At 43.1% G+C, this 144179-nt stretch overlaps 4 protein-coding genes across 4 annotated transcripts; 2 read left to right on the top strand and 2 right to left on the bottom strand.

Moving 5' to 3' along the window:
• Positions 1-11022: 11022 nt before the first annotated feature.
• On the bottom strand, positions 11023-53235 carry slc8a1a (solute carrier family 8 member 1a). Its single transcript, XM_030079502.1, has 11 exons — positions 53122-53235; positions 48925-50746; positions 31254-31360; positions 28039-28059; positions 26826-26843; positions 26694-26708; positions 19693-19761; positions 16337-16464; positions 15477-15576; positions 14034-14306; positions 11023-12874 (listed from the first exon to the last, which is right to left on the bottom strand). The coding sequence occupies exons 2-11, from the start codon at positions 50727-50729 to the stop codon at positions 12498-12500; spliced, it is 2913 nt and encodes a 970-aa protein (XP_029935362.1). The 5' UTR covers positions 50730-50746; positions 53122-53235; the 3' UTR covers positions 11023-12497.
• A 21033-nt stretch (positions 53236-74268) lies between these two features.
• Positions 74269-82903, bottom strand: LOC115359533 (myelin and lymphocyte protein-like). Its single transcript, XM_030052108.1, has 4 exons — positions 82727-82903; positions 77753-77920; positions 76334-76459; positions 74269-75668 (listed from the first exon to the last, which is right to left on the bottom strand). Exons 1-4 carry the CDS (start codon positions 82814-82816, stop codon positions 75594-75596), a joined length of 459 nt encoding a protein of 152 aa, XP_029907968.1. The 5' UTR covers positions 82817-82903; the 3' UTR covers positions 74269-75593.
• Positions 82904-90792: 7889 nt separating this feature from the next.
• pgap4 (post-GPI attachment to proteins GalNAc transferase 4) lies at positions 90793-96241 on the top strand. Its single transcript, XM_030050580.1, has 2 exons — positions 90793-90835; positions 91514-96241. The coding sequence occupies exon 2, from the start codon at positions 91907-91909 to the stop codon at positions 93095-93097; it is 1191 nt and encodes a 396-aa protein (XP_029906440.1). The 5' UTR covers positions 90793-90835; positions 91514-91906; the 3' UTR covers positions 93098-96241.
• An 11293-nt stretch (positions 96242-107534) lies between these two features.
• On the top strand, positions 107535-137879 carry tpcn3 (two pore segment channel 3). Its single transcript, XM_030048222.1, has 19 exons — positions 107535-107627; positions 112431-112513; positions 113245-113359; positions 116235-116363; positions 118186-118302; positions 119226-119344; positions 120458-120559; positions 121218-121344; positions 122768-122975; positions 123526-123670; positions 124054-124239; positions 124492-124559; positions 126685-126769; positions 126933-127002; positions 127523-127736; positions 133767-133857; positions 134050-134163; positions 134607-134719; positions 137561-137879. Exons 1-19 carry the CDS (start codon positions 107535-107537, stop codon positions 137683-137685), a joined length of 2304 nt encoding a protein of 767 aa, XP_029904082.1. The 3' UTR covers positions 137686-137879.
• Positions 137880-144179: the final 6300 nt, after the last annotated feature.

Raw genomic sequence — 144179 nt, 5'->3', positions numbered from 1 at the left:
ACAATAATAATAATAATGCTTTTAAATAATAGAACTGAGTTGTGTTTATGTTGTTGGTTGCTTGATGGAGTTTGTGGTTTAGGCTATCCGTCTTTTTGGTTAGTTTGATTTTATTTTGATTTAATTTTAGTTTATCTTACTGTATTTTGATTTGTATTTTTTTAAATTTTATCATATTTTTATTTTATCTTATTTTGAACATCCTTAGGTGTTATATCCACACACTTTTTAAAAAAAAAAAATATTTATTTATTTATTTATTTATTTTTATTTCCTGTTATCTCACAGCTTTTCAACTTTTTGCATTAAAAAAAAAAAAAAAAATTCTCCCTCTGGAAACCTTTAATCTTCTTACTTCTGAGACATTCCAGGTCTGTTTTCGGAGGAAGTCTTCCACCAATCCCAGCAGCTCGTTTCACTGACCGCCTCCTCCCCTCTCATTGAGAGGAGCTTCTGGACGTTCTGGTGCTTCTGCAAATCTTCTTCCAAGGTGAAAAAAAAAACCTGCCTGTGGGATGAGATAATCCCATTTGCTTCCAATAATAATTGGCTTCTTTCCAGAATTTTCTTCAGTCAAGTGCCACTTTCTCAGCCCGTTCTCGTTTCCAGGGAAACCGCAGTTTGGTCAAGTCCCAATTCGATTCCCATTTCCAGAGAGACCCGTTCATCTGTGACCGAGACCGTGTTCAGTTTGCGTTTGGTTGGCTAAACCTAAGCCCTTTCCTAACCCTAACCATGTTACCAAACCTAACCCTTCCCCAACCTTAACCAAGTGTTTTTAATGTCTAAACCTTCCCTTTCCATAACCTTAACCAAATAGTTTTTTAAATGCCTAAATCTAACCTTTCCATAACCTTATCCAACTGGTTTTTATGCCTAAATCTAACCTTTCCATAACCTTATCCAACTGGTTTTTATGCCTAAATCTAACCTTTCCCCAACCTTATCCAACTGGTTTTTATGCCTAAATCTAACCTTTTCCTAACCTTAACCAAATAGTTTTTTTTTAAATGCCTAAACCAAACCTTTAAACCAAACCTTTCCAAACCTTAAACAAGTGGTTTTGCTGCCTAAACCTTCCCTTTTCCTGACCTTAACCGAGTAGTTTCTTAAGCCAAACCCAACCCTTTGTTAACCTTAACCAATTCATTTTTATGCCTAAGTCTAACCTTTGCCTAACCTTACCCAAATAGTTTTTTAAATGCCTAACCCTAACCCTTTCTTAACCTTGACTAAGTAATTTCTTATGCCTAAACTAAGCCTTGGTTAAGTCTCGTCTCTAAGCTTAACCAAGTGGTTTTGTTGCCTAAACCTCCCCTTTTCCTAACCTTAACCAAGTCATCCATGTGCCTAAGTCTAACCTTTGCCTAACCTTAACCATGCAGTATTTTTTAAGCCTAAACCAAACCAGTCTCTAACCTTAACCAAGTGGTTTTGTAGCCTAACCCTAACCATGTGACAGCAACATGTGATAAAAAGTGAGAACGTGTTCCTTTGCTGTTGGTATGAGAAGCGAAAGCGGCTTGACCAGTGTTTGTTTTTCAGTTCATTTGCAGGAGATCTGGGAAAGCTGTGAATGGATTATCTAATCCCATTTGTTTTCCAATCCCACTGGCAGATTTTTTTTCCACCTTGTTTTGAACGTGGGAGACAAGACTGAATGATTTGTTCAGATGGTTTGTGGCCAAAGCAAAAAAAAAAAAAAAAAAAAAAAAAAAATGAAAACACAGCCGATGAATATCAAAGGTTCCCCTCAGAGGACGTGGAGGCGTTTCCATAGCAACAGTACAGCCACATCAGCTCCACTTTATTGCGAACCGAGGAGTTTTTCCATCGCCACGGCGTTCAGGGTAACGAAGGCTGCACTTTTCTACTGAGATTTTTTTTTTTTTTTTTTTTTTAACCTCTCGGCTGTTTTCTACTTTGTCTCTGCTGGTTTTCTACTTTCTGAGCTGCCGGATCCTCGCTGCTGTTTCCTGCCCTCCTTCTCTTCCCTCTGATGTTTTTCTACTTTTTCTTGTAGATAGAAACTCACAGCCTGCAATTAGTGCCTCTCGAAACTTTAACTTTCCTTTCAAAGTGTGTGTGCGTGTGTGTGTGTGTGTGTGTGTGTGTGTGCCTTCTTGATCTGCAGCTTTTAGAGTTTGAGCTTTTCATGTCAGCTGAACTGATCTGATGTGGTTTTGCTTCGTGTGTTCCCCGTGTCGAAATGTTTTCTGACAAATCTGATCAAATTCGGGATTTTGTCTTTTCTGAGCTCGACAAGCACATTAAAGAATCTGCACCCTGGTTCAAATTCTTGTTTTTTTAACGTTATTTTCTGTGTCGTTACCGTCTCCATGTTCATCAACCAGACAGACTGCCTGTCACCTCTCAACCCCGCTGAGAATCAAACCTCCGTTTTTCAGCTCAGCTCAAATGTATCTATACTTTACCAATCACCAAATGCAGCAATATGAAGCTTCATGCACATTCAAAATAGATAATTAGATAAATGAGTAAATAAATATCAATAAACACATAAAATCTTAAAATCAAGCTAGTAAATTGGATTAATTAAATTTGTAAGAATTAAGCACAGGTGCATTGATGTTGCATAAGCAGGCCTAAATACTGAAATAAATGCAGGTAAATATCTATGTTAAAATGTTGAGGTTAAGCTGAATTTTCTCCTGTTTGTGCTGTAGCGAGGCGTCTGAACGGGTCCCTGAAGGCATCAGGACCGAGGACTCCAACCAACAAATAAAAGAAAACGTGAATAAATGATGCATGTTGGCAGTTACAGGCACATACCTCCCACCTGCCCGCCTCACAATCAGCTGATTTTTTTTCTACAATATCTTTTGCATATTCAGTGAAGCCGTGCAAAATCTGACATTCATACTGTGAATCTTTTCTGAGTTTCAGCTCCTCAAAGTTCATATGAGGAGGTCGAAATTTCAGCCTCTTTTTTTTTATCCACATTGCTTTTTGATTTGAGCATTTCTGAGCTTCATAACTTCCTTCCTTACAGAGATCACCACATGAAACTTTCAGAGCTGAAAAACAAACTTGAGCTCTGTTCAAAGCTGCAGCCGACTCAGTTTTACATCCATCCTCAGAGTCACAGTCCTGAACCAAAATCTGTTCTAACACAAGTTTTTCTGTCACCGACTTTGAGCATCAATATTTTGGGAAAAAATGAGCTTCATGTCTGAGACTCAGAGGGACAGAAAGCAGCGCTGGTGTCCTGGAGGTGTCGTGTGTTTTCTGATAATTCATCAGAGAAAACTGGAAAAAGTGCATTTTGGGAAAAACTCTCGTGTGGGACAGGAGGCTGTTCAAACAGGTTCTGGCAGGTGAAAGCTCCCAGTTTCAGACCAGGCTCATGTTCAGGCTGTGACCCCTGGCTAGAAAATGATTTAAAAATAAAAAGAAAACACAGAAAATATTCAGAGTATGAATGTCAGATTTTGCATGGCTTCATTGATTATGCAAAAGATATTGTAGGGAAAAAAATTAGCTGATTCTGAGAGGATCAGGATTTCTGAATTGGTTGATTTTATATAGAATGACCCCCCCAAGTCCAAGAGAGTTCACAGACCAAACTAACATCACTGTTTTTCTTTCTTTTTTTTTTTTTTTTTAATAATTACATCATTAAATCTCAAACTACAAACAAACAGAGTTCCTTAATATTTATAAGTCAGAACAATGACGACATTTTCTCCATGAATAATTGTTGGTGAAGTGATGTTACCTTTTCCTTTGTCTTTTTTTCACATTTAAAACCATATCTAACCATATCTAATACCTACTGCTTCTCCCAGGACAGGCCCATGTGATATTAAAACACTGTCATCTGCATATTTTACTGTTAAGGAAGTTTTTTAACGTCCGTTTTCTCTGCAGCCTTGACGTCTAAAACAAAACTGTGAAATTTAAACAGAAGAAAACCGAGGAAATATTTTCAGAAATTTATTTTCCCTCTGTCACATTTAATCTAATGGGCCATGCTGGAGACATTCATTCTTTATTAATTAGCCTCTGGATTCTGATTGGTTGATTGGTTGATGAGGCTCCAGGACAACTGGGACCGCCTCTGATTGGTTGTGTCTTGTGGCGACATCATTTCCCACAGAGACGCTAATTAATCAATCAATCAATCAATCAATCAATCAATAAAAATCTAAAAGTGAACCTTCCCACAAACTGCACATGCTGATGTCAGACTCAGATTATTTTTAATTTCACGCTTCATGAACTCATCTTTCCCTCTCCCTCCAAACAAACAGGCCGGGTGTGTTTGAACCTTTACCTCCAGTCATCCTGAGGGGGGCGCTGTTCACCTGCACAAACCTGCCTCTGAGGAACAGCTGACTGTCCACTGCACCTGTATCATTATTATTATCATTATTATTATTATTATTATTATTATTATTATTATTATTATTATTATTATTATTATTATCACCATTATTACAACTGACTACAAAAAATTTTTCAGATGACATGATACAAGATGAGACCCCTGTTGACTTTGGGTGGATTTTTCCTTTAATATCATCACAACTGAAGTTAAATATCTGACATTTTCAAACTTTATCTGTGGACTGTCCCTTTACAGACACCAGACTGAGACCAAACCCTCAGCTCATATTTAGTCTCCAAAATGGCAGGATGCTGTTTAAAGTGAAAATCCTTCACTCAAAAAAAAACACAAACTCTGCAACATCCCAACAAACAAATATTTCTTCCATAAACATCATACAGAAAACTTTATTTTGGTGCCACAACACAAAGCAGCTGTGATCAAACTGAAGTGACTGCGACAGATCAGCCTGAACATGTTTCAGAAAAGCCTAAAGGTTGGAGGAGCAGCGTGCGACTGGGAGGTTGTGGGTTCGATTCCAGGGGCCGGCAGGAAAGGTCTGAGTGCAGGGGAGTGAAGGAACGGCGCTCTCACCTGGCTGGAGTGCCCTTGAGCGAGGCATTTATTGACTAGTCCAGATGTTGGACACCATTTCCACCTCTGGACGTCCAGTGGTTCAATTCCTGTGGGGAGCAAAAAGTTACTGGAACACAACAAAAAAGCAAAGGAAATTATAAAACTTATAAAGTCGAAAACTGTAATTATACATTTTAAATGAAACATCCTGGTCAGATTTCTTGTGTTTAAATGTGAAACGCTGCATTCAGACGCCATTCAGAAGCATTTAAATTAATTAAACTGTGGCCGCCTGGAGGGCCCTCAAGGACCCCTGTGGGTCCCCAGGCCTCACTTTGAACACCACTGGCTGGTATCATTTGTGCTGTGAAGTGATGGCGTGCAGGCGGACGCCGCAGAGTTCTGCTGCTGCTTGTCGACTTCCTGTTTCCAGGCAGGACGCCTTGCAAAGCCCCGCCCCCTCAGCCGTGGTGGGTGTGTTTCCGTGGCGGCGGCGCTCTGCAGGGTCGGCGTGCGGGGCCGCTGCCGTGACAGCTCGCCTCCCTCGCCAGGCCGCCGCCCACAAACCCTTTGTGTTCATAAAGCCCCAACGTGTCACCACAATAAAAGCCCTGGACTCTGCAGCGGTGGGCTGTCAGATCAACACACAGCTCCATTGTCTTTTTTTTTTTTTTCATATTTTCCATCCCTGTAATGCTCATCCTGACTTGTTTTTTACCTGCATGCAGCACGACGTTTATTATCAGCAGGATATTTTTAAATCAGCTTTGCCGGAGCTCTGGGGCTCGTCCCTCCCACGCCGCTTCAAACAGAAACCACAGGGACACTCATCAGAAAGTCCATCAGCTTCATCAGAACAGGTTCTAAACATCTACGCTTTGATCCATATTAAACTTATTAATGTCAATCAGCCGTCAGCTGACAGGGCGTGGCTCTGCATATTATTAGCAGCAGCTCCACCGGTCACCGAGTGTTTTATTTTGGAAAAATCAAAACCGACTGGAAACAACTGCTTCACGTGAACAATATCTGTGTAACTGAGAGATTCACTGAAAACATTTTTTTTTTACATGGATGAGATGATCAAATATGATACAGGTAAGAAGCTGGTGTGCCAGCAGGTGGAGAGTGGGCGGGGCATATTTGCATATTCATACATGCACGCATGTATGAATAATGAGGGCAAGGCGTAGAGTTATATCAGAGCCGCTTTAAGGCATGAGGAAAGTTTTATTGTCAAAAAAAAATATTTTTTAAACGTTTAATCAATGGCTGGATGGAAACTTCTATATCGAGATGTTTTTCTCAAGATATTTGCGCAATATAATGATTTTTTTCTCGTTCTTTTGACATACAAACATAACAAACCTTTAACGAGACGTTTAGATGAGAAAGATCTCCTGTGACCTCCGAGCGCACCGAGCGAGGAGGAGAGAGGATTTTAAAATGTGTGAAGCAAAATGAAATGGAAGTTATCTTGTTACAACAAAATCATTTTACATCATAACGAGATAAGCCGGAAATGTTTGCTGTTATAACTTTGAATGTCAATAATAACAATGTAACATGTCATTATAATGTGAAAATATTTTGTCACAGCGTGAAAAAGCATCTTGTTATAACAAGACAAAATTTGCTGTACTGTCTCATAAGACTCCTAAGATGCAGTTATTGATTAAATTTGCTGTTCTCTTCTTTACTGAGAGGAACTGAGATAAAATTTAGAGAGGGTTTGTTTTAAATGAGTAACTAAGACAGAAGAAAACACTGCCGATATCTCGCCAAGCTGAAAACGATGTGATGTAAAACAGGAAGGAAGAACAGAAAATAATAAAACCTTGCTGGAACTGTCTCCTGTTGTGGCTGTGGGGGCGTTTCTGTCCGGACAAATTAAGACACAAATCATTGTTGCAAAGCAGCTTACTATTCACAATTATGTTCATATCCATGCTACATTCAAAAGTGTGGTTACATAACGCTTTACAGACGGCACAGTGTGTCCTCAGTCTGCGAGGATCAGCTCGGCGCCTGAGGTGTCCATGGAGAAGAAGACGACATTTAGACACCGAGAGCAGCCAAAACCGTAAAACAGGCCAGGGCCGCTCTCCAGAAACACCCAGGGGGGCCGGGGAGATGATACGTTTTTAAAATCTCTTTTTTAAAATTCATCTCTGGGAGAGGAGTTTACAAAAATTAAAAACTGGGGAAAGAGGGAGTTTTTAGGGGCACAGAAGAGGCCTGATATGTTTTTTGGGGGTATTTAAATTTGTAATCAAAGATTCCTGGATTCTTTGAAGCTTCCCGATCGAACCAGTGACCACATGAGATGTCCAGCTTTGTAAATCTCTCTTCTCTGAGCACTTGGGGCTTCCCAGTTCATCCAGGAGACTCCCATGACTCTGTTTTAAAGGACAGGTTTGCTGTTTTGGAGCCTAGGCCCTAAACACATGATCCTCAGACGCAGAGAGCATCATTTCAGCGCTTGCCTCAGTACTGATCCTGATACCGACATGCTGCGGGCTCCCACTCGGCTACAACAACGATAAGTCAAGATAACGTTGCTTTTCCAAACCAGGAATCCCGGTGTGGAGCTGGGAGGGCCTAACTTTGATATGAGCTCCTTATTAGAAGATACCTAATAAAGACATCCTATAAACTCTCAGTTTTGAGCCCCATGAAGGTGACAGATGATGAAAAGATGTCCTGCTGAGGATATTGGACATTCAGAGGACATTTAATGAAGACAACATGAAAACTTTCAATTGGGCTTTGCCGGTTGACATCATCTGAATGGCCATGAAAAACATGAATTGGACATTTTTGAACATGTTTCTGGTTGCTCCCCAAAAGAAGCTTCCCCTTTATTGTGAAAAGCCTGTGACCTTTGCTCTCTAGCACCACCCTCAGACCAAATAATTGACTTGTACCCAACATGTAATGGATGGATTTCCAGTTCATTTGTTGAGCGTGCTCCCATGCTCCCCAGAGAATGAACCCTGTCAGCTTTAGTGTGCCCGTTGCCTCTCCTCTAGCGCCACCCTCAGGTGAAAATGTCAAATTTGATCTCAGAATCTTTTGGGCAGATTGCCATGAAATTTGATGAGCACGAACATGCTCCCCAGAGGATGAACCATGTCAGTTTTCCTATGGCGCCACCCTCTGTATAATGACTGCCATGTCAGTTGAATGCATTCATGTTCCCCAGAGGAATCTTCCACTTAATCTGGTTGACCCTGTGACCTTTCTCCTTGTGCTGAAATGCCAAATCTGTTATATAAAAACATACACCGGGCGGACCGCCATGATATTTGGTACAAAGAGACGATGAGTGCGTCCCATTTCCCCTGAATCCCTTTCCAAATGTTGTCGTAATTCACTGATAGGTGCATGGGATGAGCCACATCTTTCATAAAAGAGGATTTTAGGGGAAATGATGCCTGAGACCGTGTAGACTCCTCTCTCCAGTTTTTGTTTTTCTTGGTGAAATAGATTTAGATGTCACTTTGCTGCATCCCACATTTGCCAGCTGTTACTATCTGATTGTTTGTCTTTATGCAGTCTTCGCCCCTGTCAGCTGATTTGCTGTCACTTCAAGATGTGCTGAAATATTGTCTTTCATCTTCAAATTGCTCTGTTCTGTCAGCAGAGTCAATGTTCAGATGTTCTGAAACTGCAGTGTGCTGCTAAAAATTAACACCATATTTTGATAGTCTCTATTAATTTGATTTGGCATGGTATTAAAAAAACATGGCTCATGTTTACATCTAAAGTTATGAAACAGTTAAAGGTGTAAAAATCAGATGTGTGACAGTGTTTTGCCCTGTTTATTGGGACCAATCCAGACAGTGTCATCTGAAAGCGACCAAAATTCTGTTTTGTGAATAACTTGCCCTGCCAAAAACTGTAAAACACCACCCACCTGGCACTTCCAGTGGACTAAAACAAACTGAATAAGTATTTCTTTGACCCAGATCTGGAGAGAAACAGATACACTTTTGTATCTGCAGGCACTTTAATGCAGTTTAATGCAGTTTTGTCATTTCTCACGACGTTGGCATTGTGTTTTTTTTATTTTTCATTTCTTCCTCACAGATTAGCTAAGAGAAGGAGGTAAGTGTCTTATATTCTTCTGGGGAGGATGACAACATTCCCGTGGCTTTTCAGCGCTCACTGCTGAAGCTCTTGAAGGGGTAAGGTGTGTGTCACTGTCTGCGGCAGCGTTACCTCACACACACATTCCCTAAAGTGCAGATGAGTTCGCTGTGCAGCCTCTTTGAAACAAACATGACCACCCTGGCTGTTTGAGCTGCAGTCGGAAAACAATGCAGGTGCTGCTCTGACTGGGCCAGAACGGTCATTGCACTGGTTTCCACTACTGCCATTTTACTAGTACAGAATGCAATGGTCATTAGGGGCAGTTGCTATGGTGACAATGAAAGTCAGTAGGGCTGTAAAGTGCTGCACACTTGCGTGAGAACTGTGGAGTATAAATTAATCAAAATGCTGTGAATATGTTGGTGTTTTACAGGAGCGATTAGATAATTGTAAAAACCCTGAAATCTGAAATCTTTGACGAGATGAACATAACATGATCAAAGACTGAGCTTCTCCTGTTTGCTCCCCCAGTCATCATCTGCAAACTAATAACTCTGCTGCCCAGCATCGTCAAACAGACCTTTTACTGGATATAATCTCATAGATGATGCAACCTTGCGCAAACCCTAACTCATTTTAGTGGAGAAGCAAAGGTGTTTAACTTTAAACAACTAATTGCACCTACAGACTGTGAGATTTCAGATAGATAGATCTAATAAACTTGAGTAGGACCTCAAGTTTGATGTCTGTAGACGGTGCAATGATCACACCTACTGAGTCTTATAGGCTACGACATACGTCAATATAGAAGAAAGTGTCATCAGCGTACGTCATGCATCTTCGCCGCTATATGGTAAACAATGAAGCGCAGCAAGAATGAAGCCAATACTGATATTCATTCATTAATATTAATTATTAATATTAAGTGTCATGTATTTGGACAAAAATCCAAAGAAGAGTAGGAGCAGAATGTGCACGTGGTTGTTTTTTTCTTTGTTGGAACATTTCGTTTTGCTTGTTTTACCTCCGTCATTGGGTTTAGCAGCAGTGTCATGTTGATCAGTGTTGTTGTTTTATCCTGCGTTCCCACTGGTTGGATGGTAGATGTAGTCTCATAGCAGTAGTTACATTGTGAGGCAGTTATCCTAAATTTCTGTTACTAAATTTATGTCATTTTTGTCACGGGTCCACGACCATCTTCGAACCTCTCCCTCATAGGACCATCATTTTGGAGCAACGACCAAAGGTATCGCCACGTTTCTTCCATGTTGGCCATCTTTTGCTGTTGAAAATCACACAGTGTATACCTGGCTTCAAGCACAACTGCTGAAAAATGGGATGAACCCAACTAGAACGATGTCTGACAATAACCACTTCCACACTCCTGTGCAAAGACATGATGCCTGACCTGCTTACAAAAGACAGCAGCAACTTGTAGAAGATGACACCAAGTGGCAGCAAGAACTTATGACCTCATTACACTGCTGGACTCCTTGTCACTGCTTTGGTTTTTGCTGCAAAGGCTTTCGTCGAGCCAGCAACCTCCTGTACGTTGGAAGTTATTACAGTATTACAGACATGTTACTGTCCTGGCATTTTGATTTGAATGGGAATGACCTCTCTACTCTGTTCAGGTTCTGTGGAGTGGGCATTACCAATATAGTGTCATGGCTGAAGTATTGTTGTGCTTTATGTTTTTGTTGTGTGTTCGGTCATTTCAGACTTTGTTTTTTGGTTTGAACAGTCTGTTTTTATTAAAAGTATATAGTAAGAATGCTCTTCACACTGGCTTCATGCCCCTCATGGCTTATAGTTCCTCAGTGAGCAGCGTAAGCATTGCCCATTCAAAAAATCCATTATGGTCTCTCAATCTGAGACACACACACACATGCACACACACACCTACCTACTGTGCTTTAAATAGTACCATCACTGGTTTACAGTTTTTACTGTAAATCACACTATATGTGTTAACATTTTTCAAACAAAAGAGATTTCACTTTGGGAATCAAACTCTTTATATATAAATTTCCATTGCTGCATCAGTGAAATCAGCTGGCACAGTTTTATGGAACGTATGGCACACAGAAAACGCAGAAATACTTTACATTAAATAAACTGCAGCTGTGGAGTTCACACAATATTTACAGAAGAAACATATAACTTATTATCTGTGAGCTGGGTCTTTTTCTATTAATTCTCAGCAGACAAAGCAGAGAAGCCGAAAGTTTTGTAAACTTTCAGGAGGAAAGATGGCAGATCGACAACTGCAGTCTAACATGAGGAGGGAGGACACTGCATCCTCCAGTCAGATGTGTTTACATCATCCACTAAGAATTCATCTTGTACATGTCTGCTATTTCCAAACAACCACTCACAGCATCTTCTTGTGTTAGCAGAATATTATGACAGATGTCTCTGTTCCTCATTGTTCACCGTTAGAATAATGGACGCCAGCCACAAGCTGCTTTCATCCAGCTTTAAAGTTATGTCTGCTCACACACACACACACACACATACACACACACACACACACACACAAAATAAACATCTTCTCACACAAAATGACATTTTGAATCCATTGTCATGGTAGTCTGGCCCAGCCTCACTAAAGAGCCTCTGTTTCTAAAAGAGAGGTTAGTAGTCTTAGCAGAGCAGAGGCTTTAGAGGCAGCTTTAACACCAAGCTGAGGATTCGTTTAGGCTTCTTTGCTTAGTTTATTTTTTCAAAACATTTTTTGCAAACTCAGTGCAGGTATTTGTTTAGGTTCAACACTACTACGGCAGTCAGCTTTGATGTCAAAAGTCCTGTAGGTCTAGACTATAGTGTGATTACAGGAGGTGAAAGTCTACAGCCTCAGCTGCTGCTTCCATCACCACAGGTGGTCACATGGTCACTATTATGTTTGTGTTTCAGAGTTTGTGCACATTAAAAGTAAAACATTTATGACCGCAGGGAAAGTAAAGGGTTGATGAGTCAGGTAGATGTCTGGGCTGAGCAGTTCCTAAGTCCTGGAGGTCGGTGATGAAGGGACTCGAGTCTTGGAGGTCACCAGTCTTCAGCAGCTGCCAGAGGACAAACCATGACTGTAGACACTGGAGTGAGTCAGAACCTTCGGGAACCTGTCAGAACCATTAGGAGTCCATCAGAACCTTAAGAAATCCATCAGAACTTTCGGGTCCCTGTCAGAACTTTAAGGAACCTATCAGAAAACAAATAGCAGCCTGCCAGAACCTTTAGGGACTCCATCAGAACTTTTAGAAATCCATTAGGGCTGTCAGGAAACTTCTGGAACCTGTCAGAACCTTTTAGGAGCTGATCGGAACTTTCAGAACTGTCAGGAACCTGTTAGAACCATCTAGAATCTCTCAGAACAGTGATGAGTCCATCAGAAAACATTTAGAAATCCAGCAGAAAACCATCAGGAACGTGCCAGAACCCCATCAGGAACCCGATCAGAAGCAGTGCTGAGGAGTTAGAAGCCCTCTATGTGGCAGTAGGCCTCCAATGAGGAGAAGACGATGTACATGAGCCACAGGCTGAAGAACAGGCAGCTGGTGACCATCTTGGGGACTTTGGGTCCACCGAGCTCGCCACCGATCTCGGGCCGGCGCCGGTACATGAGTACAGCCACGGCGATGAAGGCGAAGATGGTGAAGAGAGTGACGGAGAAAGCCAGGGTGCCCGGGTCGACCCGGAACTTCTGGCCTTTGGACTGGTGGTAGATGGCAGCGATGGACCAGGCCACGCCAATACCCAGGAAGACATTGACGGCATTACTTCCTGTCACGTTGCCGATGGAGGCGTCAGCGTATTGGTCCTGAATGGCCGCTACCTTACTGGCAAAAGTGTCTGAAGGAGAAGAAAGAGAGGGAGTAGGAAGGGAGAGGAGAGAGAAAGAGAAGTTAAGCAACAGCACGTTCTACCACGAAACATAGCCTTAGCACTTCCAGAGTTGACACAGCTCATTCATGCATCTACCACTTTCCTTGTAAAGGTGATGGTATTCCTACTTTCTAAGGTTGGTATTTCTACTTTATTTGATAGGATAGGTAGATAAATAGGAGAGAAAGAGGGAATGACATGCAGCCAAGAGCTTGGCACGGATTTGAGCTCAGGCCACTGCAGTCAGACTCAGCCATGTACAGGTGGTACCTGCTCTGCGAGGTAAGCTACTGGGGTGCCCCTAATTTCCTTCTTCTTTGGTACTTAATACTTCAGTCTCTACTGCCAGCTATGCCAACAGTAGCAAACACAATCTTTGTGGAGGAATTATTTAGGATCTTTTCCCTGAAAAACAAGAGTTTGTTTTACTGATCGGATCACCCAGCGTGCCCAGTATTCACAGAAGTAACATTTAACTTAATATCTGTCAGCTGGGCCAATTTCAATTAATTCCGAGCAGACCAATCAGAGAAGAGGAATGTTTTGTAAACTCTCAAGAAGAAAGATGACAGATCAAAAACTGCAGTCTAACATTAGGAGGGAAGCCGTAAAGTCTGATCTTTATGAGAATAACAGAGACTCTCACTACTGGCAGGTGATGGAGCGACATGTGCATGTCACAATATAACACGGTTCACGATACACGCTCCATGGCACGATCCAGGATTCACTCAGGTGCCATCAAATCAAAGATGTGCTTACAAAGATATTTTGCCACCTTCCATCCTCTGGAACATCAGTGATCAGGGAAAGCCAGATTATTGGGGGAGCGCATGAATTGAAGGATTTGAATTTTCAGTTTATTGTGGTGCATGTACATGTTATCCAATGTCCTGTCATGACCTGGTTACTCCCAATAATCTGATTTCTTGTCTGCATGTAAATGACTGTGTTCAAACACCAATTTACCTCCAACCTTAGTGTGGGTGTTGAACCAAACGCTCTGCTTGCAGGTACAACCGACTAAAAGTGATATCACTCCTAGTTCCATTTTTTTGTCTCACAGTATGTAAAGACATATCTTTTAATTGTGAATCTGAATTTTGTGTGTGTGCGTGTGTCAGACCTGGTACAGACGTCCCCAGTGCTACGAACACCACGGCGGTGACAGAGTCCTTGAGGCCAACGGTGCAGCCGAAATGCGACGCCAGGTCACCGATCACCGCCGTCAAGAGGCCGATGACAGAGATGGAGACGCAGAAGCAGGCCCATCCATTCCAGTAGTCGGTCGGAGGAACGAACGCAAACAGAAGCTTCCAGAAGATGGTGAGGAAGTGCATGACGTAGTCGAAACAGGAGGGCAGCTTCTCCTCGCCACACTCTTCATCGTCATCGTCACCTGGAGAGGAGAGGGAGGTCAGACTCTGAACTCTGAAGTCAGGGATAGAAGGGACGGAAACAAAGACCTGCCCACCTCACCCTCACCCTGACCTTCAGCACATCAAGACGTTCCATGTGGCAGGTTCTCCTTGAGGTTTTCATGTTGGCCAGCAGACTTTTTGATTAAGTCTGATTTATTTTAAAAGATAAAGGGGCGGTTTCGCAGTCAGGGATCAGGCCTAGTCCTAAAATACCCTTTGGAGTACCATTAACTCACTCTCTGTGTCATGGGTTACCCTGGATTTATTGTAATTTAGATCGAAATGGTCTGATTTTCGGTTGAAAAGTGAGTGTTAGTAAATGAAAGTTTAAATTAAACCTCCAAGGCAGCAGGTTGAACTTCCGATCCCTGCTGTTTGAGGTGAAACGGAGTCCATCACAGTTCACGACTTTCCTAGAAATATTGGATTGGTTTTTCACCTTAATCATGGACTCCATCGTCCAGAAGTAACTCATCTGAGATTAAGATGTGTTCTGGAGAGCCACTTTCTAGGCCGCGATTCAGTATTCAGAGTTAAAGCTTTGTCCTGTTTTAGCGTAAATCCCTGTCTGGGAAACTGCCCCAAAGCGCCGAGCTGTAAGGTTCCTCCCCAAGCTGTACTTTTTAAATTTGAGCCAAACCCAAATGACTGCAGCTCTGAGACTCTGATAGACGTTTTTCCATCCAGCTGAACTTCATGCTCAACTGCTTGTACAAAAAAAAAAAAAAAAAAAAAAAAAACAGCTTTGACTTTTGTGACATTAAGCACATCACAAGAAATTTTGCTTTTGTTAGACCAGATTCCTGTATCACTCTAGATGGCAAAAATATTTTTTAAAAAGATCCATTTCTGGAGGTGATATTTTGACGTGATAAACATTCCTGATTGGCAGCTTCCTCACAGAAATCAGATAATGACGTTAGCCACCCCCCTGCAGTGAGTCACATTTTAGACACTGATTCACATCCTGGTCTAGGCTTGTGGTTATCAGTGTTTTATAATACCCCTAAACTGTAAATCTCTGCTTTCGTTTAAACCCTGTTGTGGATCTTTCCAACAAACACAGACGTCACTTGAGCCCTTCAACCCGTCAAACTGATTTCCTCCATATGAAAAGTCGCTGCAGGTTGGCTGGGTTAGTGTCTCACCGGAGCTGACGGTGATGGCCTCCACAAACTGCTCCCTCCAGCTGTTGGTTCCGATCAGCAGAGCCAGGTTGGTTTTCTTGATCAGCTTATCCACAGTGTTCTGCACAGGAAATCACAAAAATAATCACCATGCGCCGCCAAATCACATCCTCAACCACGACCCACCAACACGTAAAGCAGACGCCTGGTTGATGACTGCTGACCAGGCTGGAGGTACAGGACTTAAATGGGCACGACACCAAATAAGGACGATACTGTGGGCAGCAGCGGGGTCTCTAGCTCCGACCTTTGGCCTCTTTTCAATGTTTATTGATGTGGAAGATTAATTATTCTGCTGCCGACGTCACTGTAAGCTGTTCAGGTTAAAGTTACAGTCTGTGATATGTTGCGCTGGAAAACCAGCGCCACTCACAGTCAGTGAGTTGCTACTGCAGCCGATTTTTTATTTTCTCTGCGTTTGCAAAATCTGGATGGTCCCATAGCTCCACCCACCTCTGCAACGTCTAGCCCATATTTTATAAAAATGTTTAACATGATCTGGCTTGGAACGGGCTACCACTTCATCACATGACATGACTGCACTGTAAAAAAAAATTAATAAAAAAATTCTTAAAAAGTAAATGAATAAAAACATTGATAACCAATTCATCGGGTTGCACAAGGTGATGTGAAAAAATACAAATAATAAAATGACATGACAAAAAGTTAACATGAAAGAATGGATCCATTAAAAGACTAAAAATGGTGAGATAAAATAAATTAAAATTAAATAAAATTAAATAAAATAGTGACCAAATAATACATTGCAAATTGTAGCTTTAAATAAAATAAAAATCATGCACATGTTGGTGTGACCCCACCTTGAACTCGTATGACTCCTCGATGATGACCTCCAGCTTGACGTGCTCGCCCAGCGTCGGCCGGCCCATCTCTGCGATCCTCCGCTCCTCCTCCTCCTTCTTGGTCAGCGCCTCTTCGCCCCCCTCCCCTGACAGGACACACATGTGGCCGTTAAAGCGGCTGCGTTCTACAAACAGCAAGAGAGCCACCGGGGAACACCCGAGGAGAACACCGTACACTTCTTTACTATGTTATGTAATATTTCTGCAGCCAGACACAGGAAGCAAAACACCATCTGAAACAAAAATGGCAGCAAGTCTTCCCTCAAAATGATTCATTTGTGTGGCGGTTTGCTCTGTTGTCTGGAAAATAAAGTTTGCCCTTGTGATGCAACTTCCACATCGTATTTCTGACCCAGTCCAGCCCCCCTTAGTTACTGTTGCTAGGTTGGATGATATTTATGTGCTTGCGACAGGCCTGACATGCACATCATGTTCATTTCCAGCATCTCCTGCTGAATGTGACCAGGTCAGTTTCACCTGGAGTTATGATTATTACATTTCCAGCAGAAACGAGCTGGCCTTATACCATGTTTGGGTGAAAAATCTGTCTTTTGTCATTTTAATAATTGTATTAATTTTGGGTTATCTAAAACCCATGGGCATGAAATTTACCCAAATTATGCAAAACGTAACCATATGATAAGTCTATAATATACTGTGTAGCCACTCTCGAGTTGTTAACTCCCAAAAATGGGACAAAATCCATCATACAACAAAGTGTAAGTCGCCTGCATCACCTGGGCGATGCTAGCCTCAACACTTCCATTACAATGGATTAAAGCTGCTGCAGGGACCACAGGAGCCACAGAGGGCCCGTCAGTGTGTTTCTCCAGCCCTGGCTGCCCGGCCCTCACTTACAAACGACAGAGCTGCGTGATAAACAAGTCAAATCTGTTTTAAAAATAGTTACTTCATTGCAAAGCAGGGCAGATGTGCACCCTCGTGTTGTTGTTTTTTCATGCACATCAATATAAACCAACTGTAATCCACAGTGACACTCCTGTCATTGTTCTAGTGAAACATTAATTCAGGTCTCAGTGCTTATTTAACCTGCATGTTTCATAACCAACAGCAACATCACAGCAAAGCAGTTTGAGATCTTCTCTTTGTACAGGCGGCTCGCGCTCCTGAAAACAGAAGTGGAGCTGACACGTGTGTGTTAGCAGGAGGAGCGGACGCTGACGCCAGCACAGGTGTGTGTACCTGCACACGTCACCTGTGTGCAGTGAAAACACCTCAGTATTGTCCTGTTCCCGTTCATTCACTCATAACACAAGACAGGCCCCGCCCCCTCCTGAATGCACAGCCAATCACTCTAACTCCAGCATCTGTTTGTCCAACGGTGCAGAGTCTTCTCTATATGATCTGTTTCTGCAGCTCTATATGATCTGTTTCTGCAGCTCAACATGATATGTTTCTGCAGCTCTACATGATCTCTTTCTGCAGCTCTATGTGGTCTGCTTCTGCAGCTCTACATGATCTGTTTCTGCAGCTAAATGTGAACTGTCTCTGCAGTTCTGTATGATCTGTTTCTACACTCACTGACACATCCGTGACACATCGGGGTCATCTAACTGCAGCATCTGTTTGTCCAACGGTTCAGAGTCTTCTCTATATGATCTGTTTCTGCAGCTCTACATGATCTATTTTGCAGCTCTATGTAATCTATTTTGCAGCTCTGTGATCTATTTTGCAGCTCTATGTAATCTATTTTGCAGCTCTATGTGGTCTGTTTCTGCAGCTCTATATGATCTGTTTCTGCAGCTACGTTATCTATTCTGCAGCTCGACATGATCTATTTTGCAGCTCTGTGATCTCTTTTGCAGCTCTATGTGGTCTGTTTCTGCAGCTCTACATGATCTGTTTCTGCAGCTCTACATGATCTGTTTCTGCAGCTACGTTATCTATTCTGCAGCTCTATGTGATCTGTTTCTGCAGCTCTACATGATCTGTTTCTGCAGCTACGTTATCTATTCTGCAGCTCTATGTGATCTGTTTGTGCAGCTCTACATGATCTGTTTCTGCAGCTACGTTATCTATTCTGCAGCTCTATGTGGTCTGTTTCTGCAGCTCTACGTGATCTGTTTCTGCAGCTCTACGTTATCTATTTTGCAGCTCTACGTGATCTGTTTCTGCAGCTCTGTGATCTATTTTGCAGCTCTATGTAATCTATTTTGCAGCTCTACGTTATCTATTCTGCAGCTCTATGTGATCTGTTTCTGCAGCTCTACATGATCTGTTTCTGCAGCTACGTTATCTATTCTGCAGCTCTATGTGGTCTGTTTCTGCAGCTCTACATGATCTGTTTCTGCAGCTCTACGTGATCTGTTTCTGCAGCTCTACGTTATCTATTTTGCAGCTCTACGTGATCTGTTTCTGCAGCTCTGTGATCTATTTTGCAGCTCTATGTAATCTATTTTGCAGCTCAACGTGATCTGTTTCTGCAGCTCTACGTGATCTGTTTCTGCAGCTCTACGTGATCTATTTTGCAGCTCTACGTGATCTGTTTCTGCAGCTCTATGTGATCTATTTTGCAGCTCTATGTGATCTGTTTCTGCAGCTCTACGTGATCTATTTTGCAGCTCTACGTGATCTGTTTCTGCAGCTCTATGTGATCTGTTTCTGCAGCTCTACGTGATCTGTTTCTGCAGCTCTACGTGATCTGTTTCTGCAGCTCTATGTGATCTGTTTCTGCAGCTCTACGTGATCTGTTTCTGCAGCTCTACGTGATCTGTTTCTGCAGCTAAATGTGAACTATCTCTGCAGCTCTGTATGATCTGTTTCTACACTCGCTGACACATCCGTGACACATCGAGGTCGAGCGGCCGGGTGAACAGAGGACAGCGAGGAGCAGGAGGAAGTGACTGGAATAATAATCAGATTTAATGAGGAGAGAGTGGGAGAGAGACAGAGAGAGAGAGAGAGAGAGAGAGAGGAGGAGGAGATGAGGAGGGAGCAGAGAGGAGAGATGAACTCTGGGTGGACGGATGGAGGACAGTGAAGAGACAAAAGCCACAGATGGAGGGATGTGAAGGAGTGTTACGACTCCGGGTCACGATCTGGATTAAAGTATTTCTGTTGGTTGTTGTTTCCCCTCCCTGCCTGCAGGTGGGGCTGCTCGCTCTTTCTGTGTGTTTCCCTGCCATGTGGCTGGGAACTCCTCCTCTCTCAGATGTTGTTGTTGTACATCGTGTTACTTTAATAAATATCTTTTACAGACAGAGAGGAGTGATGGATGGATGGGTGATGGATGGATGGATGATGGATGATGGATGATAGGTAATGGATGGATGATGGATGATGGGCGGATGTACCTGCGATGCAGACTATGGCGGAGGGGGCGGGGTGGTCGCGACCCTGGACCTTCCTGTAGACGTCCCTGCCTGGGAAGAGTGGAAACCAGTTCCAGCACTGAACCCAAAGCCTCTGAACCGGCAGCAGCACACCTCTCAGTGTGTGTGTGTGTGTGTGTGTGTGTGTGTGTGTGTGTGTGTGTTTCAGTCAGCCAGTGTGTGTCAGTCATGCAACACGAGCAGCGAGGCGGCCTCAGTCTTCATTTCCTCACTTTGTAAAAAAAAAAAAGTGTTTCTTTCTTTTCAGATTGAGAGCGAGTGAAGTGATGCTGATCATGTGACATCTGGAACATCTGCAGCTTCCAGCAGGTCAAAGTGTCTCTTATAAACACACAAAACTGAGGAGTGTTTACAATCAACTGACAAACAAACAAACAAACAAACAAATAAATGAAACTGAGAGCCATGTAGACTCAAACATCAAATTCCATCCTACATATTCTCCATCCTCCATCCCTACATATCTGAAGGCAGCTGAGTCTGCATGGTCCTGAGCTACCACGACTACTACTACTGCTGTTATTACCAGTACTACTACTACTACTACTACTACTGCTGTTATTACCACTACTACTACTACCAGTACTACTACTACTGGCACTACTACTGTTATTATTACCACTGCTACTACTACTACTACTACTACTGCTACTACTACTACTGTTATTATTACCACTGCTACTACTACTACTACTGTTATTATTACCAGTGCTATTACTACTACTACTACTACTACTACTACTACTACTGTTATTATTACCACTGCTACTACTACTACTACTGTTATTATTACCACTACCACTACTACTACTACTGCTGCTATTATTACCACTGCTATTATTACTACTACTACTGTTATTATTACCAGTGCTATTACTACTACTACTACTACTACTGTTATTATTACCACTGCTATTACTACTACTACTACTACTACTACTACTACTACTACTGTTATTATTACCACTGCTATTACTACTACTAGTACTACTACTACTACTACTACTACTGTTATTATTACCACTACCAGTACTACTACTACTGCTATTATTACCAGTACTACTACTACTACTACTACTACTACTACTGCTGTTATTACCACCTCTACTACTACTACTACTACTACTGTTATTATTACCACTACTACTACTACTACGACTGCTATTATTACCACCTCTACTACTACTACTACTACTACTACTACTACCACTACTACTACTACTGTTATTATTACCACTACTACTACTACTACTACTACCACTACTACCACTACTACTGTTATTATTACCACTACTACCACTACTACTACTACTGTTATTATTACCACTACTACTACTACTACTACTACTACTACCACTACTACTACTACTGTTATTATTACCACTACTACTACTACTACTACTACTACTGTTATTATTACCACTGTTATTACTACTACTACTACTACTACTACTACTGCTATTATTACCACTACTACTACTACTACTACTACTGTTATTATTACCACTGCTATTACTACTACTACTGCTACTGTTATTATTACCACTGCTATTACTACTACTACTACTACTACTACTACTACTACTACTGTTATTATTACCACTGCTACTACTACTACTATTACTACTACTACTACTGTTATTATTACCACTGCTATTACTACTACTACTACTACTACTACTACTACTGTTATTATTACCACTGCTATTACTACTACTACTACTACTGTTATTATTACCACTGCTATTACTACTACTACTACTACTACTACTACTACTACTACTGTTATTATTACCACTGCTACTACTACTACTATTACTACTACTACTACTGTTATTATTACCACTGCTACTACTACTACTGTTATTATTACCACTGCTACTACTACTACTACTACCACTACTACTGCTACTGTTATTACAACTGCTATTACTACTATTACTACTACTACTACTACTACTACTGTTATTATTACCACTGCTACTACTACTACTACTACTACTACTACTACTGTTATTATTACCACTGCTACTACTACTACTACTACTACTACTGTTATTATTACCACTGCTATTACTACTACTATTACTACTATTACTACTACTACTACTACTAGTGTTATTATTACCAGTGCTACTACTACTACTACTACTACTGTTATTATTACCACTGCTATTACTACTATTACTACTATTACTACTACTACTACTGCTGCTGTTATTATTACCATTGGTATTACTACTGTTACTACTATTACTACTACTACTGTTATTATTATCACTGCTATTACTACTACTACTACTACTACTACTACTCCTATTATTAGTACTACTACTACTATTATTACTACTACCACTACCATTATTATTACTCCTATTATTACTACTACTACTAAAAAAAATGAGCAACTTTCTACCGACAGTCAGTTTTTCAGAACTGAAGGAAATGCTGTTATTTCCTTGTTGATGTGTGTGTAGCCTATGTCTTAAACCTTACTGTTATATATGTTTATTACTGTTATATGTGTATTTTTACTGTTATATATATTTTTTACTATTATATATATATATTCAAAGGCTGCGCGGTCTGAAGACAAACTGAGAGTTTACATTTAAATACGAAAGCGAAAAACTGAATTGTCGTTTCTGTTGCTCAGAAATGAAGCGTCTCTGAGGCAGGAAGCAGGAAGTGAGAACTGGGCCCGGTTCATTGGTCATGGTTCCTGTTTGACTCGCCCTCAGTGACACACACACACACACACACACACACACACACTGCAGCAGACACACCCAACAGTCGGCCTGGACTGATAATGGGTCGATCTCTGTTGTGCAGCCAGGTTTGAATAAAAGGGCATTGGAGAAAATACATACAGAACATGTAGGGCTGCTGTGCACTGCACCTTATGGACAATCACAATGCATTGTGGGTAAGTTGCTGACTCACTCCCTCGGCCCTGGAAGGGTCCGTCAGACAGAGTTCAGGAAGATACAAGGGCAAGTCAGCGAGGGCAGGTCCACATGACCAATGAAACGGGGGGCGCGGCGGCCTGCAGCCCTGAAGCCCCGCCCCCTCCCACCCCCCGGCGCTGACAGATGGGAGGTTAAGGAGCACGGAGCATGCTCAGTGGCGGCGGCGGCGGACATGTGCACGGCCCTGCAGCGGGACTCCCATCAGGAGGGCAGAGGCCAAGCCAAGTCAGTGGAGCCAAGAGCGTCACATGTGCTGTGTCATGTATTGACCACACACACACACACACATGCACATGCATGTACACACACACACACACACACACCAAAAGGTCAGAGAAGTGGCTGTTCCCGGTGTTTTGCTGCATGCAGCCGGGCGAGCGGGTGCTGATGTTGAATGTTGAATGACCATTTCCCCATTCAGCATCGCCATCAGCTTGTTACATACACACACACACACACACACACACACACACCACTCCAACAATAATTAGATAAAGAACATTCTCCAAGAACCTTCACAAGTTCCTCAGATCACAAAGAACCGGGGAGAATCTCTCGAGGAACCTTCCAGAGAGGATTTCATGGCGGTTCTTGCCTGGTTTGGTTTTGGGGTTTCTCTTTTCCTGAGGAACCCTGAAGGTTCTCAGGAGAAGCCTGATGGACTCCACAGGGGTTCCACGGCGAGCACACATACTGGACTTTATATCCAGGACTCATCCGGATGTTATGGTGCTGATTAACATGAACGTGGCGTCTGTATTATGTCTCGGTTTGGACATAATATCATGAAGGCAGGCTCTCATTCATCAGGCCGACTCACAGGGTTCCGGTAAACTCTGCTCAGACCGAGTTTCACTCAAACCCACAGAGTTGAGGTGTGATTGGTCAACCATCCACCTGTTGTGCCATACAGTTTCCTCTCCTGCTGCCTATAATGCTCAGCTTGTCTTGTTGTCACGGTAACAGAGGTGTTCATTCACTTCTATGTTTGGCGTTGAGCTCATAGTTAGTGCTGCTGTTGGACTGGACTGCACTTTACTGACAGCTGTTTCCAATATTCTGTCCCTCCTCATGTTATATAAATACGGACGACCAAAAACCAGAAACACCTCTCAATATAACGTAGTCCAGTACAAGACCTCTGCAAACTACAACCTCAGAAATAACTCAGTAAGGACGTTTTGCTGGAAATGCACAACAGATGTGCAAAAAAAAAAAAAAAACCCAATTCAAGACTACCACTATGGTGCTATGATGATGTTGCTTTGTTTGCAAAAAAAATTACGAATAATAATTATTTTGCCATCTTCTTAATTTCAATTTCTCATTTCAATTTCACCTGAACGTAGTAATAGTTCAACACAGTTTTTCATATTTGTATATATATATTTAGTTTTTTTTTAAATTATATTTTATTTTGAGACTGTTTGTACAGCGGCTTATTAGGCCCTACAGTTATGCTTTAAAGTTAGGTGACAACGCCCACGTTAGGAGGTTATTTTTAGGTCCTCTACCGTTAGCTGGCTAACACTGGCAAATGCGAGTGTACCTCGCCAGTTAGCTCGCTGGCTAATTAGCTAATGGCTGGGACACTCAGGAAACGTTCCCTTGGGACGTATTAGAAGGTCGGAACATGTGGTCCATGTGGTCGCATGGACTGGAAGACTTGTTTATTCTAATACATTTGAAGTTTATGCGTCAGTCGGGGAGTTGCCCACCAAATGTTGCCGTACCCGGTGCAACAGACCATATTCACACGGCGGCCATGTTCCTCAGACAGCGTCATTAACATGTGCCGCTGTGTTCCAGGTTCTGTAAACGTTGATGTTTTTGTTTCACCGCTTCCTGATCGATCAGCGACTGAGAAAACAACAGAGCGTGAAAATCCAGAGGGACGTCAGGTCATAATTCAAGGTAAAACAACAGATTAGCTACTGTTAGACAACGGCTAACGTTAGCATTCAGCCACTTCCTAGCTAACGTTAGCAGTTGATAGCGTCACATGATATGACAGGAAAGGTGTGAATTAATTCTTAAGTATAAACAAACATGGTGGACTCACTTATTAAAGTGTGGCAGTGAAAGCCGCTGGCTGTGCTGAAGCTAGCAGGGTAATGTTAGCAGGGTAACGTTAGCAGGGTAACTTTAGCAGGGTAACGTTAGCAGGGTAACGTTAGCAGGGTAACGTTAGCAGGGTAACGTTAGCAGGGTAACGTTAGCTGTCCTGCTGGGTTTTAATGTTCTGCTGGACTCAGGAACGTTCTGTCACGTTCTCACTGGAACACACAGTTTAACTCCAAGCTTTAGACAGTGGAATTTAAAAAATGTGTCCAAAATGTTTGGTCATATTTCATAATTTACATCTTACCTATCCCATCATGTAGCGCTGTCAAACGGTACCATTAGCCAGGAAGTGGCTGAATGTTAATGTTAGCCGTTACCTAACAGCTAACAGGTGATCAAATCCGTTGTTTTACCTTGAAATCTGAGCCGATGTCCCCCTCGATTTTCTCTCTCCGTCGTCTTTTCAGCAGTGAAACGAGGACATTTAGTCAGATTTCCTACGTTTATAAAAGAGACGACCTGCTGGGAGTAAATATTTGCTGCCTCCTCTCTCGGTTTCTTGTCCTCGTTCTGTGGTTTCCTCCCTCGTCGTGGTCTCGGTGGTTCAGGATGCAGCCGAGCCTCGGGCCGGCGCCGCCACTAATCCCCTTCCCTCGCTCGGTCACAGCGCTGCGTTTTGGTCGGCTTCCCGCTAATCCTCTGCTTTAGTATCATATCGCATTTATATTTATCCCAGCACAGCCTTCCGGAAAGTACATTTACCTGCCTTACCTGCATGCTTTTTACAGCTGAAATGTGTCTGTTCGGGTGGTTTTGGTTGTTAGAATATTCTGAGGGTTTGTTCAGTTAAACTGCAGAGAGACAGGAGCTCTGAGTCCCAGCAGTCACATGTTCTTAATGGACCTGGAGAAAGGTTTTTTTGCCTGGATCGAGGCTGGGGAAGTCAGCCATGAGCCCTGGAGGCCGAGAGGCTGCAGGTTTCCATTCCACCAGGTGACTTCTCTGATCACCTGACCTTCAGGCAGGGAGAGAGGGAACTCACCTGGTGGAGTTTTCAGTGGGAATGAAAACCTGTAGCCTCGCAACTTCCATGGCACAGCGCCGACTAATTCCTGATTAATTATTTCTTAGTTAGTTTTGACCTCAATTTGATACATTTGATAACATTTTTACTTAATTATCCCTGAAATGCCACAACTTAAAAATACTCATTAAATAAAACACAGTTCACTGTTGAAGGAATACTCCAACATTTTGAGCAAAATACCCCTTTATCGACATACCCACACTGAGACAAGCTGTGTGTTTCAGATCCACATGATCCACAGTGTGAATCAGACGCCTCAGAGCTGCTGGGAGGTTTATTTTTCCACTGTGACAGAGCCAGGCTAACGACTCCCATAGACTTCAAGTCTTTATGCTAAGCTAACAGGAAATGCTACCCATAGGAACTGAACCACTGGACGTCCAGAGGAGAAAATGGTGTCCAACATCTGGTCTCCGTCTGGAGTAATTTTGCTCAAAATATTGAAATATTCCTTTAAGGTATTTTTAATAGCATTTCAGTTATGGCTGAGTTATAATAAGGGGTATTAATACAGCCTTGATTACTCCTTCATAAAAACAAAGACTTTATACTGAAATATAGGCCTTACTTCATTTTGTGGTCATTTGTCTACTATTATGTGAAAGTAAGAGCTTAATATGGAGGTAAAGATAGGGCATTTTAATAACTTTTTGTGTTGCATTAGGTGCGCCAACAGATTCTGATTTTTATCCTCAACACCAGGAGCTTGGTGTCGGCGTGATGAATGAGAGCCGCCGGTCGGACTTTCACCGCTGCATCTCTGTTATTCTCTAACACCATTTGCTTTAACTTGGCAGCCACTTCAAAGCAAATGTTCCCAACACTCGGTGCTGTCTTACCATACAGACGCTTGTCTGTTCAGAGGTGATAAAACAAAAAGACGCATTAACTGGAATCCACCAGCAGCTGGGCAGCACACTGTTTTATGAACAAAGCATTGCGTGTAATAATAAAAATGTTCAGCCTCATACCTGTTTTGACGAATCCACCTAAAATGTTAGAAAATTTAAAAAAGAAGAAGACAGAAATCAAAATTCACTGGTCGCTGTGTGGAGATTCTTCTGGTGTACAACTGGGTTCATTTTTTGTGTCATCATATTTCTTTTTTCTTTTTTCTCTTCAGCTGCATGAAGGTGACAAATGAAAGGGAAACCCAGCCTGCGGTGCGTTCGTTTGGTTTCTGGAGCTCTCCTGGAGGGGCGGAGCTCCGTTCCTCCAAAAGATTTGCCCTCATTTGGTGTTTTGATGATGATGATGATGATGACGATGATGATGATGATGATGATGATGATGATGATGATGATGATGGAGAGTCCAAAATCTCCCACAGGTGTTCAGCTGGGTGTGAAGGCCACAGCATCATCATTTATATCATTAAGAATTTCCCAGTTTGGGATCAATAAAGTAAATCTATCTATCTATCTATCTATCTATCTATCATCATCATCACTATCATCATCATATTCAAGCCATTCAGTGAGACTCTCAGTGCCCTGTGGATGGGGGCATGGCCATCCTGGAAGAGGCCACGCTCCCATTCAGATACAAATGTTTCAGCCCTTTCTGTAAAAATCTGTAAAAATTTAGAAATGATAAAAGATACAAAAAAAACAAAACTAGAAAATTGTCCTTTTTTCCAATTTAAATATTTAAAGAAATCTATGTTTATATTTTTTTTAATGGTTTATTTAAATGTCAGATGTTTTAGTGCTTGTGAAAGGCGTCTGAACACAGCCTCAACCCTCTGCATTCAGATGCTTTTCACAAGCATTGGACCCAAAAATTAGATAGGCTGCTAGTAAAGAAACAAGTAAAAAGTTACAAGAAAATTAACACAAAAAAAGGCAGAAATTATGAAAAAAAAAAAAATTGTAATGAAGCTTTACGCTCTGTAGATCTGCTATAATATCTAATAATTTAATATATTAATACAATAACAATTATATAAAATCCCTGTGTGTGTGCAGGCTCTTTTGGAAGAACGGAGCTCCATCCCTCCAGGAGAATCAACACCAAACTAACCCTCCTGTCACCCATCAGTGTGTCACTCTGTTATAATCTCTGTTTTATACGTTTTGAATAAAGCTGAGGGAGAAATCAGGAAACAAATGAGAAAGACAGAATGAAACCAGCCAGCAGGACAGACAAAAAAAAAGACGAAAAAATGAAATAATAAGAGCTTACCGGCTTCCTGAAGCAACACGGCTGATGGAGGAAAACAGACGAGAAAGACGTGAGACAGAAAAAACGACAGGAAGGGAAACAAGCAGCAAGAAAAGAGGAGAGAAAACAGAGGAGGGGGTCCAGCTGACGAGGGAGCCATGTTGGATAATTAGAAAAAAAAAAAAAGTTCCTCTCAGTCGTCTGTAGTTTTTTCAATCAGCTCACTGTTTGATCCTCAACATTATACACAGGTTCTATGGAAAAATAATAAACTAATAAACCACCGACTCAGTGTAAAACCACAGCTACACACTCTGAGACACACTGAAATAAAAGTGTACTGTCACTAAATAACATCCAGGAAGTGACTTTCCATCTGGACCCGGTTTTCAGAATTAAAGTCATGATGGGTAATCTAAAGAGGAACATGAACTGGACTCAGTGTAAAATAATACCATAATGAATGGTCATTTTCCCTGCTAACCATTGTTCTTAATTATTCCACTGTAATTATCACAATAACAGTTTTCACTTTTCTGCAGAAGTGGCAGACGTAAATGAAAGAACATTTACAAGTTTACCAGAAACATACAATGACCAAATCTTCTCTACAAACTGCTACATACTGTTAATGTTAAATTAAGTGTGCAATCAAAGATCTCAGTATTAATAAGTGGTATTTAGTTCACTGTGTATCCAAAGCTTTGAATACCTGACATGTAATGTTTAGCGAGGCGTCTATTCAAAGCTCTGAATACTTAGTTAGGTCAGACCAACACTGTGTGGGATATTCGGGATGCAAGAAGGTCGGATGCACAGGGACAAACATTGAGGGACTACATGCTTCCTTACTGCTCAGCTTGTAGCTGCTGTATTTAATGTCCTGCAGTACATCTACTGTGTGTTTATTATTTCTACTCTGCACTCGTCAAGGCCCAATGAACGTCATCAAAGAGGGGACTAACACAGCCCCGTGTTGGAAAGGTCGCAACAAAACCAGAGATAATGACATGTAATTGCTTCCTCCTCCTGTATAAAACAAAGAATTATTTTGAATTGTGTGTCATGGAAAAGTATTCAGTGCTGTGAAAGCAAAATGTGACTTAAAAACAAAGGAGAGTAAAAGCACAGAGTTAAATTTGGTTGTAATTTGGTAATCATCGGTATCTACTCTCCAAAAACACCTTACACCAGCCGCCTCACCCAGCGGCTAACCGGTCCTAACTGGTCCTAAACTGCTAAAACTAGTTCCAACAAGTTGTTAGTAATCCTAAGCAGCTGACTAGTCCTGACTAGTCTTTAACTGCCCTAACTCATCCCAACCTGACCTTAGCCCGTCCTAACAAGTCCCAATGATTCTTGACGAGTCCCACCCTGTCCTACTGAGTCCCATCTTGCCCTAACCTGCCAAAACCAGTCCCAACAATTTGTTACTAGTCCTAACCAGCTGCAACAACTCCTAATGAGTCCTAGTGTGGCCTGACTAGTCTTGACCTGTCCTAACTCATCCCAACCTGCCCTTAGCCCATCCTGACAAGTCCCAATGATTCCTAACCAGTCCCAACGAGTCCCAACAAGTCTTAACCTGTCCTTACAAGTCCTAAGCTATCTTAATGAGTTGCATCTAGTCCTAACCAGCCAAACCAGCTCAAATAAGTTGTTACTAGTCCTAACCAGCTGAAACGAGTCCTAGTGAGGCCTGACTAGTCCAGACCAGTCTTTACCTGTCCTAATTCATCCCAACCTGCCCTAACCTGTCCCAACAAGACCCAGTGATTCTAAATCAGTCCTAATTAGTCCAAACTGGTCCTAACCTGATCTAACAAGTACTAACCTGATCTAATGAGTCCCATCTAGTCCTAACCTTTCAAAACCAGTCCCAACAATTTGTTACTTGTCCTAACCAACTGAAAGAAGTCCTAATGAGTGCAAGTTAGGCCTGAATAGTCTTGACTAGTCTTTACCAGTCCCAATCTCAACCTGCCCTAACCTGTCACAACAATTCCCAATGATTCCTAACCAGTCCTAACAAGTCCCAACAAGTCATAGCCTGTCCTAACGAGTCCTAAGCTGTCTTAATGAGTTCCACCTAGTTCTAACCCGTCTCATCAAGTTATAACTAGTTCTAAGTAATCTGATGAGTCCTAGCCTATCAATGCATTCTAGTTAGTTCTAACTAGTCCTGATGAGTCTTAACCTGTCCGAATAAGTCCTAACCTGTCCTAATGGGTCCCAACTAGTCAAGCCTGTCTCTGTGAGTTGTAACTTGTTCTAACTCACTGAACTAGTCATTATCTGTCCTAATGAGTCCTAACCTGTTCTAACATAATGAAAACCAACTTGACCAAAAACATGAACTTTGAACTCATGTGCAGAGGAGGAGGCAAAAGAGACAGGAAGTAAGACAGAGGAAGCCGGAGAGTGTTTTGAGCTCAATGACAAAGAGGTGAAAGGTCATCAGAGGGGAGGAGGTGCCACGCCCACACCTGTCCATCTCCTCCTGTTCCAATATGGCTCCTGCAGCTCTATGTAGAAGCTGGCCTGCTTATCGTACTCCTCATGGTCAAATATTCTAACAGCTATGGTCTTCCTGCGGACACACAGGGCACACACAGCAACAACAACAACAGAGGGGGTGCAGGGTCAGAGGTCAGGGGTCATGCAAGTTCACCAACACACACTGGATGGATGGAGACCATAACAGGGCTCCATCGTTGCGGCATCTGAGTCGCCGTGGCAACAGGCATGATGATGAGGTGGGGTTGACCACACCTCATCTGGCCTGCAGGGAAGCAAATTGCAAAACCTCGAGTTTGATTTTCAAAAGGAACGAGGCTGGATAGCTGCTGGTTTCTGGATCAATATGATTAAGAAATAATTGATCTGATCTGATCTGGCACCAAAAATCCAACAATCTAAATTTTACTGAACCCTGGGAGGCAGTTATTATCTATATTTATGTAAAATATAAATAGTATAGTGGACTTTCATGATCTTCAAATCTTAGTCAGTTAATTTAAGATTTTTCCTTGTCTAAAAAAAATTGACAAAAAAATCATTAAAAATAAATACAAATTTGAAAATAAAAAGACTTGATCCAGCTTGTGATTTAGAGATCTCAAATGAAACTGGTTTGTTTTTCCCTGTGTGGCCTTGAGGTGGGTTTTGATCAACAGAGGTCAGAGGTGGTTAGTGTAGGGGGGCGGGGCTACATCACAGGAGGGCGACGCCCCCACCTTTCCTCTCACTCATCTCCAACATCCGAGGCTCTCCGATTTCTAGGAAGAAGTTCTTGTTTTTCTCATACTCCTCATCATCGATTATATTGATCCGAATGGTTTTGCTGAAACACAGAAACAGAGAAAGAAAGAGAGAGAGAGAGAGACAGAGAAACAGAGAGAGAGACAGAGAGAGAGGTTGCAGAAGAGATGCGTGTGGAAGCTGCAGGCGTGACGAAGGCAGGAAAACAAAGTGAACAAAACACAGAGGACATCAGAGAAACCTCAGAGAGAAACAGCCCAGTGAAACCGACAATATCATGAAGACTAGCTGTTATATCAGTTTGTATTCTATAATTTTAAAATTATTCAACCATATATTATTTAACAGCAAGTTTTTTGCTGTTGGTTACTTCTGGTCTGGAGTGAATAAAGGTCATTAGAGTCACAATGGTTAATGGTTCAGTTTCCTTGACTGCTGACCCCTCCTGGAGTCAGGTGACCCTGACTATCATCGGTCACTCAACACACCAGGAAGGAGCGCTGACGATCCAGTGGTATCAACAACCTGCAGAACGTCCTGACAGGTTAAACACCTGGGACAGTCTGTCAGAACTGTAGAGGCTTCCTGGATGAGAACTGAAACGTCTTAAAGAGTCTACAAACAAGTCCAGCCGCCCTCAATTCAACTCTACATGGTTCACCAGGGGTCTGTCTCAATCGAAGGGCTAGATGACTACTAGGTCGCAGCCCATGGTGCCCACGTAGGAGGCGTCCGACGTAGGTGCCGATATCAAGTTTACCGGAACTAAAAGTTTAGTGAATTGGGACGTGTAGCCTGCGAAGTCATTATTATCGAGGCTTCCCGAAGCGCATTCAAGTGATGCAGCGTAAAATGCCGAAGTAGGTTTGGGAGGTGTGTCGGTGAACACCTGTGCATGAAACAAAACGATAAGCAGCTTCAACGCTCTCAAGATGGACAACACTGATTCTGTAGTTTTATGTATTTTATTTTATTGTGTCTTCGTGAAGATGCAGAAAATTAAGATAATTGTTACACCTCACAAACTGCAACAGACTATCCCAATTAAATTAATTGTACACATGGCTACATTGTAACGTACCTGATGCGCTGATGGTTGCTATGGAAACATTGCTATGGCGTTGTTCGGATACAGGTAACAGCTAAACCGAATCTATGGTGGTAATTATAGGCATGAAAACTTATCAAAACGTCACGATATAAACATTAAGACGGTCTGAAACATGCTTCATAATTCCAGCAATGGTGGCTGATCCAGAAATTCAACCGGACCGAAAGGTACCCTGGGAAGTAGGCTGTAATGTCGGCCGCGAAGCATCGTGGAGGTGTTTCCTGCAAATTAGTCAAAAATAGGCTGAATCTGTTGGCTGCACTTGCAGGACCCTGCGCGGTGAAACTGAATTGGGACAGCACTTGTCGCGCCGCCGTGACGTAAGCAGCCTACAAATACGACCTAGGTAACGTACAGCCTTTGAATTGGGACAGAGCCCAGGAGTTTACTGCTCGGAAATGAACGAAGTCCGGAAAACAACACAAAGCTCAAAAACTTTGAAGTATACACCTTTGTTTTGGTTGGGGTTTTTAGTTCAATATTAAACTCACCTGAAGCAACAAATACCGCTGTACTGGTAAGAATCTGAACTAGAACTGTAAATCAACTCAGCCTCCAAAGAATACCCCAAGTTCCACCTCTCTAACTTCTACAGCTCTTTAGTTATGGTCAGTTTGGTCATACAGTCACCAGGTTTTATCCTGCAGGCAACACGAAGGTCGTCACCAACTTCCATGGTGATTCATCAGACAGGATTTAAGGAAAGGAAGAAGAAGAAAGTCTCACTAAACTGAAATTCTCTGGTAAAGCGACGCTTCAGAAGCCTTGATGACACAGTTAGACGAGTTCTGCTGCTCTGCTCGGCCACCAGTTGGAAGATATGCCAGGCGACAAACAGCCCTCAGCATGTGTGTGTGTGTGTGTGTGTGTGTGTGTGGCGTCACTGCCGGCAGCATGGAAACAGACACACAGATCTTTGGAAGCTGACATCCATGGAATATCGCCTTTGTCCATTTTCGATGTTTTTTTAATGTTTGGCAGATTCAGTGTTTTTGCCCCTGTGACGCTGACCTCCACACTCTTCTTAGAGAACTTCAGCAGTGTGTGTGTGTGTGTGTGTGTGTGTGTGTGTGTGTGTGTGTGTGTGTGCCCTTAAGTCCACTGTGTTTCACAATACAGATTATACAGACCTTATTCTCAGCAAAACTCTGCAATTTCAGTCTCATCTTCAGTGCTGAAATCTTGTTTTTCTCCCGGTGGGATGAGATAATCCCACCTGTTTCCAACACTGATCAACATGTTTCTACATTTTTTTTTTTTTTTTTTTTTTTTTTTTTTTTGCATCAAGAGTCATGTTCTTGATCCTCGTGGCTGATCTGCCTTATTCTGCCTGGTTTCAGCACATTTACACTGCTTTAAGATCCACACATCGCTGCATTGTTCTCATGATTTACAGAACCCGGTAACTCTCTGACACTGGAACGGATGCATTTTACTTTGAAAGTGGATTTGTTTTACTTTGAAAGGGGATGTCTGAGAGAGCTGGGTGAGACCTTCTACCTGGAGAGGCTCAGATTTAAACAAACAAGACATTGACAGGACATGAGGTCCGGCCTGAAAGGGAACAGTGATGCTCTACGACTGAGTCACGATGTCATTCCTGTTTTGAACAGGTTGATTTATTTCTACTGAATATTCATCTGAGTTTTGTTTCTGGTCTTTTGCCTTTGTTCTTTTTTCTTTTTTTTCTCCGTAGAAAGACTATTTTTTCTTTAACCGCATTGTAATGTTCATTTCATATCCACCAACTACTTATTTGTTTTTGTTTTTTGAGTTCCGTGTGTCTGTGTGTGTTTGTTTACCACATGCCGCCATAAAAATGTCACTACAAATGTAAAAAATAAGATTGCTTGGAAGTTCATGTTGAAGTTCACAATGACTTTTGCGATAAAAATATTAAAAAAAAAAAAAAGACAGAAAGAAAGAAAGAAAGAAAGAAAGAAAGAAAGAAAGAAAGAAAGAAAGAAAAAAAAGGAAGTGGATGTCTTGCTGGAAAGCTGGTGCTAGTTTGTTCACGTATTTCCATTTTCACATCAAACCCAGCTGAGGGCGGGTCCTGTGTTTGTGCAGCCAATCACATTTTAGAAAAAAAAAACAACAACATGTGACCTCACAGCCGTGATTAAAAGCAACGAGTAACTTCACAGAGTGAAAAGATTTTAAAAAAAAAACTACAAACCCTAATACTCGAGTAAAGTACAGATACTCAAAATGTACTTAAATACTCAATTAAATGTACTTAGCTATACACCACTGGATATCTATCTATCTATCTATCTATCTATCTAGATAGATAGATAGATAGATATAGATATATATAGAAAGATAGATAGATAGATAGATAGATAGATAGATAGATAGATAGATAGATAGATAAACCCTAAGAATGTCCTTAATTTTTACCTTAAAAACAAGCTGCACTCCTTAAGAAACTCTTCATTTCAAGACTGAACGGCTTCATTTTAACTGAAGACAAATGACGACAAAATGAGGGAATATTTCTTTGTTTTAATTAAAGGCCAATCAAGGCTTTTGTGATTAGCCCTTAACAGCCTGTATCATTTCAGCGAGAAGTGAAAAATGTGTAAAAAAAAAAAAAAAAAAAAAAAAAAAAAAAAAAATTAATAGTGAACTGAAAATGTTATCTTCCCTTTAATTTGTAAAGTTAGTTTTTTTATGTTTTAAGTGGCATTTAAGGTATAATCCAGGAACAATAAAAAGATTTTCAAAATAAGGCAACAGAGTGTCAGTGTCAGCAGTTAATTAAGAAAATAAATGCGGAACCCACTGATGTGAAATCAGTTTAATTCAAAATGTATGAATCCATGACAAACAGAGACCATGAAATGATGAGGGCTGTTAAGGAGGGGCTTCTTTAGATTACTATTAAGAATATTTTAAGACACTTAAGTTAAGGGATCCTGTTTCCTGTGAGCCTGAATATTCTGTTAACTTTTTTTTTTTTTTTTTTTTTTTTTTGCAGCCTCTAAAACACAAATCCAGTCTGAACTCAGCGCTGCTTATCGTCTCCGCCGTTTTACAAGCTGCTCTCTCTCTCTGCCCCGGCCTGGCAGGCACAGTGTGAACAGCACAGTATAAAGGAGTGTCAACAGGTTGTGTGTGTGTGTGTGTGTGTGTGTGTGTGTGAGAGACTCGGCAGCCGCTGACAAGAAGCAGGTCGCCGCCGCACAGAAGCTGTCCTAATAAGGCGAGGAGGAACATCCACCGCTGTGTGTTTATCAGCTCTGTGTGTGTGTGTGTGTGTGTGTGTGTGTGTGTGTGTGTGTTGGGGGGGCAGTCAACAAAACCCCCTGAAACTGTGGCCTGTAAATCCCCCGGGACACCGAGGCTGCAGTTTGTCTCTGGTTTGGAAGTGAAGGTGGAAGGAGGGCAGAGCGGAGCCGCGAGGCAGAGACACAGTTTGAACTTTGAAACGTCGCAACTGCAGAAAAAAATTAAAATAAAAAAAAATAAAAAATCCCCCCACCTTAACAAGTGAGATAAATCAGGATTCATTTCACTTTGAATTCAGGAACGGGGATTTTTCCCCGTAAGGTTTAAAAACAGCACATTTGACCTCGGTATGTATGTATGTCTGTATTTATGTTCTTTTATTTTATTATGTTTTTCCTCATTCACTTTCTAAATCCTCTATATAACAGTCTTAACTTCAGGAGGAAGTAACAAGTGAGATAAATCAGGATTCATTTCAATCTAAATTCAGGAATTTTCCCTTTTTTTTTCTTCTTTCTTTCTTTATTCGTTCATTATATTGATAATAAATCTTACGCATGTGAAAGTCTTAACTTTATGATGTTTAGTTTCAATTTCCTTTCTGGATCGGGCCGCCCCGCTCCGTCCACACAGGATCAAAAAAATAAAACTAATAAATAAATAAAAATCTCCATGTTGACGGTGGGATTATCTCGTCCCACCGGAAGATTTTTTTTGTTTCGTGCCTCGGATGATTAGATTATAGCGCTGAGCCTCATAATAATCCAGGTGTAAACCACAGAGATTGGGTCACGGCAGAGCGCCACGTAACGCCTCGGCTCAGGCATGGGGGGGGGGAACTCCACCGTTTCCAAAAAGCTGAGCTCTCGGTGAGCAGAAACGACGTTTTCGTGCAGACAGAAGGTCAAAGCGGAAAGAAAGAGCCCCGACACTCAAATTAACATCAATTACTAACACAAACACTGCAATAAACTGTCTTATTTCAAGTCAAAAATGTCTTATTACAAGTCAAAATATCTCATTACACTTAAAATAAGACATGATCACCTCAGAAGTAACTTGTTTTTAGACATTTGTCTCTTGTTTCAAGTGAAAATTTGCTTGTTTCATTGGCAAAATTTTTTTCTTGTTTCTAGCTAATTTTCACTTATTTCAAGTGAATTTACACTTTTTCCACTGGCAAATTTTGCAAATGAAACAAGCAAATTTTCACTTGTTTCAGGTGAATTTTCACTTGAAACAAGTGAAAATTGTCTAAAAACAAGTTACTTCTGAGGTGATCATGTCTTATTTTAAGTGTAATGAGATATTTTGACTAGAAATAAGACATTTTTGACTTGAAATAAGACAAATAATCTTGGTAAGATTTGGAGTTTTTGCAGTGAATAACTGATTCAGCTACAGTGAGCACGTTTACATGCACACCATATTCCTGTATTATTCGGAATATCCTCAATATTCCGGTTGCGCACGTGTCATGTAAACACACTGAACCAGATTAAGGTCATATTCCAGTTGGAGAATATTCTGAATCAGACCCCTGGCATGTGCCTGTTCTAACCGGAATATTGTGCCATGTAAACGCCTTAATCTGTAACCGCCCCGAACCGGAATATTCAGTCACGTCTGCGCATGCTCGATTCACAAGGAATCCTGGGGCGTCTTTGTTGCTATGGTTACTGCAAACGGGGAGAACGACATGGCGAACAGCAGACGAGACCAGATGCCTATACGCGTACTGCTGCCCCCTGCAGGTTGAGTGTTGCATTACATAAGAGTGTGGAATACGCCGAAACACGGGAATATGCCAAGTAACATGTAAACACCTTATTCAGAAAATGACCTTAACCAGAATATTGACCTGAATTGGAATATGGTGTGCATGTAAACAGAGTCAGTGCCTCAGTGGAAACACACACACACACACACACACACACACACACACTTCTACCACGACTGTTCAGAACCACGCTCGCTGAAATAACTCAGTTTAACCAGTAAACTGAGGACAGGTCGGCTGTATCAAGCAATATAATGTCTTAAAATAATAAGAGTAACAGTTACAGTTATTTCTAAAGCACTTTTCAAAACCACACAACAAAGTTTAAGTGGAGAATAAAACCTAAAGTCAAATAAAACCAAGGCCCAGACAGCAGAGCCTTGTTTACGGAGGAATGTAAGACCGCAAAAAAAAAACGCAAAAACTAGAGCATCGTGGGTATAAAATGTGAAATACACTTGACGGTTTTACGTGATTATTTACTGTTCAAAATGAAAATGTTAAAGCAAATTAGTCAGTTGGAAAGGAAATGCACCCCGACCACCCTTCGTGAAATCACTCTGAGGGAATAAAAAAACTCCCAACCAATCAGAAGAGCCTTATGCCAAGGTCACGTCACACAGCTTCCTGTCTGACCGTTTAGTCGCTGTGGGTTTCAGTCATGAGGCTGACAAACAGAAAAGCTGCTCGGTAAATAATTTGCTGCGACCTGAAGCACCTCGGAGCAGCGGGGTCACTGAAACGTACGAGCTGTGTGAGCCGTTTGTCTCAGACAGCAGCGAAGGAGAACGTGTTCTCCGGAGTCCAAGTGAGATTCTGACAGAACGAAGCTTTGGTTCAGTTTGGAGGTTCCTTCACATCCACAGGGGAACAAACAGAACGAGACAACAGCCTCGTGATCCAGCCACGTCATAGGACGTCACATTTGTCTTGGCTACATGACTATCTATAAATCGACACCAAAAAAAAAAAAAAGTACACATAACCAGGGGCGGATCTACCAGGGTGGCCTGGGCTGGCAGCTGCCACCCCAGTTTGACCAGTCTGATAGGAAAAAGTTGAAAAATAAGACTGAAACTGCTCTGCAAAAACTCAAAATCTTACCAAGAGTATTTGTCTTATTTCTAGTCAAAATATCTCATTACACTTAAAATAAGACATGATCACCTCAGAAGTAACTTCAGTGTTGCCAACTTGGCGACTTTCTCGCTATATCTTGCGACTTTCCAACTCCCCATGGTGACTTTTTTTGTCAGAAGCGACTAGCGACAAATCTAGCGACTTTTCCTGGTGTTACTGGAGACTTCTGGTATTTTGGAAACTGACATGAAAGCACGTATCGTTCCTCTGCAGTTCCTGTTCTCAGTGAGCAGCGGGTGCTGCCGCGAGCCCCTCCCCCGCCCCAAAGTTCTCACAGGTGGTCACAGCCTCCAGTCGCAGGCAGCTGCAGTCAGGAGAGGAGCAGAGAGGAGACCCACCACTCCGCGGCCAGGCAGCAGATGAATTGCGCATGCGCAAAGCCGCCGTTGGTCCCGCCCTTCCCGTAAATTTGTAGTTCTAAAACATATTTGGGATGTTTTTTACTCGCTTTTTGTCTCTCCTACGATGTTATTCCTCTCCTACAGCGTCCATTACAATCACGTGCAAATTGCCAATTATGCAAATTAGGCGATGACGTCATTTGGCGACTTCTAGCGACTTTTAGGACAGCCAATAGCTACTGTCCTTACTGAGGAGTTGGCAACACTGAGTAACTTGTCTTTAGACAATTTTCACTTGTTTCAAGTGAAAATCTACTTGAAACAAGTGAAAATTAGCTTGAAACAAGAAACAAATTTTGCCAATGGAACAAGCAAATTTTCACTTGTTCACTTGTGTCACAAGTAAAAATTTGCTTGTTCCATTGGCAAAATTTGTTTCTTGTTTCAAGCTAATTTTCACTTGTTTCAAGTAGATTTTCACCTCTCATGTTCCTGTGAGGATCTGAGCAGAGACACAAACAGAACCACTGATCCCAGGAGAACCAGAACCAGAACCAGTTTGACTTTAAACTCAGAACAAACTAGAAGAACCACAGCTGGAGGCTCTGAGCTGAGAAACAGAGAGGCGTGACCATCCATCCATCCATCCATCCATCTCTCTATCCATCCATCTCTCTATCCATCCATCTCAGCTCAAAAACTCATCGGCTCGTGCCCTCAGGGAGGCGATATGGAGCCAGAAGAACTCCTAAAGGCTTTTCCCCCAGAGCGATCCAGTCTCACCTGTGAAACAGAGCTAACATGGTGCAGTAATGGCTTTCTTTTTAATCATGTCACCTAATGCTTTTCATCACTGCAAAAACTCAAAATCTAACCAAGGATATATGTCTTATTTCAAGTCAAAATGTCTCATTACACTTAAAAAAAGACATGATCACCTCAGAAATAATTTGAAGAGCTCATTTGCAAAAACAGATATCTCCATTTGAATTTATTAAAACCTTTTTAAACTTTTTGGAATTTTATTAAAATTTACTTTATATGTATTTCTATTTTTATATGTTTATTTAGCCTGGCATAATTTTTATTATCCAAAATCATGCTTTGTGTGTGTGTGTGTGTGTGTGTGTGTGTGTGTGTGTACTCCAAGCAGTATCAGTGAAAAAGGTGTATTCATTTTAAGAATGGCTTTTATCTGTTTTTGCAAATGAACTCTTCATTTGTTTTTAGACAATTTTCACTCGTTTCAAGTGAATTCTCACTTGAAACGAGTGAAAATTGTCTAAAAACAAGTTACTTCTGAAGTGATCATGTCTTTTTTTAAGTGTAATGAGACATTTTGACTAGACAAATATTCTTGGTTAGATTTTGAGTTTTTGCAGTGATCAAGTTTCTCATACTTTTTAAATCCAATGACTTTATTTATTCGCACTTATTCTTCTCCTGTGTGTTTATGTGTATGTTTATGACTTCCACTGTGATGAGCTACTGCAATGTCGCTATATCAAGTATACAATGACAACAAAAGGCATCTAATCTATCTATCTATCTATCTATCTCTCTATCTGCCACCCTTTGGCCCGCCCATGAATATCTCTCTAGCTCCGCCCACCTGTCACTTGCTGACTCTCTGAATCAAGTCTCAAACAGACGGTCAGCAGAATCACAGATTACAGATTAACCTCCAGTTTTCAGCGGCAGAAAGCAGAATTTCTCCGGCGGCGTCTCTCCGAAGCTCGAGATGTGTTCACATGCAGGCCGGCGGTGCGTTTCATGGAATCAGGAAGTCCGGGTGTTGCGAGTTATTTGATGTTTTTTGGGACGGACGTGTCTAAAGCTGCAGCGTGGGAGACTCCCCAATGACTTTAGCGTCCAAATCCATCACACCTCTGCTTTTTATAATTTAATACTTAACTCACTTTTTATCCTCTCCTCACGATACTTCAGTCTTTCCTTTACTCTCTTTCTCCTCTTTTATTTTTACCTCATTGGGCTGTGATATGCTGTAGGCTGTGTGCTGACACGTCTTGTGTGCCGCTGCCTCGGCCGTGAAAATGAGATTATGAACGTCATCTGCTTTAAATAAGGTCAACGCAATAAAATAAAATAAAATAAAATAAAAAATTATTAGGTGTCACTGAGTCGTTTCTTCAAATCGTAACCTTTGGCAGTTTTGGAAAGCGGAAGCGTTGTTGGCTGTGATCTAACAGCAGAATAATGTTCCTTTACTTATCAGTGACAGAACAGACTGTCCTGCTGTCCCACACACACACACACACACACACACACACACACACACACACACACACTGCCTCGGCTCTATTTTGAGTCACTTTATTCCTGTGTTTGCCTTGTTGTTCTGATGTGGTTTGTCTCTTCACATCTTGTTCTCTTGTTTTCTTCCAAAAATCCTCTGGGTCTCTTTTCTTCGCTCCACGTCGCTCAGTCTTTTCAGTCTTTTCACTGTTTTCAGTGTGTGAAGCTCAGAGAACCTGAAACCAACATGAGATCTGAATCCTGACAGTCTCCAGTCTGATGTGAGATACAGCCTCTAAAACGCCAGTTTTCCATGAAATCTCCCCTTTAGGATCTTCACTGTGATAAACCCGTGTGTTTCCATATAGCAGGAGCTGCCTTTACATATTTCACTAATAACTAACTGTCTTCTCTAGTCTCTAAGCGGCTCAGGTGTCATTTTCACGTTGTGGAAACAGCAGAGTGTCTCGTGTGGCTCTGAAAATGAGCTGCACTGCAAAAACGCAAAATCTTACCAAGATTATTTGTCTTATTTCAAGTCAAAACGTCTTATTTCTAGTCAAAATATCCAATAACACTTAAAATAAGACATGATCACCTCAGAAGTAAATTGTTTTTAGACAATTTTCTCTTGTTTCAAGTGAAAATTTGTTTGAAACAAGTGAAAATTTGCTTGTTTCATTGGCAAAATTTGCCAGTGGAAAAAGTGAAAATTCACTTGAAATAAATGAAAATCAGCTAGAAACAAGAAACAAATTTTGCCAATGAAACAAGCAAATTTTCACTTGATACAAGAGACAATTGTCTAAAAACAAGTTACTGCTGAGGTGATCATGTCTTATTTTAAGTGTAATGAGATATTTTGACTAGGAATAAGACATTTTTGACTTGAAATAAGACAAATAATCTTGGTAAGATTTGGAGTTTTTGCAGTGTGACCTCAGAGCAGTGTTGCTACGCTGCTGAAAGTGAGTGAGCAGCAAACAGCAGCTCTGAGGTCAGTGCTGCAGGTCTCTCTGCTGTCTGAAGCTCATCATCAGACAGTGATGGTGGCCTCCATAGGGGGCGCCGGCGAGCGTCCGCTCTGCTTGTCCCACACACAGGGCAGGGACGCTGCTTCACCTCAGGGAGCTCAGATGGAGTCCTGATCTGCTCGGGAGCTTTCACTCCGTCTCCTTCCTTCTTACCTGGAGAATCCTCCATTAGAACAGCAGCCCACCAAGGTGGGACACACCTGGCTGTTAGAGGGGACGGGAGACGGCCTCTGATTGGTTCACTGCATGTTACGCCCAAAACACAGCCAGGATTCATGAAGAGACTCAGGACAAGCCTTTAGAGCCAGGAGCCTGGAGCAAACAGACTTTAGTCCAGCAGCAGCAGAGACCTGGAGCCTGAAGGAGCTCAGAGACCGCCCCTCAGAAAAACGTCAAAATTTAAAAGCTCATTTCCTGCCTTTCTTAAATTTTTAAAAACTCCCTAAGACATGGGATAAACTTTTTATTATTTTATTATTATCTTTATTTATTTATTTAATTTACAATAATGCTTCATGGTGTGCTGTATTCTACTGCTGCTGTGTGTGGACGTCCAGGCCACAAATCCCACAGCCAATCAGCTGTTGGCTGATGCCGCTGATTTGCATATCAGCAGTTCCGCCGGTCACTGAGAGAGTTTTATTTTGAAAAAAGCAGCTGCTTCATAGGAACAACATCAGTGCAACTAGGAGACTCACTTCATTTTTTTTTTTTTTCGTGGTTAGATTATGAAGTATGGCTCAGTATTCAGGTCTGGGATGTCCCGGCTGTGTGATCAGAGCTCTGCTTACGACCTCATGTTTTACGAGGGTTAGACTTTCGTTTAAAGCACCTGGATGCTTTTTCATGCAAAGAAACAACAGAGATTCTTCTGCGAGGCTCAGAGGCTTTAAGTTACAGTGAAATGAAACTTTTCCTCGTTTTGCTGAGGAGCCCCTGAAGGAGCCACGGGGGCCCCCAGACCCCACTTTGAACCCCCTGGTTGAGAGGGGGGACAACACCATGAGTTCTGTGTTAGGTGTGTGTCAGGTGTGTATTGTGTGTGTTGTGTGTGTTGTGTGTGTTGTGTGTGTTGTGTGTGTAGTGTGTATTGTGTGTGTGTGTGTGTTGTGTGTATTGTGTGTGTGTTGTGTGTGTTGTGTGTGTAGTGTGTATTGTGTGTGTGTGTGTTGTGTGTATTGTGTGTGTATTGTGTGTGTGTTGTGTGTTGTGTGTGTTGTGTGTGTGTATTGTGTGTATTGTGTGTATTGTGTGTGTGGTGTGTGTGGTGTGTGTGTTGTGTGTGTGTTGTGTGTATTGTGTGTGTGTTGTGTGTGTTGTGTGTGTGTGCTGTGTGTGTTGTGTGTGTGTCAGGTGTGTATTTTGTGTGTATTGTGTGTGTGTTGTGTGTGTTGTGTGTATTGTGTGTGTGTCAGGTGTGTATTGTGTGTGTGTGTTGTGTGTGTTGTGTGTATTTTGTGTGTGTCAGGTGTGTGTTGTGTGTGTTGTGTGTGTGTTGTGTGTATTTTGTGTGTGTCAGGTGTGTGTTGTGTGTGTTGTGTGTGTGTGTTGTGTGTGTATTGTGTGTGTGTTGTGTGTGTTGTGTGTGTTGTGTGTATTTTGTGTGTGTTAGGTGTGTGTTGTGTGTGTTGTGTGTGTGTTGTGTGTATTTTGTGTGTGTCAGGTGTGTGTTGTGTGTGTGTTGTGTGTGCTGTGTGTGTGTGTTGTGTGTGTGTTGGGTGTGTGCTGTGTGTGTTGTGTGTGTGTTGTGTGTGTGTTGGGTGTGTGTTGGGTGTGTGCTGTGTGTGTTGTGTGTGTTGTGTGTGTGTTGTGTGTGTTGTGTGTGTTATGTGTGTGTTGTGTGTTGTGTGTGTTGTGTGTGTGTTGTGTGTGTTGTGTGTGTGTTGCGTGTGTTGTGTGTGTGTTGTGTGTGTTGTGTGTGTGTTGTGTGTGTTGTGTGTGTGTTGTGAGCCTGCAGCGGCCACATGGCGCTGGCAGCATGGCGGTGGCACTCGGGCTATATAAGGCTCTGCTGGGCCGGCAGCGTGGCTCAGCTCTGAGGCGTCTGCGGGTAAATGAGCGGCGGGCTCATCATTAATAAGCTGAGACCGAGAACGAGCGCGCCGCCTTTTCCATTTCAAGCCGCCGGCGCTGCCGCTGCCTCGGCGCTGAGCCGCTGTGTTTATCCTGCAGGAGGAAATTCCTCCCGGCCTCAGCCATGGAAAGTCTGCACCCGGCCGCTATGTGAGGCATGTAAACCCAAAGGTGCCACCCGGTCAGAGCAGGCGGGCCCAGCCTGACGCGGGACGGAGACTCACTGCCAAAAAATCACCTCCTCAATCTTATCTTTTATCAAAATGAAAAAAATCTGCCAGCGGGAGGAGATAATCCCACTTGTTTCCATAATTTCTCTTGAATCAAGTGTCATTTTCTGGATCCCAGTGATCTGCTTTACTCTGCCTTCCTCAAGCAAGTGACACTGAACTGAAAAAGTGGGATTATCTAATCCCACTGGCAGATCTTTTTTTTCTTTTTTTCTCAAAAACAGGATTTCTAGCTCTGATCATGAGACTAAACAGCAGGTTAAACTTGTTCACTCAGTCCAAAACGGAAACTGAAACTGAAGTTCACATAAGTATCATAAAGTAGAGACTTATTTATGAGCTGAACGTGCAAAAAACGTTTTTTTTTGTTCATAAACATAAAAAAAATCCCCTTTCCTGCATTCAGAGCCCAATCCTAATCTGCACCGACAGTGACGGACGGCTTGAGGCTGTGAATCTGAAGCAGCTCAGTGTTTTTCATCTCATCTCAACACGTTCATGTGTGTGTGTGTGTGTGTGTGTGTGTGTTTGCACCTCTGTCTCTGGACACATAAAACACACGTCCCGCTAATCCTCAAAATCTTTTACAGGGATTATAATCCGCTGCAGTGTGACGGGTGCTGCATCTATGACTGTAAATATGGAACTGCAGCGTTGGATTCATTCATGTTTGTCTGAAAAATCATCAAATCATCATCAGCAGAGAGGAATCATCCAATCAGACGCTCACGACTCTGCAGACTAAAGCCATGCATGGAGACTCTGTGTGTGTGTGTGTGTGTGTGTGTGTGTGTGTGTGTGTGTAAAGAAGGTCTTGTCTGTAAAGCTGTGATTCTCTGAGTAATCAGGTATTCAGTCGGCCAATCAGCAGAGGCGAGCGGAGCGGTGATTGACAGCTGAGCAGCAGCCGTTCAGGCGAGGCGACATGACGGAGAAAAAATGGATATTAGAAAATAAAAAATATTACTATTTCAAGTCCTCATGATCTTCTGTGTGAATCAGACGCCTCAGAGCTGCTGGAGCATATTTTTTCACTTTGACAGAGCCAGGCTAACAACTCCCATAGACTTCAAGTCTTTATGCTAAGCTAACAAGAAAAGCTACCCATAGGAGTTGAACCCCTGGACGTCCAGAGGTGGAAATGATGTCCAACATCTGGTCTCAGTCTGGGGAAGACGGGGAAAGAGCATTTTGCCCAAAACACTGAACTATTCCTTTAACAAATAAAGACTCTGATGACTTTGAATGTTCTCAAAGAAATGTTCAAGTTTCTCTCGGGAATGCAAACATTTTGTGAGAGAATGTTAAAGTATCTTTACATTTGTTTTATTTCATTTTTTTTCCTGCATGCATTTTTTCACTCCTTTTTCCTTTTAGGGGCTCTGTAGGTGAGACAGAGAGAAAGAGACAGACAGACAGACAGACAGACAGACAGACACAGACAGACAGGCAGGGAGGTCTAACCTGGGAGAGAGAATTTAGGTTTTCCAGGCACACCTGCTGAATATGACAGCAGGTGAGGAGAAATGTATTTTCATGTGAGGAGAAGGTCAAGAGGTCGTCTGTAGAGGAAGCTGCAGCTGTTTGCAAGTCACTGTGACAGGAAGCTGGTTTTTGAAGGTGCTAAGGTGCATCGTCCAGGCTGATCGCTGAGTTTTTTTTTAATCGGCTGATCACCTGCAGAAGCTCGTTACGCTCATGGAGCTCACAGCGCCGCCACACCTCCGCCTTCCTCGTCTGGCTCGTGGTCGGCGCTGCGAGCTCTGACTCGGCCTCATGTGACCTCATGTGACCTCAGGCCTGCTGACTCAGCCCGGACACTCGGCTATAAACAAGCCCGAGTGTGAGGCCCGGCCGCCACAGCACAGCAGAGGCAGGAGGCCTGCTCCCCGCTACGCCTGCATCTGCACATCCACAGCGGCTTCATGTCCACTGCTCACTCACAAAATCAACAACAGATCATTTTCACACAGCAGAGATTTAACTCTGAGGTCACGCTCAGAGCGGGAAGCTTTAATTCTCCTCGTTTCACCACCTGAGGAACAACTGAAAAGACGATGGAGAGAAAATCCAGAGGGACGTCAACTCAGATTTCAAGGTAAAACAACAGATGTGATCACCTGTTAGCTACTAACGTTAGCATCCAACCACTTCCTGGCTAACGTTACCGTTTAATGGTGTCACATGATCCGTCAGGAAAGGAGTAAATTATTATGCAACATGAGCAAACATCTTGGACACATTTCTTTAAGTCCACAGTCTAAAGCTTTGAGTTAAACTGTGTTCCAGTGAGAACGTGACAGAACCTTCCTGAGTTCAGCAGAACATGAAAACCCAGCAGGACAGCTAACGTTACCCTGCTAATGTTACCCTGCTAACATTACCCTGTTAACGTTACACTGCTAACGTTACACTGCTAACGTTACCCTGCTAATGTTACACTGCTAACATTACCCTGCTAATGTTACACTGCTAACGTTACCCTGCTAACATTACCCAGCTAACATTACCCTGCTAACGTTACCCTGCTAACATTACCCTGTTAACGTTACACTGCTAACGTTACACTGCTAACGTTACCCTGCTAATGTTACACTGCTAACGTTACCCTGCTAACATTACCCTGTTAACGTTACACTGCTAACGTTACCCAGCTAACAATACCCTGCTAACGTTACCCTGCTAACCTTACCCTGCTAACGTTACCCTGCTAACATTATCCTGCTAATGTTACCCTGCTAACATTACCCAGCTAACAATACCCTGCTAACATTACCCTGCTAACGTTATCCTGCTAATGTTACCCTGCTAACATTACCCTGCTAACATTACCCTGCTAACGTTTCCGTGCTAACGCTACCCTGCTAGCTTCAGCACAGCCAGCGGCTTTAATAATTGAGTCTCCGTGCTCACTGAGATTTCACTGTTCAGTTGCTGCTTTCCTGTCGTATCAGGTGACGCTATCAGACGCTAATGTTTGCTTTGGAAGTGGCTGAATGCTAATGTTGTCTTTTCAGTTGTTCATCAATCGGGACGCAGAGAAAGAATAATGTTCTGTCGGATTTCCTACATTTATAAAAGATACAACCTGGATCGCAGCGGTGCAGCTTAATTATAAAATTGAAGCTTCCCACCTGGAGCTTTTCCTGTTAGCGTGACATCTGAGGAAAATGGCCGCCGTGTAATGATGTGATCTATCAACCTGCTGCTCCACCAGGGGGCAGCGTGTCAGTGTCACGTTTTGTGTTGCCGAGGCATCACAACACGTCAGGCATAAGGTTTGCGCATGCGCTAACGTAGCGCGTTACCTGACCATTTACTTGTTTGCTTCATTAAACCCTGCAGTTTTCACGCCTTCGCAAAGCATGACACCGACACGCTTTCCTCCGGTGGAGCGGTGGGTTTATTCCTCGCTTTGCCTTCATATCGAACAGATATTTTACTGCGACTTATGAGGAGTGGAAGTAGCAAAAATTAACTGATGAAATAGAGATTATGAAAATCCGTAAATGTCTCCTTGCTTTTCATCGTTTTGGGGCGGAGGTAATAAAAATTGCTCGATAAATATTAGCTGGTTTCGACACGAATGATGAAGCAACTTTTTCCAAATAAAGCGATGAACACATTTATCAAATCAACTGACAATTTATGATACTAATGTTTGATTCATACACATTTCATCACTTCCATTATTTTGTGAGCATTTTTTTTAATTACTTTTGTTACACGCACCTTTAAGGCCACTTTCCTTAAATGATTAAATGGCAGTTTTGTGTGAATGATGAACACGGCTCTGTCATTTCACAACTATTTTAGCTTAAAAGCTTTAAATTAATCAAATCACTTAATAATTTGTCTATTTTCTAATTCACATGCATTTTCATCACCTCTAATCTTATCAATTAATTTCCACAGTCTCCCAGAACCACTTTGGATTTTGTTTTTGTTGTAAAAACCTTGATCAGATTTTCTTCTCATGAATGAAATTAGGCAAGAAATTCTGGCACAGTGACTGGAATTTAGAGATGAGCTGGCCGGGACTTCATCGTTCCCCCTAAAAAATGAGGGATCGGTCCGAAAATGGCCAACAAATCAACCTCATTTTATTCAACCATTTATTTATTCTATTCATCCATTGGCTCAAAAGGTTCAACTGACTGTAGAATCTGGGAAAAAGTAATTAGTCCACTTTAAACTCCATAGAAGCGTCATTTTAAAAGTATCTGCTGAGTTTTGAGGAAAATAAAGCCTTTAGCCTTCAGCCTGTTTTGTAGTAGTAATAAAAACTCTAATACCCATAATGCCTTGTTGTGCCCTCAGCAACTCAGTGCATGTTTGTGGTAACCAGTTCATTGCTGCTGACAGCCATATTTATTTCAGTTTAAAATGTGAAGAGTCAAAACTGTACCAGTATGCCTTTGAGTAGGGAGGAAAGACTTGGACTTACAAGATCTCGTCGTTCTCGAACTCCAGGATGCCATGCGTGTCCTCAAAGTCCTCCCCGCCTCCTTTGGCCGTTCCCTCCATGGTTTTGTACGGCACCACCACGACTCCGCGAGCTCCCGAGGTCCGGATCACCTTCACCTCCATCATTCCGATGCTCTCACTCACGTTCATCACCGGCTCCTCAAACGTAAAGATCCCCGCATGGTCATCATCGAAGATGGTGACCGTGGCCGTGCACGGCAGCCCGAGTGCGGCCATCACGTCCACGTGATTGGCCTGAGTTTGCTCTGAGCCGGAGCCTTCAGATATGACCCTCACGTTGCTGAGGTGAACCAGGAAGTGCTCGTCCTCCTCAAAGATGTCGTCGTCGATAATGTCAATCCTGATCTCCTTCTCGGTCTCGCCCGGTTTGAACACAATGGTTCCTTCGGTGAACTGGTAGTCAGAGCCGGCGTTTGCTGTGCCATCTTCTGTCCGGAAATCCACCAAAAGCGTGCTCGTTAGGTCTCCACCGCGGCGCACCACGTTCAGCGCGACGCTGCCGCAGTTCTCCAGACACTGGTAGGTGCTGGGGTCAAAGAAGATCTTGGTGGAAAAGTCATTCTCTGAAACCTCAGAGCAGATGTCGTGCTGGATGGCCCTCTTGGCCTGGTCGGCGGCATGTTTCTTCAAGATGTTTCCTGCTCCTGTCATGAGCCTGGTCGCCTGGCAGCGGTAGAAAGCACGGCTCTTCTGCTGCTGGGTCAAAACTTGGTAATTGGCCAACTCTATCAGCTGTTCCGTCTCTTTCTCTGGATATTTTTGCTTCAACTCCTTCAGGATCCTGGCCATTTCTCTCCTGGCCTCCTCCTCGTCCAGCTCCCTCTCATCGAAAACCATTTCTCCGTCTACAAACTCTTCCCCGTGAGAGTTGAGCATTTTGCCGTCCATTTCAATGTCCACCTTGGAGGGAAGCTGCGGCTCCCCCTCGGTTTCAATGATCATTCCTTTCTGCTTCCCTGCCCTGTAGCGTTTGTACATGTACTTGTAGAAAAGGAGTCTACGGTCGGCAACGTAAGCAAAGCCAACACACAAGGGGAAGAAGAAGAGCGTGAGAAGGCCCTCCCATATCTCAACGACCCCAGGGGAAAACACAGCGAGGATCAGGTACAGCCACGTGTACGCAAAGATGCTCCAGGAGGCGGTGACGAAGAACACCCTGAGGTGTTTCACCTTCCTGTTTTCTCCCTCCGGGATGACGGACACACAAAGGCCAATGATGACGAACATGTTGAAGGCGGCGCTTCCCACGATGGTATTTGGGCCCAGTTCACCGGCATTGAAGTTGTGACCACACACCTCTACGACCGAGAGGAGGATTTCAGGTGCGGAGGAGCCGAGGGCCATCAGGGTGAGGTTGGACACCGTCTCGTTCCAGACGCGCACCGTGGTGGTGATCTTCTCTCCGTTCGGTTTCTTGATGGTGATCCGTCTCTCCTGCGAGGTGATGACCTCGATGGAGGCCATGAAGCGGTCGGCGATGATGGAGACGCCCAGGAACATGTAGGCCAACGCCACAAAATAAATGGTGGCTCTGGCCAGCCGGTCGGTGAGGGCCGGGTTCACCGGCTTCCACACGGGCAGGATGACTCCCTCTATGCATTTGGTGCTCCCACCGCATTTGGTTTGGTTGCTGAGTGTGTTGTTGGAGCTGAGTGTCAGGGGAGAAGCTCCCGCCGCTGAATATGGGATTACAGATGAGATGATGGTCAACAAAAACACCAGTCGATAGATGAAGAACAGCGACGAGGTCCGAGCCTGGCCCATGGTGACGCTTCAGCTCCCTGCAACACATGGAGAGGAGGCTTCAGTGCCGGGATTTCCATCTGACTGCATAAAAATAAACTTGTGTGGCTTACAGAGGCATGCAGATCTGTCTGTATCACTGCGTGTGGGTGAGTATGCACATAGTAAATGTGTGAATGGAACTCGATCCCCACACACACAGTAGAAAATCAAACTTAAGCTTCTTCAAGGCAGCACTTGAAGCAAATCAAATCAGCTGGACAACAAACAAATACATCCAAAGTGGTAAAACTATTAAAGTTATTAATGTTAAAATAATCACTGCTATGTTTTCTTATGCTGTAACAGTTTCTGGTGAATTAAATTACAGCGAAATGAGCCTCTTTTGAAACCTGATCCACCTGGTTTCTGGGGGGAGAAAGGCAGTTAGCACATTGGCACAAAACAACAGCCAAAAAAAAAAAAATTCACATTAGCAAAAAAATTGCAAAAACAGAGGAAAATTACCTCAGAAGAAGTTAGCAAAAAATTTAAAAAAGAAAAAAAAAGAAAAAAATTGAAGAAAATTAGGAAAAAAATGCAATAAATAAATAGCTAATTAAATAACAAAACATCTGTATGTATAATGGTCAAAATAATACATTTAAAGGTCAGACCAGTGATGATTTATTGTGTTTAAAAGAGGCTGCATTCAGAATTTAAAATAGTCCTCATGCTGCTGAGGACCACCTGGAAGCCCCTCAGGGTCCCCTGTGGGTCCCAGGACCGCACTTTGAAAGCCACTAAACTGAACTAAAAAATACTAAAATAAAACATTTTATTTGTACAAACACAATCAAATAAAATTCAGTTTTCCAAAGCAGTATTATTTATTTATTTTTTTTAGATGTTTGAGTGCTTTTTTTTTTTCTACCTTCACGGCAAACATTCATTTCCATTCATTTCCACTGGTTGCAGTTTCTGGTTCAGAAATCAATTTGCAGAGAATTTCAACTTGCAAGAGAGTTAAATCCATCAAAGCGAACATCTTGCCACGCTTGATTCACTCCAGCGTCGTGTGTGCTGATTGAGTCGAGTTGATTTGATTGATTGGTAAAGACTACACATCTTTTGAAATCAAGTGCATATTCAAAAATTTAAATAAATAAATAAATAAATAAAGGCATGCTTTGGGATTTGCTGGGTGGCTGAGGTAAACCAGATGTGCATGGTGTTGTCCTTTGGATGTGTCTTACAGACCTGATTGTCTCCTAAAAAATGATCAGTTGAATCTGAAAATCAATTCCAAACCTAAACGGTGAAAACCAGAAGTGATTTTTTTTCCTCCTGCAGTTTAAATTTCTGCTGATTTTTTTTTTTTTTTTTTTTTACCCAAACAGACAAGGAACAGCCTGATGGCAGAATAAAGCGAGTTTCAGGAATCTGATCAGAAACAGGAGCGTGAACGACTCCCTCCAGATTACTAAACGATGAAAAACGTCTTAATTTTAGAAACGTGAAGGAAGTGCCCCCCCACCCTCCTTGGACCCGCTCATCAGAACAGAAAGCGGCGTCACAAACGACACCCACATGTCGACGGCAGCCGGCGTCACGTTGGCAGACGCAGCGCCGGCTTCATTAGGAATCCAGTTAAAGATATCTGGGAGCCAAAACAAACAACAAGAAAAAAAAACAAAAAAAAAAACTCCATTTCTGATTGATGTTCACTGAGCTGGAAAAAAAGATTTGTGACATCCAGCATTTTTATGTCACCGAGGCATTTCAGTGTGTGTGTGTGTGAGTGTGTGTGTGTGTGAGTGTGTGTGTGCGTCAGGCTGCGTCTCTGCAGGCTAGACACACACACTGAGCTCACGGCCCACAGGGAACAAACACACACTGAAAACAGGAGGTTTCAATTAAAAATATATATATTACACAACAGCAAATCTTTCCATGTAAAGCTCCTCTCCACACACAGCAGCAAACTATTTCACTGTATTTCTGTCCCATATAGCATGATAATACTGTAAATATTGAACTAATGCACCACATACAGGACTACACTGTATACTAAATACCATATACCATAAACTTTATGATATATTACTGTACCATACTGTACCAATGAACCATTTTTTATAGTGTCTTACATCTTTTTAAGATGTAACATGGGATCATAAGACTCTAATAAACCAGAGCAAATGTCGCCTGTCAGAAACCAGACATGAGCAAGAGTGAAACTGTATGCAAACAATATGCACGTATTAATCAGAGAAGTAATGTCATAACGAATCACAGGAGAACCTGCCATAGTACATCACTCTGCCATGCACTATCCTGCATTAACACACCATATTAAATACTATATATTATATACTGTATGTGTATGTATATGCAGAGCTGTGTTAGCCGGCGGAGAGGAAGAGAAACGTACCGTCAGTCCAACACTTTCACTTTCTGACAGGAAAATCTCTCAAGTTCTCAGGACTTTTTCAGGCTCATCGTTTTCATAAAGAGAAGAAACAACAAAACAGCAGATCCTGTCAGACGGTCTGGAGGCGGGAAAAAAACAAAAAAAAAAACGCTTTTTTATTCTTCCCTTTTCTTTTTCTTCCTCGAAACGACAAAACCTGCAGCTCGTCAGTGAGACGCGAAGGCGACAAAGCGAGAAACACCGACGAGGAGCGACGCTCGTCCTCCTCTGCTGCCGTCTGCTGAGGCTGCCGGGCTCCCCGCTCCTCCTGCACCTCCCTCCCTCCCTCCCTCTCTCTCTCTCTCTCTCTCTCTCTCTCTCTCTCTCTCTCTCTCTCTCTCTTTCTCTCTCTCTCTCTCTCTGTCTCTCTCCCTCCCTCTCTCTCTCCCTGCCTCTCCAAGCAGCAGGTCTGACAGTTAATTGATTTATTGATTCATTGATCTGCTGATGGACTGATCGGTGGCCTTAAGCTAACCTCTGACCTCGTGTTTCAGGTGAATTAAAGGGGACTCCAGCCTGTGTGATCACTGTCGACCTCCTTCCCCAAACTGTGACATCACCTGCAGGTCGTCAGCGCGGCCTACGGTGGCCTGTGGTTGACAAAAATGCAAATGAACAAGTGAAGTGGCCTTTCTTCGACAGACAGACGGACGGCCCGACAGTCGCAGGAATCCAACAGGAGCGACGGACCGATCACACGGCAGCACTGTGATGTTTCGGTGCGACGGCGTTGCAGGAACCTCACGTCGCACGCACCTGTCCCGCGGCGGCGCTCTGATCCCGTCCCGACTCGACGGGCTCCCAGATGATGAATCTTGTGTTCTCGGCCCGCTCGTCGCAGCTTCCTCTAATCCCCTCACACGGCACACAAACGGATTACATAACGCCGCGGCGAGAGGTTTTCCTCTCTGGGATCTTGAGTCACGGCGGCCATGTGTCGGGTCAAATTACCCATCAGCCACTGCTCTCCCTCAGAGCCGGCCGGCGGCTAATAAGACCTCTGTCTCGGCTCAGGGGAGGGGGGGGCGGGTTTTGACGGACAGGCGGGCCCCGCCCACCGCGGTGAGTGATGACATCACAGGAGTTTTTCGTGGGGTCGGAGAGGCCGCAGGTCACATGACGCAGGGTCGCAGCTCAGTGTGCGGCGCGGCTGTGCCTTCAGGTGCTCTGGCACAGGCTCGTTATTTCCAGCGTCAGAGCTCTGCGTGCGACTGGACTGAAGCTCGAGCTCTGAAATATCAGAAATGCCCGGAGCCAGATTACAGCTCCTCACGTCACCGGAGCTGAGGACCTTAGTGGTGTTTTGGTACATTTTGGAGTCATTTAATTTTTCTTTCTCAAAGATCCCATGAATTGGACTCTTATTGTCTTGATTTGATGTATTTATGGATGTATGTTGCAGTGAAGGATCATCCACAAGAGCAAACCAACAGGATCTCGGTTTGGGAGGGAACCAGACTTTTATTTTGAAGGGACAGGCGGGTGAGAGAGGATGTTTACAGATTTGTGAAGGTTTTATTGGCTGAAATTTCGATGTCCAGCCACTGGAGCAGGATGATGATGTCACTGTGTGAGGAAGCAGAGGTCATGTGAGGTCACCTCACGGGGACTTTACATGCATTTATTGCCTAACTTTAGTCCTTCACTGCTTTTTGAATCAGATCCACTACAGAGAACAGATGATCAGTGACAGACTGCGGGACCTTTCACAATAAAAGCTCAATCAGCAAAGATGAAAAGAGGAACCTGCTTCTACTTTGTTGCGTCTACTTTTTGTCATTTCACAATAAAAGCGGCGACAAGGAAAACCGCAATGAGGACTGTGTAGACTCAACTGGTGAAAAACATGTGGAATAAGTGTGAACGATGAGAACCATGTAGACTCAACCATCACATGATGGTTGATGGTCCTCACTTCAGTTGAGCGTAATGCCCCTTTAAACTGCAGCCTCTTGGCCCTCCATGGCACCAGTTTGACACCCCTGATTTAGACTCAGCTGATATTTTTTGTTTTTTTTGAAAAAGTGTGGACAATGAGAACCATGTAGACTCAACCATCACATGATGTGCTCCTTCCACATGTGTCAGTTGAGTCTACAGGGTCCTCACTTCAGTTGAGTGTAATGCCCCTTTAAAAGCATGCAGTGTGCAGCGTGTTCTCTGGAAAAGATCCCAGCTAACACAGTTACTGTTTGGAAAAAGGAGCTCAGTCACTTTTACTGCCAGGACATTTGACATGAGACACTTTGGACTTTTACTGCAGGACATTTTTACTGCACTACTTCTACTTCTACTGCAGTCACATACCAGCAGAGGAGCAGTACTTCTACTTCTACTGCAGTCACATACCAGCAGAGGAACAGTACTTCTACTTCTACTACAGTCACATACCAGCAGAGGAACAGTACTTCTACTTCTACTACAGTCACATACCAGCAGAGGGACAGTACTTCTCACTATTTAAACAAAATCGATGTTTCCGACTGGTAATCATGAGTTCAAGGTGGCGGTCATGTGCTCGTGAACTGGTCAGGACATTAAAAACTCAGTAACTGCAACAACATGACTACAGCAGCCTACTCATATTAGTACATATGTAATGAAATAACAGCACACTGTGTGAGTACACTGGGGGGAGGGGGGGGGGGGGGGGGGGGGGGGGGGGGACTCATTATTGTCATCTTCACATGTTTCAGGAACTTTTCTAGGAACAACTTTAACTGTGTTGAAAGCAGGCAGAACAAGGCTGATCAGCCACCAGGACCAAGAAAATAATTCAAGAAAATTCTGGAAACAAGTGGGATTATCTCCTCCCACTGGCTGATTTTTTTTTTTTTTTTACCTTGTTGTAAAATCAAAACAAGATTTGAAAACTGAAGATGAGACTGAAGGATTTTGTGACATGGAGCTTTTTTTTTTTTTTTTTTTTTTACACCAATATCTCGCTGCAATACTATTCAACTCCCCTGCAGTATAATATTATAACATTATTCAAAACTCATTCCACATCATTACATCAACACATTACAACAGTAAAACACCTCGAGACTTTAACATCACTGCAGCTTCACTTGAACACAACATTAAAGGTGCATTCTGCAAAACTGACCTCTATACTCAGCTGACAACAAAAAAAACAGGAACCATTATTGTTTTCAGCCACCAAATTCCAGGCTTAGTCCACTTTTTTTTTTTTTTAATCTTTTGAGTCAAAGCAGACTTGGCAATTTTACAACATGCACCTTTAACATCATCACTTCCACATGATTTCAGCATGTCTCCCAGATCATCCCTGCCTGCTGTGCGGCTGCTGGCTCAGGACACACATCACGTCTCCTCTACTCACCCACGTGGAAGAGGCGGCTGTCTCTCCTTGCTGAGGAACAAAGCGCTGTGAGCTGCAGCCTCGGCGCCGGCCTCGCCTCTGAGCTCGGCCAGGAGAGCGGAGGAGTGTGTTCAGGAGGGAGAGCCGCGTCCGATAACCGCTCTAAATTTAACAGAAACAGACGCTGTTCTAAACATGGCCGCATAGCTGCCTGCGCTGCTTATCGTCCCTCTCCCGGCGGGTCATGGCCATACAAGGCTCTGCCGCGCCGGCCCGTCCCGCGGCTCCTCGTCGCCGCCGACACGTGGGAGATAACGGCGGCGGTAACGGTAGCCTGGCGACGGCGCCGAGCTGCAGGAATGCTTGGATAAGTGCCACAGAGATACGGCGACATCTCCAACAACCTTCAGAGAGGTGACTCCCCGTCCCGACAGGGAAGGTGACCTGAGCGGGGCCAGGAGGTCCTGGACGGAGAGAGAAGGAGGGCACGGGGAGGACGAGGACTGAGGAGAGACGAGCCAAAAAGCCGAAAAAAAAAAAGAAGTAATTTAGCACTTTCTCTTCCTCACCTCAACCTCATCTTCACTCTTGCATTCTGTTTTGTACGGCGGCACATTAGGGCCATTAGAGAAAAAACAAACTCCTTTCTGCAAGAAAAACTCAGAATTTCTGAGATTAAAGATGTAAATTTACAAGAAAAACTCAGTTCAACTCAGTTCAAAAATTCAGTTTAATTCAAAAAGATTAAGTCAGAAGGAAATCCTGCTGGTTTGAGTCCAGAATCCCAATCTTCTCCTCAGCATCTGGACTTTAAGAGACATTAGGCCGATTCAGAAGAACACAACACACTGATTTTTGAGTTATTTTCTCTGAATATTACCCCCCTCCTCCCACCTGGCCTCATATTTTTTTTTCCCCCACAGTGGCCCTGATACACCGTCATATGTTTTTCTTCAAACAAGGCAAAAAAAAAAAATCCTAGTTGGTGATCTGTCTTACTCTACACATTAGTGTCACTATAGGGTGAAAAAATAATTTACTAAACCAGGGGAGGAGGGGTAACTTTCATGTAAGATTTGAGCCCAGATTTGAGCCCAGAATCAGCAGATTGTTTTCTTCTGAATCGGCCCAAGTCACAGCAACGTCTCTTCAGAGTCCAGATGCTGAGGAGGAGGTTGGGGTTCTGGACTCATACCAGCAGGATTTCCTTCTGAGGAGAACAAACTAGTTTTCACAGGTTTTTCTCGTAAACTTTTGACTTTATAATCTCCAAATTTTTCGTTTTTTTTTTTTTGTTTGTTTGTTTCTCAGTGTCCCTGATATGCCACCGTATATTTTTCTTTAAACAGGGTAAAAAAAAAAAAAAATCCAAACCTATTTTGTTTCCAGAATTTTCTTGAGTCCAGTGTGATTTTGTTGATCCTACTGACTGATCTGCCTCATTTCAACACATTTATACATGTTCCCAGAAAAAAACAATCCTGAAACAAGAGAAACTGCACTGGGAGCAAGTGGGATTATCTAATCCCACTGGCAGATTATTGACCTTGTTGGAAGAAAACCCAGATGTGCTGAGGCTGAGTGAGTTGGTGACACGGAGCTTTTTGCAGGGGAGCTGGTTGTTTTCAGCGGCTCTGAAGACGATGAGCTGATGTGACTTGTTAGCTGTGTGTGTGTGTGTGTGTGTGTGTGTGGCTCCACACATCAGACACAGAAAGCTGTTTCAACTCACTTCTGACTGTCACAGCTAAACAGCAAAAACTGAGCAAAACAACCTCACCATCTTCATCCTCACCATCTCCAGTCCTGCTGGAATTTTTCCTGAAGTAGAAATCTGTCAAAACACGGCAGGACCCGGTCAGTCCACCTGCATCACGACACTAAAACAACATGAGACTAATGACCTTTTATGATGAATATACTTCTGACAGTGTAGATGAATTACATGAAATCCAAATGTTTGTTTTTTTTTTTGTTTGTTTGTTTTTTTTTTTTTTGTTCCAGGCAGGTTTTAGCTCCACCGTTGCTTCAGTCAGATGTTTAGTTTTTGAAAATGAAGCCCGGCTGTGGACGACACACTAAATAATAAAACTAAATAATACTACTAACAAAACATGGATGAAACGTGGCTAAGCAAGTAAAGGTAACTTAAAAGCATGAGAAGATAACACATTAAAACAAACAAACTGAAATGAATAAAAACATACCCTAAAACACTAAAACTTACAGAAACACCTGGATCCTAAAGGTATTTTAAAAAATGCCAGATCACCACCAGCAAACCTTCAAGATGAAATATAAAACATAAAATGACAATACACAAATGATCCCCTACAGGGTGAATTACTGGACCTGAAGGTAACTCTGGGAACCTTTGTTTTTTTTCACAGACAAAAAGGAACAAAAATGTCCAAATGCAGTAATAAATACATATAAAAAAGGTCAGTTTTTTTAGCCCGGCTCTGAACCTCAGAGGCCCCAGTGACGAGCCCTGTTGCACCCCTAAAGGTCCAATCATGGGCTTTGTTTTCTGAGAGTGGTTCAGGTTCCTATTCTTCGTCCCTCCACCTCTTCGCCTTAATTTCCAGGACAACAAGGCAGCGGCCATCTTTGTTCACTTTGTCTTGGGACTTCAGGTGTGACCGCTAATCCGCTGTTTGGAACAGGGAGGAGGTCAGATTGCTGGTGTCTTTAGACTTCTGTGTTCGTCCACGCACTTTGAAATGTGCGTGGACGAACACAGGAATAAATTGTGGTGAAGCTGCTAGCTAAACCTGCCTTGAACACGTCGTCGCCAGTTTCCGGGGATCGTATCGTTGAAAGCAGAAGTCAGCGGCCATCGTTTGATTCAGCAGAAAACAGTGAACTCTTCTGATAGTGAAATGCCTGTCTCTGTGTAAGAATGTGAGCACAAACACAGAAATAATGAGCCATTTAAAACAACCTTCTGTTGGAGAATTGCCTGGTTTTGACATGGCAGAGCCACCGTTATGAAGCTTTTCACAGGAAAAGTAGAAGTCAGATTGTTTTGACCCTGGCATCTTTCCATTCAGCCGAAAACGCTGAATATTTTTGAAAAAATGTGGCACAAAATATATATATAATTTATAAATATATATATATATATATATATATATAGAGAGAGAGAGAGAGAGAGAGAGAGACAGACAGACATTTAAATATTTAAATCAAGCTTCTGCTGGAGAAGTGGCTGGGCTGACGCTCGTCACAGGAACGGCAGAGGCTGGACTGCGTGGACCCCGGTGTCGCTCAATTCAACAGAAAACGGTGAACAAGTCTGGTGTATAACATCGATATTTGTGTAAAAATTTGGGGACAAATACAGAAATGAAAAGCCATTTAAAACAAGTTTCTTTAGGAAAAGCCTGATGTTGTGATAGCAGAGCCGCTCGAGGGGCAGCTGCAAAATACGACTCTGGCATCAGTAGATTCAGCAGAAGACGCAGCAAAAGACATACATCATGTGTGTATTTATTTAAATATGTGGGAATGAACACAGACACAAAGAGCTTGGAGAGCATGCATATAATGTGTGTATGAGCCATTTCTAGTTTGTATTCATTGTTAATTAATTCGCTTTAGCTTTAGCTAGTTTGGGTATGGTAATATAATCTGTGCTTTATATTTAAGTTGTTAGCTAATAGCCATTTATGGAAGCTTGATGGACTAAATGAAAATGATCCTTTCATGATCACTGTCCACCATACAGAGGGGTCAGATCTTTGGACATAAAATGCTTTCCTGATTTGGTTTGATCACGGCCAGAGAACGCCTGCACCAGAGTGTGAGAAGGAAAACGGAAAATTGGAGTATCGCATTTTAATTTCCATTCATATGTGGAAAATTAAAATGCTGTTGTGGAATTGCATTTTCATTTTCAAGTTTATTTAGTGATTTCATTCATTTCATTTATCAGAATCAGAAACACTTCACTGATCCCTGAGGGGAAACTGGGTCGGCTGCAGCTGCTCACATTCTCAACACGAGCATTCAGTCAGAACAAAACAGAAAGAAATAGGAAATATAAAAATATGTGCCTTATAAATATATATGTAACTATAACAATATATATATATATATATATATATATATATATATATGTACGGGAGCTGAAGAGCCTGTGGAGGATCTGTCATGTTGTTAATGTTGTTAGAAATAAACAAACGTCGCCTCCAAAGATCCTCGAGTCCTTTGAAACACACGACATGTCTCAGCGTTTCAGCCTGTAAATAATCTGTGTGTGTGTGTGTGTGTGTGTGTGTGTGTGTGTGTGTGTGTGTGTGTGTGTTCCTCTGTGCTCTTTATGCTGATGCCTCTCTTCCTGTAGAAAACACATGCTGTGTCTGTGTGTGTGTGTGTGTGTGTGTGTGTGTGATCTGTGCTCAGCCTGCGGCGTCCAGCTGCTCTATTTAGTGAACTGGATGAAAGTATCTGTCACGTTAGCGTGTTAGCCCGGCGCCGGGTCACCACACTGTCAAACGCTCCTCGCCGCGGCGGCAGAGCGGCCCGCAGGCGTCCGCCGCCGCTCTGCCGGGCCACGCCCCCCCGACCCCGACCCTCCTCATGCAGCGCCGGGATCATAACCAGCTGACAGCCATCATCAGCAAAACACACGACAACGTGATAACAAGTAAGACTGACACGAGTCTGATGAGACGTTAGAGGAGTGTAAACGCATCAAAAATGTTCCCTTCATGTATTCTTTCTGTTCATTTATTTTTTAAAACTGAAAAATGTTTCCCTTAAAGGAATTCTTCAATGTTTTGGACAAAATCCCCTTTTCCCAGCTTCCCCAGACTGAGACCAGATGCTGGACACCATGTCCACCTCTGTGCGTCCAGAGGTTCAGTTCCTACGGGTAGCATTTTGTGTTAGCTTAGCTTAAAGACTTGAAGTCTATGGGAGTCGTTAGCCTAGCTCTGTCAAAGTGGAAAAATAAACCTTCCAGCAGCTCTGATGATCCCCGAGGGGAAACTGGGTCAGTTGCTCAAATTCATGAGAAAATATGTATTAACATAAGTGAAATTATAAGAAATAGAAAATAAACAAAATATGTCCATTATATAAAAATATGTGCGCTATTATTCCTTTAAAGTGGCAGAACTGAACAAATGCTGGCAGAATGTTGCCGCCTAAATGGAGCCTGAACGACGCCGCTGAGCCTCGTTTTCATCCTCATTCTTTCTGGTTCACATCCTGAAAAAAAAAAGTGTCTGCATTAAAACCTCCAGCTGATGTGAAAACATGCAAATCTGCATCAGCGGCTCCGTCTGCCCACGTGGACTTCCTGTCACCGGGACGCTGCGACGGCCCGTGACTGAAGGGATTTACCGCATGAGGCTCTCACATAAAACCTCGTTCCTGCAGATGCAGGAGACAAAGCGCCCGTCAGGCGGCGGGACGGGGCGCCGAGCCTCGCCGGGATAACACGCCGCACCGCCTCGAGCCGGGAAACGGAACGGTGTCGTGGTTTAAGACGGCTGAGAGTCAAAAACACCTTAATGAACACAGGAGGACAGGACGGCGTGTTGGGCCGCTGTGAAACAACACAGAGCCGGGGGAGGGGGCTCATAATCTGTAAAATCTGAGATTAAAGTTGTAAATTTATGAGGAAAAAAATTCACAAATTTGCGAGAAAAAATCTGAATTAAATTTGTACATTTTTGAGACTCTCTGAGATTAAAGTGATAAATTTAGAAGGAAAAAACTCACAAATTTATAAGAACAAAACCTCAAATGTTCTGAGATTATTAAATAACAAATCTGTGAGGAAAAAAACTTGAAGATTCTGAGATTAAAGTGGCAAATTTCAGAAGAAAAATGCACAAATTTCTAAGAAAAAAAATTCTGAGTAATAAAGTTGCAGATTGATGATTAAAAAACTGTAAAAACTAGTTTTTGCAGTTTTCACTGAGTTTTTTTTTTCTTTTTTTCTCATAATTAAGCCGTTCAGTCTCTCTTTAAACTCAGAATTAAAAATCCCCGGTGAAGGAGAGGAAACCCAGTCGTTTAGATTTTGAAGCTGCTGAAGCAAACTGAAGAGGTGTGTTATCTAATGCTGCACCTTTAGAGGAAATGTTCAGAGGGGTTCGTGCCTTCACCCGTGATTCGCTGAGTGTGAGTTTGGGTTCGGGTCCCGACTCGGGAGCAGCAGCCGTGAGATGAAGGCCGGCGGCGGCTCGCTGTGTGTCGCTCTAATCTCTGCTGATAGATTATCTGCTGCCACATTCCTGCCTGCCTCTTATTTTTAACCTGCCTCTCTCACTGGTCTGTGTGTGTGTGTGTGTGTGTGTGTGTGTGTGTGTGTGTTAAGTGACAGACTGTGTAAAACATCATTGTATTGCCAAGTAATGTCAGAGAAGACATCAGAGATACTGGATTGATCCTGGAGCTGAAACTGGGTCAGATTCTCAAGAAAAGAATTAAATTATAAGAAACAGAAAAAGAAACAGGGAAAATATAAATATCAGCATTACAAATTTGTCTTATCTTAGAGCTGTTTTTTTTATAAAAGTCTGACTGAGCGTGTTATATCTGTCCCTGTGGAGATGGATCACCCAGGTCTGTAAAACCAGCCAGTAAAATCAGCCAGGAAGACCGAAACCGGCTGGCCGGTCCTGCTGGTGCCAGACTGGTTTGATGTTTTCAGCCCAATAATTCACTCAAAATTCAATTCAATTCAATTTTATTTATTTGTATAGCCCAGAATCACAAATACAAATTTGTCCCAAAGGGCTTTACAGGAAAATACAACATCCTCTGTCCTTAGACCCTCACATCGGATGAGGAACAACTCCCTAAAAAAAACCCTTTAACAGGGAGAAAAATAGGAAGAAACCTCAGGGGAGCAACAGAGGAGGGATCCCTCCCCAGGACGGACAGACGTGCAATAGATGTTGTAAACACAGATCACAAACAATAAAATGTATGAGGATAGATAGGTGGCGGATGAGGGATGATGACGCCAAGGGAAGCCGGATGCACCAGAGCAGCCAGGGACCCGGGCCACACAGCCACCTACACCATGAAGACCTGGATCTAAAATAGACAGCACGCACTCGGACAAACACACATCAACCATTCACACACACTCACACAGAGACAAAGGTGGAACATTAATTATGTGCAGAAGACCAATTGATAATTAGCTCCGTGAGAGCAATAATCTCATAATCTCGTCGGCAGGTGAGTGCTTGGGTTACTTCACTGAGACAGAGAACCAGCCCACCGTACCACTAACTGTCAGCCATAAGTTAGGCTGAAGAGATGAGTTTTTAATCTAGATTTGAAAGAATCAACAGATTCAGATTGCCTGACATCAGCAGGGAGGTTATTCCATAGCAGCAGGGCACGATAGGAAAAGGCCCGGCCACCTGCTGACTTCTTCTTAATCCTAGGTAAGCAAAGCAGCCCCGCATTTAGAGAGCGGAGAGCCCGCGATGGAATGTAGGGTTTAAGGAGATGTGAAAGATAAGATGGGGCAAACCCATTTAAGATTTTGTAGGTTAACAGAAGCACCTTAAAGTCAGATCTAATATGCACAGGAAGCCAATGAAGGGAGGCCAGAATTGGAGTAATATGATCAAATTTTCTAGTTCTAGTTAAGACCCTAGCTGCAGCATTTTGAACCATCTGGAGAGTTTTGGTGCTGGCCTGTGGGAGACCTGAAAAACAGAACATTGCAGTAATCAAGTCTGGCTGAAACAAATGCATGAATTAAGGTCTCTGCGTCAGCCATGGACAGGGAAGACCGAATTTGTGCTATATTACGTAAGTGAAAATAGGCCGTCTTGGTGATATCCTTAATGTGCCTGTCAAAGGATAAGCAGGGATCAAAAGTAACACCGAGATTTTTGGCTGCCACACTTTGTGAAATCACACAGTTGTCGAGGAGTAATGTTAACTGTAACAGTGTCTATGTCTGGGAGGGCCGACTACTAACATCTCAGTTTTAATAGCAGGAAATTTAGTGACATCCAATTTTTTACCGCAGCCAGACAGAGCTCTAATCTAGTGATCTCTGAATCTGCCCAAACTGATTTAAAAAAGAAAAAAAAAGAAAGAAAAGCCCAGATATTTTCTGCTGTGTGAACAAAGTCTGAGTGTGACTGAATTTGACTTGTTCCCACTAGGAGGCGCTGCACAGGAACATGCAATAATTTCCTCTAAAAGTAAGAAGTCTAACAAATCCTCTAAATTCCCAAAGTCGCACAGATGCTTGAAATTCAGAGGCTGGCTGGGACCGTCGGCTGATTGTTAATTTATGTTACTGTGTGTTATTGTTATGGCTGTGTTTATGCCTTTTACATTTCTTATGACATTTTTTGCGTGTTTTACCTCGTCATGTTTGTATTTTATTTTTTGTTCGACAGTGTCTTTTCTTTTCTTCTGAACGGCTCATGAAGCAGAAGGCAAACTTCCACTTGTGGACAAAGATTTATTAAAAAAAAATTTAAAAAAAAAGAAAAATATAAGTCACTGCTGACATTAAAAACAGACCAGGGGCCGGATTCTCCAAAGGTTCCTAAGATTAAATTTCTTCTTTAGTTCCACTTTTTTTCTTAAGTTTGGGTTTAAGAAGAATCTTAAGATATTTTCGAATTCACAAACAAAATATCTTAAGAATCCAAACAAAAGATCTTAAGAATGTTCTCAACTTTATTCTTAAGATTTTTCTTAAGAATAAATGGGATTCTTGAAAGTAATTATCTTACTATTTTTCTTAAATAGTATCGTAACTTTAAGACAGGTAAAGGTCGTCTTAAGTAACCATATGCTGTGTGAAGGTAAGCTATTTTTCAAACATCTTTGATTAATTTAGAGCCAAATTTGATTATATAACATAGATTAATGTAGTAGGCTAATACCTTAATAATTTTACATTGTATATGTTAACATAGTGATAATGGTTATCTAAACTGTAATTCAGCCTAATATCTAAACCAGTATTTAGACACATAGAGGCACATATATTGTTTCTGAGTCTATATGAGGACATTTTGTTTAGCCACCAGTCACCACTCATGTGTCAATTATATTTAGATTCCATTAACTAACAGGTTAGTAATATCGTCGCTGTCCAATACAAAGTATGTATCTCAATTTTTGAGAAAACACTTTTATAACATCAAATCAAAGTTGAGACTATAATGGATATTGTTTTGTTGTATTTTTGTCACGATCGGTGGATGGTGGAGGACCCAAAAGCAGGAGCCAGAAGGCACGGAGCTCAGCAAACAAAAATATTTAATAGTCTCACAGGAAACGCAGGGAATGGCAAAACACAACACAACACAGAACAACACAATGAACCAACCCGGAACAGAACTCAAGACAGGACTTAAATACACAAGAACTAATGATCAAACAAGACACACCTGGGGAAGGGGCTGGAGCACAAGACAGGAGAACACAGAGGATAGGCTGAGGTTAAACACTGGGAGGGATCAGAACAATCAGTGATAATTGACAGACACAGGACAGGTGTGGCACTGGGAGGGGCAAACAAGACACAGCTGAAATCAATGACTAAAGAGACAGAGCTGGGCAAAGGAGGCAACACCAAAACACAGGAAAACAGAAAAACAAGTGTCCAACCAAAGTACCAAAACACAGAAAACACCAAACCATGACAATTTTAGATGGAACTGCTGTGGGCTGCAGCTAGAGGCTGTTTGTTTACATAAAGGTAGATAGTTGAGAAGTTCGTAAGTGGAAAAAAATTAATAAGTTCTTAAGATAATGTGCAGTTCTTAAGAAAATAATTAAATGGGGAATAGCACTTGAGAACATTCTTATAAACTTCTCATTTTTTCCTCTTACGAAAACGTCTTAAGATTATTAGTAAGAACTTTTTGAAGAATCTGGCCCCAGAACCAACCAGAACCTCATATCTCCATAATATCAAAACGGCCTCGTCTCTGGGTTGACAACGGCACATTTTTCAGTTTTTATGATTAGTTTTGTAAAGGTTTCATAACCCCGAGGCCTGTAGAACTGTCTGAGCCCACAGAGCAGCACGGGAATACTCCGATTAAGCCGAAACATGAAAATCACCAAAACCGGAGAAACAAGGCTTTCGCCCAACAGCGACGAGATTCTGTTCATAAATCAGCTTTATTGTTGACGATGCCTGTGATGTGGTGATTATGGTCGCGGTGTTTTGGAGCCACAGACAGTTTGGGGAAGATCTGCAGCGCCGAAGACGGCAGCTCCAACAACGTGCCAAAGGAAGCGGCCGCTCGCCTCGTTTTGTTTTCATATCGACAAATTATTTTTATCACAAACCAGAGCGGACGAAGTCGTCCCTGCAGCTGTGGAGGCGTTCAGCCGCCCAAGCCGAGAGGAGGCTGAGAAACCGGAAAATGAGTCAGAAATAAAAACACATGTTCAGTTAAATTAGTCTTAACACATCTGAAATAATGAAATAATATTGTAGTTTCATGTGGAACCATAAGCTCTGAGATATTCCCACTTGTTTTCAGTGCAGTTTTCACTTGTTTTCTCTTGAATAGTTTTGAATATACAAATATGTTGAGATCCCAGTGGGCAGATGTGCCTCGCCCTGCCGTGTTTTGACAGATTTCTACACTTGAAGAATAATTTGAGCAGGGCTGGAGACGGTGAGGATGAAGATGGTGAGGTTGTTTTGCTCAGTTTTTGCTGTTTAGCTGTGACAGTCAGAAGTGAGTTGAAACAGCTTTCTGTGTCTGATGTGTGGAGCCACACACACACACACACACACACACACACACACAAACACACACACACACACAGCTGATCCTGCGAGGAGAACAGGGAACACAGATAACAAGTCACATCAATTTATCATCTTTAAAGCTGCGACCATCAGAGCAGCTGAAAACACGTCTGAAGAATCCGCCGCACAAAGCTGCATCCAGCTCTGCAGCCGCATCTTCATGTTTAAATCTAGTTTTTCTTCAGATGAGGTCAAAAATCTGGGATTAGATAATCCCACTAGTTTCTGCTAATGTAAGCTTTACATTTAAAGACCTACATCTGAAAGACGCATATTACAATTAAATGTAAAATGCTAATATAGGGCTATACTTTGCACTGTAAATAAATGACTACCAAATTACATAGCCGTGGTGTTCTGGGTGGTTGCTAGGTGGTTGTTAGAGTGTGCTGGGTGGTTGCTGGGATGTTGCAAGGCAGTTGCTGTGGTGTTCTGGATGACTGCTAGGTGGTTGCCAAGCAGTTGCTATGGTCTTCTGGGTCATTGCTAGATGGTTGTCAGGGCATTCTGGGTGGTTGCAAGGATGTTGCTAGGCAGTTGCTATGGTGTTCTTGCTGGTTGCTAGGTGGTTGCTGTGGTGCTCTGGATGGTTGCTAGGGTGTTGTTAAGCAGTTGCTGTGGTGTTTTTGCCAGTTGCTAGGTGGTTGCTGTGGTGTTATGGGTGGTTGCTAGGGTGTTCTTAGACAGTTACTATGATGTTCTGGGAGGTTGCTAGGGTGCCGCTAGGCAGTTGATATGGTGTTATGGGTGGTTGCTAGGTGGTTGCCAGTGTGTTCTGGGTTGTTGCTAGGTGGTTGCTAGGGTGATCTGGGTGATTGCTGGGGTTTTGCTTGGTAGTTGCTATGGTGCTGTGGGTGGTTGCTTGGATGTTGCAAGGCAGTTCCTATGGTGTTCTGATTGGTTGCTAGGTGGTTGCCAGGTTGTTGCTATGGTGTTCTGGGTGATGGCTAGGTGGTTGCTGGCGTTTTCTGAGTGGTTGCTAGGGTGTTGATGGGCAGTCGCTATGGTGTTATGGGTGGTTGTTAGGGTCTCCTTGGTGGTTGCTAGGTGGTTGCTAAGGTGCTCTGGGTGGTTTTTAGGGTGTTGTCAGGCAGTTCCTATGGTGTTTTCTACATGGTTACAGGGGTTCTGCCTAGGTGAGGGTTTACGCCTGATTTAGTGATGGACAACAGACCAACAGATTTTATGACCAATCACATCGCTGGTGGGTGTGTCTCACCCAGAACTCCGGTGGAATCCATAATAAGACTTTACAGGAATGTGTTTTTGATATTCCACTGAGCTCCTGTTGATCAGCTGACGTTCTGAAGGACCATCTGCAAGGAGCTTACCGAGGGACAGGGCGGCGCTCTACAGGCTCATATGACAGCTGCTCTTTAGCGGGCAGGTGAACGTCCCCTTAGAGACACAATCCTGGACGTCTTGCTCTTGCTGGACATTTCATCTTTAGGCGATGCAGACGACCATGAAAAAAAAAAAAAAAAAAAAAAACGAAGGCACTCAGTGTTTGAATGAAGCAGAATGATTTATTATTTGAGCGAGGCAATGGCTACCATTTCATCTTCTCTGAGTTTCTGTCTGAATCTGAACCAAACTGTTCACTTCCTGTTGATGAGTTCCTATTATCACTGTGTACCATGTGTGTGTGTGTGTGTGTGTGTGTGTGTGGGGATATCATGAGGTGTTTGGTCTCCAGGGAGTGTTTCTCATCTCTGATCTGAAACTCAGCTCCAGACCTGCAGGTGCGACGCTGCCTGACAGACATGATGAGCTGTGATGTGTGTGATAATCTGTGATGATCTGTTATGGCAGCAGAAACATAAACATAAAGATGCATTGACTGGATAAAACATCAACAACATACACTCATAAAACACTTTTATTAGCTACAATTTCCTCTTATTGAGTTCTGTCCTTTGTGAAGGTTGACAGAATTGCAAAATTCAGTGTTCAAATCTTGTCAAAAATCTGCCAATGGGATGAGATAATCCCACCTGTTTCCAACACTAATCAACAAGAATCCTAGCTGATCCTTGTTTCAACACATTTATAGTCATTCCCAGAAAAAATAATCCTGAAACAAGTGAAACTGTAACTGAATTGAGTGGGATAATCCAGAGCCGGATTAACTGGACAGATCACAGCAGGCAGACCACACACACAATATGATATTTTGGTAAACAAACAAAATCACATTTAACTGCCACATGATTATTATGCTCATTAATTTAGATAAATCTTATCTTATCTGTGTATATTTTGATATTCATAACCACAGCAACCATTTACAACAGCAAAGCAACCGCCCAGAACACCCTAGCAACCATCCAGAACAACATAGCAATTGCCTAGCAGCACCCAGCAACCACCCAGAACACCCTAGCAACTGCCCACCAACCATCCAGAGCATCGTATCAACTCTCTAGTAATATCATAACAACCACCAGGAACACCATAGCAACCACCTAGAACACACTAGCAACCATCCAGAACAGCATAGCAACTGCCTAGCCGCACCCCAGCAACCACCCAGAACACCCTAGCAACACCCTAGCAACAATTCAGAACATCATAGCAACTGCCTAGCAGCATCCCAGCAACCACCCAGAACACCCTAGCAACCGCCCAGAACACCTTAGCAACCGCCCAGAACACCTTAGCAATACGCAGTTTGTCAGTCATTTATCTACAGTGGAATGTGCAGCTCTCTGTTTTACTTTTCTTTGAACTCAGATTGAGGTATTTCAATTGAAAACGTACAGATGCTTTCTCCTGACTTTCGATGAGGCGATGTCTTCGATGATGTCATCAATGGGCGGGTCTTGCAGGTGGTAAGTGAGGCTAGCCTGCAGAACCTGCTGGACTGGAGAGTTTTCCTGCACACAGATAGATAGATAGATCCCCTTGTCCCCATTTGGTGCAGATGAAATTAACATGATGATATATTTTCAGTGTATGGAGTATGTTTTCTTTAAAGGATTAATTAAGTCGTCAACATGACACATAAACTACCTGACTCATAAACCTGGGTAATAATTTTTATTAGAATAATTTTCTGGAGGTTTAAATCGCTGGGGTCAGACTGGCCCAAGTATAGTAAATGTTTGGAAGATAACAGGAGGGTTTTAAAAAGAATAAATTAATGTATAAATCTTTTTTATTTTTAAAAATTAAAAAAATGTTAAAATTTATTACATCACTAAATAATATTCATGCCCCAGTAGTACTTGCTTTGCCAGCTGAAATTTTTTTTGTATTTTTTCTCCTTGTCTTTCAATTTTTAATTGTACTTTATGTAAGAACAGCACTTGGTATTTTTTTTTAGCGCTACAGAAATGAAATTATTATTTTATTCATTCATTCATTCATTCATCATAATAATTATGAATCATTATTTATTATTTTTGGTAGTCCTCTGTAAACATCTCCTGCAGCTTTATTTTGATGATCGGTGGTGGTGCAGGAGCCTGCCAGCCGGGGTCAAAGGTCACTGCGGTATACATGACCTTGGCTCTGGCTCTGACCGGAGGCTCTGGGTGGCTGAGCCCCGGCAGCGGCGCAGCGTCGTTCCCTCTGACTTTGGTTTGTGGGAGTAAAGTTATTTTTGTCGGGCTGGCGGTGCGTTCAGGCTGCGAGCGGCTGCGTTCGTCCTTTTTGTTCTTGCCTTTTCCATTTGGATTTGTCACATCTGCAGCGGCTCGGCTCCGTTTCAGCCAGCAGCGTTTCCATCCCAGCCGCGCACGGCCTCCACCGCTCACTGCTCTCTGGATGTTTCTGTATGCAGCTGTGCAATCAGGCCTGCCTTTATCAGCTTTACATTCATAATAATCACAGAATCACGGCAACATCTGGGCTGCTCCTTCCCCCAAGTTTCTGTTTTGAATTTGCATGACTTCCATAATGTTTCGTCTCACATGCACAAGTTGTATTTTTCTCCTGTCCCTCTGTTTTATCATTTTATATCAGAAAACAACTGAACTAAACAGAAAACAGCAACACTGTGTTTGTCCTCTAAATCTCTCAGTCTGAAGCTTTAATCTGTGTCACTGCAGCCACTTTTCAGAATTATTTATGTTCCTCAAGTCCTTCAGCGCCAGAAATCATATTTCAAACGGCTGTCTGCTCACCGCCAGGACAGCAGCTCACACACTTACAGCCACACGTTCATACACTGATGATGCAGGTTCACTGACAGTACAACAATATGTGATGTCATTCTCCACTGCAGCAACGTTGAACACACACACACACACACACACACACACACACACACACACACACGCACACACAGCATAATATCCCATAACCATAACCAGAATCAGGATCAGAAATACTTTATTGATTACAAGGGGAAATTCTGTCAGATGCAGTTTCACAAATTCTCAACAAAATATATATAAGCATCAGGGAAATGATGAGAAATAGAAAAGGAAAATAAGAAATACAAAAATATGTGCATTAGAAATGTATTAAAAAACAATGTATGTGCATTATGTAAATGCACAAAAAACATATTATAAAATATCATAATATCCAGAGTACAGTACAATACAGTCTTTCATACCAAATGCAATAACTGGGCATGTTGTGTTTGTATAATTTATAAATGTATTGTGATTTACTGTGATGTGTTTTAACTTGTGAGGCCAAAAGCAAATTTCCTCACACCTGTGGACAATAAAGATGATCTATCTAAAGATTATCTATGTATTACAGTTTGGTCATATTATTATATATTACGATAGAATACCCTAATACTGTAATTTTTATTTCACTTTGCTGTTTTTTTTTCCAGAGCTTGTAATGTGTGTGAGCCGCCACTGGGTGGCAGTGCAGCTTTTCACACATCATTTCCTCTGTGGAGGAGAGAGTCTGAGTGTCTCCTCCTCAGCTCCAGCTGCCCAGTTTATCATGTTCAGTTTGTGTTGACGTTGTGCAGAATGTGTCACTTTAATTCTGTGTTTATTCCTGAGGTTGTAGTTTGCAGAGGTCTGCTACTGGACTGCATTATACTGAGAGGGGTTTCTAGTTTTTTGTCCTTCCTATTCATATAAAATGACGGGGGACAGAATAGTGGAAACAGCTGTCAGTAAAGTGCAGCACTAACTATGAGCTCAGTGCCAAACATAGAAGTGAATGAACACCTCTGTTACCGTGACAACAAGACAAGCTGAGCATTATAGGCAGCAGGAGAGGAAACTGTATGGCACGACAGCTGGATTAGATTAGATTAGATTAGATTAGATTATACAGGTGGAGCTGATAAAGTGGACACTGAGTGTAGATTTCATATTGGACAGATAAATCATAAACATTCTACCTTCATCTCAGTGACTCTGCAGTGTTTTAAATATGCAGGTTGATGATCGTCCTGTGAAATATCTTTTATTATTACATCAGCTGTGAGTGTAAATCTGTGTTTCTGCAGCAGGGACACATAACCTTTATGATTTAAATTTATGTCACAGATCTCACACACACACACACACACACACACACACACAGAGGGGCGTGGCTGCAGGTGGGACGGACGGGCCGGCGGGTGTTGGGTTGAGCCTCTGACTGAGGTTAAACACGTCTGCTCCGACAGGACAGCGTCCCGCTCCGGTTTCATGGAGATGCTCGGCTATTATCACCTGCTGCCTCCCCCGATTAATTATACATCACAGCTACAGTTCACTGGCCATACACACCACGCTGTGTGTGTGTGTGTGTGTGTGTGTGTGTGTGTGTTTGTATTGTTGCCCATGCGTGCTGTGATGAGTGTGCACAGATAATTATACCTGGCTGGTATCCATGCATGCACCTGTCTGTCCTGATGTGCAGGTATGTGTGTGTGCGTGTGTGTGTGTGTGTGTGTGTGTGTGTGTGTGTAGCCTGTCCTGTATTTATGGCCAACAATACCCCATTACGCCTCGTTTCATGTTCTCGCTGTTGATGTAAAAACTCTTAAAGGAACATTTCAACCAAATGCAAACAGTATACTACAACAGCAATAATAATCTCTCCTTCCTTGTATTTCCAAAGTGTTGTGGGCGGATGGATACAGTTTTCCGGTGTCTTTCGGCAGGAAATAGTTCTCCAAAAAAAAAAAAAAAAAAAAAAACACTTCTTCCCAAAAGTTGTCAGGTACATGCATCACTGTTTTTGGAAAGAGCTGCTGTTGAGTTTTTGTTGTCTTGAGGTACAACAAAGTGGAAATTTCACCAAATCACACAGAAACTCTCTGGATGGACAGACTGACATCTTTTTGTTTCTCTGTTTTAAAGTCAGTAATTAACTTTTTCTCTGAGTGTGTTTCTGCACTTTATCCTCAGAGAGTGACAAACTGTGTTTTCATTCCCAGAGAGAAGAGGAACATCGTTTGTCACCTTTATTTTGTCATTTCTCTTTTTTTGTCTGTTTAGAAAAACATGAAAAAGGTCGAACAGGTCCTCCAGTCCACACATGCACAAAGGTCGTTTGTTCCAAGCCACTAATACAACCCAAAGGACCGATTCCTGAGCCAGCTAGCTAGCAAGCTAACCTTATTCACTAAAACTACATGGTTAAGGTTGGGAAAAGGTCAAGGTTGAAGTTACCAAACAGGAGCTGACGGCATAATGCTGCAACATTCCCACCTTGAACAGACAAGAACTGGCTTTAGTCTCTGTCTGCCACTGGAAATAAGTCACCAAGGTGGACACACACACACACACACACACACACACACACACACACAGCTGACACCCTCGGGACAGTGTCTTTGTCCAGAGTGCGAGGTAAACGCTGCTCCCTGCCCCAACGCTTCACCTGATGTTGCTGCTGGTGAAATATTAATGAGTGTCAACAGCCGGCATTACCCCGCCCTCCTCGGTGACCGTAACCACGGAGACGTCTGAGGTAGCAACACTGCTTACAGTGTGTTCAGTGGTAAAGGATAACTTAACAAAAAAAAAAATTAAATCCTTTGCATTTCAAGATTTTATTTTGTTTTCTTCTCTTTGACAAAGAGTTGGGAAACTTACAAAAATACAAAACAGACACATCAGACCTTTAAGCAGAACGCCATCTAAAGTACTTAATAAAAGGAAAACAAACTCAAACTTGACTACAGAAACAATCAGTACAGTCCAGATCAACAGAGGGGGCGGGGCTAAGCAGCAGATTCCCTCCAAAACGAGGATTTGTAGATCATCGGTGAACTACATCTTAACTTACATCTTTGTTCTTTTATCTGTTTTCCTGTCCTCGGTGTTCGCCACGTTCATATTTACAGGTTTGGGAAAGGCTGATGAATGTGATAAATGCTAATGTTTGTTAGCCTCACGGTAGCCTGTTAGCTGCTGGTCGCTGTGTGTCGATCTGTTGGAGTGTTTTTATAAAAACAGATGCAGGTGACACAAACGGGAGCAGCTGGCAGTGGATATGAACACAGTGGGTCTGAGCTGTGGGACGCTGCAGAGCTATAAGCTGCTGTCCCGTCCCTCCTGGGATGAAACTTTGCCAGTGTGCAAAATGTCGAAAGCAGTGCGGTGCTGTAAAACACTGTGGGAATGCCAACAGCGTGATGAGATCGTGCATATGCTGATGATGTGGTACTGTTCATTGGGAAAAAATTAAATGTTCATTTGTGTTTCTGGCTTTATGCTAAAAAAAAAAAAAAAAAAAAAAATAGTCCACCTCACTGGGCTTTATGTGGTCCAGTGAGGTTGAACATTGGGTGTTTGGGGGTTCGACCCTGGGTTCATCCCTGGTGTTTTCACTGTGATGCAGACAGGTGGTGGTGTTAGACGGGCTGGTGTTTACATGCTGTGTGATGGTGCTCAGGTTGAGGGCTGTGGAGAACCTGCACTGGGGCTTTTGGTCCTAGTTTGTCCCTGTAGCCTATGCAGGAGTAAGCACATCTCTGCAAATGCATCTCTGGAAATTCTTTAGAGTAGTTTTTTTACTTTAAGTGCATTTTGTCAACCTTATGGAGAGGGACCGCCGGCTGATCGTCCCGGTGCAACTTCTAGTCCCAGCCTGTCCCTGGGATGGTATGAGGTTATTCACTACTTTTAATTACTCTTACTTTTTGCTGAATACTCTTACTTCTACTTGAGTAATTGTTGATATAAAGTAACTTTTACTCGTGTACAGTTTTGCTCACTCTGCCCACCTCTGCCTGGTCTTCACTTCCACTCCCAGCAGAGGGAAAACCAAACCAGGAGGTTCTCCATCACCAGCCTTCCCTTCTTTCCAGTGTGCCATGGCTTTACTTTCACAGGTGTAAAAAAATATATATTAAAATATGTTTTGTCCTGATGCAGTTAGCACGGCTGTGCGGCAGATACCAGAGAAAGACTTCTAGAAGGACTTCCACCGGATGGCAGACAGGATGGTGTGGATGAAGTAGAGCAGGGTCGCCACGTAGGAGAAGACCTGGAGGAGAGACAGAAGTCAGGATGTGATTCTGGATCTTCTGTGCACACTGGCATCATGGAAATGTCTGAATGGAAACATCTAAAAAAAAAAAAAAAAAAAAAAACTACGTAGCATTCCTTGCCTAAAATGAAGACTCCAGAGCTGTTTCTGTCAGCATGGAGGTTTCAAATTCACAAACGCTTCACACAGCAAAATATAATACTTTCCTTTTCATTCATAGTTTCAATTCATCCAAATCCAATGTACAAATGCTAAATAAACCTCTTCCAGAAAACTGTGCACAGCTGACCGGCTCCAGTTACCTGGATTTGTACTAAACATCATAAATGAGGACTCAAGACGTGGCTCACGCTGCTTTAACATTTTGAGAATTTGGAAGTGACTTTTTCATATCGTGCTGTTTGTCGAAGTCAAAAAAGTTAATTTTCATTAGACATTCAAGGCCATTCAAGCCAAACACAGCATACAGATACAGCTTCTGGGTAAAGTGCTGCTTTAAGATCAATAACTGCTATCCAGGCAACAAAATAATGAGGATGGTAACCAGACAGACAGCGAGGCTCAGTAAGATACAGGCCTGCTGAGTATTAAGCTGCAGTGAAACAATCCAACATCCTCAAAACATGAAATCTTCATCTTCAGACGCCTCCAGGGTGACTCACCACCGCAGAAATGTCCAGCTGGTAGTTTTTAAGGATGTCGCCATCTTTCATTTCCAGAGTCACTTTGGCCAAAGCCACTGAAGCACTGAGGTAGAAGAAGGCAGCCAAGCCATGGTACGCAAAGTCCTGGGTGGGAGAACAGAGGAAGAAGATTGAGAAGACAGAGAAGATGAGGAAGAGGAAGAAGACAAAGTAGTTGAAGAAGGAGAAGACAAAAAAAAGGAGGAGGAGGAGTAGAAGAACAAGAAGAAAAAGAGGGAGAAGGAGTAAAAGGAGGAGGAGACGAAGTAGAAGAACAAGCAGAAGACAGAAGAACAAGGAAAAGAAGAAGAAGAGGAAGAGGTAGAAGACGACAATTGAGAGGAGGAAGAAAAAGAAGATGATGTAGAAGAAGGACACAACAATGAAGAAGAAGAAGAAGAAGACAATGACAACGGAGAGGAAGAAAAGAAGTTAGAAGAACAAGAAGAACAAGTAGAAGAGGGAGGAGGAGGAGGAGGAGGAGGAGCAGGAGGAGGAGGAGAAGGAGGAGGAGAAAGGGGAAACAGAACATGAGTTGTTTCTGGAAGTGAGCAGCAGCAGGTGTGGAGCTCAGAATGTGGCAGGACGACTCGGCACAGGAACCGGGCCAAGACAAACACCCTGCTTCACCGCGAGTTCCAGCGCTGCACTAGACCTTTAGAGTCTGATCTCAGTCCTCAGAGTTTTTATTTCTCTGACTCAAAGAAATCCTAAATCTGATCTTGGTCAGACCGAAACACTAAAGGTCCATTAAACGATCTGCCATCACTTTTACTTCATGGAAAACAATGAAATTAATTAAACCACATCAATAATTTGTACTTTATGTTGTGTCCTGCCCCAAACAAAGACGTGAGATGGCATTTCATGGCATTTGTGTGAATCCCACCAGAGTTCTGGGCAAGATACACCCACAAACCCTGTGATTGGACAGAAAATGTGTTGGCCTGTTGGCAATTTGCTAAAAGAGTCTCGATATGAGCCCTCAGCCAACCAAAACCCTAACATTAACCCGACCTTTTTTTTGTTCATTTGTAATCATCATCAGTGAACTGCTGAGATATTAAAGCATCATACTTGTAGTTTTGACTTGCCAGTAATAATGTAGCATAAAAGGTGATATTTGTCACATCTAAACCACAAACTGAATCATATTTATATCATGATGCTATGCAAGCACATTTTACTATTTTCAGCCACGTTGCCAGATTGTTGTTATGGATGATTCCAGCCAAATTTAACACCTGGAAAAACTGAAAGGTTGACTGGTGCAACTTTAAAGGGTACCGAAACCCCAAACCAAAATCTTTATGGGCGGTGGCATCACCTCCTAAAAAAACACTGTGCAGTCTACTCTTCACCACCAGAGGTCAGGCTTCACATGACTTGTCGACTTACCGCTGCCGCCCAGCCTCCGCTGTTGCGATGCGCCCCGCAGGCGAACACCAGCATCCAGATGAAGGTCATGACGAAGCAGAAGACGGAGACGAACATGACCCAGCCCTGAGGGTTCGCCGGCACCACCAGCGTGCACGCCACCAGGATCCAGACCAGACCACCGAACACCTGCAACACACCGGCGAGGGGTCAGCCCACATGAGGGATGATGGGAAGGTGTGTGACGGCGTGGATCGTGGCTCAGAAAAATTAATCATGATATCGGCTGCGTTTCCTTCTGTTGTACGAATCACAAACGAGACGACTCGGCCATCGCAGGTTCACAAGCTCTCCGTCATAATCACACCACAGTTATTCATTGAACTTTGAACTTTATAACTTTATTATTAATTATCTCAATGTATCACGGATGCCATGGAAGCCAATATTGAATCGAATCATGAGGTCAGCGTTTCGTCCCATCCCTAATGGGATGATATGCTGCCAATTTAGAAAACCGAGCCTTATTCTACTGTTACAGTCGTTTGGGTGTCAGGGCGCCCTCATGGTCACTGAATCCTGTAACTGAAAGCTTCACCTGCTATTTGTCAGTGTGAGGTGAGGGTAAACTGATGTGGCGGCCTCGCGGTACTGAGTCACTGCTGTCCCATAAGAGAGGGGTTCCTTAGTGGGACGACCGGAGCCGGAGGGAAAATTATCACCAGACAGACGTACGAGAGGCGTTTCATAAGGATAAAGAAAACACAGCAACACTCTGTTCCACAGACCGGCGCCTTAACCACCAAACCACCACGCCCAAAATCTGACAAGCGCCTGAAGTGAGGCAAAAAGGAGGAAAACAAAACATAAATGACGAAAACAGATAAAACAACAAAAATGACTAAGAAATGACGTCAATAATCTGAGCCACTTTTGGATAAACAGCTGCGTCAGCGACGGAGCACTCTGTCAATCCCATCTAATCTGGTAAATAGGACACGGGATTAGACTTCAGTAGAGAGCAAACATCCCTGCTTCCAGGATCCCGGCTGTATTTGTTGTTGTTGTTGTTGTTGTTGTTGTTGTTGTTGTTTCACAGTTTCAGACCAGAGCTGAACACCACATCATGTGATCGCAACTGGTCGGCCTTTTCCACCAAAAAAGTTCTGGTTCTCAAAGATGTGAAGATGTAAATCTCACATGTGATTCCATGTGAAATGTGCTGTTTTCACATGTGAAAATGATTCACATATGAAGAAACTAGTCACATGAGATAATGTGGAAATCGCATGTGAAGACGCAAATCTTATGCAATTTCATGTTTTTTCACATGTTTAAATTCCAGTTAAATCCAGTCACATGTGAAAATGCTAATTCTGCATGAATTTGTGTGACCAGTTTTGTTTTCACATGTGGAAAATTTCAGTCATGTGAACACTTAATGTTCACATGTGACATTGTTTTCTTTTGACATGTGAAAATGTCAGTTCAAAGTTTTCTGAGAACGACTGTTTTATGGTTCCAGCTGAGAACCGACTTTTCCGTTCAGGAACCTGATCTGGATTTGGTGGAAACGCAAAGAACGGTTCCAAAATTTTGTCTTTGAACCAGAACAGAGCAGAGTCTTTGATGGTGGGAAAGGCAGATGGGTGGGCAGATCTCTGAAAACTGGATTTCATAAACTCTGCTCTGACAGAACATCCTGCATTGTGAATGCAAATGTCCGTCCTAAAGGTCCATCAAGATTATAAAGTCATACAGTTGAAAATTTCTGAGTTTGTCCTCCTCCTGTGGGATCCAGTCTGAAGGACATCCTGCTGGTCTGAGTCCAGAACCCCAACCTCCTCCTCAGCATCTGGACTCTGAAGAGACGCTGCTGTGACTTGGGCCGATTCAGAAGAAAACAATCTGCTGATTCTGGGCTCAGATGAGCAGGATCTCCTTGTTCCTGAATCCCATGTCAGAGTAGAATCTGCTGAGGGGATCAGCTGCAGGCCTGAGACACGGCCAGCAGGGGGCAGCACAGGTGGAGCCACAGACACAGAGGAAGAGAAGAACTAGTTTTCACATAAATCTACGACTTTAATCTTGTAAATTCAGAGTTTTCTTTCGTGGAACTCCCCCTCCCCCTCCCTCTCCTCCTGGCTGCGTGACTTCCCCTCTGCCATCACACATCGTCGCCATGGTTACTTCAGGTGACCTCAGGTGTAAAAAGCCTCTGCAGGTTGTGCCTCATGTGTGATGACTGACAGGACAGGCTGCATTATTCATCAGGCTCCGCCCACCTGCTCTCATGTGCAGGCATGAATATGACTCTGTTAGGCCCCGCCTGCCAGTGTGTGTGTGTGTGTGTGTGCGTGTGTGTGTGTGTGTGTGTGTGTGTGTGTGTGTGTTTACAGGAGTGCTTGACTGTTTCACTGAATGAAGTAAAGACGCCTCTCCTTTATCAGCATCAGTCCTTCTTTGTTCATCTGTGTGTGTGTGTGTGTGTGTGTGTGTGACCACAAACTGTCTTCCCTTCTTACATCAGCTCTTTTTTCCATTCCTGTCATTTCCTTATCATCCCTCCCTTATTGCTCGTCAGGCCCCTCTCACCTCTCACCTCCTTCCTGCTGGTTTCTGTGCAGGTGTGAAAAATGTCTTGTGTTTTCTTAATATATGTTTGGGGCGTTTTCGAGGTAATTTTGCAGTCATTTCTTTTCCTAGTCTTACAGATGATTTATTTAAAAAGAAATGTTTCAGTTTTTTTATTTTTGGTCATTTTCTTGTAACTTTGCACTAAAGTCTCACAAACTTTATTGTCACTTCTTGCTTATTTGCTGAAACTTGATTTTTCCATGATGATGATGATGATGATAACAATGATGACAATGATAATGATGATGTTGGTCATGATTGTGATGGGGGGATAATTTTCTTATATTTTTTAACAATTATTTGCAGCAATTTTGAGGTAATTTTGCGGTTTTGCTAGTCTTCTGACAGTTTTTTTTTTGTAATTTTCTCATAACGTTTCATTAATGTCTTGCAATTCTTTGGGGTTATTTCTTGCTTGTTTGATCATCACCTGTTTTTTTTTCCATATTGTTTGAGAGTAACAGAGTGAATGCCACATCCTGCACTGTAAAACCAATTTATAGAGTCAACAATTTTATCATTAGTTAAAGACCCATAGAAATGTCCCATCCAGTTTCCAAGGGTAAACCTGACATACATCACAACCACTGTGTAACAACAACAGAGCAACAACATACATTTAAACAATGCACTTACTATCAATATGGCAACATACAGACAGACAAGCAAAGACACACATGCAATAACTGATGAAAAGCAATTAGCAATAACAGAGGAGCAATGCAGCAGGACTGACTCAGCGAATCCCCTCCGGTTTGAACTGTGACATGAGCAGCAGCAGCAGCGGCCGTCACACAGGCAGCAAACCAGGCGTCAACATGATGACCAACAGAAAATCTACTTTGTTCTCCTCTGCACACGAAGGACGCAGATTTAGAGCCGAGTCGAGTCTAACTGAAAGGTGTGAGGGACTTCAGTCAGTAACAGAGAATAGAGGACAGTTTGACTTTCCCAGTAAAAAAAAAAAAAAAAAAAAGAGCAACAAAAGTCCACCTGCTGGACTGCAGAACAATTTAAACCCTTTTCCCTGGAGTGAACATCCATTTATCAGAGTCACTGTGGCTCCAGTTTGAGCCCATCAGCCACAAGAAGACCAGCAGAAGACAGAGAGACAGACAGACAGACAGACAGACAGACAGACAGACAACACTGGTGGAGGCGACAGGTAACTGATAACTGAGTATCTTGAGCCTTTCCAATGTGCATCTGACTGGGCATGTCTGTCTGTGTATGGTGAACCTGTAGATAACCCATGGTTAGTTTTATTTTGATAGATTTGTGTCAATTATGTTGTTTATTTTTTGAATTATTACTACTCTTATTTTATTCTATTTATTTATTTTACTTTTTATTATTGTTATACATATATTTTCATGTTGATAATGTTCAGATTTGTAAAACATAAATTGGAAATAGTGTAGAAATAGTGTAACCCTTTGTGCGGGACGGTGAGAGATAGCCAAATAGCCTAAGATACGTTTAAAAAAAAAAAAAAAAAAAAAAAAAAAGGCCAGTGAAAATGCTTTAAGTTACAGGTTCACCTTCAAAATAAAAGTCCCTGGTGCTGTGTTGGAGTGGATGTTCGGCTCGGAGGGTTTTACACTGATCCTGATCCAGTTTGTTTTAGCAGCAGGTTTTGCTGATCGATGTTTGGATGATCCTCCGGCTGTCACCTGCAGTGGCAGTGGATCATCAGCCGAGGCTCAGTACACTTTAAATGTTCAGCCCAAAACATCACCGAGCAGAACGAGCAGAACGAACGTGATCGTGAACAAAACGCCGCTGTAATCAGACATCGCGTCGCTCTGACACCTGGACTGACGTCAGGCTTGCTGACAGGTGACAGGTGTGACAGGTGTGACAGGTGTTGCGGGTGTGGCGGGTGTGTGAACGCCTGTCACGCCAACCGCCGTTTCCCAGCGGAGCGCAGCCTCCCTCTGATGCTGTGGCGAGGAGGCTCGGTTCTCATGAGAACTCCGAAATGCCTCAGAAGTTCATAACCCAGAATATAAGAGCATTTCACTCCATTAGTTATGTTTTGTGCACAAATGACACCAACACACTGAGTGCAGACGCTGAAACGTGTTGCTTTAATTCTATTTTGGCTGGAAGCTGAGCGGTTTGATTCCTCCTCATCCTTAACATAAGAAAAAACAACAAAAAGTAGCGCGTCCTCCCATTTGAAACTGCCTATTCTGCCTTGAAGAAAAGTAAATATAATGCATTTGTATTTTTGAGCCGTGCGTAAAAGCTGCGTAAAAGTGAAGCCGTGCGCGCACCGCTCACTCCAACGGGCGCGTCTGCGGACGAAACCCGCTTACGGGTTCGGCTCGGTAAGACTGAAGGAGGCTCACTCACCAGCTCCGGCAGGTAGAGGATGTCGGGGATGGTGGTGCAGATCCCCACGCCGCTGGGCAGGTTGCCCATGGTCGCAGTGTTGGAGGCCATGGCTGCTTCAGACTGAGCGAGCGACGGAGGCTGCTGTGGTTAAAAACAGGAGCAGACTGGAAAAACCTGAATTCCCATCAAGCAGCGACACACCCGGATCAGCCAGAGCCCCGCTCCGCTCCGCTCCGCCGCTGCGCTCCGCTCCGCCGCCGCCCGGCCGGCAGCAGGATGTCCGCTGCTCTGACGGGGCCGCGCCGCGTCCCGCCAAGGCAATGAATTTTTGACCAGGATGAGTCACTCGTCACCACAACAACCTGCAGCCGCTGGACGACAACAACAACAACAACAACAACACCGTTAACAACAGAAACAGCAATCAGAGTAACAACATCCTCCCTGAAATCCGACAGGTGATGTTTGAAAAATAATTTAATTTCTGTCATGTAATCTAGTTTCCTCTCACTTCCTGTTTTGAGTTTATATTTGTTTTATTTGGCCTCTCGTGACGATGCACGTGTGACAGTTATGACCCGTCTGATGTCATTTTTGTTTTTCTAACTTTTCATTTTTATTTATATTTCAGGTAGAGACCTCGGCCTCCCGCCTCTCCCTGTTACCCCGGTGTCCAAAACAACAACAACAACAACAACAACAACAACAACAGAGGCTGTATATGTAAGGATGATGATGACAGTGATGATGATGATGATGATGATGGTGTGATGATAGTGATGATGATGATGATGATGATGATGATGATGATGATGCAGCCTCAAAACCTGAAAGGTTTGAAGGAGGAGCAGGAGACCAGGAGGAGGAAGAGGAGTCCAGGAGGACCAGGAGTCCAGGAGGAGGAGCAGGAGTCCAGGAGGAGGAAGAGGAGTCCAGGAGGACCAGGAGTCCAGGAGGAGGAAGAGGAGTCCAGGAGGAGGAGCAGGATACCAGGAGGAGAAAACCCTGTGGGCGGGGGTCAGGAGGCTGAGGAGGCTCAGAACAAACACATCCAGACTGAAGCCCAGGTTGTGTTTTATACTGTTTATTGATGAAAAACAAAACAGACTGACAAGCAATTGTATGAGACTGATTGATTGATTGATTGATTGATTTTATTTGACTAATTAAAAAATACAGTACATACACGAGCATATAACACAATACAATTAGTCAGGATATCACAATAAAGTCACACGTCTTATTTCCATTGAGGTCTTAGAAATTCATGGCAGGGAGCCAAGAACAGGTAGAAACAAGAAACTGGAGCTGATAGAACTCATGTTTACCCAAATACACACAGATAAATCAATACATTTTAAAAAGAGGAAGATAAATGAATAAAACCCAGAGGTTCAGAAACCCGACCTACATACCTGGAGATAACCTGTTCAGCATCCAGATCTTCAGTTGTTTGTTAAAATATCAACTAAAGCAACTTGTACCTGACGTGACGTGACGTGACGTGATGTGACGTGCACTCGTATTTTCCCTTAAATTTCCCCTTAACCAGCCTCAAAGCTGGTTGCAGCTTCACTGAAGCTCCATCGCTCTGACACTGAGTGAAATATTCAAAGCCGAGATGCCGTTGTTTTATGGCTGCAGAATCACATCAGATAGAAAAGGTCTACATGGGCTGTGCATCACTTTAGACACATTTCCCTTGAATCCAGCAGCTCATGTTTGGCATCTTTGGAAACCGTCAAATCTCCATTGAATCTAAATTAAAGTTCTGTGGATTTGAGCAAAGCGTGGCCACGCAGCGTCCATTTGTAATGATGAACCTGCCAATGGGACGCACAGAGCTGAAGACTTAACCCTATAAAGCCATTCGTATCATATATGATACACATTTTCAGTTCCGTTTTTCGTTTTCAGTTTAATCAATACTTGACCAAAATACTGTTGTATACCTTTGAACACTTCCCCTGTTCACCCTGGACCATACCATTGGCACTTCAAGTACACATCATATATCATACACCAGAAAGGTTGTGTAATAACATATTTTTTCATTTTTTATTTTTTTTCATATATATATATATATATATATATGTATATATATATGTATATATATATTTTGTTATAGGACTAAATAAAGGGTTAAATTTCAAAAAATTGGAATTTTCTGCCAATTCTTTCATAGTTCAGGCTTTATAGGGTTAAGAAATGTAACATTACTGACTTTAAAGGTACAAGGAACACTAAAAGCTACTCAGTCACAGCAACTTGAATAAGAGCAATTAGCTCCTTCTTCCCTGAAATGCAAAAGCCCTCAGATTAGTGTCGTTTTAAAGGTTAAAAACATTCATATAAACTCTTTTTTTAGGTGATGGTGGTGTCCAGAGCTGTCCAAAGAGTTCCTTGTGATTGTTCCTTGTCAGCAAAGGTGAAGCATCCTGACCTCCTGACGGTGTTTATTTGGCTCATCGTCCCGGTCCGGCCCCCCTCCCTGCCCCCCCCCCCCCGGCCCCAACCCCCCTCCACCCGTCCGCCGGGCAACTGCTGCCGAAGGATCCGGTTTCCTCAGAGTGATGCAACCCGACCCGCTCGCAAATTCCTCCTTTTTTACCGCTGCTCTATTGTCGTGCTGATAGCGTTATTAAGTAATGGCCTGTTATCTAATCTTCAGTTCCATCAGCGGAGCCTGGCGTGCACGCTGAATACTTGATGTGAACCTGTTTGACTGCTGAACTCTCCGGCTGTACGCCACATTTCCAGGTGAATGGCTCCGGCGTGATGTTGTACATTTGCATTTCAGGCATTTAGCTGAAGACGTACGCCGAGTGAGCAGGAAGACCTTCAGGTCAACATTCAATAAATAAATAAGTGCTTTATTAGGGCGGTTTGGGCTTTTTCATCCTTATTCACTTGGAAAAGTATGCCCATTCAACTGTACAATACACCAGATAAGAGCTCCTTTATCAACATCTGTAAGCACAAATTGCTTTGGCCATAAGACGAACGCACCCACGCAGCATCTTTGCATCCTAAAGCCCTTAAACATGTAGATTTTTCTCTAATCTGACCTGAGATTCTGGGATGGAAGACTTGTCCTGTGTTTCTTGGCTCGCTGGTGCTGATGCTGTCTGAACGCTGAATGGACAAAGTCTTAGGTCTTCACCCTGTGATCTAACATGCAGTACAGTGCTCTTACTGTGAAGAGTTCATGAATCCGGTACAACCTTGATTGGCCTGATCTCACCTGCAGACTTTCATAAACACACGGCACATGACCACTGATTTGTGATGAGGTCATTTGGTGATGTTGCACTTCAGGCTCGTTTCTCAAAGGACAAGAAGAACCAGCCAAGATGGGAACAAACAGAAAACAGAAACTAGATCCAGTTCTAGTTAGTCATAGTTCCAGTTTTTTGTGTTTCAAACTACTCGCTACTGTTCAGATATTGTGCAATATTTCGGTTTAGCCAACAGTTAATGTTAAGTGGAAGTATTTTTACAATAAGTATAAACAGGCTTGACAGTTTAATGTAAAGAAAGTAATTAAGTGTGAGAGCTAAGTAACGACTGAAAAGACATAGGCAGAAGCAGAATGCGTATACATGCCTGGCCTGCATTCTTATCAAATTAAACTACAGTACCTTCAAGAAATAAAAAATCAGTTAAAAAATCACACTGAGAGCCCTCAAAAATATATTTATAAAACCATTCTTTTGAAAACCAAAAGTGAGTTCAACCGTAAGTTTTTACGAGCACTGTTCCACAATTTATGTTTAACCCTGTTTTAGCTTTTTGTCTGTGAACATCTCTCAAATCATATTTGCACTCCTAATACATAAATTTATCTTTAAAAATATTTTAAAAAATGTGTGGTGTCTGTAACAAATAAAAACAAGCTATGTCACTTCTTTTCTGACTAGAAGCCTGAGGTCACTGTGTGCCCAGCTGAGAGGTGGTATCCTGGCAGGGCGGTTCACAGCTCTTCCTGATGAGAATAGGATTTGTCTGTGATTTAAAAGATGTTGAAAATGAATTCAATTTTATGTTTTATTGCACCGTGTATGACGACTTGAGGGTCCCTTTATTTGAGGCCATGCAAAACCAAAAACCTGAGCTATTCTGGGTCGATGATAGTGAGAAACTGAAATGGCTGAAGTATTTAAGACTGCAAATTTTATTTCTCAGGCCTGGAAGAGAAGGCAGCATATTTTGTTTGATTAATGCAAAACCTGCGGGGTATATTTTGGAGGTGCCTGGATTTGGATTTGACTTTGTATTCCTGATTTATTCTAATGTGTATTTTTGTTGTTGTTGTTGTTGTTGTTGTATGTTTGAGCATGTAATGTATACAGCAGTGTCTTGTATGTCCATATGGGCTGGGCTTCTGTAACTGAAGCATGACACTTAAATAAAAGAATCAATCAATCAATCATATAAACAATCAAATAAAATATGGTACAAGTTATTAGCAGTGATTGGTAATTGCAACGGCCATAGGTACAGTAGTGCAATTAGGAATATATACATACAAATGATAAAAAAAAAAAAAAAAAAAAAAAATCTATGGACAGTTATAGCAGAAAATGTTTTTTTTAGCAGCTGAAACAAAAAAATCTTGCATTTCAGGTTTTTGCACACTGATGAATTGCACTGATCCCTATATCCAGGTCGTGTAGTGTATACATATGAAGGCGCAGATGGAGTGTTAAATATCTGTGCAGTGATTTATAAATATTACTGTATTAATGTAGCTCAGATAGTCACGCTCCCCAGAAGAGGAACCCTGCCAACTTCCATGATCACATATGACCTTTTCTGTAAGACAGGGTGTTGCCATGTTTGTGGAAATAAAATATCAGCTGTTTTGTTTGGTTACATTTTTGTGCAGATATCTGAGCCATCTGATCGGCTCACGTCCGTCAGCTGGAGCGTGAAGATCAGACGGAGCTGAAGATACGAGCTGAGAGGAAACTCTGCCTTCCGTCTGCTGGCGTTCCCGTCGGGACGAGGAACGACATGCAGCCCTAATCTGTATAATCTGGCTGCAGGGGGGGAAGTTCAGGCCACACGAACACATCAAACCAGACATCTGACTTTTATCTTTTGTCTTTTGTCAGGGTTTGGTTTGTGATATTTCCTTTTGTTTGTTGTTGTTGTTATTGTTTTGTCTTTGTTATGTCTTGCATTTTTATTTCTTGTACTTTTACAAATATTTTGTAGCTTTTATTGAAAAAGGTAATAAGTGATCCATAAATAAAGCTGATGATAATGATGATGATATTCATAAATATGTAGTCCTATCATTTTAAGTTTATCATAATAAATCAGTTTATATGATAAATAAATAAGTCTGATAGTGGAGTATATGAAATCAGGCTTTACTTCTCTCTCTCTCTCTCTCTCTCTCTCTCTCTCTCTCTCTCTCTCTCTCTATATATATATATATATATAAATATATATATATATATATATATTTTTTTTTTTTTTTTTTTTTTTGAAATAACATTATAAAATAAATAAGTAAATAAGTAAAAAATAAGTAAAACTACTGTAATTTCTTCTTATTGCAGACAGGTAAAGCACAAACACATTAAGCCTGTGTCCAGACTTCACATTAAAAACAACACAAATTTGAATTTGCCATTTGAATCATAAAGTTGCAGGAGAAGTATTTGAAGTATTCAGTTCATTGGTGGAGGAAACAGTCCTCACGTCTGGCTCTCTGCTGCAGGAACAGTCACTGCACTTCTTGAGGATCTGCTCAAGATAAAAGTGTGTCATCTGATTTCTACATTTCAGACTGAAATCTTGCACTTTCTCCTGCTCTACATTTATCTGACGGCTGGAGTTGCTGGTCGTTTTGCAGAAGAAGGTTCAGCATGAAAAGTCACCTCATAATAAATGAGACACTTTTCATTGTGACATCTTCCTGTGAGGAGGCAGAGCTCTCAGAGGTGTCAGGTCTTGTCGGAGCGGCAGGCTCGATCCAAAGAGCGACGTTCCCTTCTCGGTGTGAACAGCACCAGAGTTCCCTGTGGGGGGTCAGCTCTCCCTTCCAGTTAGATCCTCCAAGCAGATCTCAGCCCAAAGCGTGGAACAGACCTGCTGGTCCACCAGAGGAAACAGGATCAGGGTCATGTTTTGGTGAAGGGTGAGGTCACCGGATCTCCCACCTCCTCCATCTCCAGTTTAGGCAGTAGGCTTAGGGTTAGGGTTGCCAGGTGAGTTTTGGAGAGAAAAGGCTCCGGCCCACAGCCGTGACTTATCTGCCATAACCCATCCATGTGGCGCCCCCTGCTGGTCGGGACTGGGTGGCAGCAGCTGTCGGACCAGGTCCAGCCTCATGGACTCACCTGGTCCCCTCAGTGTTGACCTGCTGCAGCAGATCAGGGCCTCAGGCCTGTCAGAGCAGCTGCTCGTGTTGTGGGGAGTCACTGTGGGTTACTGTTACTGTTACTGCATGGAACCCAGAACCCTGCGGCCCAGATGCCGTCACAACGCTCCTGACCGCTGGCTGGAAGGAAGTTATTATTAGAGGAACTAATCAGAAGGAGCTGCTCTCCCTCAGGGTCACCAAGCCAGGTTCAGGTTAGAGTCAGGTTCTCTTGATAATGTGTCATTTTATTTTACTCTGATGAAGTTCAGGGTTTAAACTGGTCTCGGTCCAGTTTAAGAGTTATTAAAAGTCTGAGTTTGGCTGCGGTTCGGGTCAGGTCGTTGTTAGAGTCTAAAATTCTGCTCTAAAAGGGTTAAGGTTAGGGTTAGGGCTGGTTTTGGCCTAGTTTAAGAATTTTTTTTGTTTAAGGTGAGTTAGTTTGTTTAAGGGTTTGGGTTAGGTTATGGTTAAGGTAAAGATTAGGGGAAAAGTAGCTAGCAACATTAGCTAACACATTAAAAACAATCTCAAACTGATTTGAACTCGGGTCTCTCACAGGACAGTCCAGGTGTTTGACCACCTGACACTCCACCTGCCTCCCTGTGCTGACTCTTACTGTCATGTTACTTCCCTCTGGTGCACCAGCGGCTCTGTCACACACTCTGCCCTGACTCTGGGCTCCATCCTCAGCCTGAGATTTTTGTTTTGCAGATACACCAGAGGTTGACTGATAGCTAATTATCGTCATAAAGAGACTCCATCCGTTCACAGAAAACCAAAACCCTGGTGCAGTGATGAGGACGTCACCTGAGCTGGATGATGGCAGGGGAGAGACTCCGGAGAGAGGAAGTTGTTGCTCAAAAGGTTTTAATTTTTAAAAGCACAAAGGCTCTGGGGCAAAAAGAGGAAGAAGCCTGGCCTTTCAGATCCTGTCTATGTTTTTATACAGAAAACCAGCACGAGCTCCCCTCAGCATCCAGCTGTCTGGTAATAACTTCTGCATGCGCCCCTTTTTTCTTGTCTATTATTTTGTTTTTCTTTTTTGTTGTTGTTTGTTTTGTTTTGTCTGGAATTTGGGGTTTGTTTTTTTATTTTTGTCTTTTTTTTCATTGTGTTTTTCTATTTTTAGTTTAGTTTAGTTTTGTTTGTTTTTGTCTTTTTCTTTTTTGCTTGTTTTTTTTTTTTTTTTTTTTTTTTTTTTTTTGTTATTTTGACTTTTTTTTAATTTTTTGAATTTTTATTTCTTTGCATTTACCAACATTTTGTGACTCTCTTTGAAAAAGTTGATGGTTAAAGGTGATGATACTGATGATGACATTCATAAATATGTAGTGCTATATCTTTAAGTTAAAGTTTATAATAACAAGTCAGTTTATAATGATAGATAGATGGATGGATAGATACGTCTGGCTGGATAGATAGGTCATCCTGCACTTGTCTACATTTTATTTTATTTTATTTTTTAAATAAAACAATAAAATTAAAGTAAACGCATGTAATGAGTTGCTGTGTATATTTTTCCTCAGTATGATTTGTGTTGTATCCAAGGACAGTCTGACTGCCCCAGACTGACTTGTTGTGCTCGTAAAGCTGTGAGACACTGCCATCTAGCGGCCAGGTGCCGCTCCGCCGCCTGTTGTAGGAACATTACGGTAAACAGCTGCGCCTCTGTTACCGTAAGTTCCCATAATAACTGGCTCCCTGGTCATGGCAGCAGCCATAGAGGAGCAGCGGCCGCATGTAAAGTTGAGGTGAGCGATTTCTTGTGTTTTTGCTGCGCAGTAAGTGATGAGAGGAGCTCCGGGCCGCCGTGCGGGACTCAGGCAGGGACTGTTTGCCCGCAGAGAGTTGGTGTGGGCAGGGCAGAGGGGGGAAAGCGCCTCGGTCATCTCTAATTGCGGTGACCCGGTTAGGCAACACTGCTCTGGGCCAGCAGGCATCCAAACATCGGTGTTCAGACGAGCAGGCAGCCGAGATCATCCCGCGGTGTCCGGCACTATTTGAGCTTTTGCAGACGAACAGACGGTACAGTCTGTTTTACACGACTGATCCCACATGTCGGCTTCACCTTCACAGCAGCCTGGTGGTTTATTTACTGCCGGGTGGGGTGTGGAGAGATAAACCCAGCTCAACTACATTTACAGTTTGTCTGTTGGTGTGCAGAATACAGTTCATCACTTTTTTAAGGTCTAGGCAATGGCATAAATAGGTTAAAAATAGATTGACCTAAATTTATAGCAGGCATCACAGTAAAGCCAGCCTGGTGGGAGGCAAATGAAGGCAGGAAGGCAACATATGCAAAAAATGTGGTTGTTAGAGTTTCAGTTACAGTCTTGCTGTTGTTGGAAATAGTTTGCATTGGTTTTTCAGTTTACTACTATGGCTTTTTTTTTTTTTTTTTAACTGAAAACTTACATTTCTTTCTGCAGATGACGAAAGCAGAAATGATCTCTGGAATCAGGAAACACAAGCAGGACTGAGCTGGAAACTCTCATCTTTCTGTTTACAAAACATGTGGCTGTCTGACTCGTTTTCCACAGATATATCACTTTACGGTGTAAACTATCCCGTGTCAGTGCTTTACTCTGCTGTGGATTTTCTAAATACTGCCCACATTCACATCCACCCCCTCTCCCCCACGGACAGTTGTGATGCTATCAGTCACCACAACAGCAGCCCACTGAGGTAGACGTCTGTCAGTGGTTGTGGCCTTTCTCAGCGTGGCAGCCCGGCCTGAGCAGACTTCCTGTGCCAGACGCTGCACCGCGGCCGTCAGTCAACTTTTCACCGTTCAACTCGGCGTCTCTCGGCTGTTTTCCCAAATGCCTCGATGGAAAGTGTTTGGCAGTCAGTACCTGCGATGGTCCAGCGTCGTCACTCAAGCCCTCGTCCTCTCCGTCATCACGTTTTGCGTCGTGCTTCCTCTGTGCTGCCACCGGCTGCTCTACTCGTACTTCTTCATCAAGTCCATGTACCTGGACGCCATGAGCGACAAGGTCCTGCAGGACAGCTACAACCAAGGCCAGGAGGCTCTGCGGTTCTGGCGGAGCAGCTCCACGGCGACGTCCGCCCGCTTCACAGACATCGCCAAGCATCCTGAGCTGCTGGTCACCGTGGTGACGGCCAGGCGACCGGAGGGGCGGGACTTCCACTACCTGCTCCAGGTGATGCAGCGGATGACCAGCCTACTGGGTGGCTGCGGGGAGCGCCGGTGCGCCGAGGTGTTGGTGTGTGATGTGGAAAGTGGACCGGTGGCGAACGAGGACGCCTCCTTGCTGGACGGCCACTTCCAGGTGATCCGGCGTTCCCCCGCAGAGCTGCGCAGGAGCCGGGAGAGAGTCAACACCTTTGAGAAGGAGAAGCGGGATTACGTCTATTGCCTCCGCAGAGGATGGGAGCTGGCAAGGCCCAGAAACGTCGTCGTGCTGGAGGATGACGCTTTGCCGAGACAGGACTTCTTCGCCGTCATCAAAGACCTGCTCTCGCGCCGGTTCGCCCTCCAGACTCTTTACGTCAAGCTGTACCACCCTGAGAGGCTGCAGCGCTACTGGAACCCCGAGCCGTACCGCATCCTGGAGTGGCTCGGGTTCGGGCTGGTCGGTGCAACAGCCCTCCTCCTAACCCTCCCCTACTGGAACCCCTTCTCGTTCTCCTTCACGCTCTCTGCCAGCCACCTTCTCTTCCTCACCCTGTACATCATGGCTGCTGTGGAGCTGGTGGGCCGGCATTACCTCCTGGAGGTGCGGAGACTCTCCCCCCAGCTCTACGCCGTATCCCCGGCCACTGAGTGCTGCACCCCCGCCATGCTCTACCCGGGCAACAGCTCGCTCAGGGTGGCGGAGTATCTGGACGGGTCATTCTGCGTCAAGGGGAATGCCAAAGACATGGTCCTGTATCAGATGGCGAGGGTGATCCCTGGAGAGAGATCTCACAGCTTGGAGCCCAACCTCATCACCCACATCGGGGCCTTCTCCTCGGTCCGGGCCAACCCGTCCAAGCCCAGACTCCTCTGAGGAGCCTGGAGGAGCCAACAGGCGGCGGAGGACGGCGACCCCGTGCAGCAGGGTTGGAGTTCATCAGTTTCCTCTTTGCCGTGTCACTTTCATATCAAACCGGAACCATCGTTTTCAACACATCTTTGTGTTTCTGGTTTGAGACGTATCGGATTTCTGTTTTCACCGCACCGTCACTGGATCTGCAATTTTGATGATTTCCACGCTTTCACTGCAGCTGAAAGAGGAAAGAGTGCACACTCCTCTACAAGTCGGGCGACTCTCCAGCCTCATGGCCTTATCAAGCCCTTTCAGAACCCTTTAGAAATGCTTTGTTACCGATTTCCCTTTATCATTTATACGGATCAAAGAGGATCAGTGGATTTGGTCACGAAAAAATGACTCATCAGTGCTGGAGGACAGGAAATACCTCACTGTGCCGAGGTACAAAGCCTAACCTCTATCTATTCCAGTCATGACTTTACACTCACACTGTATTTACAGACAATATTGGAACATTAACCTACATGCACACTACAATACAATAGACAATAGAGTACCACTTCTATTTCTGCTGTACAATAGTACCTCAACTTCCATGTGATCTACAGTAGATCAGAGCAGTGACACTATCAAGCCTCCATACTGACAAATGGAGCGTTTCGTATCGATACTGACAGGCGAGCATCTCACCGACAAACCTGCCTCACTGATTGTGCCTTTAAACTTTTTTGTTTTCGGTGAACGCCGGCAGGTTACACTCAAAGTGATGTGTTGCGATATCTGAGTGCACATTCGTTTAAGTTGTCTGTGCAGTTGATTGTGTATTGTCTTATTTCCCCGCTGAAAATTAAGATTCTGATCAAATTAGTCCTGATGAAGTGAATCCTACGGAAAAGCACAGGCCAAAGCAAAGGCACCCTTGGAGTGAATGGGGAACCCTGCCTTCAGCCTCTGTTAAATGATAACTTTGGTTAAATGTTTAGATGTAAAAAATGAAGGCAGGTGGAGTTTTGGATTTGAGAACTGACCTGCGATCAGATGTGACCCAGGAGAGCGGCGCTGGCAGCTGAAACCGCTGCACAAAATGAGATATCGATGCAAAGTGGGAAGAGTGCAAAACCAAGAGCGAGGTGCCGGCTTAACGGCAGTCAAACAGTGATAATAATAATAGTAATAATAATAATAATACTATTAATGAAAAGCCACACACTCTTCCCTCTTTTCCTTGCTTCTAATTATAACCCATTTTTTAAAAAAAAAGCCACCAACGTTTTGGGACAAAGCCCTCCGCAGCTCCGAGGCCGGCTTTGTTCTGAAACGTTGGTGTCTTTATTTTTAATGGCTCATAATTAAAAGCACTGCAGGGGAGAGAGAGGAGCGTGCAGTTTTTCTATTAATTGCCTTTTTAAAAAATGAGATCAACCTTTTGAAAAGTCAAATCTAGTCAAACAAAAAGGACTGATGTTGAAAAATTCGACCAAATGATTTTTTTTTTTTTTTTTTTTTTTTCTTTTTTACAAGCTAGTGGGGAACTGAAATCTTTGGTTTGCTCCATGAATTTACTTTTTAGGTATTGAATCATTTGGGGATAAAGATTATTTTTTAATTATATCGCTAATATATTTCTGAAGAATATTCTAGGTCCTGTTAATAATAATGGGAAAAAAAATCAGAAATATTGGAACCAGACAAACTTCAAGACGTCAGACCAAAGAATATTAAACAGAAATGTATTCTGATAACAGCATCAAAATGTGTCGGCGGTGCGCGTTTTGCTTCATTTGATGTTCCACATCCATTTCAACACAGGAGGAAGAGACGCAGACTAACAGATTCAACACAGTGCAGTGCTGTTGTGTTTTCAGATTACATGAATATGCCAGTTAATAGGAAACTCACTGTCAGGTGTCGTATGTTGTTATGATTCAAAACCTCCAAAAGTGAGGAGTCATAAAATATGAAATGTAGGGGTCGTTCTGTATAAAATCAACCAATTCAGACTCACAATCAGCTGATTTTTGTCCTACAGTATCTTGTGCATATTCAGTGAAGCCGTGCAAAATCAGACATTCATACTGTGAATATTTTCTGAGTTTCAGCTCCTCAAAGTTCATACATGCAGCTCCAAATTTCACATTTTTGTATTCACGCTGGTTGTTTTTGTTTTTTTTCTTTTTTTCTAGCATTTCTGAGCCTCATAACTAAATTCTCTTAACTAAATTCCTTACAGAGAGTCACATGAAAGTTTCAGGGCTGAAAAACAAACGAGCTCTGTTCAAAACTGCAGCCGAGTCAGTTTTACATCCATCCTCAGCGTCACAGTCCTGAACCAAAATCTGTTTTTTCTGCAACACGATTTTTTTCTTCTGTCACCGACTTTGAGCATCAACATGTTGATAAAAATGGAAGTTTGAGCAGCAGAACTGGAGCAGTTTCATGTCTGAGACTCAGGAACAGAAACCAGCCAACCACAGAGTCTGCATGGCTTCACTGGAGATGCTGGATTTCTGTTGACGACCCGTAAATTGATGGATAAATGAATAGTTTGGCATCTTCCCTGAGGTTTATTAATGCATGAAGATATTGATCTGATTGATTGGATTATTGCTTTGGTGGAGTGCTTCGTTCACATGTAAGACCTGCACACAGAGAGTGAAAGAACTTTGATTTTAATTTAGAGAGATGTTTCCAGAAGCTTGCCGTGTTTTTTTTTCTTTCTCTTAATCTACACAGATTATTTTAGTATTTACAGATTAAATCAGTCAGTTCCTGCTGCCTTCACACTTTAATTGTTTATCAGACACAACGTCTAATCACATCCACTGACGTTTCCACTTGTGTGGCGTTTGAAGAGTGTTTTTTTTTTATTATTTCACTTGCATGTGATCTCACTGCATCAGCCTTCCATCTGAATTTATATTTTATTTTGGGTGAAGTTTGAATGTGTTTTTTTTTCTATACAATCTTTTTTTACGCTTAAGTGTGCTTTTCTATCAGAGTGTGTGATTAATGCTGTGCAAAAGATAACACCTGAAATTATATCTGATGATTCTGAGAAAACTGAATTTATTTCTTTTTGAATCTGTTGGTTAAACAGTGGGGAAAAAAAAAAAAAAAAAAACTCACAGTCATGAGACCTTAAAGTTGTGGCCAAAGTCTTTGGCTTTTATATCCACGGCAGCTCCGACACTGTGGCTTAAAGGTGCAGTTCGCAGTTTTGAGAGATACATTATAAACTAAAGGAAGTTTAAAATAAATATATAAAAATATATAATATATAAAAATGTTTTCTATTGTTTGTAAAAATAAATAAATAAATAAATAAAATAAACCATCCACGGGAGAAACTGTAAAAATACCACTTCACTGTTGTTGTTTACAGCAGGGCCTGCCACTTTGTTTACATATTTACTATTTAGAAAAAAAGCCTCTTTTAGGCTTCTTTTCGGCTTATAGAGCTTCAAAATATTTTTTCTTTTGATTTGTGAAATGAGACGGAATAATTAAAAGAATTTCCTGTTTAGTACGAGGCTCTGGCGATGTTTTCAGTTTGCTGTCAAAACTACGGAGTGCACCTTTAACGGAGAGTCTTGCTGCCTGTCCAAAGGTTTTTCACAGCAGCTGTTTAGATGTGAAACAGCAGATAGTTAAAGGAATATTCCAACATTTTGGGGGAAAATAGCCTTTTTTGTGGCGACTTCTCCAGACTGAGACCAGATGTTGGACACCATGTCCACCTCTGGACGTCCAGCGGATTTGAAATACACAGCTTGGAATTTAAGAGCAAAAAATAAAAATAAATTTAAAAAAGAGTTATTTTATAGAAGTTAATTTGTGCAGGATCAGCTGTTTTTTTTTTTTTTTTTTTTTTTTTTTTTTTTTTTTGTGTTCAGAGGTTACAGCGCCACCATCTGACTTCTCCTCAAACCACTCCAGTTTACAAAAAAAAAAAAAAGAAAAAAAATCTAAAATGTGCATTTCAGATTCACATGATCCACTCCAGGCTAACGACTCCCATAGACTCCAAGTGTTTATGCTAAGCTAACAGGAAATGCTACCCACAGGAAGTGAACCGCTGGACGTCCAGAGGTGGAGATGGTGTCCAACATCTGGTCTCAGTCTGGGGAAGTCGAGGGGGGAAAAGGGGATTTTGTCCAAAACGTTGGTGTGTTTGTTCGAGCGCAGTAGATCAGTGTTTACAGCACTTTGATCAAAATCTATTCAGCGTGCATGTTAGCCAATCACATCACAGTCACCTGTTTTATATGACTGACACACCTGAGCGCGTTAAGGCCGCCTTTAAGCTTCCTAGCTAATATTAGCTCACAGGTTCTGGGGTGTTTATGTTGTTAGCCTAGCCTCTTTAGCATCAGCAGGCTAGGCTAACACCCTGGAACAGAGCTGTCTTACAGACTGGCTCGCTAATATAGCAGCAGCTAACATTAGCCTGCTAGCATACCGTCAAAAGCCCGAGCTAACTGGCAGCAGCTACCAGCTAAGATCCAAAGTGGTGTTGTTGTTGTTAGCGTCGCTTTTCTCCGGAACCTACCGTGTTAGCTTTGAGACGTGCAGAGGAAACAGCAGAGTCCATCTTTATCATGGTGACGTTTTTCTGAGTGAAACAGGATAAAAAAAACGGGACGAATCTGAGCTGAACGTTGAAAAGTGGGCGTGTCGCAGCCGTGTGCCGCTAAAAGTACAAGACTGACGGTGGATGTCGTGATATTTTTATTTTGTTTTTCAGAAAGCAAAAAAAAAATGATTGTAGTTTGATATAAGAACACAAAGATTTTTTTGGTACTTTATTTTTTTGCATATATCATCACACATGCACAGCAGCACCATGGCAGTGCTGTAAAGGGTTAAAAAGACGTGTTTGCATGTCGTCTGCATTGCCTCTTTATCGTAGCTGCTGTCAGTTAGCTCGGGAGTTTCACAGTATTTCATCAGGCTAATGTTAGCAGCAGGCTAATGTTAAAGTTTCTAGTAAACTGAACAGGACACCGATGTGATGATGTCATATGAAGTGACAGCTGTGATTGGCTGACGTGTGTTGAGTTGAGGACGTTGTGCTGATCTCGCTGTTGCCCTGGGACAGTTTTTACTGTTTCCTCCATTAAAGCCACTGTTATCATGAAGTTTCTGGAAGCTTTGTGTCCTGTGTGTTGTCTGACCTCTGACCTCTGACCCCTGACCCCTGACCTCTGACCCCAGCCTGGCTCGTGTGGTTTGAGACCCAGAAGCTGAAGCCTTGGGGCGTTCCTGTGTTCTTGTGTTCTTGTGAAACGTCATCAGTCCTGCTCTGATTCAAAGTTCACATCTGACTGAGTTTGGTCCAAATTCCCGGATATGTTCTTGCTCCGCCCCTTTTAGCGAGGACGCATCGGTCGGTGACTTGTGTGGACTTGGAGCAGCCAGGTATCCCAGCATGCATTTCGCACCACCAAGCGGCGATGGCGGCAGCACCGGAGGAGAGAACTCATAACTGTAAAACTGATAAATGAGAACATGAAGACGAGAACGAGGCGGAGCTGTAATTGTTATTATAACATCAACAGCCCCTCTGAGCTGTAGGCTGTAATTTATTTAAATTAAATTAGTGAAATTAAATGGAATTTATTTATGAAAACAGAGGAGGCAGAGTAGTGTTTATATCATTTTTCTTTTTACAGGGTGACCCAAAAAAACGGGAACTTTTTAACAATCCAGTAAAACCAAGAGTGATGGAAGAAAAATATTGTATTCATAGTAATTGAAACCTGAAAACATGACATTTAAGAAACAATGATGGAATTTTCATTTTTTAAAAATTGTGCTGCCACTTGCTCATGTCTGCCAATACGCACTTCAAAAATTCCCGTTTTTTTGGGGTCACCCTGTATATTAAATATTGCCCAGACAGTTGAGGTGGGGAAGTCATCAGGGTGCAGAACGAGCGTCCGTCCTCCAAGTCTGTCGTCCCGAGTCGACCTCGACAAGGAAGCTGGCGTCCGTCCTGAGGCAGCGAGTCCGACCCGGTCTGCAGCGTGACAGACAGACAGGTGAGATCAGACCCGATAAGAGCTGGCATGACGCACACCTTCATGTTTGTGTGTGAACTGTTTTCTGATCCAAATGATCGGCTGTTGCCCTCAGAAAACGTCGATTATTTCTGATCCACCCACAGGATCCCAGACAAAACCAAACACCACAGTTTCTGCGACGAACAGGATGAGCACTGGAGCTTCTCTTTAAATATCGCCACATTACAGATTTGTGATAAAGAGTCATCAGTAATGTGGATATGCAAATAATAAATAATAATAAGGCTAAACTTCACTTACAGAAGCACCTTTCATATCAAGGATGTTGCCCAAAGTGTTTTACAATTAAATGGGGACAAAGTGCTAAATATTACGATACAAATGAAAACAAGTGCACATAGAAAAGTAAAAGTAAAATAAAAAATAAACAAAGTTAAATAAATAGGCTTTCAGCTGTTGTTCAGAGATGGTCACATGTCACTCACACGACACCGTCAGCGTCTGACGCCACGCCACAGGAATCCATCACACGCCACAGGATTCCTGCGGTGTGGGCACACGGCGCCGGCTGTGGCGACGATGCACGTCCACTTTCACTTTTGTTGCCTGAGCCTGAACCCCGACCTCCGACCTCGACCACGTAAACCCTGACCTCCGACCTCGACCACGTAAACCCTGACCTCCGGACACCACAGCGCGTCGTCGGTGTCAAAGTGACCCAACTGAGAGTGTGATCTTCTTTAATGTGTATTTCCAAACCCAGCGGCAGAAAGGCGTTAAATCGAGTTTTGAACCTCGTTAGCGCCCCCATGTGTTGGTTTTCACTTTGCTGCAGGACAGATCAGGAGGGAAGTCGGCAGGCAAAGCCGAGGCAGAGTCTCAACTCTTTATCTGCAGGTCAGAGCCGCGCCCTGCATTCCAAATCTCATACTTCTGCTTTTTACTTTTAGTGTGTACTGCAGCTGACCTTACAAAGTATGCAGTGTAGTATGCAGTACGTGTATGCATACTACTGGGACACACTACATACGTCCTCCCTGACCTCCGACCCTCTTGCTCACGCAGTGGCGGATTTAAGAAATTTGGGGCCCAAGGCAAAGGCAGGCATGGGGGCCTCTGAAATGAGAAGACAACACACGAAACAGGGGCCCCGAGACACACATATGATAAGCATTCTGCTGGCATTTTAGCGAAGGGATTTTAATCAAAAACATAATTAATGTGCGCAAATAAGTAATAACTGTATTAACCATAAGTGTATGAAGAGTTTTATGGGGCCCTCAGGAACTTGGGGCCCTAGGCAACCGCCTAGTTTTGCCTAACGGTAAGTCCGCCCCTGTGCTCACGTCCGCCGCCGTCCGTAGCGCCACATTTGAATGTTGTTGTCAAAATGCCGGTCAGTTGGACGCTTCCTGAGGACGGAGGAAGTTACCTCTGAAACTGTGAAGGTAAATAACTTCCCTTAACTTATGTCTGAGCACAAGAAACACAAAACATCATCCTGGTACTCTTGGCATACTGCATCTGACATACTATGTACTGAGACATATCAATTCTTTTGTTTTGCATACTAAACAGTATGGTAGTATGGGGATTGGAAAGCAGGGACAGATTCAGGCAGGTGAGGGTTTATGACATCATAACCCTGAGGAACCAATCCCATCAGCTGACAGGGCGCTGCTTTGCATATCATTAGCAGCAGCCCCGCCGGTCGCTCGGGCATTTTATTTTGAAAGAGCCAACAAGATCAGCTGGAAACGGCTGCTTCACGTGAACAACGCTGGTGGAACGAAGAGACTCTGAAAAAATAGTTGTTTTAGATGGAAATCTTATCAAATATAAGTTTGGGCCCATTTCCATATTCACTGATCCATGCATACTAAATGAATGCAAAGTGTAGAGTTACAGCTAGGTAATTTTTTTAAAAATAAAAATATAATATTAAGCAGATGAGTTTTTAGGGGTTTGATCGGTGGCTGGGGGGAAGCTGAACCCTCCTGTGGATCGTCGTCAGGACAGAGGAAGGCAGGAGCTCCAGGTCAGGCTTTTATCCCAGGAGACTTCAAACTGGTTCCCCTGACAACAGAAGAAAAGGCACAACAGGACTTATGAATCTAGACTTATGAATCAAGTGAAATTTCACCTGAAACAAGTGAAAATTTGCTTGTTTCATTGGCAAAATTTGCCAGTGGAAAAAATGAAAATTCACTTGAAATAAGTGAAAATTAGCTAGAAACAAGAAACAAATTTTGCCAATGAAACAAGCAAATTTTCACTTGAAACAAGAGACAACTGTCTAAAAACAAGTTACTTCTGAGGTGATCATGTCTTATTTTAAGTGTAATGAGATATTTTGACTAGAAATAAGACATTTTTGACTTTAAATAAGACAAATAATCTTGGTAAGATTTTGCGTTTTTGCAGTGCATCGTTTCCAGTTTCAGTAATTAATCCAACAAAAGCTGTTTAACTACAAACACAACTAGGAATGCAGAGAACACTTCACCACCACGACTGAAACGTGAGCAGGACGGCGGGCAGATCGTGTTTTCTGCTTCACATGAAACCAGAGGAGGCCGAGGCGGGTTCCCCCCCAGGTGAGCTCACTGATTCTGAGGCCCCGCCCATCCAGGAAGCAGCCAGGCAGGTAGACGAGGGGCAGAGTGTGTGTGTGTGAGTGTGTGAGTGTGTGTGTGCGGGGCAGTTCCACAGGGACAGGAGCCGGCGGGGCGACGTGCTCGCTCTTGTCTCAGCTGAAAGCCTCGCAGCAGAGCTCTGGTTTGTTTTGAAGGAAAAGATCTGAGTGAAATAAAAACATAAAATAAAACAATAAAAAAAAAAAAAAAACCTGGTCAATAAAGTGAAGCGGACTCTGCAGGCTGTCTTTTATTTGACGCGATAATAAAAACAGCGGAGGGGCCAAAGGTTGTTGTTTGTTTCCTTCTAAAGTCTGAGAGTCAAAAAGAGATCTAAACAACAAGCGTGGCTACAAGAAACCAAGAGAGAAACATCAAACACGTCACAGAAACCTGCAGCTCACTCAGTCTCATCCTCACTGCTCACACCTTTTTATTCTAGAAAATAATAACTATAATCTGCCCGTGGGATTAGATAATCCCTCTCGTTTCCGACACCAATCAATGTGCTTCCAAGTTTTCCTTGAATCAAGCGTCATTGTCCTGATCCTGAAATCAGCAGGTCTTGGGGGGGGTTATTGATCGATCAGCTGATCAGAGCCGCTGAGGGCAGGGCAGAGGCTGTGCTGGTGTCGGTGTGCGGTCTGGCCAGCAGGGGGCAGCACACAGCAGCAGAAACCCCGTCACAGCTCTGCCTGCTGGAGGCCCAAACAAACACACGACGACGTTTCTCTGTCCTGTTTTCTTCTGAGTGACGACGTGAAGCCGCCGCACGGGAAGCCTTAAAGGTGCATTACGCAAAACTCACCCTGACTGACGTGAGGACCGTTTAGACTCAGCTGACGTCGCTCATGCCATCAGCACGTCACTCACCTGCGAGTCAGGGCCATGATGAGAACTATACAGACTCAGTCACATCAACTGCTTGGGTCTAAACAGTTCTCACTTCGATGCAAATCTGCATAGTGAATCATAAATCAGTGTGTGTGTGTGTGTGTGTGTGTGTGTGTGTGTGAGTACTGGCCGATGGTTCAAGAGAGACTGGACTGAGAGCGAGACACCAAGAAAAAATTTAAAAAACTGACAATATTAAAAAAGAATTGTCTGTCCTCCTGAGGTGATGCGTTTAATGACCTCACATGCCGCCGTCCTCCTGAGGTGATGTGTTTAATGACCTCACAGGCCACCATCCTCCTGAGGTGATGCGTTTAATGACCTCACAGGCCGCTGTCCTCCTGTGATGTGTTTAATGACCTCACATGCCGCCGTCCTCCTGTGATGTGTTTAATGACCTCACAGGCCGCCGTCCTCCTGTGATGTGTTTAATGACCTCACAGGCCGCCGTCCTCCTGTGATGATGTGTTTAATGACCTCACAGGCCGCCGTCCTCCTGTGATGTGTTTAATGACCTCACAGGCCGCCGTCCTTCTGTGATGTGTTTAATGACCTCACAGGCCGCCGTCCTCCTGAGGTGATGTGTTTAATGACCTCAAAGGCTGCCGTCCTCCTGTGATGCGTTTAATGACCTCACAGGCCGCCGTCCTCCTGAGGTGATGTGTTTAATGACCTCACAGGCCGCCGTCCTCCTGTGATGTGTTTAATGACCTCACAGGCTGCCGTCCTCCTGTGATGCGTTTAATGACCTCACAGGCCGCCGTCCTCCTGTGATGTGTTTAATGACCTCACAAGCCGCCGTCCTCCTGAGGTGATGTGTTTAATGACCTCACAGGCCGCCGTCCTCCTGTGATGTGTTTAATGACCTCACAGGCTGCCGTCCTCCTGTGATGCGTTTAATGACCTCACAGGCCGCCGTCCTCCTGTGATGTGTTTAATGACCTCACAGGCCGCCGTCCTCCTGAGGTGATGCGTTTAATGACCTCACAGGCCGCCGTCCTTCTGTGATGTGTTTAATGACCTCACAGGCCGCCGTCCTTCTGAGGTGATGCGTTTAATGACCTCACAGGCCGCCGTCCTCCTGTGATGTGTTTAATGACCTCACAGGCCGCCGTCCTCCTGAGGTGATGCGTTTAATGACCTCACAGGCCGCCATCCTCCTCAGGTGATGCGTTTAAAGACCTCACAGGCCGCCGTCCTCCTGTGATGTGTTTAATGACCTCACAGGCCGCCGTCCTCCTGTGATGTGTTTAATGACCTCACAGGCCGCCGTCCTCCTGAGGTGATGTGTTTAATGACCTCACAGGCCACCATCCTCCTGAGGTGATGCGTTTAATGACCTCAAAGGCCGCTGTCCTCCTGTGATGTGTTTAATGACCTCACAGGCCGCCGTCCTCCTGAGGTGATGCGTTTAATGACCTCACACGCCGCCGTCCTCCTGTGGTGTGTTTAATGACCTCACAGGCCGCCGTCCTCCTGAGGTGATGTGTTTAATGACCTCACAGGCCGCCATCCTCCTGTGATGTGTTTAATGACCTCACAGGCCGCCGTCCTCCTGAGGTGATGTGTTTAATGACCTCACAAGCTGCTGTCCTCCTGTGATGTGTTTAATGACCTCACAGGCTGCCGTCCTCCTGTGATGTGTTTAATGACCTCACAGGCGCCGTCCATCAATGTGTAGAATGAAAACCTGCAGCATCTCGGCCTCTATGGATCCCCTTGGACCCCCTGTGTCTGTGACTCAGACACAGGCACTGCTGCTCCGCTGGGGCTTTCAGGGTCCTCTGTAAATGTTTGAGCCTGCACTTGATGCCACCTGGAGTTTGCAAGAAAATCAGATTTACAGCGACTGGAGAGCTGCAGGGTGGACTGTAGTACTGCAAATACTGCAAGTACTACAAGTACTGCAGGACACTGGAGTACTGCAGGACACGGCAGCAGACTGTCCAGCACAGAGTAAGATAAACTGGTTTTCCTCCAGTCTTTTGGCAGATGTGCATGCACAGCATTAAGTTTTTAATCTGCAACGTGTCGCTATAGAAACAGGAGCAAAGTGAAGTTTGAGTGAATTAACACTCCTATTATGTTTGGGGTCAATTTGACCCCAGTCAGTATTTAACGTCTCTAAATAAATAATTAACATAATTTTTTTTTTTGCTTCATATTTAATGAGTTTTCCTAATGTAATGGGTATTATCGGGTAAATTCACATGATATGTTTTCAATGTCCTGTACACACTTTAACGCATCGGTTATAAATAACAAAAATCTGTACTTAGAAATAATATAAAGCCATTAAAACACCAAAAATTAATATTTACTTTATGGTGATTTGCATATTTTTCCATAGTGGCGTAACAGGAATACTGGATGTATAAGTGGGGGTGGGGGGTTGTGTTTTATTTAAAGGGCTATTTAGGTCGTCAACAAAGGAACATAAAGTACCTGACACATAAACTTTGGTAACAATTTTAATTATAATAATTTTGTGGAGGTTTAAACTGCAGGGGTCAAACTGACCCCATTTCATTCATTCATTTTATTCATTTTATTTGTTTCGCACATGTACAAATACAAAGAGAAAGGTGGGGAATCACATAAAAAAAAAAAAAAAAAAACAAGAAAAATATGTGTGAGGTGTGGTTAGAAACCTATAGAGGCTTATATGAAAACCACACCCAAAAAAAAAAAAAAAAAAAGAAAAAGAAAAAAAAATACTTCTGTTAAGATACACACAATACAAAAATCACAAATACATATTAAATGTTCAAGTTGAAAATATCATGTAAAAAGAAAAAAAAAGGAAAATCATAATTCATCAATACAAATAGACAATGATGACAATGTTCATAACTGTAGTTGTATATTGATTATTGTATATAGGATTGTATATAGGATTGTAGGCTATATATATTCTTTCTATTTTTATTTCTATTTTTATCCATTTTACTTGCACAGTGCTGGAGTTGTCACCATTACATTTCACTGCTACTGTACTTAAAATAAAAAACTTGAACTTGAACTTAATTTATACATTTAAAAAAACAAACAAACAAAAAAAAAAAAAACATAAAAGATGTTCGTAAATGTGAACAGAACAGGAGGGCTGAAGGTGATGCGGCTCCACGGTGTGAAAGAGAAAACACTGACATCTGCAGCACATTCCTCCTCTCCTCCTCCTCTCCTCCTCCTCTCCTCCTCCTCTGTTTCCGTTCTGCTGCTCCAGGTCACATGACGCCCCCCGTGTTGCCTTCACTGTCTCTGACCAAACTCGGAAATTTAAATTTTCCGTCCGCTATGCAATTTGGGTTGAAACCGCAGCAACACGCAGCTTTTTGGTCGAGTGTGTTTTTATATTTCAAATCCTAAAACACACCGAGCAGCAGACCTGAAGCACCGAGAGGAGGAGACTCGCGTCAGCCGTGTGACTCGTGTTTAAATCAGTTTGTTACTGCAAAGTTTAAAAGAGAAACAGAAAACATGATTTTTACATCAGTAACAGATTCCCACCCTGCGCTCCGTCACGTCCTGTTGAGAAGTGACTCTGATGTGAAAAGTCGTTTTGCTTTGAGTTCATTATGGAACTAAATTCACACAGAACATCAAATAACCACTGCCACATGGTTTTCTGGTGAATTAAACCTTGAGAAAAAATAGCAATTAGCAAATAAATTAATAGATAAATAACTAGGCTAGGCTACTCATGATGATTAGTTCTCGGCCTCTGCATTGGTGCTGTATGTTTTTAAACCTGTAGCCTAAATGTTTGTTTGTTCTTTTTTTTTTTGCTTTGTACAGCGACCTTGGGTATCAGAGAGGCACTTTATAAATACAATGCATTATTATTATTATTATTATTATTATTATTATTAACAACTAATTAAAATTTTGTAAAAAAAAAAATGAATACATAAAAGAATAAATAAATAAATAAATAAATAGATGATGATGATGATGATAATGATGATGAAGAACAAGAATACAAGAAAATTACCAGAAAAAATAGCGAAACAAATACCTCAAAATATAATTATATTTTAGAAATATTTGTGTTTCTAAATTTGTGACATACACACACAGCTGGTGTTTACAAGCCTTACAAGGTTTTTTTTATATACCACCTGTGCATTTTTATGGTATCATTGTATATTTCTTCTTCTTCTTCTTCGTCTTCTTTTTCTTCTTCTTCTTCTTCTTCTTCTTCTTCTTCTCCTTTTCTTTATTTTTATCATATGCACAAATAAGAAATACATTCAATTGAATTACAAGTGGAATAAAATAATATAAAAAATGTTAATATATTCAGTGTATTTTTATTTAATCTCTGTTTGGATATTTCATGTTTTTATATTTGGATGTATAAAAAAATCATTTAAAAAAATAAATTAATTCATTAAAAAATTAAAAATTAAAAAAAAAAAAAACAACAGTCATTTTTCAGGCCTGCCTGTTGTCCCTCTCTCTGGGAGCGGGCGGGGTGGTTTGGGGGGTGAATGACGTCACACCGGAGAAAACAACCCACCACGTCACAGGGTGTTTCATGCGTTGTGTCCGAGTTTCCGACAGGCCGTGAAGGCAGCAGCGGAGCAGCTTTTAAGTGCGGGACAAACAGTCCAGCCCGCAAACGCAGCATGGAGGCTCCCGCACGGGCGGCCGGGACCCCGCAGCCGGAGGAGCGCCGCTGAGACACGAAGAGGAGCAGCCGACGCGTTCTGTGTTTCCTCCCGCTGGGACTCTCCTCCTCCTCCTCCTCCTCCTCCTCCTCCTTCACCTCCTCCTGCTCCTGCGAGCTGCAGGGAGAGAGGCTGGAAACTTTCCGACACAGTCAGAAGTTTGGTGATTTTGTTTTCGTCCCGGTGACAGACGGCAGCTCCGCCCGGGGGGAAGCCACCGGAGGCCGGGATGTCCGAGCCGGAGCCCGCGGGGAGCCTCCCCGAGGCGGCGGGGCAGGAGAAGCGGCTCTCTAACGGAGGGAGTCCCGCAAAAAGCAAAGAGGTGAGGAACACACACACACACACACACACACACACACATCTGCACATCCTGCACACACATCAGATCTGCCCTCAGACCCTCTTCTCTTTTTTCTTCTTTTTTTTTTTTGCACCGCCGCCTCTCCTCCTCCAGCTCCCTCCTCACTGTTTTCTGCTTTGATTCTTAACTTTTGTGCCCAAATTATTTCTGCTCCTCTGTTTTCACCTGGAAAACAGGATCCATTCATTTCTGCGGACCCTGGCGTTTTTTTTTTTTTTTTTTAAGGAGTTTCGTGTATGGATTAACCCTTTGAGACCCGGGCAAACTCCTGTGATTTATTGGAGAAAGAGAGAAAAAAAACAACAACAGAAAAGTAGGAAGGGGTGGAAATGCCATAAACTTACCAAAAACATCAGTAAAAGAAAAGATAAAACACCAACTATATTTATAAGTATTGTAATTATATCTTTAAAATTGAATTTCAAGAAAATGACCACAAAATTAAAAAAGCAAAAGTAAGAAAAAGAAATGAAGTAAAGAAATGTAAAGAAAATACAGCCTTGTTTGTTCCTCCTGCCCTCTCTGCACACTTTATTTAGTTATTTATTCTTTATTTATTTGTTTGTTTGTTTATTTTTACACGACTACAACAAATTATTTTTGTTCGTTACAAGATTTTTCTAATTTGATGTAGAGGTTACATTTGCAGAAACTCAGAAATGACAGTGTGTGTGTGTGTGTGGGTTTGCTCGGTGCTGCACACATGAAGCTAACCAGCTAGCCGAGCGACTCATCCGTATCAATGGAATCAACAGCTAGCTCGCTAACATCTCCCAACACAATACAGTAAATATGAAACGTTTGACATCAGTTCACATCAACACGTGTGAGGCACGTGAGGTTGTGTCAAACTGCAGGAAATGAGTTTTTAATGGCTAAAAGAGACTGGGGGGGGGGGGGGGGGGGGGGGGGGGGGGGGGCATCTGACCCCCCGAGTCACGGCCCGGGACGGTGTGACGGTGTTATGATCATCTTCCTGTGTTTTACAGAGAGCTTTGTTTTATGTGTCAGCAGTAAAAAGCTGGACTTCTGTCCCCAAGGCCATAAAGTCAGTCAGCAGCTAAACAGCAGAGAGTGAGACAAATCAGGACAAATCAGGACAAATCAGGATAAATCAGGACAAATCAGGATAAATCAGGACTCCCAAACTTTCAAGGATTGAATCCAAGCCCTGCTTCTCCCCCGGCTGGACGGTGTCTCCGTCCTGAGCTTCACGTCTGTCTCTCTGTATTTGAGTTTTTCCACTCAGACTTTCTTCCCTCCCTGCTGGACGTTCCTCTGACAGCTGAGGTTCCCCTGCAGGAGAAGCTTCTCCATGCAGAGCCTCAGAGGAGCTGCAGCCCTGAAGTCCTGCTCTCAGCCTCGAGAATTTAACTCCCTGATCTCTCTGCTTTCACTTCTCACACTCAGGTCACCGAGAAGACTGCTGCCCTTTTACTGAAGGGCTTTTACTTTGAAAGGGGAGGCTTTACTGACAGTATAGCTGTTTATACAGTTTGTCTGTTGTTTAATGAAGTGGTTGTTCAAGCCGTGGTGCAGGTCCCTCAGGGGGTCATTTGAGGGAAGAGACATATTTCTGCTGAACAGATTTATTATCACGTCTGTTTTCCAGTGGCAGCTCCTCCACTGCTGCGTGGGCCGACTCAGCGGCCAGGAAAAAAAAAAAAAAACAGAAAATAAAGTGTGGCTCTGATATTCAATGTTAACACAAACACTGAAGGCAGTGAATAGAAAATCCATGAACAACCTCCATAAAACCTTTTTTTATGCCTGTTAAAGCTCATTTTACAAACTGATCTCCTGCAGTCTGTCATTCATAACCAACTAACAAAAAAGTGAAGTAGGCACGAAATGTGATGAGTCTACATGGTTCTCATTGCCAACATGACTCACTGATAAATCACATTTTTATTCCACTTTTATTTGATTTATTTTTGTCTGAATCTGAATGGAATCTGAATCTCAGATTGTGTAGTGCACATTTAATGATGTGTCAGTTTTTCTTAGTTTTATTAAATGTACAGTTTGATGACTCTCTTAGTTTTATTAAATGTACAGTTTGATGACTCTCTAAGCTGTTTTTCAAAACGTATCAGAGCCGGGTTTGTTGTCAACCTGGTTAAAGAACACAAGAAATATTAACAGTAAACAGAAAAAATAAAAGGAAAAGAATAATGAAAATTCAATATCTAAAATTCAAAACAAGTTGCAGCAATGGTGAAACAATAATAAATTCTAGCAAGTATTAGTAATTTCTAATGAATCCCTGAACAAGTGTGTAACTGTAACGGCGGCACAGAAACTTCACCTGATAAAGAATCAAATAAAACAAGTCATCATGTTTTCCGGCTCCAGCGTCGTCTCCGTGCGCATCGCCAACAGGTTGGCAGCTGCATGCCGAGTCCGACGATACCCCACAAGGCCAGCTTTAGAGACACTGCTGAAAACGGAAGTGGGCGTGGCCTGAGAGGAAGTGGGCGTAGTCCAGTCGATGTGAAAAGTTAATATGTTGTTTCTAAGCCGGGGACAAACCTTGGGTCAAAATTTTGTGGTGTTAAACAAATCTGTTGGGAAGTTCTGTGACTTTTAGTGGTAGGCCCCGCTCACTGCCCCACCCTCTGCCACGCCCACTGCCACGCCCCCTCATGACTGAATGGCCTGAAAAGTGAGTCAGGTTTAACCGGGTGGCCATGGACAGACCTGCTCAAAGTTTTGTGATGAAATGAGAATCCCTTCAGAAGTTTGGAGCCTTTTTGTGGTAGGCCACGCCCACTGCCACGCCCCCTTTTGGTCAAGTGGTGCAAAACGTTCTCCACCTCTTAATTGGCCCGTGACTGACCGTCCCACCAGATCTGGTGGAAATCTAAATATCTGTTCAGAAGTTAACGCTGCTGTCTGATGAATGAACAAATAAACACAGTGCACACCTATTCATAGCCAACCCCTCCCATTTAAATTCAACGGGTGAGGGACAGCTAGCTGCTTAAAGTCCCCTTGAAGTGACCTCACATGACCTCTACGTCCTTAAACAGTGATCATCCTGCTCCAGTGGCTGTAAATTAAAATTTCAACCATTAAAACCTTCACAAATCTGTAAACGTCCTCTCTCATCCACCTGTCCCTTCAAAATAAAAGCATGTCTCTCCCCTAAACTGAGATCCTGTTGGCTTAGGCTTCATCCTGTTGGTTTACATTTATGAAGGATCCTTCTCTGCATCATGAAACTTACATCAAATCAAGAAAGTAAGAGTTTATTTCAGGAGGGTTTTTAAAAGAGCCAATAAAGTTGAGAACTGCATTTTGTGTTTATTCAACCTTTAATTAACCAAAGGGGGAAAAAATGGGATTCTAAACTTATTTTGTCAGGATGATCTGACCGAGAGTGGCAGCGGCAGATTGAAAGAAGCAGCTACAGACAATAAGACGCTAATGAGTAAAAATAAACAACCCAAAATAAACCAGGAAGGAGCCGCAGACAGAAGCTGCAGGTCGGCTGTCGGCTGTGGTTGTTCACTTCCTGTGTTACGGGTCTAACGGCTCCCGGCGCCGACCACCTCCACCTTCAGAGGAAACAGTCAGTCAGTCAGTCAGTCAGTCAGTCAGTCAGACCGACGGCTGCATGTCCAGAGTTTCCTCTCCTTCATGTTCCTCTGCTCTCCTCCCAGAGCGAGCAGTGGGCTTTCAGAGCTGCCACATCACTCCTCCTCCCTTTCCTCCATTCATTCCACTACGATATGAACATGAACTTTCAGAGCCTTCACACTTTCTTCACTCCAGTTTTCCATCAGCCCAATAAAGTCCTCCACAGGAGTTTTCCTGAAAGCAGCAGCACTGTTGGGTTTCCAGCTGGAAGACGTTGGTTCTGAGTCACCAGGAGGTTCTGGAGATATGGACCCATTGAACCCTCCATTATAAGTGAATGGGGAGAAATGTGAACATGCAACTTGTTGACACTTTGGGTGTTTGAGCCGCTCGCTTCAGGCCGGTCTGAGTCTACTGACACATTTGGTGGTAACCCCTTTTTTGTTTTTTTTACATATTTACATAAACATTCTGTGGTTATGAGGCTGAATTCTTCCTCATATTCGTGTTTGCTGCTGAGCTGGAAGAGGCAGAACTGTGATCAGCGGTGTGTGTGAAGTCAGGAAGACAGTAAGACAGGAAGACAGTAAGACAGGAAGACAGTAAGACAGCAACCAAAACAAAACCAAGTGGAGGGGTACACTGCAAAAACTCAAAATCTTACCAAGATTATTTGTCTTATTTCAAGTCACAAATGTCTCATTACACTTAAATAAGACATGATCACCTCAGAAGTAACTTGTTTTAGACAATTGTCTCTTGTTTCAAGTGAAAATTTGCTTGTTTCATTGGCAAAATTTGTTTCTTGTTTCTAGCTAATTTTCACTTATTTCAAGTGAATTTTCACTTTTTCTACTGGCAAATTTTGCCAATGAAACAAGCAAATTTTCACTTGTTTCAAGTGAATTTTCACTTGAAACAAGTGAAAATTGTCTAAAAACAAGTTACTTCTGAGGTGATCATGTCTTATTTTAAGTGTAATGAGATATTTTGACTAGAAATAAGACATTTTGACTTGAAATAAGACAAATAATCTTGGTAAGATTTTGCGTTTTTGCAGTGCCACTGTTTCAGAGAAATTACGGACTGTTCCTTTAAATGTGCATTCAAATGCTCCTCAAAACTGACCGTGTGTGTGTGTGTGTGTGTGTGTGTGTGTGTGTGTGTGTGTGTGTGTTGCAGGACTTGGACCTGGCTGCCGTCTACGTGTCGGACGCTCAGTACAACAGGAACATTTTCTTCGACACGTCGCCGCAGGCCGTCAGGTGACACACCTGCACTTCTGTTTGTTTTTTATTCTTTATTAATTTTTTTTTTTTTTTTAGTTTTTTGTGTTTTCTTTCCCTCTTTCCTTAAATTCTTCTGTTGTCATGTTGCTGCACTTCAGATTAGTTTCATTCACACAGTTTCTAACAAATATTTAAATCTGAATCATTTATATTCTAATATATGAAAATGTACCAGTGACTTACAGTAGTTTAATATTCCACTCTGCCCAGGATCAGTAAAGTTTCTTCTAATCAATTCTAATCCGGTTTGATTTAATTTAATGTAATCTCATCTAATATAATTTGTTTTGAGCCAGTGTCTAATTTGACCTAATCTAACCTAGTTTTATTTTTTATTTTGTCGAATATAGTCTGGTTTAATCTAATCTAATCTGATCTGAACTGTTCCTAATCTAATCTCATCTAATCTCATGTAATATAATCTGTGGTAATGTAACATGATGAAATGTAATCTCATGTAATATAATCTGTTTTGAGCCAGTATCTAATCTGATCTAATCTCACCTACTTTTTTTTTTTTTTTTTTTTTTTTTAGTTTGACTAATCTAATCTGGTTCAATGTAATCTACTAATCTCTGAACTACTCTGTAATCCCTTGTTTTAAATGTAGTCTAATTTTGTGTAGCTCCAGATCTGTGATTAGCATTACTTTGAGATGCTGATGTGTGTGTGTGTGTGTGTGTGTGTGTGTGTGTGTGTGTGTCCAGGCTGTATCTGCTCTACAACCACTGGGTTCCTCAGGTTCTCCTCTACGTCTTCATCCTGGTCGATCTGTGTCTCGCCATCTTCGAGGATCCGGCCGTCGTTCCTCTGCCGGTCTGGGTACGAGCGTGTGTGTGTGTGTGTGTGTGTGTGTGCGTGTGTATGAGATGTGTCACACTTCTCTCTTTCATCACACACACTTTCGCTTGGAAAAAAAAAAAACATTTCGACATTTATCCCCCAGCAGATCTGCCTCGTCAGCGTTTCCCATTGGTTTGACTGAAGAACGCTGACTGTGCTAACGGCTAACGGCTAACAGCTGTCTGACCGCTGCACGACATGAGGGGGGGGGGGGGTTCCCTTTTAATGTAGTGTTGACCAAGAAAAAGTTTATAATTGTCCAGTGATATTAAACAGCTGCACAAACGTAACTAATATTATATCCATTATAATCCAAGTATTTTTATCTGCGTTTAAAACCGGATACTTCATATGTTTGTTTGTTTGTTTGTTTTGTTTCTAAACTGGGCATGGTATTATTCTTCTGTCTGTTGTTTTATCGTCTGTCCAGCCCTTTGTCACTCTATTTTGAAAAGTGCCATTCAAATGAGTTTAATTAGTGTGAACTTAGACACATGCTGTGTGCACCTGAAATTGGTCCGATGGCCTTTTATTCTGAAATCCAAACACTCTGAAAAGTGTCCGATTGGACCGAAAGCCCGTCAGTCTGATGGTTTCCCCGGAAACAAATGCCCATTGCTCTGAAGATACATACATTCGGGTTTTATGTCCAGTTTTGCATCCTGCCCAAGAAATGCATCCACCCCTGTTTACCCGAACCCGAACCCAAGGAAACCCCACCCTGAACCTGAGGGAACCTGTCCTGAACCTGAGGAAACCTGTCCTGAACCTGAGGAATCCCCATCCTGAACCCGAGGAATCCCCATCCTGAACCCGAGGAAACCCCGCCCTGAACCCGAGGAAACCCCGCCCTGAGCCCGAGGAATCCCGCCCTGAACCTGAGGAAACCCCGCCCTGAACCTGAGGAAACCCCGTCCTGAACCTGAGGAAACCCCGTCCTGAACCCGAGGAAACCCCGCCCTGAACCCCAGGAAATCCTGTCCTGAACCTGAGGAAACCCTGCCCTGAACCTCAGGAAACCCTGCCCTGAACCCGAGGAAACCCTGCCCTGAACCCGAGGAAGCCCCGCCCTGAACCTCAGGAAACCCTGCCCTGAACCCGAGGAAACCCTGCCCTGAACCCGAGGAAACCCTGCCCTGAACCTGAGGAAACCCTGTCCTGAACCTGAGGAAACGCCGTCCTGAACCTGAGGAAACCCTGCCCTGAACCCGAGGAAACCCCGCCCTGAACCCGAGGAAACCCGCCCTGAACCCGAGGAAACCCGCCCTGAACCTGAGGAAACCCCGCCCTGAACCTCAGGAAACCCCGTCCTGAACCCGAGGAAACCCGCCCTGAACCCGAGGAAACCCTGCCCTGAACCTGAGGAAACCCTGTCCTGAACCTGAGGAAACGCCGTCCTGAACCTGAGGAAACCTGTCCTGAACCCGAGGAAACCCCGCCCTGAACCCGAGGAAACCCCGCCCTGAACCCGAGGAAACCCCGCCCTGAGCCCGAGGAATCCCGCCCTGAACCTGAGGAAACCCCGCCCTGAACCTGAGGAAACCCCGCCCTGAACCTGAGGAAACCCCGTCCTGAACCCGAGGAAACCCCGCCCTGAACCCCAGGAAATCCTGTCCTGAACCTGAGGAAACCCTGCCCTGAACCTCAGGAAACCCTGCCCTGAACCCGAGGAAACCCTGCCCTGAACCCGAGGAAGCCCCGCCCTGAACCTCAGGAAACCCTGCCCTGAACCCGAGGAAACCCTGCCCTGAACCCGAGGAAACCCTGCCCTGAACCTGAGGAAACCCTGTCCTGAACCTGAGGAAACGCCGTCCTGAACCTGAGGAAACCCTGCCCTGAACCCGAGGAAACCCCGCCCTGAACCCGAGGAAACCCGCCCTGAACCCGAGGAAACCCGCCCTGAACCTGAGGAAACCCCGCCCTGAACCTCAGGAAACCCCGTCCTGAACCCGAGGAAACCCGCCCTGAACCCGAGGAAACCCTGCCCTGAACCTGAGGAAACCCTGTCCTGAACCTGAGGAAACGCCGTCCTGAACCTGAGGAAACCCTGCCCTGAACCCGAGGAAACCCCGCCCTGAACCCGAGGAAACCCGCCCTGAACCCGAGGAAACCCGCCCTGAACCCGAGGAAACCCTGCCCTGAACCCGAGGAAACCCGCCCTGAACCCGAGGAAACCCTGCCCTGAACCCGAGGAAACCCACCCTGAACCTCAGGAAACCCGCCCTGAACCCGAGGAAACCCTGCCCTGAACCCGAGGAAACCCCGCCCTGAACCTCAGGAAACCCTGCCCTGAGCCCGAGGAATCCCGCCCTGAACCTGAGGAAACCCCGCCCTGAACCTCAGGAAACCCTGCCCTGAACCCGAGGAAACCCTGTCCTGAACCCGAGGAAACCCGCCCTGAGCCCAAGGAACCCGAGGAAGCCCCGCCCTGAACCAGACCACACTGGAGCTGATGGGCTTTCAAAATAATGGGCCTTGGGACAAACCCCCTTAACATGCTAACAAGCAGCCGCTAGCAGGCTAACAGAAGCGCCGCAAGATACAGAAACACAAGTTCACACATTCTTAAATCTGTGAGGCTGTTTTCCAGTTGAATGTTTTTATGTTTTTGCATCTTAAAAGCTAAATGTGCCGGTGGAAGCTTTGCTAGCTACTGCTAAGGTTAGCTGCTTATGTTATTGGCAGCCTGGAGGAGGTCATGTGTTTAGTTCAGTAAGGGGGGGGGGACTGAGTTATTCCTGCAGTAGTAGTAATACTTTTACCTCTGCTACTTGTAGTAGTACTGCTTATTCATAGTAGTTGTTAGCAGTACTGCTGGCTGGCGTGAGCACTGAGGAGGGCTCTGTGTCCTCAGGCCACCATGCTGGTGGAGCTCATCTGTCTGTCGGCCTTCACCACCCGGCTCGTCCACTATGCCAAGGTCATCCCTCGAGACAAGTTCTGGAAGGACCCCAAGAACATCTGCATCATCGTCATCGTGCTGGTAGGAGGGGCTAATCTTCCTCTTTGGTCTGGTGGGAGGGGCTAATCCTCATCAGTCTGGGGGGAGGGGCTAATCTTCCTCATCAGTCTGGTAGGAGGGGCTAGTCTTCATCTCATCAGTCTGGTAGGAGGGGCTAATCCTGTTCCTCATCAGCCTGGTGGGAGGGGCTAATCCTGTTCCTCATCAGTCTGGTAGGAGGGGCTAATCCTCCTCAGGTGTAACCATACCTAAAGGGGCGTGGTTACACCTGTTGGACAGGTGAGGCTCATTTTGATAGAGAATGTGATTTAATTGGTCTGGTGGGCGGGGCTTATTGTCACTGTCAGCGTGGTGGGAGGAGTCAAGGCTGCTGATTGGTTTTGTTCCAGACAGACTCGTCTGTGTGGTTTTTATGGGCTGATGCTTTTTTCTTTTATAGTTTTCAGTTTTATGGGGGTTTTTTTTGTTTTTTTTTTTAGTTTGTGAGCGACTTCCTGTAGAGTGCAGGAAACAGTACAGCAGCTGCAGAGGTGGCAGCGCATCACGACCACACACACACACACACACACACACACACACACACACACACACACACACACCAAGCTGCTGTTTTTGTGGATTTTGCAACCAAAAACAGTTTCTGCTTTTCACCCAAAGCTGAAACACTTTTAGATTTTCACTCCCGAGCTCAAACCGTCCTGTGAGTGCACCGTAGTTCCTCTGTGTGTGTGTGTGTGTGTGTGTGTGTGTCTGGGCGTGTGAGCGGCAGCAGAGCAGGCACAGGCAGAATCTGCTGAGAAGACGTTCTGCCTGTTGTTGTGAAGCAACCTTTAGCCGCTCGCTGTGCCGCGTCAGCGCCTTTTAATCCGGCGGCTTCCTGCTCCCAGAGCTCAGAGTCACTTCAGGATCTGGATCTGAAACCGCATCAGAAATCTGTACCAAGCGCTCCGTGAGCCACAGCAGGCTGCCTCTGCCTCCACCTCACACTCTCAGCAGGATTTCCTCCATGTACCATCAGTGCCGTGACCTCTGACCTTTGACCTCCTTCCTGTTGCTCATGCCAGCGGTGATCTGTCCGTCCCTCCCGGCTGAATGTCCGAAACATTCTGATGGTGCTGATCAGACGGGGCTGTGTCGGGCGTTTTCTTTCATATTAATCTGATTGTTGACAGTGCAGTATGACGGAGTGTTAGGGCCACTGTAGCCGGGGGAGAGGGGCAAGTATTTTTAGAAAAACTCAGATATTCTCTGAGATTAAAGTGGTAAATTTTCTCATAAATTTACCACTTTAATCTCAGAGAATATCCATTTTTTTATATGTAAATTTTCAACTTTAATCTTACAAATTCATGAGTTTTATTCTTGAAATATTCCCCCCACTTCCCCGGCCTCCTACAGTGGCCCTAATGCACCGCTTTAAATGCAGGCTACAATTCCCTATCAATTCACCTTCACTAGGAAACAGGATCCTTTAATTTTAATCCCTAAAAAATTTTTATTTTTAATTTTTTGATTTGAGCCTGAAAAAAATGAAGGTGTTTTGTGCATGGCCAAAGAAATGTTGAGCTAAAAATGCACCTAAAAAGGTCCACTGATGAAAGTTTAATGGGTTCTTCAGTTAATTCCTGAAACACTAAAACAATTTCTAATTCCTCCTTGGTTTTACTGTAATTTGATATATTTTATGATTATAATATTCGTGAATTAATCCCTGAAACCAAACCCTGAATTCACACCTTAGATATCAAGAAAGCCTGGATTGGCCCTGTTATTTTTATATGTGTGTGTGTGTGTGTGTGTGTGTGTGTGAGACGTTAATATAACCTGGCTTCCTCTCTCTCAGCTCTCCCTGCTGGATATGATGATCTACGGCGCTCTGAAGGCCACAGATCACAACGCCGTGCGCTGGTCCAGGGTTCTGCGCCCGCTGCTATTGGTCAACGTCACAGAGGGACGACAGGTACCCGCCCACAACCCACCTGTCCCACCTGTCCCACCTGTCCCACCTGCCCCACCTGTCCCACCTGTCCCACCTGTCCCACCTGCCCCACCTGTCCCACCTGCCCCACCTGTCCCACCTGTCCCACTTGTCCCACCTGTCCCACCTGTCCCACCTGTCCCACCTGTCCCACCTGCCCCACCTGCCCCACCTGTCCCACTTGCCCCACCTGTCCCACCTGTCCCACCTGCCCCACCTGCCCCACCTGTCCCACCTGCCCCACCTGTTCCACCTGTTCCACCTGTCCCACCTGTCCCACCTGTCCCACCTGTCCTATCAGCAGGCAGCAGTCAACCTGCTTCCATTCATTTTCTTATAAAACAAAAGCCTGGAAACAGACTTTTCCTCCAGAAGCAAACAGAACATCCTCTGATTAAATTATTGATCACACAGCATGAAACCCAATGATCGCTCTGTTATGTGAGGAAACAAGAGCGGAGTTCAAGTACAAAACAAAGTGCAGCTACATCAAAATTGTCCTTAAAGCTCCGTCCCAGTTCCTCTACAGGTCCAGAGGTTCCTCTCCTTCACGTTCCTCTGCTCTCCTCCCAGAGCGAGCAGTGGGTTTTCAGAGCTTTCCACAGCCAATTATCAGCTGTGTGGTTTCTGAATGTTGAGGACTTTGTTCGCTGCAGAAGCAGAACATTATAAGGCGGCTGCTTCAAACACAAACTGTGTGGAAAATGTGGAGGAGTCGTAGTAAAACGGACCAAACATTCAAACTCATTGGGACGGTCCTTTAAGTGCACCTCTTGGTTAATTTCCACAGCTAAAATCACACAAAATATGTTGGTATTATCATAATTAAATGCAAAAAATCTGCAGCATGATCAGGAAAATGTGTGGAAAAATATTTACATGTATATTGTTTTGTTTCTGTGCAGCTTCGCCGGGCGTTCAGGAGCATCCGCAACGCTCTGCCTCAGATCTTCCTCGTCTTCCTGCTCTTCATCTTCAGCGTCCTCATGTTCTCCCTCATGGCCCTCAAACTGTTTGTGAAACGGTGAGCCTGAAGCGTTGTGCAGTTTAAAGGTGCATTACGTGAAATTACCGAGGGTTGATTCGGTGAAAGGCCCTTTTTAGACTCGCCAAACCGAGGGTGAGACAAAGTGATGCCGACTTTGGACGTTAGCACCGTCAGAAGCCGGCGATGCCACGGTCACAGGTTTTGCTAGCAGCTGGTTTACCCACAGGATCGTCTTGCTCTACAAGCTCTTTGTGTTTGTGTTCATTCACACATTTTTGAACATACATACATCTCCTTTTTCAGTGTCCTCTGTTGAATCTAGTGACATCAAAACAATCTAACATCTACTGTTCCCGTGACAAGCTTCATAAGGGCGGTTCTGCCCTGTCAATATCAATATCGAGCTTTTCCAGCAGAAATTTGCTTTAAATGGCCATTTTTTCTTTGTTCTTTCCAACATTTCAAAACAATCATAGACATGCTATATATCTAAATTGTTCACTGTTTTCTGTTGAATCAAAAGATGCCAAAGTCAAAGCAATCTGACCTCCACTTTTGACGATACGAGCCTTGGAAGCTAGTAGCACCATGCGGAAGGCAGGTTTCGTTTGCATCTTGTCCGACTTGCTTCACCAAACTTCATTTCTGTCTTTGTCCCCACACCTTTAAACAAATACATGTCATTTTCAGCGTCTTCTCCTGAATCTGACTGTGCCAGGCTTTATGTAATTGCACCTCTACCTTTATCATGACACGCCTCAAAAAGCGCAGCTCTGCCACGTCTGAAACAGCAGATTAGCTGTCGATGGCCGCTCCCTTGTTGTCTTGGAAAATAATGTCAGACGGCCATAAGAAGTTATCCGATGTCTTCAGATGTCTTCAGATGTCTTTGCCCCCAAAAAAACAAAAAACAGTATTAATTTTGTAAAGTTATGAACAGAGAAAAGGAAGACAGGCTGAGTGTCTCAGCAGAATCAGACACTGTTTGGTGTTTTTTCTTTTTCTGTCGATTAGAATGAATTAACTGACTAATGGCCAGTCTCAGCTACATGACAGAGGGTCGCCCAAGTGTTGATTTATTAAACCAGATCATTAATGTTGGTGTTGCTTTAAACTGTGGACGTGTAAAGCAGTTTCTCTGTGTTGCAGAGATCTGAAAACCACAGAAGGAGAGCCGTACTTCACGCACTACCTGGACATCGTCTTCGATCTGTACGTCCTCGTCACCACGGCCAACAGCCCCGACGTCATGTGAGTTTCTCCTGCCGCTCTCTGACTTTTTTCTTCGTGGCTCGGTGTCGATGTCAAACTCCGAAACAGTTTGACCAGAGAGGACGTGAAACTTAATGTCAGATCCAGTCATAGTGTTTACACCTTGAGGTAAAATGTGATCTGAGTCTGTATCCAAGAACACGAACCGAGAACTGGATTCAGCAAAGTGAAGCGATGTGGTTCCTTCACCCCCCAAAAAATGTAAAATATTTTTTTTTCCCAAATTTTTTTCTCATACATTTGTGACTTTATAATTTCAGAATTTTCAAGTTTTCTTCTTTGAAAAATTGTGAGTTTTATTCTAGTGAATTTACCACTGTAATCTCAGAAAGTGAACAATTTTTTTTCTGGAAATATATTTCCCCTATAGTGGCCCTACTATGCCGTCATTCAAAACAGCTGAAACTCGCTGAATTTTTAACACCTAAACTGCAAACAGATCCATCCATCAACCAGTGAGATTCGCAGAGGGTTTGTCAAAACAAAACACAACCCAGCTGGTTTATGTTTGGGAATTGTTCCAAACACCTGACGTGCATGTTGCCCTGTAACGTGGTGATGATGTGTGCTTTTCGTGACTATTTCCTGGACATTTCTTGTGTGTTAAAGTGCCTCTGGTTGTGGTTCTGCTCCACAGGATGCCAGCGTACAACGCCAACTTCTTCTTTGCCATCTTCTTCTTCTTGTACATCCTCGTCAACACCTACATCTTCATGTCTGTCTTCCTGGCCGTCGTGTACAACAGCTACAAAAAGTACCTGAAGGTACACACTCACACATCTGGCTGGCTGCAATGTTTTTTTTTTGTTTGTTTTTTTTCCATAAAAAGCTTCATGGATCCCACATTTCAACTGGTTTGAACTGATCAGTTTTTCCACTCTTAAAGCTCCGTCCCAGTGACTTTGCATGTTCAATGTAATATCTGCTAAATATAAAGTACACAATACTGCCAGTGGTGGGCAGAGTACTACAAACTGCCTCTCCAGTAGAAGTACTGTCCCTCTGCTGGTATCTGACTGCAGTAGAAGTAGAAGTACTGTTCCTCTGCTGGTATGTGACTGCAGTAGAAGTAGAAGTACTGTTCCTCTGCTGGTATGTGACTGCAGTAGAAGTAGAAGTACTGTTCCTCTGCTGGTATGTGACTGCAGTAGAAGTAGAAGTACTGTTCCTCTGCTGGTATGTGACTGCAGTAGAAGTAGAAGTACTGTTCCTCTGCTGGTATGTGACTGCAGTAGAAGTAGAAGTAGTGCAGTAAAAATGTCCTGCAGTAAAAGTCCAAAGTGTCTCATGTCAAATGTCCTGGCAGTAAAAGTGACTGAGCTCCTTTTTCCAAACAGTAACTGTGTTAGCTGGGATCTTTTCCAGAGAACACGCTGCACACTGCATGCTTTTAAAGGGGCATTACACTCAACTGAGGTGAGGACCCTGGAGACTCAACTGACACATGTGGAAGGAGCACATCATGTGATGGTTGAGTCTACATGGTTCTCATTGTGCACACTTTTTCAAAAAAAGAGTCTAAATGGTCCTCACTGAAGTTTTTCATGGTACGATACGATACGATAAACTTTATTGTCTCACTCAGGGAAATTTGTCTTGGACTCTGTAGCTGCACCATGAATGCCTTGATGGCCACAATGAAACAAACAATACAACCTCAGCCACACCGACAATTACATAACATGACAATATTGCACATGTCATGGTGCAGCTTTGATTGTGAAATCTGGAAATGACAAAAAAAAAAGTAGAAGCAACGAAGTAGAAGCAGGTTCCTCTTCTCATCTTTGCTGACTGAGCTTTTATTGTGAAAGGTTTCACAGTTTGTCATTGATCATTTGTTCTCTGTAATGGATCTGATTCAAAATGCAGTGAAGGACAAAGGAGCTGAAGGAAAAAATCAAAGTAAGTTATGAGCCTTTTAAACCAGGACAAGACAACAAAACGATATCCAGACGATGTTTAGTTTTATATCACAATACTGATATAGTATTGATATATCGCAGACTGCAGTTTTGGATGTAAAAATCCTTCATTTAGCTGGTTTTGTAGGAAATGAGTCTATTATTTGTTGATGGTGTCAGAGCTCCCTGGTGGTTTCCATCTTAAAGCTGGCTGATCTGCATGTCCCAGCAGTTTGAACCATCTGGAAGCTCATGAACTCTGAGTGTCTCCCTCTGCCAACAGGAGGAGGTACGGCAGCTGGTGAGGGCCAAAAGGCACAAGATGGCACGAGCGTTCGCGGTGCTGCAGGAGAGGCGGGAGGAGGGGGCGGAGCCAGTGGTGACCCGAGACTGCTGGAACCAGCTCGTCCGATTGGTCCAGTCCGACATAAGCACCGCCCACAGAGAGCTGCTGTGGAGCGTCTCGGACGACAAGAACCAGGGTTACATAGGTCGGTTACGATCCACATCAGCCACAACAGCAGGCACAGTCTCCCATTCACCGTCAGTGGAGCAGCTCCAGCATTTTCCTTCATTTCCTTTATTGCATATCTGGATTTTTAAAAATGTTTTACTGATTTTCACACTGCCTGTACTTCAGTCTTCATGCTGTATACTTTTTAAAGTATTTTCTCTTTTGTACACCCTTCATACTTGCTGGTGTTATTTTCTGTTTTTTGCTCTTTTCACTCTTATGTTTCCACTTGACATGCCGGAGCATTTTAATGGTTGTTTTGCTTCTTACCCTCAATTTTCTCTGTTAATGTGTGTTTTCTACCACAGCTGCTGACTTCACTGATCAAACTCTGAGCCTCTGTTAACTCTGTTACACTGCTACAATATTTGCTGATGAAATATCCCAGTTTAGCCACAGGAATCATTTTATTTGTATCTGATTTCAATGTAACCTAAAAAGAAAGTCGATATTTTAGATAATAAATTTGTTGCTGATTATTAATTGTTTGATGTGCTCCATGGACTGACCTGTCGATTGATTGACAGGTAAACTGGCGTTCGTCCAGCTGGCGGACCTGCTGAACATCCAGGTGATCACGATGAAATCGAGGCCACACCCACTGCAGACGTTATGCCCCGCCCTCTACCTGTCCCCGCCCAGCCGGCTGCTGTGCCGAGTGGTCCAACACCGGTGAGACAGACAGGAGACAGAAATGATAAACACTGAAAAGGAAAGAAGAAATCTTTGTCAGTGTGTGGGTTTATTTTTGTATTTCTGTCGGGACAGATGAGAACAGAGTCATGTCCTGGGTTCAAAACAAACCTGTCACCTCTGTTTCATGCCATAATTTCATTTCTCACTTCACTTTGATCTAATAAAGTCAAATATGCCCCAGAAACTAAAGGAGAACCATGAAAACCCTCTGTGACATTTGGCCACCGCTCACTTTTTAATGAGTTTGTTTAGGATTAATTTAGGCTAAAATCTAATCTAATTAGGGTTGCATTGAGGGGATTAATGTAGTGTGTGTTTTTGTGTGTGTGTGTGTGTGTGTGTGTGTGTGTGTGTTGCAGGGCGTTTGTGATAGCCTTCGACCTGATCATCCTGGTGAATGCCGTGTTCATCGGCCTGGACGAGGAGGATCCTGTGATCGGCAACTCGGAGTGGGTTTTCCTGGCTCTCTACATGCTGGAGATCCTGCTGAAGCTCTACGCCTTCGAGCCCCGAGCGTTCTTCTCCAGACACAACTTCTGGAACTGGTGAGGCCTCGCCGCCGCTCTCCACGTGGCATCCAGTTTTTTCAAAAATGAATAAATAAAACCTCTGAGCAGATTTAACTCAGCATTCCAGCATTTCTTGGCTCTGTGAGGCGACGGTACCACAACGTCACTCCAAGACGTCAAGCAGCAAAACAAATCACTGCTGTCTTTGGGATCTGGCTGATGCACTGAAGTTAAGTTAAGGTTAAAACCATCGATTAAACAAACTGGTGTTGTTTTCTCGCTGTCCAGGTTTGACACCATCATCGTCATCTCAGCTCTCATCGCCACCATCGTTAACACAGCGGTGGAATCATCATGTGAGTGCTGTTTGCTTTATTTTGTATTAATATTAAAATCTGCGTGCAGTGTGACCTGATAAGCATCGACATGAAAACACTTATGCCCCTTTCACACCTACATTTCCTAACCGTGGGCTAACCTAGGGCTACAGTAAGCTCGGGGTTTTATATCAAGGTTGACTCGATTCACACTCCTATGTAGAGTTAGCCCTGGGTTCAGGATTCACACTGAAAATCAAAGCCCAGGGTTGATGTCCTCAAAAAACAGCCTTGACTGGACAAAATAAAATCCTGCTGCTTTTTTTCTAACCTTGATTCTCGCTGCAGGACTTAACCCCAACTTTTCAGGGAGAACTCTTAATTTAATTTGTTTGTTTTCAGTTAGTTATGTTGCTGCATCTGATTTGAGCTATTAATTGCCAACTCTGCACCAGGTCTAACTAGGCTATACTGGACAAGATTGTGCTCGTCTACCTTGAATTAGACTGGACTGGACTAGCTAGACTAGACTGGATACAGTACACTAGACTGGTTTAGTTTAAGAGGTTTCAACTGGATTAGACTACACTGGACTAGATTGTCCTAGTCTACCTTGGATTAGACTGGACTAGACTAGACAGACCTAGACTAGGCAGAACTAGACTGAACAGGCCTTGGCAGGACTGGATTGGACTGGACCAGACTGGACTAGACTACAGTACATTGAACTAGACTGGATTAGGTTAGACTAGACTAAATTAGACTGCACTAGGCTACGCTGTACTTGAGTGGACTAGACTGGAACAAACTGGACTATAAACTGGGGCTACACTATGCCTTAGACTTAGTGATATTGGACCAGAGTGAGCTAGACTGGAGTGGACTAGACTGAACAGGCCTGGGCAGGATTAGATTGGACTGGACTGGACAAGACTAGACTGGTTTAGACTACACTGTGCAAGACTGGACTAGCGTGTTCTAGACTGGAACGGACCGCACTACAAACTGTGGGCATGTAAAACCCTTTGAGACTGTAACTGTGATTAGGGGCTCTAAATAAACTGGATCTGGAACTTGAACTTGAACCAAACCCTTGGGCTACACTATGCTGGACTTGACTTAGTGACACTGGTCAGAGTGAGCTAGACTGGACTGGACTAGAATGAAAAGGCCAAGGCAGGATTTGACTGGACTGGACTGGACTAGCATACATTAAACTACCGGACTGGATTTAGTGATACTGGACCAGATTGTGCTAGATTGGACTGGACTGGACTAGACTGAACAGGCCTAGGCAAGACTGGATTGGACTGGATTGGACTACATTAGACTGAAATATATTACACTAAACTAGACTGGTCCAGTCGAGTCTAGTACAGTGTAGTTTAGTCCCCTCTAATTTAGTCTAGTCTAATCCAGACTATAAACTGTGAATATGTTAAACCCTCTGAGGCTGTAACTGATTCATGACTGTAATGGTGCTTTTCCACTAGTACCTACTTGGCTCGACTTGGCTTGACTCTACTCGCCTCGACACGGTTTCGGTGGTTTTCTATTACAATTGAGTACCACCTCGCTGTGGGTGGAGTCATCATAGCAAGGCGGCGCACCGTCCAGCTCCCTCTGGATTCTTTGGGCCGCCACCAGGCACAGAAAACTCTCCACCTCTTCATTTGACCGCGGTGCTGGTTTGCTTGCCATTTGTCAACTTTGCCAACTTCATTGATGATCAATGTGCACGGTCGCTGTTGCCGTTTTTTTTTTTTTTTTTTTTAAATGCCAGGTTTGGTTTTCGTGCAGGAGTCACTCTCATGTGTCATTACTCCATGTCCAATCAGTGGCCTTCACGGCATTTACGTCACATTTTCGGCTCGACTCAGCTCGACTCAGCTTGCTTGGAACCCTGGCTGAGAAAGTCCTACAATGGGACCGGGTACCAGGTACTACCACGTAATGGAAAAACTCTCAAACCGAGTAGAGTCGAGCCGAGTAGGTATTAGTGGAAAACCACCATAAATAAACTGGAACAGGAGGTTGATCTTGAGGTAAACCCTGGGGCTAATGGAGGCCTTAGCTGAGTGTAGTGTGAAAATGGCTGTTGAAGCTTTAAAACCACGAAACAGATTAGATTATTACATCTGATTACTAAATTATGTTGTGACAGTGCATTACAGCCCCCGGGAGATCCTGGACATCGTCTTCGTCCTGCGGGTGCTCCGGCTGATCCGTGTGGTCGACAGCATCAAAAGGTCGGTTCATTTCCTGCAGAGCCGCATGGGGTTCATTACCTCTGCAAATGTAGTGTTATGCCCACAAATTAATTTCTCAGTCCGTTCATCTCTCTGTCTCGATGTTGTCTTTCTGAGATGCTGTGTGCTATGTGCTGCTCAACTTGTGAATTCTGTCTTTAAGGTTTCGTACCATCATCAACACGCTGATTCGGATCGGACCAACAATATTGACGTTTGGACAGCTCATTGTCGTGAGTTCATGTTATTTTTGTGGGAGTTTTAAGGTGCCTGGCCTGTTGTACCTGCTAAATGCAATGACACCATCATTTTTGTGCAGGTCAGTCATTTACCCTGACTGTTATTGAGTTTTCTTCTTGTAAATTTGTGACTTTTTTGTGACTAAATTTGTGAGTTTTTTTTCTCATAACTTTAAAAAAAAAATGTACAACTTTAATCTCAGAACATTACCCCGTTCCCTCGCTCCATAATATTTTTTCCTTGCAAAGGCCCTGATACGCCACCATACATCACATACTAACACAGTAGAGACCAATAAAAGTGGAAAAGCATAAAATGGATGCTGCTGTGGACAGAATCAGGTCAGAAGACTGAGAGAGAGATCCAGTTTTCTTCTGGTTTATGGGAGAAAAAAATGTTCTGCAAGTGTTCTTATCTGTAAAAGCCTGTAGGAATCTGTCTCTCTCAAGTAACAGTGTATTTTCATTTAGTGTTGAAGAAGCCCATTGACCAGCTCCTTCTGTTCCTCGCCAGGTGATCTACTATATATTTGCCATGGTGGGGATGGAGCTGTTCAAAGGGAAGGTGCGGTATGTGGAGTCCAGCGACCCGCAGCAAACCGACTGTGGAAACCCTCTGCTGAAGGACTCGGCCTTCGCCAACCGCAACTACTGCAAGAACAACTTCAATGACGTGGTGTCATCCTTCATCCTGCTGATGGAGCTCACCGTCGTCAACCAGTGGCACGATATCCTTTACCTGAGTCCGACCGCCAGCGCCAACAGTGAGCGCTGACACATGGACTGATAATTTGCTTCGGTTTGGTTTCACATGTCAAAAAAATTAAAATGAACTAAAATGGATCAACAGAAGCCACGTGGAGCTGTCAGCTGATTGGTCAGGGTGTGAAAAGGTAGCACATCCCAAATGCTCACAATGTGATGTGAGCCAATAAACAGGTGAGATGTGAGTGTCTTGTCCTCGTTCACTCGAAGATTTGAGATGTGCTACCTCTTCACACTTTGATTGGACAATAAAGTCAGACAGCAAAAAAAATTTCTAAACCCAAAAGCTAATATTCAGTGTCCAACATAGGCATGGAGCTCCATCAGCAGCTTTGGTATTTCTTCGTTACGGCGGAGCTCGTTTGGGTTATACCCAGAATACCCAGAAGGCAATGTGTTTGCGTGTTGCTCCATGTCAGCCCTCCATTCATTTTGTTCCTGTGTCGCTAACTGCTTGTTGCTAACATTACCGAGCCGCTTCTTTCTACAGTGGTGGAAAAATGTTTTCGGACACCCTTAAAATTTGACACAATCTCACAATATCAAATATTATCATGAAATATTTGTGGAAAAATGTTTTTTGTGTTTCAAAAGGTGTGGCTGCATTAGACAGATCTTCAGGCGTGTTTCCTGCGTTAGGTTCCTTGTTCCTTGTTCCTTGTGTCTTTTAATAAAAAGAACGACCTTCATCACTGCTACCAAAATGACTCAATACTCAAAAGTTCTTATGTATTTTTATGGAACCAGTCAATTTGAAGTTTTTAATGGCTTTTTTAGGATTTGTTTAGTATTTTGGCTGTGACTGAACTAAAAGAAATTGCACTTGAAGACCTAAGAGTGATTTGTTAATGCAATATTTCACAAATGCATGGGGTGTCCAAAAATTTTTTCCACCACTGTATTTTTAATTACGAGTCTGTTCTGCTTCCTGAAGTCGGTCAGATCTCAGTCGGTTGAGGTTCATGCTGCAAACGAACTGCTCCAGACGTGGCTGGTGGTTTCACATCTGAACAAATGAACTGCAACAGGAGGGGAAACACACCCAAGTTGGCTTCAGTCAGACTGAACAAGATGTGACAACACCCCAATGCCAAAAGTGTTGAGAAGGAAAGGGTTGTATTTTCTTTCTTTGGTCTGTGGCTGATAATGTCTTCTTTTTGCTGGAAACCCTCAAATATTTTAAGGGTTGGTTTGGGGGTGAAGCAGCACCAGGTTTGTTGCTGATCGTCTTGCTTCTCGCCGTCCTCTGATTAATTCTGCAGGAGGAAAATGTCCTGCTGAGGCTGCTGCTGCTCGTTTAGAGAGAACAGCAGGAACATGATTATTGTTCCCATGGCACGATGTGTGTCCATGTGTGAACAGGCAGAGTCACGCTGTGCATGTCCAGTAAGGTGTCATCTGCGTAAAGGTGCATTATGTTGATGGTCCGATCAGCTGACAAAGAAATCAGCGTCAGCCAGACTCACTGATAAATTACCTGTTGATTCCACATAGCGTATCTGCATGTTTAAATGCGTTGGGGCTTTAAACACATCTTCTCTGATCCGCTTGCTGTCATGCTGCAGTTCCATAACTATGAGGAAGAAAACATTTGGGCGTCGGCTGTGACAGCGAAGGAGTTTACACAGCAAACTTCATTTATTCTCATCCTCGGTGCTCAAATCTTGATTTTCTTCCAGCAAAGTAATTGAAGGATAAATTCCCGCACACTGGCCAACTTCCAGAATAAAGAGTTTATTGCGACGTTTCGGTCATAGACCTTTTTCAAGCAAAAAAAAAGAAAAAAAAAAAAATGCAAAGTCGCAAAGTTTAAAAAAAAAAAAAAAAAAAAAATCAGCCAACGGGATGAGATAATCCCACTGGTTTCCATGCAGTCTCAGGAATGTTTATGGGAACGAGTATAAATCTGTTCAAACCAGACCGATCAGCCACTAGGATCAAGAAAATGACAGAAAAATTCAAGAGCGTGTGAAACAAGTTGATTAACATCAGAAACAAGATCATCTCATCCTCCAGGCTGACTTTGTCTCTTCTTTCCTAAAACTACTGGGTTAAACATAACCCAGCACTGGGCTGTTATAAACCAGCAGGGTTGAGTTATGGGTTTGACCCAACATGCTTGGATTATGGTTTCCACCCCAAAACAGGAACAAATGGCTACGTTGTTGAGTTAAAGCTACCGAAAATTGGGTATTGATTTATTTATTTTATTTATTTATTTAACAGGGACAGTGCATAGCTCTCAGCCATACCAGAATTAGCTACTAGCTAATTTATATCTGTAGTCCCTGAGCAGGAACAGAAAACACGAAGTGGTAAGACAGAAATCTAACAATATAGTACAACACAGATAACACATACAGATAGGGTGACCACCTGCTAATTAGCCCAATGGGGGACAAGGGGTATGATTCTGAGGGACAGTGTGGTACACCGCCTGGCGTGGCGGCGCCTGGTTTACTGATTTGGTTTACTGATAGCAGATACCACTTTACATGGTATAGTAGCCTAATGTTGCCCTGTTCCCCTAACATATGTAACTGCTGCTGTATGCTCATGAATAGGCCACCCTTGTTAATGAGCCCTTAGCTTTCAATGTGTTTTTTTTTTTTTCTAAATAAAAGATATTCATAATATTTTAAACATTTCAATTAATTGACAGTTGAACTTCCACTTAAGATTTACTTTTTATTTAAAGTGAATGAATTGCAATGGAAAATACAAATAAAATTAAATAGCTTATAAAACTTTAGTCTGGCATTGCACTGGCTCAACAGAGCAGGAACAGTTGAAAAGTCTAAAATCACAAGTCCAGGGATTAACAGGCATTGCAGTGGCTCAACACAGCAGGAAGTGAGTGAGTGCTTTCAATTTTTTTTTTTTTTTTTTTTGCTATTCAAATGTATTGTCATTATGCCAAGTGCAGGTAGAGAGCAAAAAGGAAAGAAGTGTGCATTTCGGACAATAATTGAAAGATTTAATTAATAATAATAATAATAATAATAATAATAATAATAATAATAATATATTAATAATAATAATTAATTATTGACAATTAAGCACACATCTGATCGGAGTGTGAAATGATAGTTCAGTGCGTGACCTGCATGACGTGCAAGAACACATTTAATTTCAGAAATACGAGGAAAACTGTTGAATTGATTCACCTGTACTACGCGTTGTAGCCGTTGCTTAAACTCCCTATTATTAGGGAGTTTAAGCAACGGCGGATTGTGCGGCGGCTACGGCAACCAGAAATGGATCTGCGCTCTGCTGATCGAGGCTTCAGCCGTCGTGCCGGCGTTGTCTGCCGTAGTAGCCTGATCTACAACGGCGAAAGGATCATTCTCACCTAGTCGCTACAACGCCTGATATAGGCCTGTCAGTTAAATAGTTTTCCTCGTGGGCTATTTCTGAAATTAAATGTGTTCTTGCACGTCATGCAGGTCACGCACTGAACTATCCCTTCACACTCCGATCAGATGTGTGCTTAATTGTCATTAATTAATTATCATTATTATTAATATACTATTATTATTTAAATATTTCAATTATTGTCCGAAATGCACACTTCTTTCCGGTTTGCTCTCTACCTGCACTTGGCATAATGACAATACATTTGAATAGCAAAAAAACTTGAAAGCACTCACTATGAGTGTAACACTTTTAATAAATAAAACTGCACAGCGTTAACGCTGAGGAAAACGCTGCCGCTGTCGCGGTAGTTTGCTTAAGGACTACTGTGGATTTGACGGCTACGGCAAGAGCATTGGGAGAGAGCCATTTCCGGTTGCCGTACCTACCGCACAATCCGCCTTTGCTTAAAACTCCCTATTATTCCAGGGGAAAACTGCTTGAATGGTAGCCTATTAATTTATTTCATTTAGGTGCAATCCCGCGGGGGAGAAGCGCACTTGGCAGCAGCTTAAGATGAATATAAAACCATTGTTCAAACATCTATGTGCGGTCTTATAACCATCTCCCGACTAATATTTAATTCTCTGCGCAGTAACACTGCACCTTCATCCACGGGATCGTTGTTGAAAGGACATGCCATGTTCGTGAAAAAAAGTCGCCACCTAACTACTAATGGACTTCTAATAAAGGCCTACTGACTGTTTTTTTTTTTTTATTATTATTTTTTAAATAACAGACGGCAGAACTAACACGCCACGCCAAAACTCGCATGCTGACTGAATGAATGAGGAAGTTAAATACGGTGTGTGGCTGAAAGAGGGCGGACACAGAGAGAAACTCGAGGTTTCATGAGAAAAACCTGGTCCCAACCAGGTTAGTTTCATGGAGTCTGTTACTGCGGTAACTGACCGAGAGCTTAAGTTCCCTCCCTCTGTGAAACAGGCTGGAGTTACCCCTCTTTCTCTGCTTTGAGTTACCTCCCTTTGGGAAACAGAAAACTCAGAGTTTCCCTCATTTCAGTGTTAACTTATGCTGCGTTCCAGCGGGGAATTGTACCTGTGAATCACGACTTCAAAGTCACAAGTCAAGACTTCAAACCGTTCCAGGCATAACCAATAAGAACAACCGTCTCCAGTTGGGCCGCCATTCTTGTGTACAAAACATAAACTGCGAATGAGCTTTTTTTTTTTTTGAGAGCAAACATTGATTATGCGGGACACGGTCTCAATTTGCGGGACGCGTGAAATGGGCTTCAAACGCTGTACGTGCACGCGCTACGCGGGACGGGTGGTCACTGTAATACGGATACAAACAAATATAAAAACATCGTCACAAAAACAGCCTTTTCAGACAACAACAATAACAATGTTTCACACTCTTAGAGCACAACAACAACAATAAAATCACAATGTTAAGACGAGACAATACAATGTGAAGACATGACACTAACGAGATTACAAACCAGTGAATTGTGAGCCAGTGTTTGAGTTTATGACTGATGGGTGCATGATTGAGTTGATTTAAGACATGATGTTATCTTGGATTTAAAACCAGTAAAGGTGCTGATCTCTCTGATCTCGTTTGGTACTGAGTTCCAATATTTAGTGGCTCTGACAGAGAAGGCTCAGTCCCTCTGTGCTGTCCTGCACAGTGACCTCTGCTGGTCGTCCTGTTGTTCTCCTGTTGTCAGGGCGCAGTGATATGAACTCCTTTAATGAATCATGAATTACTCTATACTGTAAATAAGCTTGCCCTGAAAATACTCTAAGCTATAAACAGCTCACATTAGGTGATGCTGTCTTACCGTCTCCTCTTCTGGAGTGACGGGGGTTGCAGGTCAGGTCGGGTCACCGTCTGCATGAAAATGTGGACTGCAAAGAACAATGAGCCTCGATTTCAGGTTGCATCTCCAATTAATTGCACTGGGTCATTGTTTTTAACCCAATGTCAGATCAAACCACCTGAACACCAGCATCTGGGCTGTTGAAATAACTCAGAAGTTATGTGTGTTTTTTTTTTTGACTGAATGTGAGCCTGAATGACTTGTTAAGGTGGAGTTGTTTTTTTGACTCAATATGAGCCTGAATGACTTGTTAAGGTGGAGTTGTTGTTTTTTGACTGAATATGAGCCTGAATGACTTGTTAAGGTGGAGTTGTTGTTTTTTGACTGAATATGAGCCTGAATGACTTGTTAAGGTGGAGTTGTTGTTTTTTGACTGAATATGAGCCTGAATGACTTGTTAAGGTGGAGTTGTTTTTTGCAGCGTGTTCCAGCTAAATTGGCTTGATTAGTCCTTGGTGTGTTATTTTCCCAGTATTTCAGTCACCATGCAGTGACTCAGCGACCTGGCAAAGCAGCTGCTGTCACTGACACACACACACACACACACACACACACACACACACAACAGAAAACCTGTGCACAGTCCTGAGCAGATGCTTTGCTCAGCGAAGTCTGGTTTCGTTTGTAACAAGACTTTCTGCCGATCTTATTTATTAATCCAGATTACACTGGATTAATAAATTAAGCGGCACTACCATGTGCATGTTTCCTGGTTTCCTTAACGCGGCTGCACTGCTCAGCAGCGGCTTCACCGCCGTCACCCACAAGTCGGCCAGACTCTTCTTCGTCCTCTTCCACATCGTGGTCGTCATCATCATCATCAAGTAAGACCTGCAGCTTCATCTTCAACATTATTTTTTTTTTTTTACTAGCACGATTTCATACCGCACAGCTGGATATGTCCTGCTGGTGTTGCAGTGTCTTCCTAGAGCATTGATTCATATTTTCACCTGATAATATTGATGTTATTTTCATGTTTTTGTTGTTTAAGTATCGATGTTGTTTTTGATCGTCAGTATCTTCGTGGCGTTCGTGCTCGAGGCGTTCTCCGTCGAGTACTCGGTGGAGAAAGGCGACCTGCAGACTTCTCTGGAGAAGAAGATCAACGAGCTGGAGCTGGCCGTGGCTCAGTACGTCACACACACACACACACACACACACACACACACACACAGACACACACACACGGTCCTGCTTGGTCCTGTATGGAGTGTTTTTTTTTTTTGGTTTTTTTTTTTAAATGTTTTTTTTTTGTTTGTTTTTTATATCATCAAACAGAAAAGGTTTGCAATTAAAAAATAAATTTGAGAGCAAAACTTTCAACACTGCAATCAAAAATCTGTTTCATTGCAGTAAATTTTTAGTTTGACAGCTTGGTTTTTCTTCAGTTCCTGTTTTCATGTTTGTTAGCAGGGTTGCTAACAGCCGGTCGCTTGACGGCGTCGTGTTTAGCTTCATGTTTGACTTCTTGGAGGTTCGGTGATGAAACAGGAAGTCGCCATAAAACAAAGTGAAGCTGAAATCAGACGTTTTCTGATTCGCTCGTCCTTGTCTGTGCCGCTGTGTGTCGCAGGGAGCAGCAGGAGGAAAACCTGGTCGACTCCATGGAAACCAGCGACAACGACCTGGGAAGCGGCCAATCAGCGAAGAGCAAACCCGCCCTGATGTTTAAGATCGCCTCGAAACGTAAGAAACCTGGTGTGAGTGTGTGTGTGTGTGTGTGTGTGTGTGTGTGTGCGTGTTGGGTGTTGAAACCCGGCCGGACGTCCCGTCTCTGGTCTGCAGACGTTTGTGAAACTGAAGCAGCCCTCTGGCCGCCGCGCTGCAAGAAACTAGAGATTACAGAGAGACGGAGCTAGAAATGAGCTAAAGAAAGAAAGAAAAGAAACAAAAGAAAATGACCTGAAAATTAGAAGGGGGTGGGGGTAGAAAATTTTGAAAAAACTAAGAAAAAATGTTCAGTCTATATTTGCCTAAATATATATTTGTAATTAAAAGATGCTATAATCGTTTTAATTCATTTTTCCCCTCATTAATCTACACTCAGCACCCCATAATAACAAAGCGAAAATAGAATTGAAGAAATTTTTGTGAATTTTTGTGAATTCATTAAAAAGAAAAAATTGAAATATCACACTGACATACACTATATTACCAAAAGTATTCGCTCACCTGCCTTTACTCATACTATGAACTGAAGTGCCATCCCATTCCTAACCCATAGAGTTCAATATGATGTCGGTCCACCTTTTGCAGCTATTACAGCTTCAACTCTTCTGGGAAGACTGTCCACAAGGTTGAGGAGAGTGTTTATAGGAATTTTTGACCATTCTTCCAAAAGCGCATTGGTGAGGTCACACACTGATGTTGGTCGAGAAGGCCTGGCTCTCAGTCTCCGCTCTAATTCATCCCAAAGGTGTTCTATCGGGTTCAGGTCAGGACTCTGTGCAGGCCAGTCAAGTTCATCCACACCAGACTCTGTCATCCATGTCTTTATGGACCTTGCTTTGTGCACTGGTGCACAGTCATGTTGGAAGAGGAAGGGGCCCGCTCCAAACTGTTCCCACAAGGTTGGGAGCATGGAATTGTCCAAAATGTTTTGGTATCCTGAAGCATTCAAAGTTCCTTTCACTGGAACTAAGGGGCCAAGCCCAGCTCCTGAAAAACAACCCCACACCATAATTCCTCCTCCACCAAATTTCACAGTCGGCACAATGCAGTCTGAAATGTACCGTTCTCCTGGCAACCTCCAAACCCAGACTCGTCCATCAGATTGCCAGATGGAAAAGCGTGATTCATCACTCCAGAGAACGCGTCTCCACTGCTCTAGAGGCCAGTGGCGGCGTGCTTTACACCATCGCATCCGACGCTTTGCATTGCACTTGGTGATGTGTGGCTTGGCTGCAGCTGCTCGGCCATGGAAACCCATTCCATGAAGCTCTGCGTACTGTACTTGGGCTAATCTGAAGGTCACATGAAGTTTGTAGCTCTGTAGCAATTGACTGTGCAGAAAGTCGGCGACCTCTTTGCACTATGCGCTTCAGCATCCGCTGACCCCTCTCCGTCACTTTACGTGGCCTACCACTTCGTGGCTGAGTTGCTGTTGTTCCCAAACGCTTCCATTTTGTTATAATAGAGCTGACAGTTGACTGTGGAATATTTAGGAGCGAGGAAATTTCACGACTGGATTTGTTGCACAGGTGGCATCCTATGACAATTCCACGCTGGAATTCACTGAGCTCCTGAGAGCGGCCCATTCTTTCACAAATGTCTTGTTTCACAGTCTGCATGCCTGAGTGCTTGATTTTATACACCTGTGGCCAGGCCAAGTGATTAGGACACCTGATTCTGATCATTTGAATGGGTGAGCGAATACTTTTGGTAATATAGTGTAAATATTCAGACCCTTTCCTCAGTACTCAGTTGAAGCACCTTTGGCAGCGATTTCAGCCTCCAGTCTTTTTGGGTATGACACAACAAGCTCTGCACAGCTGGATTGGGGGATTTCCTGCCGTTCCTCTTTGCAGATCCTCTCAGGCTCGGTCAGGTTGGATGGGGTCATGTTCAGGTCTCTGCAGATGTTGGACAGGGTTCAGGTCAGGGCTCTGGGCTCTGGGACCTTCGCAGAGTCCCTAAGCCACTCCTGTGTTGTCTTGGCTGTGAGCTCAGGGTCACTGTCATGTTGGAAGGTGAACCTTCGGCCCAGTCTGAGGTCCTGAGTGCTGTGGAACAGGTTTTCATCGAGGATTTCTCTGTACTGTACTCCATTCAGCTTCCCCTCAGCCCTGACCAGTCTCCCAGTCCCTGCTGCTGGAAAACACCAGCCTGATGCTGCCACCACCAGGCTGCCCTGCTGGGATGATACTGGGATGGTACTGGGCAGGTGACGAGCGCTGCCTGGTTTCCTCCAGACAGAACGTTTGGAACTGAGGCCAAACAGTTCGATCTCGGTTTCCTCAGACCAGAGAATCTCACAGTCTGAGAGTCCTTCAGCTGCTTTTCTGCAAACTCAGCAGCTTCCATGAGTTTTACACTGAGGAGAGGCCTCCGTCCAGCCGCTCTGCCATAAAGCCCAGATCAGTGGAGGCTGCAGTGATGGTTGTCCCTCTGGAGCTTTGTCCCGTCTCCACACAGGATCTCTGGAGCTCAGTCACAGTGACCATCGGGATCTTGGTAACCTTTCTTACTGAGGCCCTTCTCCTGTTATTGCTCAGTTTGGCCGGGCGACCGGCTCCTGGAAGAGTCCTGGTTGTGCCAAACCTCATTAAGGGGCACTGACTGCAGATGAATGAGAGAAAAAATGAATTTAAACGATTGTAGCATCAGGCTGCAACATAACAAAAGTGAAAAAAGTGAAGGGGGTCTGAATACTCTCTGAATGCCAGTATGTACACACAGCCAGCCACTACAGCCTGTGTCAGCTGGTGTATTGATGTATTAGTGTATTGATCTGTTGGTGTATTGGTGTATTGATCTGTTGGTGTATTGGTGTATTGATCTGTTGGTGTATTGGTGTATTGGTGGCAGGGTACAGGACGGTGGACGGTTTGCTGCAGCGGATGTTCGAGGCTGATCTGAGTCCTGACGACTTCGCCGCGGAAGAGGACGCCGACACGCCCAACTTCTCAAACCCGATCTTCAGCTCCGCGTAGACACACATGAAGGGACCCGACTACGGCAGCCTGTCAGGGACACTGTGGGGGAACAATATGAAGCTGGAGGACAGGGGAGGGGGGGTATTCTGAGGAAACTTTTTGTGTCGACTCTGCTGCTGCTCGCCGGCTATCAGGCCTGCAGCTGATAACCTCAAATTCTTTATCCTATTTTTTTTTTTATCCTAAATTTGTGAGTTTTTTTCTCATAAATTTACCACTTTAATCTCAGAATTTCTTTGTTTTTTCCTCGTAAATTTGCGACTTTACCATCTCAGAATTTTCAAGTTTTTTCTCCCTAAATGTGAGTTGTTGTTTTTTTTTCTGAGAAATTTATGACTTAAATCTCAGAATTTCCTATTTTTTTCTTAAAGTTTGTGACCCTATAATCTTTGAATTTTCATGTTTTTTCTTCTGCATAAATTTGGGAATTTTTTTTGGTAAAATTTCAGACTTTAATCTCAGAATTTCTTAGTTTTTCTGTGTAAATTTGTGACTTTATCTTCTCAGAATTTTCGAGTTTTTTTCTCCATAAATCTGAATTTTTTTCTGAGACATTTATGACTTTAATCTCAGAATTTCTTAGTTTTTCCTTAAAAATTGTGACTCTATAATCTTTGAATTTTCAAGGTTTTTTTTCCTCATAAATTTGTGATTTTTTTTCTTGTAAATTTCTGACTTTAATCTAAGAATTCCTGAGTGTTTTTCTCACAAATTTATGAGTTTTTTTCTCATAAATGTACCACTTTAACTTCAGAGAATATCAGTCTTTTTTTCCTTATAATTTACCATTTTAATCTCGGCAATTCTGAGTTTTTTTCTCTGAATATTACTACTCCTCCCCAACTCTGTTTTTTTTTTTCTCCTCACAGTGGCCCTGATTTGCTGTCATACAAGACCAATATCTATACTTTTTTATTTTTTGTACATTTTTCTGAACCCAGTATCACTCCGTACTGCCAGAGCGGCTTTATCCTCAGAATATGATTATCCAGTGCAATGTGTAAACCGTTAACCATGAAGTCGTGTCTGTTATTCTATTTTTATATTTCTGTATTTGTAGCACAGCCTACACCTCTGTATAAAAAAAAGCTACACAAATCGATTATTTTTCAGATAAAGAATATTGTTGCTGAGATTTAATGTGTGAAATGTTTCAATGCTTTTTATTATCAGTGGCAGCAGACACACACACACGAGGAGGAACACGAAGCTGGAAAATAAATTAGACAGAGAAGTGATTAGTAACCAAGCTCTCAGGCTGCTCTGATCAATTTGAATGATTGAATAAGACTTTATTAACAATGGGATTGTTCAATCCCAAGTGTAATTATTTACAATAATTGATTTTTTTTTTTTTTTTTAATTCCCAATTTATTTCTGTTAAGCGAAAGAAAACACGCTTCGAACACATTTACGAACATCTTCAACAGTTTGGTTTCCGTCTGGCTCCTCGTTTTTAGAGTTTTGGGAAACTGGATATGCTCACATTTTTAATACCAGGGCCTGATTTTAACCCGTTTAACTTTAATTTCTCCTTAAATTTCCCCTTAAGAGGCATCAAAACTTAGAAAACCCACGAGTTTCCCTGCAGCAGCTCAGAGTCTCCTCCTGCTGAGGCTCCATCACGCTGACACCGAGGGAAATATTCAATACGGCTGCAGAATCACATCACATTGTTGAATCAAAACCTCAAATAATTCATTTGACAGTGAGAATATCTTCCCGCTCCACCGAGTCACTGATGTAAAAGTCCAGAGTTAGAGCTGCAGATTTGGGTTTTAAAATCTCAGGTCGCATCCCTGAGTTACTTCTTTAACGCCTTGAACTCTGATTTTACCCGAAATGTCCCTTTATCTGCTCTCAAAAATACACTCCACACAGCAGAAATCAGTAAATACTGAGGGAGATACTCAAAGCTGAGATGTCGGTTTATGGCTGCAGAATCACAGCAGATAGAGAAGACCTACATGTCTTGTCCATCACAGTTCAAGTTCGGGATCTTTGGAAACCCCGGGATCTCCGCTAGAATTTCAAAATAAAGCTCTGTGGGTCTGAACAAAACTCAGTCGCACTGCATCAGCATCAGGTTTGTAGCTTCACAAACAAGTTCACATTAAACTTTTCAGGTGTTTTCTTTGGGTTTTATTCACATGAATTGAAAGTAAAACAAAATGCAGAGTCCGTAAACCGGTCAGGTAAGTAAATCTGTGTTTTACATGACAGGAGAACCTCCGTCCCAGTTCCTCTGCATGTCCAGAGGTTCCTCTCCTTCACGTTCCTCTGCTCTCCTCCCAGAGCGAGCAGTGGGGTTTCAGAGCTGCCACATCACTCCTCCTCCCTTTCCTCCATTCATTCCACTACGATATGAACATGAACTTTCAGAGCCTTCACACTTTCTTCACTCCAGTTTTCCATCAGCCCAATAAAGTCCTCCACATGAGTTTTCCTAAAAGCAGCAGCACTGTTGGCTTTTCAGGACTGGTGGTGCGTTCAGGGACCGTACGGAAAAAAAAGTTTACAGTAATTTTCCCATGACTGGCAGCATCAAGTCGCTGTGATAAAGAGCAGCGGTCACATGAAGACACTGAGAATACGATGATGTTGTGTATCTGAGCTCATTCGTCTGCTTTCCCACATTTTGAAAGCACATGAACACAGCGCTGACCTCTGACCTCGGTCATACCTGATCACAGGAAGAAGCAAACGCACAGACATCACAGTATCTGTGCTGACAGGAGCCGGACAGACTCTGGACGTCATGCTGGACCGAGCGGGATCTGCATCATACGGGACATCTGACCACAAAACAAACAAACAAACAAACAAACAAACAAACAAATAAATGAATGAATGTGGAGAAACGGTCCAAACATGAAGACCCAGCGGGCCGGTCCTGAGAGAGGCCGTGTCTCCTCGGCAGCAGCTGATTGGCTGATTGGAGGGACTGACAGCAGGCTGACGTCTCCCTCTGGTGGCGGCAACACGTCACTGCAGCTGCACCGGGCCGGGGCGGGCGGCTTCCCTCAGGTCCTCAGCCTGAGGCCCTGAAATAAGTTCCTGCTGGACCCAAACCAGCGCCTGGACCTGTCCTTCAAAATAAAATGTTTTAGCCAGAGTTTCAGTGTGTGTGTGTGTGTGTGTGTGTGTGTGTGTGTGTGCTTGGGGGAGCTAAAAGATAAACATTAAGAGTTCTTAATGGATGAATAATAATAAATAAATAGATAAATCACTGTATAATTAATTTGAGCTGATGAACCTAATTTAATTAAGACCATCTATTATTATTATTATTTGCAACATTATTATTGTTATTATAATTAGAATTATAACATCAGCAGTGATAATAGTAGGCTAATAATCATTATTATCATTTGTTTATATATACATACACACACACATATACAATATTATTGCGATTATAATTATTAGCATTATTGTTATTGCTGTTGTTGTTGACAATATTATCATTAATAAAAACATTACACATATTCCTATAGCCTCCACTTCAGACTCTGTAAATGATCTTCTGTGCCAGATGATGACTTTCACCACAAAACTAATTCTGGACTTTTTGTCTGATATATTTTATATTTTTGTTTTATATATTTTATGTATTTATGCGTTTGTCTTACAGGTTTATGTGAAATATTTTTGCGGGCCTGACAGACCACCGCCTGCCCTTACTGTGCAGAAATATTAACATGAAATGCGGCTCGTTTTGTTTATTAGAAACATGATAATTTTGGTTTTATATCCTCCTGCGCGCTGACGAGGCGCCGCTCCGAGCCGCAGGGGGCAGCAGCGAGTCCAGCCAGAGATGGAGGCGCAGAGGAAGTTGCGTGTGTGTGTGTGTGTGTGTGTGTGTGTGTGTGTGTGTGTGTGTGTGTGTGTGTGTGTGTGTGTGTGTGTGTGTGTGTGTGTGTGTGTGTGTGTGTGTGTGGTGCTGATGCTGTGGAGATGGAGGAGAGGGAGTGGATTGTCGGCTCTCTGTCATCTGGACGGAACACAACATCCAGGTAAGCACGAGACGGAGCTCCTGCACGGCGGGAACACGCTCTCATGTCGCGTTCGCGCGCGTGCCTGACATCAGATTAATAATCCGGAGTGTTAATCCGGCGGCGGCGGAGCGGCTGCAGCCTCCGAGGCCGCGGGATGCAGCGGAGACTCCGCTCGGCCTGCAGAGAGAGAGCCGCTCACACACACACACACACACACACACACATACACCGAGCCGCCGAGGCAGGGTGTGTGTGGCGTTGTGTGTGTGTGTGTGTGTGTGTGTGTGTGGTGGGGGGTGGGGGGAGGTCTGCAGGGCATCGGCCCGCTTCCTATCGGGTTTATCGATCTGCTATCGATGATGCGCTGCAGGGATTTTATTCCAGCGCCATGACAGCAGCTCTAATCTGACGTCTGCTGACTGTGTGTGTGTGTGTGTGTGTGTGTGTGTGTGTGTGTGTGTGTGTGTGTGTGTGTGTGTGTGTGTGTGTGTGTGTGATGTCGGCCTGTCCGGACAGGCTGGGTGAGGTGGGAGCAGCGGCTGAGCAGCGCCACCTGCTGGCCACAGGATCCTCCTCCGGTTAGATAAAGGAGGGTCAGCGCTTTATTATGAAGCTACAAATAAACACAAATCAGCACTTCCGGTTGTACATTGTTTTTCAAAAGTAAAAGCCGTATTGAGGCGCATGAAAACAAGCGTTTCCCATGACGTTTTACCTGAAAACAAGCTTTTTTTTTTTTTTTTTTTTTTTTTTTTTTCATTTTATTAATTTGCACATTAGAACAAATGAGCAGCACCAAACAAGAAATGTCAAAAAAAGAGCAAATTGTGCAGGCGAGATTTAAAAACCCCAAGAGGCACATCGAGGGAATCTCACCTCAAAAAAACAAAACAAGAAAAACAAATAAAACCCAAAAAAATAGCCAAAAGTAAACCCCCCCGTTTAAGTACACCAAATTACATTAAAAAATGTAAAAAAAAAAAAAAAAAAAAAAAAAAAAAAAAAAAGTTAAAGTTAAAAATATGGTAAGCAATATAATTAAGCATACAATTAAAAAAAAAAATTATAATAATAAAATAAACTTGTAATGTGAGGGTGTTCACAGACGAGTCGACAAAATGAAGGAATATTTCCCTCTATTTGAATTAAGGCACAGTCAAGTCTCTCTCAGTACATTAAGGTGTGTGTCGTTTTCAAGTAAAAACTAAGAATATTTTAAGTTTTTAAAAATTTTGTTTATGTTTATGTTCATAATTATTTGCTCAGGGCTGCAAACTGTGAAACTTTACTGACCAGCCCAGCAGCAGCCGCACAGTTTTATGACTTCAGATCACATGAGATTTATTGCTGTGACTTACAATAATAATAACAATATGTTTCAAAGTAAAATATATTTTTAGGTTTGTCTCCTTGTCAAACAAACATCCTGTGCAGAAGATGGCTGGCAAATGTAAAAAACACCCAAGGTGCACTGACCCACTGACAAAATGTTAAAAAGCCTGTACAATTATTATTTACTTAATTACTATTTAGCCTGCTATTTACTACCAGTATCACTTGGCTAAGCATGATTTTTTTTTTTTTTTTTAAATTGTGTCATATTCTGCACAGGATGTTTGTTTAAAAAGGAGACAAACTTCAAAATGTATTTTCCATTAATCTCTCCTTTTTTTTTGCAATAATATGCTTCCTTTGTATAGCTCTGTTCAAGAGACTCAGTGGCTTTTACACTGAAACAAAGCAGCGAAAACTATGAACAACATAACAAATGAATAAGATCAAACAGCAGGAAGAAAATCAAACTGAGGCGTGAAAAACAGCCGGCAGGAACAGACTCCAGGTCAGTGATGTGTTCAGATCAGAGTGTCATCAGCAGAATAATAACTGATGGTGATTAATGATGATCAGTGATGTGCCTCGAGTTCAGATTCATGCACCAAAGTGTCCGACTGCAGTCCAGAGCCAAAGGACCGTTCCACTGATTTTTAATGTTTGGACCTTTTCTCCACATTTTCCACAACAACAAACCTTTTATCACATCATGTAGTTAAACTAAAGGTTTCTCTTATAATGTTCTTATAACACAGCTGATAATTGGCTGTGGAAAGCAAAACATTTCCCCGGGGACTATTTTCCCTGGCGGCGGAGGAGGAGGAGGAGGAGGAGGAGGAGGAGGAGGAGGAGGAGGAGGAGGAGAGAGCGTTTCAGTTTGAAAAAGTCCTGAAAACACAACAGAGCTGCTGCTTTTAGGAAAACTCATGTGGAGGACTTTATTATCGTAAAAGAATACGGGACTATTTTCCCCGGTGGAGGGAGCGAGCATTTCCATCCCAGTTGCCAGAATGAAATGCAGCCACTTTACATTTCTTCAAAGAGACGAATCCGTGAAATGTCAACATTTCTGAACCAAAAATATGTTTCATATCAACATTTAGAAAAAAAAGCAATGAACTCTAGCAAACGTTAGCTCATGAGCGACTTTAGCCACTTTCA

The sequence above is a fragment of the Myripristis murdjan genome, chromosome 1 (assembly GCF_902150065.1).
Source record: "Myripristis murdjan chromosome 1, fMyrMur1.1, whole genome shotgun sequence".
Lineage (NCBI taxonomy): Eukaryota > Metazoa > Chordata > Actinopteri > Holocentriformes > Holocentridae > Myripristis > Myripristis murdjan.
The sequence above is the reverse complement of the archived record's forward strand: the minus strand, read 5'-3'. Positions and strand labels throughout refer to the sequence as shown.

What these genes read in the sequence shown, in the direction of transcription:
- slc8a1a (XM_030079502.1), bottom strand. Translation starts at nt 50,729, where the DNA reads ATGGGCCAGGCTCGGACCTCGTCGCTGTTCTTCATCTATCGACTGGTG. An exon ending in TTCGAGAACGACGAGATCTT is followed by an intron (nt 31,361 to 48,924) that starts GTAAGTCCAAGT and finishes TCTGTGTTTCAG; the next exon opens with CAAAACCATTCGGATCAATA. An exon ending in ACTGGGGACGTCTGTACCAG is followed by an intron (nt 12,875 to 14,033) that starts GTCTGACACACG and finishes CTTCTCCTTCAG; the next exon opens with ACACTTTTGCCAGTAAGGTA.
- LOC115359533 (XM_030052108.1), bottom strand. Translation starts at nt 82,816, where the DNA reads ATGGCCTCCAACACTGCGACCATGGGCAACCTGCCCAGCGGCGTGGGG. An exon ending in TCCTCTACCTGCCGGAGCTG is followed by an intron (nt 77,921 to 82,726) that starts GTGAGTGAGCCT and finishes GGTGTGTTGCAG; the next exon opens with GTGTTCGGTGGTCTGGTCTG. An exon ending in GCGGAGGCTGGGCGGCAGCG is followed by an intron (nt 76,460 to 77,752) that starts GTAAGTCGACAA and finishes TCTCCCACCCAG; the next exon opens with GACTTTGCGTACCATGGCTT.
- pgap4 (XM_030050580.1), top strand. Translation starts at nt 91,907, where the DNA reads ATGCCTCGATGGAAAGTGTTTGGCAGTCAGTACCTGCGATGGTCCAGC.
- tpcn3 (XM_030048222.1), top strand. Translation starts at nt 107,535, where the DNA reads ATGTCCGAGCCGGAGCCCGCGGGGAGCCTCCCCGAGGCGGCGGGGCAG. An exon ending in TCGTTCCTCTGCCGGTCTGG is followed by an intron (nt 113,360 to 116,234) that starts GTACGAGCGTGT and finishes CTGTGTCCTCAG; the next exon opens with GCCACCATGCTGGTGGAGCT. An exon ending in TGCCGAGTGGTCCAACACCG is followed by an intron (nt 123,671 to 124,053) that starts GTGAGACAGACA and finishes TGTGTGTTGCAG; the next exon opens with GGCGTTTGTGATAGCCTTCG.